General features: G+C 43.3%; 1 protein-coding gene across 1 annotated transcript; it reads left to right on the top strand.

Moving 5' to 3' along the window:
- Positions 1 to 25,370: 25,370 nt before the first annotated feature.
- LOC309669258 (solute carrier family 12 member 7-like) lies at positions 25,371 to 102,093 on the top strand (the record flags this gene model as incomplete). Its single annotated transcript, XM_082479863.1, has 24 exons — positions 25,371 to 25,497; positions 46,358 to 46,452; positions 49,321 to 49,443; positions 49,982 to 50,128; positions 50,843 to 50,897; positions 53,001 to 53,131; positions 56,641 to 56,882; positions 58,683 to 58,894; positions 63,273 to 63,440; positions 64,686 to 64,784; positions 65,463 to 65,520; positions 66,535 to 66,709; positions 70,040 to 70,158; positions 73,634 to 73,732; positions 74,926 to 75,045; positions 77,055 to 77,159; positions 79,517 to 79,685; positions 82,916 to 83,111; positions 83,446 to 83,615; positions 83,735 to 83,866; positions 91,876 to 91,983; positions 96,425 to 96,606; positions 100,346 to 100,479; positions 100,945 to 102,093. The coding sequence occupies 24 exons, from the start codon at positions 25,371 to 25,373 to the stop codon at positions 101,034 to 101,036; spliced, it is 3,258 nt and encodes a 1,085-aa protein (XP_082335989.1). The 3' UTR covers positions 101,037 to 102,093.
- Between the last annotated feature and the right edge of the window lie 42,086 nt (positions 102,094 to 144,179).

Raw genomic sequence — 144,179 nt, 5'->3', positions numbered from 1 at the left:
GGACTGGAGGGCTTCATTTGTAAGGTGCTGTAACTAAACACAAAATCACAATCACTGTAAAGAAAACCTCATCTTAATAGAACACTTTATATATAGTAGGTAGGAACAAAAGGGCTGTCTCTTTCAAAATTGTGTATGTAGAGTAGGCTTGCATGTTTTACTACAGAGCATTTTTTATAAATCTAAGTTCTAGGAAACAAAAGGCTGTGGTGAAAGCTAAGTAGTGGGATGTGTTGGATAGTTGTCTATCAAACAGTACAGTCAGGAAGGTACATTCTGTCCATTCAAGGCACCTGGAGAGCTTATCTTTTCTTAACAAGCAGTTTAAGGAATTTCTTAATTTACTGTTTACCTAGTAAGTTAGATACTTCTTAACGGGTATTAATAAATGCTGTTTCAGGAAGCATTCAGGCAGTCCAGTAACTCCTGGGGTAAGTACTGATTTAGGTTGGTGTTCAAATTCAGTACATTGGCATCAAATAAATAAGTGCCAAAGTTTCTAATTAAGTATGTGTCTGTGTGATTGCTTAGGAAGGACAGTTAAGCAGCTTCAATCAAAGGCTTATGCAGTTCTAATTATATTCTGTTGAAGTAGGCAGTGATTAAACACTGAAATATCAATGAAATAACTCGCTAATGAATTTTATTTAAGGTGTATTTCTGGTAACTTTATTAGGCACTTAAGGACTGCTACATCTTACCAGTTAGCTAGCATCTAAGTACTTACTAAGTAATGCTACATCTTACCTGCTAGCTGACTAAGTAATGTATTTACTAAGAAGTAGCTGATAACCCCCCTTTGAAATCAATGAAATTTTTATTCTGTTTCTCCCATTTTTTCCAGTCCTGACTATGAGAAATTATTTTAGCCTTCACCCTAAAGGTACACAAAGCCATGAACCTGGAATGGAATAACCCCATGCAACTGTACAGGCTAGAGCTCATTGTCTAGACAGAAGCTTTGTGTGGAGGTGGTGGACGAGGCGTTCTGGTGGGCATTGTCCTGACTTTTTATTTGTTGTACAGCATAGTAGGATTGCGGCTGGACTTCTGACATTTACAGGACAGCAGGTTCCTACTAGTAGAAAAGACCGTAGCTATATTGTTTGAACACACTGTGAGCTCCAGGACAAATTCCTCACTCTTGGTACTGGAATGAGAGAAGAGAGACAGTTGCACTCAACTAGCAATCCTGTGAAATCCTTTAGTTTTGTTACCAAGACTAGTAATGCTAGGGGAGTATGTGCTACTACAGTAGTCTGGGCCTTCTCAGGGCTTAAAACGCCAGACTGCTGCAGGAGAACTTCAGATTGTACAAAAGTCCTTATGAGACACTAGTGGGCAGTGTGAGCCCGAAGGGCTTCTTGTAAAAGACTACACGAGCCGGATCGGTGAACTGAATTTCAAGGTAAGTTTCACACAGAGAATGTGGGTTGTGGAGAAGTACCCACAGCTATGGCAGAGCTTACAACTTGTAAGACTACTAATAGCTTGTGTTTCCTTATCCTTAGGTTGATGTTGCAAATGAAAAGCAGAAAACTAAGAATTAAATAAAGACTGTACTGTTATACCATGATTACTGTGGAAGCAGCAAGACTCAGGCTTTGGGATGCAGCCTACAGACATGTGGTCTTAGAGACCACAGCTATGGCTGAAAGACCAAGGGTACCAAAAAAAAAAAACAGTGGGAGTTTTGCAGACCTGAAGACCATGGTGGTTATTGGGTACAGAGGAGTAGCAGGCAAGGTGAAGGGTATGAAATGCTGGTGTTGCAGATAATTCTTGCCCCAGAAAAACAGAAAACACTGTTACAGCAAAGGCTGCTCATTAGTAAAGCCAAATAAATTCTGCATTATTATGAGCATCTTGCTTGAGAGTGTTTATGGCAACCATAAGTCCGCAAGTGCAAACTGCTTTTATGAGTCTGCTGGGCAATGGACATGTCTCCTGCTGGGACAGAAGAGGATCCCCTGGAAGGGACATCCTTGTTACTGCACTCACCCTATAGAACGAGAGGGTGTGTCCACTGTGGACAAGTTCACGATGAGTATGTCTACCAGGAGAGGCCACTGCCAGCACACCCAAGTTCTGTGGGGGCATTTGAAAGTGTAGTGTTACTTCTACACCCAAATGTAGCAGACGAGGTAGAGCATGAGGTATCCATGGAGGATGTGCAGCAATGGTAATGGCACACCCAGGACTTTGGAGCTAGGCAATATGTAGAATAATACAAATTTGTTAACTTAGGTGAAGTATCGCTACAAGAACTGTATGAAATGTTTGTTTTAACCATTCATGACAACTGTTTGAACCTGGTGATTATACTCAGCTCCATCTTGAAGCTGTGAGCATGCACAACGCTTTATATTTTCCCACTACTAATTTAAGCAATATGTAAGCACAGAGAATTTTAGACTGCATCAGTACTCTCCTACAGAGTAAATGAAAACTGTGTTTCTGATCAGACTTTTCTCTTGGCTATCATTACCATAAAAGCAGTTGGGAGCATAGGACACGGAACCCTATTGTCTGTTCTAAAATCATAGACAAAAAGTGGTACTATTTAATTTATCTTAATAATGGTAAAAATAACCTCTGTTTTGCTGGGAGTCTCACAGGGCTTGGAACAGTGAGTGATCTGACAGAAGCACAATTGTTAATTGGTGCAAAAGAGCTGCCTCACAAACTGGGGTGGTCTGTGCACAAGACAGTCATACTGAGTGAGATCGCCTTGCCTGAAGACCTGCTGCATGTTATACATGCACAATCTTCCTATCTGAGGGGAGAAAAAAAATGGGGTATTTTTAGGCCAAGCAATCACCATAGATACTTCAGTACCTCCTTCCTCCTTTCACAGGATCAAAGTTATCACAGAAACTTTGGTGCTGTATTTGTCACAGGTTGTATCATCACTTCCATAGCCGTACATATTGTCAGGTCTCTTTGTCACATGACTGTGCAGTTAACATGGATGTGAGAGCAAGTTGCCCCAGCTGCAGACTGATGTGCAGGTCTGGGAATGCTTGCAGAAGCCCAAGTTTGTTAAAAACAAACTGTTTATTTGGCTATGATTTTTTGTGAACAGTGCAAAGACTGCGTGGAAAGTGTCACCGATGTAAAAACTGGAAGAGTGGAATGTGCTATGGATAGATTTGTAATCTAAACAAGCATCTGTACTTCATGCCCATGTGTCCAGAGAAGGCAATAAAGCTGGTGAGGGGTCTGGACAACAAGTCTTACGAGGAGATGCTGAGGGAAGTGGGGTTGTTTAGTCTGGAGAATAGGAGGCTGAGGGGAGACCTTATTGGTCTCTACAACTACCTGAAAGGAGGTTGTAGTGAGATGGGGATCAACCTCTTCTCACTAGTAACAAGCAATAGGACAAGAGGAAATGGCCTTAAGTTGCACCACGGTATGTTTAGATTGGATATTAGGAAAATTTCTTCACAGAAAGGGTTGTTAAGCATTGGAACATGCTGCCCAGGGAAGTGGTTGAGTCTCCGTCCCTGGAGGTATTTAAAAGGCAGGTAGACATGATGCTTGGGGACACAGTTTAGTGGTGGTTTTGGCAGTGTTAGGTTGATGGTTGGACTTGATAATCTTAAAGATCCCTTCCAACCTAGACAATTCTATGATTCTGTGAAAAACTTTAAGGCAGGTAAAGGCTATACTTTTGATGACTTAAGGTGTATGCAGAAAACAGGGAATATATATCCCAAATTATATCTTTGTCATGGAGTTGCCAGCAGAACCATAGTAGGATGCTGCCCACTCCCCCACCCCCCAGCCTCTAGTCTGCTAAGAAGCTTGCAGACTTCTTAGCCAACACCAAATTGCCCACACGGTCCCCACAAACATTCTCCCAAAACTGGCATTTTTGTTGTTTTTCCATTTTAGTGTGCAATGTTGCCTGTATCTTGCAGCACAGTGCAAAGCCCAAATGCTGCCCCAGGAACTGCTGCGGTCACCCTAAGCAGCTTGGGTCAGGGTGCACTGGCCTCTTGGTCAGACTCACAGGATTAGCCTCTTTGCATGGGGCAGGGATTGCTTGCCTGGGGATTTCTTGGTGGCCTTCTAAGACTAAGGCATAGCCCTCCTGCACATTCTAACTTGTTGGTGTTGCCTTCTGCTTTTAAGGTTAGGTAGACCACCCTCTTAGATTACTATTATTACTGCTAATATTAAATCAACTGAACAGTGTAAAATCTGTGACAGTCTTGCAGTGATCTTGCAACGATGTCACATAGCAACCAGTAGGGAAGAACAGGAAATGTGTACGCAGTTCAGTGGTTTAGGAAGGATGAGGATGGCAGTGTACTAACTTGCTCCAGCAGCTAGAGTAAGGTCAGACGTGAGCCAGACGTGGATAAAACCAGCCAGAGGAGAGGAAACAAAACAAAACAAGCCAAGATGGACAGAGATATGATTTTTGAGTTGCAACCAAGAACACCTTTGGTGAAGATGGCACGTTCCAATGAAAGGAGTAGGGTTTTGGCTGTGGGAATGTTAAATAGAAACAGCAAAGATGGTACAGAGCTGGCCTGGCAGACTACATACAAAGAGAGAAGGGTATGTCTGTGTTGAGTTGTGGAACACTGGCATGCAGTGGACTGATCTAGAAACAGATACAAATAGAGAATATGCTAGCAGAAAGAGGAAGTGGCAGGTCACACAGGTCAGTGTGGGCAGTGAACCACTCTGATTGCAGCTATACTCTATGGACCACCTCTACTGTTTGGTTTTGATTAAAATTCATCCCTGTGGAGGAGTCATAAAAGAAACAAGTTCCAGAGTATGCCCTGTGACTAAGAGTCGCCGAGGAGACCAGCTTCAGTGAAGGTAAGGCCTCACTGGGGAAGGGGATCGTGGTGGATAAGGCCCGTAAAGGGCTCTTTTGAGGGCTCTCGTAGCCAGGAAAAGTGGCTAGCTCTTGTTGGAACCGGCAGCTCGGGGGCGGGCTGCTGACGTGGCAGGGGCGGAGAGACAACGTCAGGCGCGGCAGTTCTAAACGGGCGGCCCCGGAGCGCAGCGGCCGGCTGCTGTGCACCCAGCACGCGGGCAGCCAGTGGGCGTCACCCAGGCCCTTACTGCGGCACCGCAGCCGGAGGGGGCGAACAGGGCCCAACTTTTCGCAGGTAGGTCACTGAAAGCCCTGCGTCTGAGCTGGGCAAGCGCAAGCAGAGGAACATCGGTGTGCAGGGGGACGGGCTCAGGGCTTGTGGGAAGCTGACAGCAGAGATTCAGCACCTCCCGCCACAAGAGAAGAACGTGCCCCCAAAACGGTCAAGAGCTGCTGTGAGAAGGAATGTGGGAAGTCAGACCGAGCTCCCATGAAAGCATGTGGCTGTGCAGGTCTCGGGCTGCAACGAATGCCTGAGCCTGGCACTGCTCTCACAGGGAGCCAGTGACGCTGCCTGCATACGGTGTGATCAAGTAAATGATCTGCTCAGGCAGGTGGTCGAACTGAAGGAAGAGGTAGACAGGTTAAGAACTATCAGAGACTGTGAAAATGAAATAGACTGGTGGAGCCATACCCTGAGGCAAAGGCAGCAGGAAGAGGCTCCATTGGAAGTGGATGATCCCCTTCCCTCCTGTCACCAGGCAGAAGAAGAGAACTTAAGGGATAAGGGGGAGTGGAGTCAGATCCCTCCCCGGAGAGGCAAGCAGAACCCCTCACAGCGCCCCTCACCATCCCAATTGCCCTTGCAGAATAGGTATGGGGCTTTGGAAATCGAAGACCAGGCAATTGAGGATGGGAAGGATGATCTATCCAGTGAGGCGCGCAGTGCTGGGCACTCACCCCCACGCCTCAGGACTTCCTCAACCAAGAAAGAAAGGAAGGTAATTGTGGTAGGTGACTCCCTTCTGAGGGGAACAGAGGGCCCTATCTGTAGACCAGACCCATCCCACAGGGAAGTCAGCTGCCTCCCTGGGGCCAGAATTAAGGACATAAGGAGAAAACTCCCTTCCCTGGTTAAGACATCAGATTACTACCCACTACTGATATTTCAGGTAGGTGGTAATGAGGTAGGTACCAGAAGTCTAAGGGCAATGAAGAACGACTTTAGGGCCCTGGGACGGGTGGTTAAGGGATCGGGAGCACAAATAGTGCTCTCCTATATCCCACCATTTGCAGGGGTTGACCAGGGGATAAATAGGAGGAGTCAGGAAATTAACTCCTGGCTCCGAGACTGGTGTATCTGGCAGAACTTTGGCTTTTTTGATCATGGGCTCATCTACAGGAAACCAGGCATGCTGGCAACAGGTGGGGGAAGCCTAACCCGAAGGGGAAGAAAGATGCTGGGACAAGAGCTAGCAGGGCTCATCCATAGGGCTTTAAACTAGGTTTGAAGGGGGATGGGGGTGAAACCAGGATTACAAAAGTGGTGCCTGGGAGAAGCGTACCAGTGCTTCTGGGTAAAAGTGTTAGCAAGGTCTTGCAGCCTGTCCCAGTGATGGTGGGGGATGGTGAATTGTGTGACAGCAAAGACATGAGGGGTACTGATAATTTGGTAACTACAGTAGTGTCTGAGTATGATGAGGTGCGAATTAGGGCTTGTCCCCCCAGGAAAGTGGCAGGACAATTAGCCCAGATGAAGTGCATCTACACTAATGCACGCAGCATGGGAAATAAACAGGAGGAGCTGGAGGCCATTGTACAGCAAGGAAACTATGATACAGTTGCCATCACAGAAACGTGGTGGGAGGACATACACAAGCGGAGTGCTGTAATCGATGGCTACCATCCTTTCAGAAGGGATAGGCAAGGAAGGAGAGGTGGTGGGGTGGCCCTCTATGTTAGGGGCAGTTTTGAATGTCTGGAACTTAACAGTGTGGATGACAGTGTTGAGTGTGTATGGATAAGAATTAAGGGGAAGGCCAATAAGGCAGACATCATGATGGGAGTTTGTTATAGACCTCCCAATCAGGATGTAGAAGCCAATGAAGTATTCTATAAGCAGCTGGCAGAGGTCTCACAATCATCTGCCCTTGTTCTTGTGGGGGACTTCAACTTCCCAGACGTCTTCTGGAAATACTACGCAGCAGAGAGGGAACGGTCATGGAGGTTCCTGGAGTGTGTGGAAGACAACTTCCTAACACAGCTGGTGAAGGAACCAACTAGGGGAAGTGCCCTATTGGACCTACTGTTTGTTAACAGAGAAGGTCTTGTGGGGGATGTAAAGGTTGGAGGTCGCCTTGGGCAGAGTGATCACGAAATTATAGAATTTTCAATTCTTGATGAAGCAAGGCGGGGAGCCAGCAGAACTGCCACCTTGGATTTCCGAAGGGCAGACTTTAGCCTGTTTAGGAGCATGGTTGAGAGTGTCCCTTGGGAGGCAGTTTTGAAGAGCAAAGGTGCCCAGGAAGGCTGGGCATACTTCAAGCAGGTGCTCTTAAAAGTGCAGGAGAAGGCCATCCCCTTGTCTCAAAAAACGAGCAGACGGGGAAGACGACCAGCCTGGCTAAATAGAGAACTTTGGCTAGACCTCAGGAAAAAAAGGAAAGTTTACATTCTCTGGAAAAGGGGGTTGGCAACTTATGAGGACTATCAAAATATAACAAAGCTATGTAGGGGGAAAATTGGAAGGGCCAAAGCTCAATCAGAACTCAGCTTGGCCACTGCAGGTAAAGACAATAAGAAGAGATTCTTTGAGTATATCAATAGAAAAAGGAAGACTAGGGAAAATGTAGGCCCACTGATGAATGAGACGGGTGCCCTAGTGGTGGAAGACACAGAGAAGGCAGAGTTACTGAATGCCTTCTTTTCTTCGGTCTTCACTGCTAAAGCTGTCCCTCACAAATCCCATACTCTGGAGGCAAGGGGGAAGGTCTGGAGAGAGGAAGATTTTCCCTCAGTTGAGGAGGACCGTGTCAGAGACCACTTGGCCAAGCTGGACATTCACAAGTCCATGGGCCCTGATGGCATGCACCCACGAGTGCTGAGAGAGCTGGCAGATGTTATTGCTAGACCACTCTCCATTGTCTTTGAACAGTCATGGAGAACAGGAGAGGTGCCTGAGGACTGGAGGAAGGCTGACATCACTCCAATCTTCAAAAATGGCAAGAAGGAGAACCCAGGGAACTACAGACTGGTTAGTCTCACCTCTGTCCCTGGGAAGGTAATGGAGCGACTCACTCTGGATGTCATCTCCAAACACGTTGAGGAACAGGAAGTTATTGAGAGTGGTCAACATGGATTTACCAAGGGTAGATCGTGCTTGACCAACCTGATAGCTTTCTATGATGTTATAACTGGTTGGCTGGATGAGGGGAGAGTCGTGGATGTCATCTACCTTGACTTTAGCAAGGCTTTTGACACTGTCTCCCATGACATCCTCATTAGGAAGCTGAGGAAGTATGGGCTAGATGAGGTGACAGTGAGTTGGATTGAGAGTTGGCTGCGGGACAGAACTCAGAGGGTTGTGATCAGCGGCACAGAGTCTAGTTGGAGGCCTGTAACCAGTGGTGTCCCCCAGGGGTCAATACTTGGTCCAATTTTGTTTAATATATTCATTAATGACCTGGGTGAGGGGACAGTGTATCCTCAGCAAGTTTGCTGATGATACCAAACTGGGTGGGGTGGCTGACACCCCAGAGGGCCGTGCTGCCATCCAGCGTGACCTGGACAGGCTGGAGAGCTGGGCAGAGAAGAACCTAATGAGGTTCAACAAAAGCAAGTGCAAGGTCCTGCACCTGGGGAGGAAGAATGCTAGGCACCAGTATAGGTTAGGGGTGGACCTGCTGGGAAGCAGCTCTGAGGAGAAGGATCTGGGGGTTGTGGTAGACAGTAAATTATCCATGGCCCAGCAATGTGCCCTTGTCACCAAAAAGGCCAATGGAATCCTGGGCTGCATAGGGAAGAGTGTGGCCAGTAGGTCGAGGGAGGTCATTCTCCCCCTCTACTCTGCACTGGTGAGGCCACAACTGGAATACTGTGTCCAGTTTTGGGCTCCCCAGTTCAAGAGGGACAGGGAACTGCTGGAGTGAGTCCAGCGAAGGGCAACTAAGATGATTAAGGGCTTGGAGCATCTCCCTTATGAGGAAAGGCTGAGAGAGCTGGGACTCTTTAGCCTGGAGAAGAGAAGGCTGAGGGGAGACCTTATTATGGCGTACAAGTATCTAAAGGGTGGGTTGAAGGAGGATGGAGCCAGGCTCTTTTCAATGGTTCCCAGTGACAGGACGAGGGGTAATGGGCACAAGTTAGAACACAGGAAGTTCTGTTCAAGTACATGGAAACACTTCTTTACGGTGAGGGTGACAGAGCACTGGCACAGGCTGCCCAGGGAGGTTGTGGAGTCCCCTTCTCTGGAGATTTTCAAGACCTGCCTGGATGCAGTCCTGAGTAATGTGCTCTAGGCAGTCCTGCTTTGGCAGGGGAGTTGGACTAGATGATCTCTAGAGGTCCTTTCCAACTCTGAAAATTCTGTGATTCTGTGAAATACCACTGAGGAGAACTGAAGCTTTAAGCCTTGCAAAAAAGTGGTGGAATCTATATGTTTCAGGAATACCAGAGGAAGGGCAGAGGTGTAACCCTGCACTGAACTCTGGAGGGACCATGGGATAGTCACAGCTGCAATTCTTCTCCCTCTTTTCCCTGTCCTCACTTAAATCAAGGCTGCATCTGTTCCCTGGCTTTTCCAGGTTTCCCATTCTCTCAATTAGACAGGAAGTCACCCATTTCTGTCCATTCAAGCCTAAACACAGTGTATACAACTATGACAATCAGTTCCTCCCAGTCTCTTCCTATGTAATCTTTCTCATGGGCAGTTTATTCCACCTATGTTCCATTTTTCTCTTATCCAATTGTGAAGACAGGTCTTCTTCACCATGTTTGTGTTTAAAGGGGAATCTTGCAGCAGTTTCTGAGCTAATTGAGCAATTTCTGACTCCTTTCTGTGCTATGACTTGCTGCTGCCTATTTCCCTGGCTTTGACTGGATAAACAATCAACTCTAGCTAAGGACGTATTCCATCTCTTTGTTCTAATTCTATAGGAATTATAATAAGATTCATATATCAGAGTGTACATATATATACATGTGTATATATGTATACATACACACTTTATACAGTATACACAGACTTCACAAAGTAGATACATACATATCAGGTAATAAATCTGACGGTAACAGTCATTTTATATATTTAAGACCTTAATATTAAAAGGAAAAATGTATTCTTACAGGCAGCAGAATCTCTAGATTATGTGATTTAAGACATTAATTCTCTACAGATAAATATTCTGTATCTAGCAGAGTGATGAGCTGAAATACTGGAAAGTGGTCTTTACAAGAACACTGTACATCTCTACAGAATTTTAAGGTTTTAACTACATTATCTGTACCTTTAAATCTTGACACCAGTTGTCAGAGATGTGATTCCCACCACCACGTTCCTACATAGAGGTATAAGCAGCTAAAAGAAACTATATTCTGCAGGTATGACTTGTTCTATTTAGGATGATGTCCTAAGCGATTGCCAGCCAAAGAATTCTTTCGCCAGTATAGGCTGTATCTCCACCAGGAAGACCTAACTGTGATAGTTCTCTGGACATATACATTAGATTAGAAAAAATAAAATCCCTTTCACTATAGTCCCCCTGCATCCCTCCAGTTTACATAAAATGAATCTGGTTCCAGACATTTTAAAATAATTGGTAAAGAAAGTATACCCAAATAAAACACAAATATGATCAGTAGGTAGACAGAAGCATAAATCAAGATCACTGCTTCTTGTTATGTGCAAGAATGGTTGCAGACTTCAAAGAAAAGGAAAAGTAGTAGGAATAGGGATGGCCATACATATTTTTAATTCCATGAACTTTAAGCTTACAGGGGAAGTTACTGGATTTTGCCCAGACTGATGTACCTCAGATGCCTTTAATTTCCCCAAGGATTGAGCCAATGGGTCTTTTATCTGGCTCTGGCATCCAATCAGTGATATATTTCTACTAGATTAATTGCTCTTTAGTAACCTATATTATCTACCTGCAAAACTAGTCTCATACTGTAATCTGGTCGTCTCATGCTCTAATTAATAGAAATTAGTCTGTCTTTCTCTGAGCCATTTTCTTCATTTCCTGGAACAAACACTTTTGTGTTTGTGAGTCTTTTCTGCACTTGTTTAAATATGCAGGCATCAATTCCTGCATTTTGAATTTTGATTCCACTACTGTTTAGTCACATGTCATTATTGCCGGATCAAAAATTCATTTTTAAGCCCCACCACAACTCTTCCTCTAAATTACTGTGCTCACCTGAGAGATTTCACTCATTACTCATTCTACCAATTGGAATGCCTTTACTTTTTAGTGACTTATTTTTTTTACAATCCTGGCAAACAAATGTTTGCTTTACTGTGCAACAGGAAGCAGATCACATTTCTGCTGATCACATTTTCTGATGAAAACACTGTTGATAACACAGAGACATTCTAGTTATTGCTGAGCAGTGTTTACACAGGGTCAAGGCCTTTTCTGCTTCTCACGCTGCCCTGCTAGTGAGCAGGCTAGGAGTGCACAATAAGTTGCTAACACAGACTCAAGGATTTTTTTGCTTCTCACACCACCCGCCAGTGAGTAGGCTGGGAGTGCACAAAAAGTTGGGAGGAGACACAGCCAGAACCGCTGACCCCAACTGATCAAAGGGATGTCCCATACCATATGATGTCATGCTCAGCAATAAAAGCTGTGGGGAGGAAGGAGGGATGTTTGGAGTTATGCCATTTGCCTTGTGTCTTGGTTTAACCCCAGGCAGCAACTAAGTGTCACACAGCCACTCACTCACTTTCCCCTGGTTGGAATTGGGGAGACAATCAGAAGAGTAAAAGTGAGAAAACTCATGGGCTGACAGTTTAATAGGTAAAGCAAAAGCTGTGTGCATACAAGGAAAGCGAAACAAGGAATTCATTTGCTACTTCCCATCGCCAGGCAGGTGTTCAACCAGGAAAGCAGGTCAAAGGAGGTGATTCTGCCCCTCTACTCCACTCTCGTGCGACCCCACCTGGAGTACTGCATCCAGCTCTGAAGTCCCCAACATAAGAAGGACGTGGATCTGCTGGAGCTTATCCAGAGGAGAGCCACGAGGATGATCCGAGGGCTGGAGCACCTCTTCTATGAGGAGAGGCTGAAAGAGTTGGGGCTGTTCAGCCTGGAGAAGAGAAGGCTCCGGGGAGATCTTATTGCGGCCTTCCAGTACCTAAAGGGGGCCTACAGGAGAGCTGGGAAAGGACTTTTCACTAGGGCATGTAGCCATAGGACGAAGGGAAATGGCTTTAAACTGGAAGAGGGCAAGTTCAGATTGAACATTAGAAAGAAGTTTTTTACTTATGAGGGTGGTAAGGCACTGGAACAGGTTGCCCCGAGAGGTTGTTGAGGCCCCATCCCTAGAGGTCTTCAAGGCCAGGCTGGACATGGCCTTGGGCAACCTGGTCTAGTGGGAGGTGTCCCTGCCTATGGCAGGGAGGTTGGAGCTCGGTGATCTTCAAGGTCCTTTCCAACCTAAGCCATTCTATGATTCTATGCATAATGGTTACTTGGGAATACAAGTGCCATCATTCTGAACGTCTGAACTTCACCCCTTCCTCCTTCTTCCCCCAGCTTTATATACTGAACATGACATCATATGGAACGGAATATCCCTTTGGTCAGCTGGGGTCAGCTGTCTCAGCTGTATCCCCTCCCAGCTGCTTGTGCACCCCCAGCCTACTCACTGGCGGGGTGGTGTGAGAAGCAGAAGAAACCTTGACTCTGTGTTAGCACTGGTCAGCAGTAACTACAACACACCTGTATTATCAATGCTGTTTTCAGCACAAATCCAATAATAGCTTTAAGATTATTTTATATAGGTATTTAATACAATAAGGATAATTTCATTAGGTGCCATGCATTCAAAAAATGTTCTGTTGACACAAGTATTCTGTAACCTGTTCTTACCTAATTCTGGTCAAAGTTGCCATAGGTGTTTAATTGTGCTAGGCATTAGCAGACCCTTTAATTTCAAGTGAAAGATGAATTACACAAATATTGAATACTTAATTTTCTGTCCTGACCATTGGTTGGGCTTCCTTTTACTGCTATTAGACTATTTTCTTGTTACTGCTTAAGTCCTTTGCTAGCATTGTCCATTTTGCACACCAGCCTTAATTGTATCCTGTTTCTAGGAGCAAGTTGGTCAGCAGCATATATGACTTTCTCGTGATTTTTTTTATTAAATTACAGCTGATTTCAGTTAGATTAGCTTTGGTTGAATTATTTCCAGTTCCGCATTCTGTACAATTAAGTGATATTTTAAACTAAAAGTGTACTAATTTTATTCTTTCTTTTCTTCACCCTTTCTCTATAGTCCTACTCCTTCTGTTAACATTCATTGATTTATTCTGTTGAAACATTTAATAAGGCACCTCCAATGTGTCATTGCTGACATCAATGATAATATACCTTGGCAGCTCAGATATATCAATATGGCAGTATCATCTATCTTTTCCCTCAGTGTCAGTTCCGAAAAGCTCTTCTGGAAATCCACAATAGCCAAGATTTTCAGACTAAAACCAATAAGGTATGGAAAATTATACATTTTTGCTTTCAAGGCCAATGATTTTTAAGATAGCACCACCAAGTAAAGACACAAAAATAATTTAATTTATGAGTTTCATTGTAGCACACGCTTAGCAATAGTGGAGAAGGTGGAGAGCACTCTAACCTGCATACAGGAGAAGGTTACGAGCCAGAATAATAGTTGTTTTCTACTTAACTACATTAAAAAAAAAAAAAAGAAAAAGAAAAAAAGAAAAGAAAGATAAAAACATGAGCATTCTAATTCCCAGTTGAGAACTAATGACCTGGAACTCTCCTGGCTGTATGCACTGAGGGATCAAACTCTCCATATCCATGGCCTACTTAGTCTGACTTCAGAAAAGCATGAGCTGCCTAGCTAGGGAAAACAATGTGGTAAAAGTTCAAAACTTTAATAAGGTGAAAAACTCAAAAGCTCAAAATTAAGCATCATTGCCTTTGCTGAGGCTATCTTCTTGGCTTCAAACCAGGTGATATTTCATGAAGAGTTACAAGGCGTTGCTCAGTCCCCAACCCTTTCATAGATTCCTGAACTTTCATTTAGAAAACAGTTCAAGGTGTAATGTCCTAAATGATAGTGCAGTTCAAATCTGGACTTGCCTTTGCATGACACCATAGGCATTTATTCCTGTAAGGCAAAATTGGCTGATGTTGAGAGCTTATCTCTAAAGAAAAGCTGTGAGAGCAGGTTGTTGTAGAGATGTAGACAGTTAGCTTGCAGCACCGCAGTCTCTAGATAAGTGTGATCAAAGTCCATATAGCAGGCACAACCTGGCCTGTTTTCCTGGAGTCCACCATGGCCATGTTTGTAACTGAATTACAGATAAATTTGGAAAAAAAAAAAAGTCTCTTCTAAAGCCTGGCTTTTGTTTCCATGTTCTTTGGTCACCAAAAGATGTAATTTCAGCACCAGTTGCCTCCCTGCTTCAAACCTGAGTGAAAAATTCCATTTGGTTCTTGGTTTGAAAGGTGCTGTTTAATTGTGTTTTACTTCGCCAGGCTATTCTGATAGCCACTCTCCAACTGTACTCAACTGGATGATAGTATACAACAATATGGGGACACTGAGCCATGATTAAAAAAAAGAAATGATCCACAGAGACTACGTATTCTCAACTATTTTGAAAATTGTGATAATTAAAAAACAGTAAATCTAATATCTTTATTTAGTTGAACACAATTATACAAAGGGAATAAAATTGTGTTAATTACTATTTCGGCATGACAAGTCATGGTGGTTTAGTCCCAGCCAGCAACAAAGAACCATGCAGTTGTCACTCATCCCCGCTCCCTCACAGCTGGGATGGGAGAAGAATCGAAAGAAAAATACAAAACTTGTGAGTTGAGATAAAGGTAGTTTAACAGAACAGCAAATAAAAGAGGGAAACAACAACAATGATACTGATAAAAGACTATACAAAACATGATTAATGTACCACCACTCACTGACAGAAGTCAAGAGGCCCCCAGCCCCCTCTGAGCAGTGATTTCTTCCCCCTCCTCTGGACAGCTCCCCCAGCTATATACTGAGCATGGCATCGAATACCCTGTTTGACTAGTTTGGGTCAGATGTCCCAGCTTCTTGTGAAAATTCACCCTATCCCACCAGAACCAGGACAGATGTGTTATAATTTTAGTCAATAATCAAATTTGAAGCTGTAATTGTAGCCATTGCAATAGGTTATAGAAAGGCCTCATTTAGTTTAGCAGTTTTCTATCAGTTTTCAAGCTCATTAAGTAAGCTAGCTTACTTGATACATAGAACTTCTGTTTCCATCTTTGTTTTACAGCCCTCCAATAATGGACTGAAAGTTAGCACCTGAGGAAAAACACTAGGAAACTCTGTCTCTAGTTGGAAAACAAAAAGGTGAACCTCAGCAGAATCTTCTTATAAGCAGAGATATATATTTATGGTTATGTTTGTGAGTGTTTTCAACTTGGCTTAATCACAGATATTAGCAGAGAAGCTGCTCGATGTCCAAGTGGCAACCAGTGACAAGTGGAGTTTCTAAGGGGTTGGTACTTGGACCACTGCTGTTTAACATCTTTGTCAGTGACATGGACAGTGGGATTGAGTGCACCCTCAGCAAGTTTGCCAACGACACCAAGCTATGGTTGACATGCTGGAGGGAAGGGATGTCATCCAGAGGAACCTGGACAGGCTGGAGAGGTGGGCCCATGCAAACCTCATGAAGTTCAACAATGTCAAGTGCAAGGTCCTGCACATAGGTCCGGTCAATCCCAAGCATGTATACAGGCTGGGTGGAGAATGGGTGGAGAACAGCCCTGAGGAGAAGGACTTGAGGGTGTTGGTTGATGAGAAGCTCAACATGAGCCGGCAATGCATGCTGGTAGCCCAGAAGGCCAACTGCATCCTGGGCTACATCAAAAGAAGCATGGCCAGCAGGTTGAGGGAGGTGGTTCTGCCCCTCTACTCTGCTCTCATGAGACCCCACCTGGAGTACTGCTTCCAGCTTTGGAGCCAGCCCCCAACATAAGAAGGACATGGACCTGTTGGAGTAGGTCCAGAGGAGGGCCATGAAGATGATCTGAGGGCTGGAGCATCTCTCCTACGAAGACAGGCTAAGAGAGTTGTGGTTGTTCAGCCTGGAGAAGACTTCAGGGGCACCTCATTGCAGCCTTCCAGTATCTGAAGGGGGCCTACAGGAAAGATGGGGAGGGACTCTTTATCAGGGAGTGTAGTGATAGGACAAGGGGTAACAGTTTTAAACTGAAAGATGGTAGTTTTAGGTTAGATATTAGGAATAAATTCTTTATTTGGAAGGTAGTGAGACACTGGAACAGGTTGCCCATAGAAGTTGTGGATGCCCCATCCCTGGAGATATTTAAGGCCAGGCTAGATGGGGCTTTGAGCAACCTGGTCTAGTGGAAGATGTCCTTGTCCCCGGCAGCAGGGCTGGAACTAGATGATCTTCACAGTCCCTTCTAGCTCTAACCATTGTATGATTCTATGAAGAATAGGAAAATGAAAAGGAAGAAATATAAACTATAACTAAAATCTGGGGGTTTCAGTTTCAGCATTTTGGAAGTAATTTATATATAAATATATATTTTTTTTTTTAATTCTCTAGTCATTATAATCTACAGAAGATGTAAGATGGATAGATTTACTGTGTTGTTCCTAATTATGTCTGTGAAGTCTCTATACAGGTGAAATATTCTCAGTTGATAGTTATGGACAAGTTACAAGATAAAGTAATGTTCAACTAAGATGAATCCTTGATATTATTTTTTAAAAAAATTGCATAATTTATGGAGGGAGAAAGAAAATTGCCACCAGCTGGTTCTAGTAAATGATCCAATCTTTTACAGAGACAATTATAAACAGCAATGAACTACATCAAGGCCATGTTCCTTGGCATTTAATACAAAATATGGGAGTAATTCAGGTGCCTGTGTCCAAGATGGCAATAGAGAAGACATACTTCCCTGCTAACAGTGTAAGTGCCTTGCTTGATTCAATCAATATTTGATTTTCAATTTGCAAAGTTTCCTTAATGGTGGTATTTGAGCACCTTCATACAAGAAGAATCAGCCTGTTTGTATAGATTCACTGCAATTCAGACAAAGCAGAGAAACACCTAATTTAGTCATGTCCTCTGAGGGGTCTCATCCAGCAGACATATAGAAGAATATGGTGTGTAACAGTCAACAGTTACTTAATTAAAAACAGAAGGAGAAATGCCTACTTTTAGCATAATAACCTGTCATTTAGATTACATCTCCAGGTGGATTCTAAACATTTCTTGCTGAGGGGATTCAACTGTACTATACCCATATCCCCAAATAATATCCTTAATTAATATGCAAGAAGCTACTCCCCACCCTTTCTACTGAAAGCATTGTACTGTCCAGCAGAGAGCTCACTCTTCTGAGGGTCTGCACATCAGACAGTGCTGCTGCTCAGTGAAGAGGGGTTCTCACTGGACAGAAGGGACTCCCAGCATTGAGTTGAGCATAGTTTCCCTTCAGAAGAAAAGCAACAAAATTGGATTATGCAGGTTGGTTTTTTATCTGCCAAGTACGCTACATCAGCAGAATAATAAAACACAGTTAAAGCAAAGTAGTATTAAAACAAAGGTAATATTAACTTCTATTGTGTTATCTTAATGATTTTACCTGCCATTCATTTGACAAGGTATTGCTCTTTAAAGAACTCTTTACATTTTTCTAATATGCTTCTACGTTCTTCTTACTTATTGGGCTTTATGAAAATTGTTTCACAATTCTTTTAAACCTTGGCAATGATTAACCTGCAATGCTAATGTTGCAAGTCTGTTGTGTCTGCTAGCAGATGCCATTGAGAGGGCAGAAAAGCTATTCATTTTGGCAGAGGATGAGTTCAGGAGGCACAATTGCTTTAAATACTTCCATGATGAGTGAAGTTTTCCCTCCCCCAGTGCAGTGGTTTAGCAATGACAAAGAGGAACAGGTATGCTAGTGTACAAAGCAAACATGTTGGTGTTCATCCTGCAGAGAGGTTTACACTGCAGTTTTTTTTTAGTAAGAGCAGTTTATTTCACCACTTCTGTAACTAACAAAACTAGCTCCAGCTGGCACACACTGTGCAGTCAGAAAAATCTACTATGCATATTCTAAGGGTGCAGTTTTGGTACCTTTTCCATACCCCAGTTTCTCATCTCAAGGTATACGTGGACAAGGAACAAAATCACCCTAGTGCTATAATGAATTGAACTGCTGTCTTTTGAAAGAACAAGCCCTATGTGGATGGATCAATATTTAATGCAGAGGCCAAAGAAAACCAACTTTCCATCAGGAATTTTGGCATTGTCTCAAAAACACTCTATCTGTAGCTGCTTGCAAACATGTCAAAGTGGCATGCCAAACAAGCTAAAAGACACAAACCCAGAGCTTTGTGACTTTCATTTCTGAAAGTAAACAAAACCAACAAATAATACCTTTGCACATTAATGGTTGCAGGAGCTTAACTGTCCAAGGAGGCATCCATGTCCTAACACACTGAGCCATGCAAGCTGAGCATGAGTCAACAACTGTTATCAACTTCACAGAGTTGTAGCAGAGATTGAAAATTTGAAGATGCACTGCATGCATTAGCTTGTCTTAAGAAGAAAAGCTACCTAGAGAATAAACAGAAGTACAAACAATAGTATGAGAAGTGCAATGAGACAGGCTGAGGAGACACTGTGTTTGTTCTGCGACATATTGTTAAAGAAAGCACAGAGATCGAAAGGATGGGAAAGTTAATTCGGCAAGTGATATTGAACAATGCAGCAAGGATGAACAGAAATTAGAGGTTGTAGAGCTCTAAGACAGCAGTGATGTTACATGCACCATAACACAGGCACGGCCTTTACCATAGGAGGAGATGGGTCTCATTCTATCACCAGAAAAGATGGTACCTGTTGCAATTAATATTTATTTAGTGTTTCCTATACAGCATGGCAAACCACACAAGCTGTCTCATGATGTCTCCACACCACAAAATACTGACAAGGAGAGGCAAAAGTAGAAGGGAGAGAGCAGATGTAGAGGCTGAAGGCAACATCTAATATATCAGGCTTTCTAGTTCCCTTCTATTTTTCTGTTTTGTTAAAAAGCAAATTCTATTGCGCCTAGTTAATGAGGGCTAGCGGTTGCATTTGTACGGAATCAGAAAGAAGTGGTTTGCAAAGGACCTCTGTGCAGCCTCTTACACTAAGGGCAAACTTCAAGGGTCGATCAAGTTACTCAGGACCTTATCCAGACAAGCATCAAGGAACAGTCAGGACTGTCTGCTGCCTTTGGGAGAGATGCCAAGCACAGTAACAAGGCTAGAAGGGCAGGAGCTTCACCAGCCAGGGACTAGTTCCACAGTGCCCAAGTGAGACAAGCAGACCAGGCTCTGGATCAACAAAGCTCATGGTGAAGCATAGCTGCAATGGAACTGGAGGCAAGTATACCTATGGCATAGATCAGACAGGGACAGAAGGCCCAGACCTGAACTCAAATGCCTCTCCTCAGCCCAAGGGTAGAGGTATGCAGGTGGAAGTGTCTCAGGTGAGACTGGTCAGTGCAACTAAGGCCTATTAGTGCACCCAAGGTCCTGACAGCAAGTTTTAGTTATCACTAAGGATGGAGAAGCAATATCCTCCCTTGCTAAGTTTCTTCATAAATGAGGATACTAAGCTAGAATAAGATTGCTCTCCAAATAGAGGAATTTCAGCTCTGCTGGTTAGAACAAATTAATCTGAAGTCTTGAAAAAATTTGCCTAGTGTGGCCTCTTCAACAATCCTATTGGACAATTCAGCAACTCTATATGGCATTCCTGGAGTTAAAACTCCTCATGTGGTTTCTTTGTATCTATTTCTTCTATAACGTCTAATCATTGACTATTGGTAGTGCTTCTTGGGATAATCAGATCTTTTGAGGAATTTCTCAGCTAATGGCTTCTCCTTGTCTGTCTGCTATGTCTCACACTTGGAAAACTTTCTCTGTTGACCAGCCTCAGTTACTGTCTAGAAAGGCAGAATCCCTATTCCAGGCTCCAGTGTCAGAATGGTCCGTGTGAAAAACACTGCATTGGCTAAGCCAGGTATACACACACCCTTTTGCTTTGCTGCTTGTCCATCTGATCTTTTCAACAAAAGAGACAATATGCAGGTTCTCATATGGTAAAATGAAGCCACAAATTTAAGAAATGCTGCTGTCTGTCATAGCACCCTAGGAGTCTAGCCAGTCTCATGTAAACTAATGACAGGATAAAGTGGCCCATCTCAGTCTGAGGATTTCTACAAATCTCAGCTGTGGAAAGCTTTGTCAAACCAATAAAACTCTTGAGTTTTGCTCTTATTGCACAAGCCACAGGAGTTTACTGAAAGATAAAATAATGTCATGCAAAGCCTGCCCATGAGCCAACAGCATTGCTCTGCTAACAACTCAAGTAGAATCAAGAGATGTATGTGCACTTAACACAAAAAGACTCATTAAAGGATTACAAAGCAAATCTCAATCTTGTTAGAAACCTGTGTTGTGATATCAGCACATGCTCCAGCATATTATTAATTAGTAAGCATGCTGGCATTGTAACCATGTGTGACACCCCGAATTTCCCCAGCCTTTGGTCAGCTAAGATTCATATACTTCCTGAATGGAGAAATAGTTGAATCCAGTTGTGTTCTCAGCCTTTTATAAAATATTTGCCACTAGTTTTGCAAATACTGTTTGATAATTATACATACCCATTTCTTTGTGATAGTATCCTAACATGCTTCATACTGTGGTGAATACAGCTTCCTAAATGATTCCAGGAAAAGATCCCCCAGAATGTTCTCTATCAATGATTTTGTTATTTAGAAAGAAAGAGGAATCAACCGTGCTGCCAGATGCTGTATTTCAGCAGCATTCCACTTTCATGCCATTATGTGCTCTTCTATCAGCATGCTCTGACCCTGGAAGACTGTAGCCAGCTTCTTTCATAATGGAGAGGTCATACAGGAGTTCTGGAGATGCTGCTGGGTATTCCATATCCACAATACAGTGTGATTTACAACACCGTGGTCTTGTTCAGCCTGCCTAAAGAGTGCCAGTTCACTACTCGCATTGACAGTGTTGGCAATGACTAATTACACCAGGTTTTCATAGGCTTCCATTTCCCTGTGCTCTGAATGCAAGATAGACACACAATCTGACCCTTTGCTTCAGGTGTGTCTTAATGACCACCATAGATGTGAACAGCTACTGCAGCATCTCTGCAGAAATGCCCTAGGCACGGGCACTTGGGCAATGGAAACTCTCTGGATCTCACAGAGTTAGAGCTATGAATCCAGTCCATTGCAAAGTGCCAACTTGAACTGTTTTCTAGATCACAGGGACAACAGACCGTAAGGAATCAGGTCATAGCAGGTTGTGATGCCCCTCTCCTCTTTTTGAGGAGGGACAAGCAGTCAAAAAACTAAGTCTTAGAATGGTACCACTTGACATGGGACTCTGGGAAACACTTGTTTGTACCCAGGAAATAAAAATCACTGTAGCTGGCTTGCATTTTGGTCACAGTATGAGACAAAATTACTTGAAGAGTCAGAAAAGTCTGGCAAAGGTCAGTTTGGGAAGGTGTCACACTTAGCTTGGGTTATGCTGTACCCTTTTTGGAATTATCACTTCCCAAGATAAATATTCACTTCCTGCAGTCCTGATCCTCAGATGTATTTATGGCTGCATTATAATGCCTTTATCTGTTCAATTCAGATTGCAAACATTTCCCCCCATTACTTATTATTGCAGTTATTGTCATCCACAGACTTTACTAGAAAACCTAGATGACTGATGAAAAAAGTGTCAGAGCAAAACCTAATCTTCCTTGTTCCCTGTCTAATGTTTCATTATCTTTCTGCCTCTGCTAACACCTTGAGATCTGTCAGGAAGCGGTTTTGAAATATATGGAAGGTATATGGAGTTAATTCCATAGAAATTTCCAACCAAATTTCAGCTGGTAGCAAATTAAATACATTGGCTATTTTCATGTGGGCTGTAACACTAGAACAACTTTAACTGTTCAGACATGTCATCTTGGCCCTCAGAATTTATATGTCATGATCACCTTTCCTCAAAACAAAATCACCATTGAGTTAGCTCAACTTTTCTGAGTCACTCTTTTTCCTCTTTTTAGGTACTGATGACTCAATATTGATATGGACAATCATTCACTCTTTTGAAATTTTTGTAATTTTTCAAGATTTCTAAAAATTTAACATTCCTAAGTCCAAAAAGTCACTAGCTAGCTTATTTCTGCTTCATGTACACAGACTGCACTAGTCCTGATGACTTGAAAAGGTGTCAATTTAGTAAGATTTTTATTGTCAGTCACATAGATGATGGTCTGGATTTATTAAGCATTTTTCTTTCCTTCTTTGCTATTTTGGATGTTACTTTTTTCCCTGTGATAACAACTGTGTTTTTTTTAATTATTTCTAGTGATTTATTTCTAATGTCTCAATAACATCAAAGACAATACATGGTGTCTTAGTGACATCAATAATTTCCTTAGGCAGATGTCTTGTTTTAAATTATAACATATTAATCACTAGCATTAATATAACCCTTTTTCTATTCGCAGTATGTAAACTAGCTAACTAGCTTCATTATACTTTCACATTTCTTCATGTGTTCTGGGGTTTTTTGGGGGGTGGGGAAGGGTGAGCACTCAGTAAAATAGACAGCCCCCAAATCCATTTTTGTTAAGAAGAAGAATGCCTTCTAAAGGTAGATCTGGATATATATGGTTTATCTGCTGCATTCCTGTCTTGCCAAACAAAAAAGATGGTGATGGTCCGGAGCTCTCTGTTTTCAGTGAATGTTGCAAACGGAAAGCTTTTTTTTTTTTTTTTCAGGAAAGCACTCATACAATGTTATGATTCCAGCATTGTGCTTTTTAGACACAGATTTATATAATGTCTTAATCTTATTCTACTTTTGCTCTGTTTTCATTTCTTATTCCTAGAAGGTTACCATCAGAGTAGTCTGTTGTTAAACCTGGCATGCATCACAATACTACTTGTCTCATGCTATTTGAAGGCAAATGTCGATAAATCAACATAAGAAGTCCTGGTTCCTAGTCCCACGTCCTCATTGTGCAAAAAATTTTAAGAGGCTCACAAATCAGAGCTCTCAGATTACAGGGTTTCCCTGTAATGGGGGACAACCCACAACCGTGTATGAACTTACCATCCTTGCTCCACAGAACTGTACCTATTTTTCATCAGATGGCTCTCCATGGTTACAACGAAGGAAACAGCAGAGAACTGGAAGTGCTGCCTCTGTTCATTCAAAAATTGCTTGGTCCATTGCTTTGGCTCTTAGCTATTTTAGACAAAAAATTGGTATCAGGTTGAAGTAAAAGTCCTAATCTCTTCCCAGTCAACCTTTTATTCGTGCAGTATGATACTGCATGATACAGTTTTCATCCTTATCATACATGAGTTTCAATAGACTTCTTAAGGCACCAGATGGATGGTACTTAAAAAATGATGAACTATTTAAAATTTTCTTCTCAATGCTTATATGTGACCTCATGCCTTATACATTGCATACTGTTCAGTCTTTGTTTTGAAGAGGGAACTGTTATTTTTTGTATATGTTTTAAAATTACATTTACTATTCTAATTTGTCATTGTATCTAGTTCCTTAGTACCATTAATTTTGACATCTGTACCATGACAAAATGACCTTTACCATTAAAAGTGCCCCAAAATATCCTTGCCTCTGCAGGTAACATTAACATATTGGAAATCTGCTATCACTAGCAAAGACACCATTCCAGTCGCTTTCTTGAACTTGGAAAAAGGCAGAGGGAGGATGAGCAGACACAACTCAAACACAGAAATTCCTTTTTCACGCAGCCACCGCTCTCGTCACTGTAGTTACACCATGGTTTGAAGGGCAGTGGAACTGGAAGCCCATACCAGATATCAAAATGTTACCATGCCTCTCATCCCCTCCTTTTCTTGCTGCCCTACCACCTCCACATCTGCAACTTCACTGCCAGCTTTGATGGCCAGAATCACTTTCCCCATCCCCTTCTTTGAAGGCCTCTACAGTGTGGGACAGACTGTAGTGTTAGTTAAACATCTTCCATCCCACTGAGGTATAGGACCCACAAACTCCCCAGAGTCCCCTTCCAAAAGGCCTAGATACAGACTGACATGAATAGAGCCTTTCCGCTCTATTCTAACACTTTGCGGGGAAGGTAGAATAATAGGAGACAAGTAAAAGGCTCTTGGCTTCCACGTCTGTTTTCTCCACTTTTGGAGTGGAGATGCTACAACCTCCTCTGGGAAGGAAGTTTAAGGCAACCAAGAGGTACGTCTCATCACTAGTGCTACATCATTAATATTTAATTTGATACACTGCCCATCCACTGATTCATTGAATCTTCATTTCAGGTCAGAGCTTACGTGCTGACTCCAACCTGAATCACAGGCCCTTCAGCTGCCCCCTGCAACCCATGGCTGCTGAGTAGAAAAGCAGATTTCTGGGAGCCATCTTCATCTCCTGGTAGTCCCAAGGTACACTTGTCTAAAAGGTGACTCGCAAAGCTCCTGTTTGGGCCTTCTGGATGCTGTCATCCCTTTAGAGACTTAGAGGATCAGGGCTCTGCAGTCTGGTTCTGGTTTCCTTTGGAAGACTGTTTCTGTCCTCTGGGACCTGAGGAGCAGCACTGGTGGTCCTAGTGCTGCAAGGATATCAGCAAAGCAAGGTCTGAGAAAGGGAGGAAGCATTTTTTTGTCCTCAAAAGTCATAGCTGAAAGCCAATAAAAAAAAAAAACAGGGCGGTTCTCACACATTGAGACACACACGCACACCTTTCTCGGGCTGTTCCCCCAACGGCACTAGCTCGACTCGTGGCAAACAGCTCTCCTCTCCTCTCCCAGGAGCAAAACCTCCCACCGGCCTGTCTCGGTTCCCAGCTGAGAAGTTGCATGTATGTAAATCAGAGCTAGTCATAGCTTCCCTCCCCTCCCCTCCCCTCCCCTCCCCTCCCCTCCCCTCCCCTCCCCTTTCTCCTCCTCCTCCTCCTCCTCCTCCTCGCCCCCGGAGAGGCCGCCGCCCGCGCCCTCGCCTCTCACTTCGGAGCTGCGGCCGCGGCGCCGTCAGTCAGGCGGTGAGGGGGCGGGGGCTGGAGAGGGCGGGGGCCGGCACCGAGCCACCGCCCCCTGCTGCGTGAGGAAATGGCTCTCACGTGAGGGAGGCGGCAGTGCCCGGTTTACCTTGCCCGCTGCCCTAGGAGGAGGCGCCAGCGGGTCCCGGGGCTGTCTGCGCCATGCCGACCAGCTTCACGGTGGTGCCGGTGGAGGCGCAGGGCGAGGAGCGGGGACGGGCAGAGCGGGATGTGCTGCGGCAGGAGGAAAAAGAAGAAGACAACGACGACGAGAGGGACCGGGGCTCCGGTGAGAGAGGGGGGGAGCGGGGATGTGCCGGGGGGCGGCGCCTGGGGACAGCGCTGGCGCTTTGTGCGCAGGGGAGCGGGGTTGCCGCGTGGAGCGGACCGGCTCTCCGCCGGAGGGCCCCTGTAACCTGTGGAGGGGCCGCATCGCCTCTCCGTAGCGGGCGGTGCCGGGGCTACCTGTCTAGGTGAAGAAGTGCGCCCCGGGAGAGGGCCGAAGTCCGGCGCCTGGGGTGGCTGAGAGCTTGTTTCTCTTTGTTTCCGTCAGCCGTCGCCGCTGGCCGAAAGGAGGAAGTGCTCCCTGGCGGCTCCGGCCGACGGAGCGGAGCAGCCCGGAGGCGGGCGCGGTGCCCTCCCGGGGCAGCGTGGGGTGGTCAGTTTGCCTCCCGCTTGCAAGAGGGAGTGGGAGTAACCTGTGCCTCCGGCAGTTCAACAGGCAGGCGTAAAAGCCAAGTCCTGCTGGAGCTCACTAGAGAGAGAGGGAGGAGAGCTCTAATTCAGACCGTGGAGAAGAGCACAGTCTTACCTGGTTTGCTCCAGGTGTTTGTCCAGCCACGTACTTTTGCACCAGCGATGGTGTCTTCGGTTAAGTAGGTGTTTGCTACCTGGTGGCGTGGAGTTAGGAGTCTTGCCTCCTGCTAGGCCTCGCCCCTGAAGTTGCCTGGGGGAGCAGAATCAAACCTGAGGTGAAGCTCGGGCATCGTGACTGAGGGTCTGGTCAAGGGCAGCTTCTTCTGCAGCGGGACCAGTATTTATCTGCAAGCGGTCGTGGGGAAATGAGTGCTTTTGTCACTCAGATGATAAGGCATTGCTAGGGAAGTGATAACTTTTTCTTCCCTTGGCGTAGAAGCCCTTAACGCTTCCTCTTTCTGAAGCGTGTTGCAGCGGCAATACCAAGTATGGTGCTTGAGTCATTGCTAGCACTCTGAGAGCTAGTTGGATCTTGCACGTGATTTTGGACACTGTGTTACAATCAATACTAATTCTTAATGGTTTGGGTTTTTTTTCGATGTTAGATGATCACGGGTGAAAAGATGGGTTTTTGTAAAAGGCAATTCCTCATAATGGCGGCTTCTCCTTTTTGTGGTGTAGATCACAGTTAAATAAGGCTAATACCATGTGATGTGGGAAGTGAATGTAAAGAGATGAAAACAGATATTCGACAAACTTAATATATTTACATTATTTTAATTTCTTTTTGCATAAAGATTCTTTAGGAAGATGATCCAGTAAAACACCAAGCTGACAAAGTTGGGTTGTTTTCTCCCAGAGCTTTCTCCCCTCAAACCCCGACCTACCTGTAAAAGATGTATACTACATGTAGTTGCATTTCCTTTGTATATTCAAACAGTGAGCAAATGCTATAACTGCCACTCCCCCCCCCCCCCCCCCCCCCCCCGCCCCTAAGTTAAATGGAATAGAAAAACCAAAATAGTATAAACTGTGGCAACAGTTTGTTTCCTGTACTGGATGGATGACAGCAGCACAGCATTAATCTGTTTGCGTAGTCTACCGTATGGTAGAAGAGCTAGTCAGAAAGGCATGGAATATTGTGTTTGGTCAGATGGCATCTCAAAATACTGAAAATACATTCAGGCATAGTTAGACAGGAGTTGTTAGACCATATGTAGCATCTGGAAGGCTTGAACATCTGGAAATCTTGGGAAGGTGAGGGAAAGAGTGGAACTGGCACTCCTGTCATGGCTTATTTCTAACCTTTAGGGTTGTCACTAAAAAAAAAAAAATAATTCTTTGTGCATTTAAGTAGAATTTGTATGGACTAGCAGTTATGTTTGCAAAATGTTTGTCTACAGTTCTACATCTATATCACTTGAGCAGGTGAATTTAGGTATGACTTCTCCTGTTAATGTACCTGGGAAATAGGGAGTAGAGAGGAAAACGCTAAAAAGAGAAGGCATTGACTTGTAAACAAGATATGGTCAGAGAGCTCTGACTTCATTAGGAGAGTAAATGCTATACTTGGATGCAAAGGTTTGGGAAGTGAACAGCGTACTTAATGTTGCCTCAGGTATTATGTGGATGTTTGTGGTATGTAAACCTAAATAAAATTCATAAGTTAATGCTGTGTAATCAAATAATTCTCATTGACTAATTTTTCTGAAAACTTTGAAGAATTCTAAAATATTAGTACAGCTAAGGGCTGTTGTAGTTAAACCCGTCTGCTGCCTGCTGCCTTGAGAAAAAGGCTAGGGAGTAAATGCTTCATTTCCTGCCCTTCTCCACATCCCTGGGTTCCCTTCTGTTTTCCTGCACTTGACCTTGGTGCTCATCAGACACTTCACTGGCCTGGTTGAATGTCCTAAACTGGCAGAAAACTAAACTCCTGCTGAGGGAAAAATATGCTTCCCCTGTTTTGGAGTTGAGGTGAGTGAGTGCTCCAAAAAGCATGAGAATGGCTAGAGTTGTGTCAAGGTGGGAGGGGAGTGAAGCTGAAAGGAGGGATGGAAGTGTTCCTTTTTTTTTTTTTTTTAAAAAATGTGAGCTACCCCTTTGGCTCACCCTTAGCCTATATAGCTCTATGTAATATTGTTCCAATTGTTCAGGAATCTATAACTTTAGCAGTTTTGATTGAATTGTCTGGCTTAAAAAACAAACCCCAACTGAACGAAAAAACCAAACCAACGAAAAAAAACCACCCCAACAACACAAAACCAACCACCAAACCCACAACACTTTTTTTGAGGGATGTTGGCTGTATGCTGTTTAGCCATTAGATCACCACTAAAGTAGTTCTGGTATCTTATTAGCAAGGCACTTATCAATTATTGTGTGCATTTATCTTCTTTCACGCTTTCTTATCTGATACTCATCTATGTGATAATGAAGTAAACTGGAATGTTCTTATGCTTTGCTCTTCAGTCCTTCATAATCATCTGAAATGATGTATTTTCTCAGTTATGTGATGGCCTCACATGTGTGAAGGAGGGGAAGACTTGGGCGAGTGGCTATTTGGCTGGATTATAGCACTGGCCAAAGTAGTACTTGGGAAGAGTAGGGCCGTAGAGTGGAAGTTAATGCTTGGATTGAACAACACAGTTGAGGGTAGGAGCCTGCTGACTCAAATAATGCACAAAGTAGCAGAAAGCATATGTGCCTGTGCAGAAGCATGTGTCTGTGTCTATGTGTTTATAGTGCACTACAAGGGAAGGCTAGTCAGGAAATAGTAACTGGTTGAAGAAGAAGAGGAAATAGGAGTCTGTTGTAGCAGTAATGGATGAAGTTTCATGAGAAATTCTGGCTTTGATTTGTGTTGGGTTTTTTGTTTGTTTTCTTCGCATGTATCAGTAGTGACTGTCTATTAGATAGACCTGTCAAAACTTTGTAAAGTTGATCCAATCTCTTTCATTAGTAGTTCTGCATGTCAGGTGTTTCAAAGCATAACTAGTATTTTTAGCATCCTATAGTATTATTTACCTAGCCACAACAATGTCTAATTTAGAAACCAATATGAGAACTAAGTCCTACAAAATCTTTTTAAATTGAAGACAAGAAATATCAATGACAAACCTGGTCATCTACCAAGAAGTCATCACATAATTATGGAAGCACAAATGCTGTGAATTTCTATAAAATGCTATTCTTGAGGCAGGTATGTGCGTGTCCCTCTCCAGATCATTCGAGATTTCTATAAACCTTGTCCCATCTTAACTCTTAATCACCTTTTTTTTCCAAACTGAAGGCTCTTACTTGTTCATTAGTCATTCTTCCTGTGGAAACTATTGCATATTTATTGTTCCACTTTCTGTCTTTCTCTGAACTTTTTCCACTTCTGTCCAGTTTGAAATTGGAGAAGTTCCAGAATTGTGCATGATAATCAAGTTGTGAACAAACAGTGGTTTGTGGGTTTTGGGTCTGCCTGTCGTCGTCCCCCCCCCCCCCCCGCTTTGTCTATCATATACTGTTTTCCGTTTTCATTTCTGATGTTCAGACTGTGGTTTGAAAAGTGATTATTGAACTGGTGTTTTCATGACAGAGTCATAACCAAAGTATCCCATTTATGAGAGGTAATGATCAGTTGGAGCTCAACTGGTTTAGAATTGTTTTCCTTCATGTATGTATGTATATATCTGCTCTTAAATTTCTACATCAAATTTTGCCTGTTGGTTTAACATTCATTTAGTCTTGGAGATCTGTAGCTTTCCACGGTTGGCCTGTGCCTTGACTATCCTAAATAACTTCAAATAGTTTTAAACAGTCATATCTCTAATCATCTCATGCTTTTTATTTTTGTCGCTGTCTTTTATTAATGTGTGGAACAACATGTGTCCCAGCAGAACTTCAGTGACCATTTCCATCTCTCAGACTAGACCATATGTGTCTTCTATTTTCTTACCAATGGCTTATCTAATATCTTCTCTTTTATTCTATGGTGCTCTATCTCCTTAAGTATGTTCAGAGAAGGACTTCATCAAAAGAAGCTCAACCTGAGATGGCAATGTACACTCGCAGCCTAGAAAGCCAGCTGCATCCTGGGCTGCATCAAAAGAAGCATGGCCGACAGCTTGAGGGAGGTGATTCTTTCCCACTACACTGCTCTCATGAGACCCCACCTAGAGTACTGCATCCAGCTTTGGAGTCCTCAGCACAAGAAGGACATGGACCTGCTGGCGTGGGTGCAGAGGAGGGCTACGAAGATGATCAGAGGGCTGGAACACCTCTCCTATGATGACAGGCTGAGAGAGTTGTGTTTGTTCAGCCTGGAGAAGAGAAGGTTCTGGGGAGACTTTATTGTGGCCTTCCAGTATCTGAAGGGGGCCTACAAGAAAGCTGGGGAAGGACTTTTTGCAAGGGCATGTAGTTATAGGATGAGGGGTAATGACTTCAAACTAGAAGAGGGGAGATATAGAATAGATATTGGGAATTTTTCACTCTGAGGGTGGTGAGGCACTGGAACAAATTGCCTAGGGAAGTTGTGGAGGCCCCATCCCTGGAGGTGTTTAAGGCCAGGCTGGATGGGGCTTTGATCAACCTGGTCTAGTGGGAGGTGTCCCTGCCCATGGCAGGGGGATTTAAACTAGATGATCTTCAAGGTCCCTTCCAACTCTAACCATTCTATGATAAGTCTTTTGGAGATCTCAGCAGACTGTATAAATTAGGTTTCTGTTATCCACGTACTTGTTGATTCTTTTAAAGAACTCTCTTACGCATGTGAGACAGAATCTCCCTTTACAGAAGCCACATTGATTTTTCCTCCCTCATCACCCTAATGTCATATTGTATAATGCAATGTTGGGATGGAAAATATTATTCCTGTTGTAGATAAATGCATTTCTGATGTTTGATCACAGGCATGGGAGTTACACGCAGGGATTTTCTTTGCTCTGAGGGCTGTTGGCTGTCCAGGTCAACTCCTGATGTGTGCCCAGCTCTGTGAGGTGGTCAAGTTGATTGCTTCCCTGTTTAACATAGCTACATGTATCATTGTCGATATAAGTGTTTCTGTTAGCTATGGTTAGCTCCCATGGAAATGGGGGGTGAATAAAGGAGGCAGAGTTAGGATAATAAACTAAATAACTTCACTGTGGAGTAAGCAGTCACTTAGCATTTTGTAACTGTTTAAACACTTCTTTTAGACTGTTGTGGTTGTCAAAACAACACTGTGAACATAACACTTCACAAACTTTTCTGTGAAGGAGAGGATCTTAATGCTTGAAATGGACAGCAAATTATTATTTTTACTCCATTGTGTTAATTTCATATGAAAGAAATGCTAACAGTCTCTTACTGTGCTTATTTCTTAAGAGCTAAATCTAAATAATTCTAGTCATAAAACAACTTTTAAAATAGAATATTTCAGGAGAAAGTAACATCAAATATAATGATACCAACCCTCATAATTTTAACTTCTCTGATCCTGTAATGAAAACACTATTATTGAGAATTTTTGGTCTCTTATTACTGGTTTTTCTTTTGATGATAGTACTTTTACAGCCATTGTAATATAGTGAATAAAGGTCTTCTGGTGTAAGTGTTTTTCACTGTTTGTTTTTCACTGAACAGAGCTTTGCTTCTAATGTTTTGTTATTTTATAATTTTAAGTTGACAGTTATTGTGTTAAAAGCTCACTGGTAAGCATTGTAAAGGCTGCCTTCGGTAAGGATACAGATTGTTACTGTGTAGCAGATCTTATTAGCTGTTGCTGGGGGGAAAAAATTATTTATATTTTCTCCAGTGCTACTGCTTGTGAACTGTTTTAGGGAAACAAGTTGACAGGAAACTAGCTATGATAGAAAATCAGTTGTCTCTAAAAGTTGTTTTAAGAGGCTTTATTTCCTTGAATCAGCTCATTGCAGAACAAGTGTTATTCCACCCTCACCCCAACACAGAAGACTGCCCCTTTTGGCAGCACTAATCTGATTAATTTTTCCTGCATCTGTGAACTATGTCATTGCTTTACATAAAAATAGACACTAAAGCATGGGGAGTCAAACAATTAGCGCTATTTTTATTTGCTCTCTAGCCTAATGAACTATAGAATGTTATCACGGGGGCTTATTTTCTGAATCTGAGTAGAAATATTAAAGCTTGATGGTTCCCTCCCTTTAAAAAAAAAAAAAAAAAGTGTTGCTTGGTTTAAATGGATTCTCCTACCACTTTCTTTTTTCCCACATAATCCTTTTGTGGCTTATGCGGTATTTTTTTGCATAATCAGATATATTTATTTTCCTACTTAATTCAATGTACTAGTTGAACAAGGAACATTTCTGGTACAGACTATAATTTGTATAACTGCAATTATTTGTGTGTCATGGCTTTGTGAACTGTCCAGGCAGTAACTAGCAGAATTTTAGTTCTGCTAGTAGTGTAGCTTATCCTGTCAGGTTTCTGTTTAACTTCCCCTACCCCAAGCTAATAAAAGCAGGTTTGGAATATGTTTTCCATGGCTATTTGCACCTTTGACGTGGTGGTGACAGCAAAAACAAATTCAGTGGAGAAGGTGTTCTCAGCAGCGAATGTGAATGTTTTTTTTTCCTTCCCTGCTGAAAGAAAAAAAAAAAACAATGCACTTCACCATGTATATGTGGCAAGGTTTTGGTAGCAAGGGGGCTACAGAGGTGGTTTCTGTGAGAAGATGCCAGAAGCTGTCCCTATGTCAGACAGCCAGTTCCAGCCGGCTCCAAGACAGGCCAGCTCCTAGATGGACCCACCACTGAGATGTTAGTAAGAAAGGGGGGTGGGGAGGGGAGAAAGCTGTGCAACAGCAGTTAAGAGATAGGAGTGAGAGTGTGTAAAAGAAACAAAGAAACAATTCTGCAGGCACCAAGATCAGTGAAGAAGGAGGGGGAGGAGGTGGTACGGGTGCTGAAGCAGAGATTCCCTTGCAGTCTGTGGTGAAGACCATGTGGTGCAAGTTGTCCCCGTGCAGCCCATGGAGCAAATATCCACCCTGCAGTGCATGGAGGACCCCATGCCAGAGCAGGTGGGATGTGCCCTGAAGAAAACTGAACTGCGGAGAGCCCACACTGAATCAGGCTTCTGGCAGGAACTGTTGCCCATGGAGAGGAGTCCATACTGGAGCAGGTTTTCTGGCAGGATCTGTGATGCCATGAGGACACCCATGCTGAAGCAGTCCATTCATGAAGGGTGGTATCCCATGAAAAGGACCCATGCTGGAGCAGTACTTGAAGAACTGCAGCCCATAGGAAGAACAGTATATTGGAGAAAGTCACGAAGGGCTGTCTCTCAAGGGTAGACCCCCATGCTGGAACAGCGGAAGAGCATGAGGAGGAAGGAGTGGTACAGACAGCATGTAATGAACTGACTGTAACCCCTGTTCCCTGACCCCCTGTGCTGCTCAGGGGAAGGAGGTAGACAAGTTGTGAGTGAAGTTGAGCCTGGGAAGAAGGGAGGGGTGAAAGGGAATGTGTTTCTAGGTTTGCTCTTATTTCTCATTATGCTAGTCTCTTATTAATTGACAGCTAATTAAATTAATTTTCTCAAGTTGAGTTTGTTTTGCCTGTGATGGTAATTGCTGAGTGATCTTGCTGTACTTTCTTGACCCACAAGCTATTTAATCTTATTTTCTTGCCCTGTCCTGTTGAGGAGGGGGAGTGATAGGGAGGCTTGGTGGGCCCCTGGTGGCTAGCAAAGGGCAACCCACCACTTGAAATCTATGAAAACCAAAGTCTTTCTGATATCGTATGTAAATACAGTAAGTTCTTACTATGCTGCCCTGACCCTGCTTCACAAGACGTGTAACTGTTTCTTTGGCAGCTTCTCAAACATCAAAATTGCCATCTTTTAGTTTTAGGGCATCAAAAGTGTTACCTAGTTATTTCTCAAGGTCTGATGGTAATCTTCAGAAATGGATTAATGAGCAACTAACAGTATACAAACTTAAAGACGATACCTCAATAACTTGGCTCTTGAATCAGAACTATAGGAAAGCATGGCTTAATAATGTCTGTGTCAATTGGACAGTATTAGCTGCTTCCTGATTTCACCAGCTAACGTTCTTAATTAGGTACCTTAATTAGCTGTATCCTCTAGCTAACTCATAGCAATCAAAAATATTCAATCTGTTTAGGAAATCATTCTGGGAGCTTTTGGGAGGTGAGACATTGAGCGGTAACTGCTTTGTAAAAATTGATTTTTATTTTTTTTATAAAAACTTAATGTACTTCTGGAAAAAATAATCCTTTCTTTCTGGAACAAGAAATGAAAAACTTGTCTTGTTTCTTGCCTTCTGAGAAGGCACACTTAAGTTTGAAACTTCTTATAATTAAAAGCATCTTCCCACAAGCTTACTTTTTGAAGAGAATAAAACCTTTTAGCAGATTAATTCCAGTCTTGAAGAATTGGAAGCTTGCATATTTTTCTTCTAGCTTCAGAAAGGAAAGTTTAGAACATCCTGGAAAATAGGTCAGAACTTTACTTTGTTACCCATAGAACTGTCCTGATAGAAACTCACCAGGAAAGGGTGTGCAAACAATATCTTGCTGCCATTGATTAGTGACCAGTCCTATCTCTAGCCCTCTACTGGCCTTTCGTGTTTTGTGGAGCATCTGCTGAGGACTTGCACAAGCTGCTTTATTTTGCTAGTGAGGAACAAGAAGCTGTTGCTGGAGGAAAAAAAAAAAATCAAAATGGTGAGGTACAGGAGGCAGGCTTTTTGCAGCATCAGCGGGCTAAAGCAGATCTTTTAGGGGCCTAGTGAGTACTAGAGCTGGTTCTAGGAAGGAGGAAGTTTGGGAAATGGGCTTGGAAGGAGCCTTCAACCCTTTCAGCCTTTCCACAGTTGACCGTGCTTGTGGCATAGGTGTTAGGATAACAGAGAAAAGTTTATTTTGGATGTGATTCAAAGATTTGATCACAGGAACTAGTCCATTCTAAGCAGTAACATTCATTTAATAGCATTGCAACTGTTTGTATGGAGTTGTTTAAGGCTGGTATAGAATATGTGAAATAGATTAATGCATAAACTAGGAAACAGTGATATATATAATTTGAAAGAGAATTAACAAATTATGTGGGCAGTCTTAGAGGACCCCTTTAATTTCAAAATACTTGTTTTTAAAAACGAGTGCTTGCAAAGTTACTAGAATTAGATTTTAAAGTGTTTTTTTTATCTGCTACATCTTAAGTATAATTAATTCAAGGTCTTTCTGCATAAAATGAATGTTTAGCAACTACGTTTGTGGTTAACTTGCTTAAGATCTGCTAACATGTACTTGACGCACAAAACTGGCTTTTTTAATAGTAGATCTTTGGAATAGGTTGATATTACTTGTTGCTGGTGTATGATGGTTTGCTTAGTGGAAGTATTTTAAAGAAAACTTTAAATGTATTTATTATTAGGGGAAGATGTAGGACGTTTTAATAACTTAACCCTGCCTGTTTCACTAAGCATGGTGTTTATTGCTGACGGAAATCCTCCAGCTTAATTATCTTTACAGAGTTCTGTGACTGTCATGTAGTTTGGCTGTGTTGTATGCATCCTTCACATTGCATGAAGTCTTAATGACTTGTTTCAGCATTAATCCAATACTAGTAAGAAACAGGATTTGAGGTCTTACACAAAGCTGGGAGGAAGCAACTGTCAGTTTCCTGTTTCAATTCTTGATGCATGAAGAATCATCAGAGGGAAATAACTTGACTTTTCCTGAATCATGAGCGAACAAGATTATGAAGAAAGTGGGCCGAATCCAAGTGAGTCCCTTTGAAAGACAATACCGTGATTCTAATGACTCTTACTGAAATAGCAGGTTCTGTTCTTTCAGATCTTTATAAATTCTTTATAATATAGATTTTGCAGTGTGTTTTCATTAGAAGTAGGCTGTGCTTGATCATAGTAGTAGCTTAAGTAAAGAAAAACTAAAATTTGGTGATGTTAAGGTCAGTGATGGATGTAGTATTAGAATATTATGTAAAGGGGTTTACAAAGACCTTAAGTACACCTTGTTCTGCTTTTCAAGATAACTTACATAAATTGTGCTAGTCATTGATAAAAATAATGCAAGAATTGGTGATATAATAAATATATTTAGACATTTCGTTACTAAAAAAAAAAAAACCTCAATAACTGGCAACTTTGAAGTAGATTGCACTGAATTCTTAAACCCCATCTGATGCAAAAATTCAGAGGCAAGATGTGTTCAAACAAGATTATTGATGCCTTTTCATAATTTGAACTAAAGCAAAGTAGTGGCTTTTGAAAACTTGAGTTTATGTTAGAGCTTTGAAGAATACTTCCATATTATTTTGCAGTAGGAGTGGTAAGAAATAAAATCTTTAAGATTCAGTTCTGTTTAGTTGCCAATCAAAAATTTGGACCTATAGGAAGTAAATACGCATGATAGAGAAGATAGAATTACAGTTTTTGCCACAGGCAGCTGTCTTGGACATGACACTTCTATACGTCAGTTCTAGTGACTTTTAAACTTTGTATTTTTGCCTTGACATTTATTTACATTAACAGTAAATGCTTGTTTACACTTGTGCAAACAGGATCTCCTCTTCATATTCTTAGTTTGTAGTGGTTTGTTCTTAATGTGACAGAATACTAACTTAATGAAAATGTTACCATAGTTTTTATTTAAAAAACATTATTTTTCACCTGTATCTCGCTACCTGGAGCTTTCAAGTTACATGGACTGTGATTAAGAGTTGCCCTTTGGAAACTATGAAAGGTTAGGAATTTTCTGTGAAGTATTATTCTTCAACTGTGTTCTGGTTTGGACAGTAGCATATAAAGTCAGAAATTTCTAGTGGGAAGCAAAACTTTAGTTTTACACAGGTACTTGTTTAGTACAGCTATACCTTGTCATAGCCAAGCTATCTTATATGAGGCCATGTGGTTCAAAAGTGTAGATCATTCTCACTTCTTCAAACACCACTGGTATTCTTTGCCATATAAAAAGAATCTGCTTTTATTTCTCAGATAGGTATTAAACTCTTACATGACAGGAGACAGATGCTTGATTTTTTGGACAAAATGTGTTTGAATACAAAGACAAATAACATTTTTTTGAATGTGAACAATAATGAGAGACAGTGTGGGACAGCAAGGAAGCAGTGAATCTGGAAAGGATTTAGGGGTCAGACTGGAATAAAACAGTATGAGCTTGGTTTAATGCTGTGGTAAAGAGGGCTAGCGTGATCCTTGAAGTAGAGAGGTGATGATTATACTTCTGTAAATAGCATGATTGTGACTAGTGTTAAAAGGCTGTACTTTAAAAATCAAGTGGTTTTTTTTTTTTTTTTGGCATAGCTTATGCTGGAGAGAATGTTGCCACAAAAGTGATTAAAGTTTAAGAAAATGTTTTATGAACTTAAGTCTTTCAGTTTTTCAAAAGAAAGCTTGAGATCATTTGATAAGTATAGTTACCTTCACAGATAGAAAATCCTAAGTGAGTGGTTGAATTTGGAAGTTGTACTAGGATGTTACAGCTAGAAGTTTGAAAAGAGCCAAATTTAAATAGAAATAAAATCAATTTCAAAATTTTCCATTGATGAAAAATAAAAATTTTTATAAATTGGTAAGTGTTTTTAAATTTATAGCCTTTTTTTGTTATTTCAGTTCTAAAAACATCGAGAGACACTGGTCAAATCTCAGTATGTTTTTTTCAGAGTTATGCAGAAAAAGGCCTAATGCAGAAATGAAATTCTGCAACCTGTGGAAAGACAGGAAATCAGATTAAATGTTCTAATATTTTTGGCCTTAATCTCTTGAACAGGTATCCTAGTGCAAATTTAGGATCACTTGATCATTTCCTTTTACCTTATGCCCTGCCCTGCCACTTTCCCTAAGACAAGACACCTGTGGCATGTTTCTTTTCATACTCTAACTCTTGATTTGGGGAGGAGAGGGAAAACCAACCACTGTAGTTCTATGATTTTGTAATATTGGCATCAGTGCTAAGGAAGTGGTTTTGCATGCACTGATCGCTCATTCCTACATTGATGGTGTCTCTAGTCACAGCACAAGCATTTGTGTAGTAAACACAAATTTGGCTGGATTAAAAGTAGCAGCAAGAATAAAAACAAAAGCAAACCAACTCCCTCCCAACTCAACATTAAGCATACACCACTGTTGTATTTATTATATAACAAAATTTAATGAATTTACATATATTTGTGTGAGGAACAGTGTGATACAGGGGCAAAATTGGGTAAGTAGTAAGTGTGAGAGGGACATCTCTTCAGTGGCAAAGGTGTCTGCTTAAGCTATACTGTTGGGTTCTGTTTTACACTGTGTAAAATTGATAGATTTGGATCAGCTTAGAAATTAACTGGTCACATACCTTGAAGTATCCTACCTGTCAGTGTTTGTGAGGATCACTGCTCTGAAACTTCTGAGGAATATGAGTTTGAACAAAGTCTTTTGCATCTATGACCAACACTTTGAATTATGATATGCAGATATATTTCTGTCATAAGTTTTTTCTTTGGTGTGTGGAAATGTTAATGAGAAATCATTTGATGGCATTGGCAGTTCTAAACTTGAGGCTAGCACGACTCTGGGATGGTTTGTGATAACTTGTTTGGGTTTTGCTGCATTGGCGACTGGGGTGTATGGGAGTGCACGTTGCGATCATCTGCGTGAACACTCCGAATATTACCTCCCAAACTTGAGACTACTTCCTCTGCTTGTAGCTGTATATCTCGTGTAAAAGAATGTGTAATTTGGTGTATCTAGTTTTCACGTAAATATAGCTACGCCCATCACAGTGCTTGAATATCTGTAGAAATCAAGAGTAGGAATTCTTGCATGTCCCATCAACACAGACAGGCTTCTAGGTACGTTAGTTATGGCTTTAATTTGCCTACTGGTCCATCATTAAGCACACAGTTGTGTTGTGTGAACGTTCCATAGCAAATCAAAAATAGTAATAAGAATTTTAAGGTATATATGGGGGGGAAGAAACAGATTTATTTATAGACCTTAGGCTTTGATCACCTTATGTTGGGTGGAATGAATGTCACGTCAACAGGTGAGGGTTTTTTGTGTGTGTCATAAAACAGAGGAAACCTTAAACCCAACCTTAAACCTCAAGCCCATAGAAGATCTTTTTGTTGTCTTATTTTGCCTTTCTTATGGATCTTTTAATACCAGTGGTGGTCCAAGTTGAAATACTGGCTCAGATGGACTACTAATCTAGTCCAGATCTAATATTTTTTGCCTGTGAACTGTAATAATTTGAATTACTTTCAGAAATCAAGTAACACTAAGTATAGATTTTTTTGAGTGTTTTAACTGGATTCCAGAAGATGTGCAGCTTAGAGGAAAACTACATTGGAAGTTGTCACTTTTATTGTATGTTTAACTCGCCTCTAAACCTTAGAGTTTGAGCTGACACAATTTCAAAGAAGATTGAGGGAAAGGTAATTTGCTTGTCAAGCATTGGAACAGGCTGCCTAGGAAAGTGGTTGAGTCACCATCCCTGGAGGCATTAAAAAGATGTGTAGATGTGGTGCTGAGGGATATGGTTTAGTGTTGGGCTTGGTAGTGCTAGATTTACAGTTGGACTGATCTTAAGGGTCTCTTCACAGAATCACGGAATTTTCAGAGTTGGAAGGGACCTCTAGAGATCATCTAGTCCAACTCCCCTGCCAAAGCAGGACTGCCTAGAGCACATTACTCAGGACTGCATCCAGGCAGGTCTTGAAAATCTCCAGAGAAGGGGACTCCACAACCTCCCTGGGCAGCCTGTGCCAGTGCTCTGTCACCCTCACTGTAAAGAAGTGTTTCCGTGTATTTGAACGGAACTTCCTGTGTTCTAACTTGTGCCCATTACCCCTCGTCCTGTCACTGGGAACCATTGAAAAGAGCCTGGCTCCATCCTCCTTCAACCCACCCTTTAGATACTTGTACGCCATAATAAGGTCTCCCCTCAGCCTTCTCTTCTCCAGGCTAAAGAGTCCCAGCTCTCTCAGCCTTTCCTCATAAGGGAGATGCTCCAAGCCCTTAATCATCTTAGTTGCCCTTTGCTGGACTCGCTCCAGCAGTTCCCTGTCCCTCTTGAGCTGGGGAGCCCAAAGCTGGACACAGTATTCCAGTTGTGGCCTCACCAGTGCAGAGTAGAGGGGGAGAATGACCTCCCTCGACCTACTGGCCACACTCTTCCCTATGCAGCCCAGGATTCCATTGGCCTTTTTGGTGACAAGGGCACATTGCTGGGCCATGGATAATTTACTGTCTACCACAACCCCCAGATCCTTCTCCTCAGAGCTGCTTCCCAGCAGGTCCACCCCTAACCTATACTGGTGCCTAGCATTCTTCCTCCCCAGGTGCAGGACCTTGCACTTGCTTTTGTTGAATCTCATTAGGTTCTTCTCTGCCCAGCTCTCCAGCCTGTCCAGGTCACGCTGGATGGCAGCATGGCCCTCTGGGGTGTCAGCCACCCCACCCAGTTTGGTATCATCAGCAAACTTGCTGAGGATACACTCTGTCCCCTCACTCAGGTCATTAATGAATACATTAAACAAAATTGGACTGAGTATTGATCCCTGGGGGACACCACTATTTACAGGCCTCCAACTAGACTCTGTGCCGCTGATCACAACCCTCTGAGTTCTGTCCCGCAGCCAACTCTCAATCCACCTCACTGTCACCTCATCTAGCCCATGCTTCCTCAGCTTCCTAATGAGGATGTCATGGGAGACAGTGTCAAAAGCCTTGCTAAAGTCAAGGTAGATGACATCCACGACTCTCCCCTCATCCAGCCAACCAGTTATAACATCATAGAAAGCTATCAGGTTGGTCAAGCACGATCTACCCCTGGTAAATCCATGTTGACCACTCTCAATAACTTCCTGTTCCTCAACGTGTTTGGAGATGACATCCAGAATGAGTCGCTCCATTACCTTCCCAGGGACAGAGGTGAGACTAACCAGTCTGTAGTTCCCTGGGTCCTCCTTCTTGCCTTTTTTGAAGATCGGAGTGATGTCAGCCTTCCTCCAGTCCTCAGGCACCTCTCCTGTTCTCCATGACTGTTCAAAGATGATGGAGAGTGGTCTAGCAATAACATCCACCAGCTCTCTCAGCACTCGTGGGTGCATGCCATCAGGGCCCATGGACTTGTGAATGTCCAGCTTGGCCAAGTGGTCTCTGACACGGTCCTCCTCAACTGAGGGAAAATCTTCCTCTCTCCAGACCTTCCCCTTTGCCTCCAGAGTATGGGATTTGTGAGGGACAGCTTTAGCAGTGAAGACCAAAGAAAAGAAGGCATTCAGTAACTCTGTCTTCTCTGTGTCTTCCACCACTAAGGCACCTGTCTCATTCACCAGTGGGCTTACATTTTTCCCTCGTCTTCCTTTTTCTATTGATATACTGGAAGAATCTCTTCTTATTGTCTTTACCTGCAGTGGCCAAGCTGAGTTCTGATTGAGCTTTGGCCCTTCCAATTTTCCCCCTACATAGCTTTGTTATATCTTGATAGTCCTCATAAGTTGCCAACCTAACCAGTTTCTAACCTAAATGATTCTATGACTTGATTATCTTTATGCTTTCTCAGAGAATTCAAGGGAATAGGGTTAAAACATAAAGCTGTAAATAGTTTGAGACTTACTAGTGGAATGACATACTTATTTCTATATTCTGTGTTACCTCAGGGAAAGCAACTGAAATAGTTTTTTTCTATTTGCTCCATTCCGCTTGATGCACCAGTGGTGATATTTACAGCACTTGTGAAAAGTGTAGATCCTGTCTCTTTTTAGTTCTGGTTTTCTAATGAATCCCTTCTTTTGAAGAAAGGCTGAGCTAAAGACTGGGATAGTTGCTTATTTTGTTAACCTTACCATAGTTGTTGACTGTGTGTTGAGGTCCTAAAACTAGTTCTTTCTACAGGATGGTGTAATACCTCTTAATTTGAGTTACATGTTTGTAAGGCTCACTGCATTTCTAAGCGTATTAAATAAGCATACTCTCAAAGGTCATGATTTTAATTTACAGGCGATATGATTTTGTTGACAGGATTACTGAATACTCAAAGCAGCTTGTTCAAAGGTGTTCATAGGATTGGTCAACAAACTGTGGATGAGAGAGCACTTATCAGTACATTTTTGTGGCAGCTTTTTCAGCATTGTTCTCTTTCAAACAGAGCTAAAATAGATAATGCTGATCATGTCAAAAACTATAAAAATGCTGTACCAAACACAAAATATGAAAAGACACAACTGTCTTAAAGAAGCTGGAGACTTCTATAGAGTCTGGTAGTGACAGGCTATTTTGAAGACTAGCATTGCAAAGCTTCAAAATAGGTAGAATGCTGGTCAGAAACACTGAAAAAGGATTTGAAGATTAGAAAACCTGAGTTCTGTGTTTTTCCATTTGAAGAAGAAATGAGGTGCATTTGACAAGACTTGTTAGAGTCATTGTGCTCTGAGCTTTTTCCTATTGTAGTAAAGCCAAGTTTGTGTTTGGAAATAGAAGTATATAAAGGAAGACCACTATTTTCCTACGTACAATTAAAAATACTTAATATTACAGTGTTGAGATGCTGATTTTTACCTCAAGAACTGGTAAGACAAAACTATGTTCTTTAGCCTCAGAACTGTGAATACTGGTTCATGTTAATTGTTTAGCTACCCTTTTGATTAGTCTAATGAATCCTACTCAAGTAGCAACTCCGGTGACATTATATTCTATATGAATGCATATATGAATGCATATAGTGAAGCAATGTAGGGGAAAAAATCAGAAGGGCCAAAGCTCAGCTAGAACTAAACCTGGCTTCTGTTGTCAAGGACAACAAAAAAAGTTTCTATAAATATATTAGCAATAAAAAGAGGACCAAGGATAATATCTGTCCTCTAGTAGATGGGGCCGGTAACGTAGTAACCAAGGATGAGGAAAAGGCTGAGGTACTTAATGCCGTCTTTGCCTCAGTCTTCAGCAGTAGGGCCAGTTGTTCCTTGAGTTCCCCGACCCCTGAGCTAGAATACAGGGATGGGGAGCAGAATGAAGCCCCTGTAATCCAAAGGGAAATGGTGAGGGACCTGCTTCAGCACCTGGAGGTGCACAAATCTATGGGGCCGGATGGGATCCATCCAAGGGTACTGAAGGAGCTGGCAGAAGTGCTCACCATGCCACTCTGCATCATTTATGAACAGTCCTGGATAACCGGGGAGGTCCCAGCTGACTGGAGGTTGGCAAATGTGACACCCATCCATAAGAAGGGCCGGAAGGAGGATCCAGGGAACTAAAGGCCAGTCAGTCTGACATCGGTGCCTGGGAAGGTCATGGAGCAGATCATCCTCAGTGCCATCACACGGCACATGCAAGAGAACAGGGTGATCAGGCCCAGTCAGCATGGGTTTGTGAAAGACAGGTCATGCCTGTCAAACCTGATCTCCTTCTATGACAAGGTGACCCACTTAGTGGACGAGGGAAAAGCTGTGGATGTTATCTACCTGGATTTCTGCAAGGCTTTTGACACCGTTTCCCATAGCATTCTCCTGGAGAAACTGGCTGCTCATGGCCTGGACAGGTGTACTCTTCGCTGGGTAAAAAACTGGCTGGATGGCCGTACCCAGAGAGTAGTGGTAAATGGAGTTAAATCCAGTTGGTGTCCAGTCACAAGTGGTGTCCCCCAGGGCTCGGTGCTGGGGCCCGTTCTCTTTAATATCTTTATCAATGATCTGGATGACGGGATCGAATGCACCCTCAGTAAGTTCGCAGACGACACTAAACTAGGGGGCGTGTTGATCTTCTTGAGGGTAGATTGGCTCTGCAGAGGGATCTGACAGGCTGGACAGATGGGCTGAGGCCAATGGTATGAGGTTCAACAAGGCCAAGTGCCGGGTCCTCCACTTGGGTCACAACAACCCCATGCAGCGCTACAGACTGGGGGCATAGTGGCTCGAAAGCTGCCTGGCAGAAGAGGACCTGGTGGTGCTGGTGGACAGCCGGCTGAGTATGAGCCAGCAGTGTGCCCAGGCAGCCAAGAAGGCCAACGCCATCCTGGCCTGCATCAGGAATAGTGTGGTGAGCCGGACTAGGGAAGTAATCATCCCCCTGTACTCGGCACTGGTGAGGCCTCACCTCGAGTACTGTGTTCAGTTTTGGGCCCCTCACTACAAGAAGGACATTGAGGTGTTGGAGCGTGTCCAGAGAAGGGCTACAAAGCTGGTGAAGGGTCTGGAGGACAAACCTTATGAGGAATGACTGAGGGAACTGGGGTTGTTTAGCCTGGAGAAGAGGAGGCTGAGGGGAGACCTTATCACCCTCTACAACTACCTGAAAGGAGGTTTTAGAGAGATGGGAGCTGACCTCTTCTCCCTGGCGACAAGTGATAGGACAAGAGGAAACGGGTTCAAGTTATGTCAGGGCAGGTTTAGATTGGATATTAGGAAGCATTTTTTCACTGAAAGGGTTATTAAACATTGGAATAGGCTGCCCAGAGAGGTGGTGGATTCACCATCCCTGGAGGTGTTAAGAAAAGAGTAGATGAGGTGCTTAGGGACATGGTTTAGAAGTGGTGGTGTTTTTATCAGGGTAGGTTAACGGTTGGACTTGATGATCTTAAAGGTCCCTTCCAACCTCACTAATTCTATGATTCTATGAAAACAGTACTTGAAATTCCCCAGCTCGCTTTTTGAAGGGCTATCCTTTCTGAAGGGATTGGAAGTGCCCTGAAGAGAGTACTAATATTTAGCTAATAAGTACAGCTACCAGCTGCCAATAGGCAAGAAAATCAATAGAAATGTGGTCTTAGCAAGACAAATATCAAGCAACCTTATTTTTATTTTAACTTGGGAATATGCCTTGTAAAGAATACTTTGTAAAAACTGTAGCAAAAATAACATGGTCATTTCAAGGAATGGATCTAAAAGAAAAACAATGTTCCAAAAAATCTTGGGAAGAAAGTACAATGTCTTAACTAAGAAGTTCTAGTGTTTGTATGATTTAGCAAGAAGATAAGAGGAATCAGCATGTATTTGCTTGGGGACAGAGTTGGTCTTTGTCTACGGAAAAGCTAATGAACCTTTCTCTAAGTACCATGGAGCCGATTAAAGGATAAATGCTAATTTCTTAGACAATCTTGTGCTAAGCCAGTATGTTCCATGCACTGTGAAACATCTCGAGGTGCTGCTCTGTGAGGCAGTCTTTTGTGTTCACAGTGCTCCTTCTGCTGGCCTTGCATTAAGCGTTGTTGGAGGAGGGAGACCTAGCCAGGCTATAGGACTTGAAGCAACAGGGGACCAATTATAAACTGTAGAGAAACAGAAAAGTGAGAGCTGGAGGATATGGATACATTGGATAAGAACAGTAGTCATGGATGAATTCATCAACAGTTCTTCTCTGGATTGTGGAACTAATTATAGAGCTCTAATGGACAACACCTATCTTTTGAGTCTCATGATAGTCTCATGCAGCTTCTATGTCATGATACCAATAAGTATAGTAATACTATGGAAAGTATATTGGAGAAGGGACCTATGGAAAGTGGTAGGAAATCTGTCAAGAATGTAGTCTCTCATCTGCTTGAGGGACTGAGATGTATTTCTTTCTTTATAAAAACAAAGATAATACTTTGTTCCGAGACTGGTATCCATGTTTGCAAGAGCTTTGTTCCAGGACTTCATGTGGGGAGAAGTGTTCTGGATGGGCAGAGGGGAGGACACAGGGAAAAGAGTACAATTTGTTCTCCAGCTGTTTTTTGATTTTTATGATGAAGAGACTGTGTAGGTGCTGTTGCTGTAACTTGTGAGTATAAGGGCAAAAGCGCATAGGCGAAGTGGCAAAGGCAAGGACTTGAGACTATTTGGAAATGTCAGTTGGGACAGTATCAGCATGTAATAGCTTTTGTATTATCTGGGCTGGAAGGCAGTGAAAGTGGTGCTGTATTTTTTTTGAGGGGTGTACCAGAGGAAGTCAGGGGAGCAACATATGGCTTAATGAGATTGATATTTAGATAAAGAATAGAATAAATATAGCATGTCATGGAAGAATTCCCACAACCTTTACAATATAATTCCTTTTATATTGTTTTTTTTTTTTTTTTTTTTTTTTTATAAACTCCTGCCTCAACTACTGGAATTTTTTTGAGAGAGTCAGTAAAGTAATGAAAAGGTAGGCTGGGGGTTTTTGTTTATGTGAAATTCTATTATCTAGTGCTTTTAAGTAAACTGGGAAGATGGGCAGGGGAGAGATCAGCTTATGTATTAAAGAAAAATAAGTAACAATTAAGATGAAGAACACTATACAAAGATCAGAATGTTAAAGTAAACTTGATTTCCTTAAATGTGGAAGTTGAATCCATGTGTCTGGGACAAAGATACAGTCTTTGGCATCCACCTCCTCCATTATCTAGAATCAGCATCTTTTGACTGTTCCTTTTATGGTATACCTTGTCTTTCTTTTTTCCCTTTTGTTTCTAATTCTTGCACTTTTCTGCCAGGGGATGGGACTGCCAGGGAAAGTAGTCCATTTATTAACAGTGCAGAGATGGACAGAGGAAACATATATGAAGGAAAGAATATGGCTCTCTTTGAGGTAAGTTAAATAGCCTAAAAATGTATTTCACCTTCAACTGAGGCTCTGGTAGTAAGATGAAAACAAGTAAACCCCTGGTTTTCTTGCTTTTGAAATTTAGTGGGGAAAAATAAATTTTAATAACTTTTCAGTAGTTTGTTTCCTGCTAACATTCAATTTCTGTGGGTTTGAATGATGTAATAATAAAAAAAAACTACAACTTTTCCTTCTGTATTTTAATTTATTTATATAGGCAAGAACAGTACATTTTGGAACACGGTGATGTGAAACAGACATGAAATGGCCTTCTTGCATTTAAAATTTTTGGGCTAGGATCTAGAAATTTTTGTTAGAGAAAGCTTCTGGAAGTTAAAAATAGTATCCACAGTAGTATCCCACTTTAAAAAGATTAGCAAAAATATTAAGTTGAACAGGAGAAATACTGATTTCTCTCAAAGCAGCAAAACTATGAAACCAACTGTGACAGGCCATGACTTAATTATATTGTCCTGTTACAGTGCAGAGCATACCATCACTATTTCTACTTTCTAATGTAAACATCTACTTTTTAACACAAGTTTAATATGTGTTTAATGGACTGTTGCAATCCTTTACAGGAAAAAAAAGTATATTGATATGGTACACTTAAGTGCCACTTTTGCAATGAAATAGTACTTTTATTAAAGTTCAACTGCAGTTCTGCTCTAAGCAGCATCAACTGGTATTGCTTTGATGTTTGCTGTTAACAATAAACAAGGTCCTTCCAACACTGTGTAGTCATCTTGCTGTTGCATCCTACCCACCATTTTCTTGTCATCCTCTTATAGTCATCTCTTCTTCCTTTCAAATATCTTTGCACAGAGGGCATGATGTTTCAGTTCCCTCTTTCTGCGTGACCCAAACAATGTATTTTTACTATTTTTCACTAAGTTTTAGAGAAGATTGTGGTAAGGATCAAAGTAACGTTCGTCATTAATTGTCTTTGTCGTGTATGGAATTTCTTACTATTTTTTGACAGAAAACATGGTTGTGAAGTTTTGTCATAGAATTTCTGTCCTTCAAGCTCTAAAGCAGTGTCCAAACCTTCCTGTTGTTCAAATTAGCTGTTGTATTCCTCAGTGTTGATAAATTGGCCATAGCTGCTTCTTTGTCTCTAATATACTTTAAATACAGTGCTTCCATCAGTGTTTTTGAATAGTGGCTGACATTAAATCCTCAGCTGATGGTATAATGATGACTATCTTTTACATATCTCTGGTTATAGACCATGCTGTTATAGTGTTGACTGGAAAGCCTTCTAATGACTATCACCATTGTTGTTGTAGTGGTGAATCTTTTTTTGGTAGTTGTTATGATTTGAGAAACCCATAACAATTTATTGTTGTTTTGACAATAATTGTATCGCCCCTCCCCACCTGGGGAAGGGAATCGGGGGGGGGGGGGGGGGAACAAGGAAACTGGGAGTGGAAGTATAAACAGATTTAATACAGTAAGATTAGATAATTAACATTAATAGCTCTAAAGAACCAATATTGATCCTTATACCAATACAGAATATACAAAGATCATACTCAGCCAGTTCTATCAGTAGGAAGCTGTGCACTCCCAGCAGTGGACAGCAAATGTCAGACACTGAGTGTTTTGGCTTCAGGAGGAGGGGAAGGGCTCAGGAGTCCGGCAGTGGGGCACAAAGTTCTCGGGATTGAAGCCATCAGGGGAGAGAGAGAACTTTGCTGCAAACTTTCTAATTTACGTTGAATGTGACATTGATGGTATGAAATAATCCTGTTGGCCAGCTTGAGTCAAGTGCTCAGATCTTGCTCCTCCTCATCTCTGCACCTGGCAAGCTTGAAAACACTGAGACCTTGAAACCCACACACAATAACTGGCTACAAAGTAAATACTTTCACAAACTCAGACACTGCAGTCTTCCCAAGTATTAGAAGAGAAATTAGCCCTGTGTCACTCAACCAGGACAGTAGTATATAAGTTTCATAATGTTTCCTACAATCTTATTCTCATGTTTTCAGCTGACTTGTGTTTGAATTTTTGTATAAACTGTTACAAAGAAGTTTGGCTATTATAACCATGACTGTTGTTACCTCAGGCAGAGGTGCCTTAATTCTTTTCTTTCTGTTTGCAATCCTGATCTCTTGTCTTCCTTCCAATATTTGATCTTGCATACTTGATTGAATTTGCTGGTTCTGCTTTTCTCGAATCATTTTATTATATATGCTTCTCCTGGATTTTATTATTTGTTTAAGCATGCTTTTGTTTTGTAGCAGATATTCGGTTAAAGAAAGATGGGCTGGCTTCCATGTCAAGTAATGTTACAAATGATATGCATATGTGTCTGAGTTTTCAACAAATGAATATTTTGGAAGTAGTATGCATGGTTTAAGATAAAATATGTAAGCCTGCAGTAGTAGGCTTGAGAGTGTTCCTTATATCTTGGTGCTTGAGAAGAATCATTTGAGGCCACGCTCTAAACACAAGCAAGATGCTAGAAAAACACCCTAATGACTCGTCCTTGCCGGTACAATCCCCTAAAACCCCTGTTGTGGTAGGAATAGATTTTTATAATTAACAATGGCCCTTCTCTAGATTTCCCTTATATTCCAGCTGTACAAGCTGCATATTGTAAAAGTGTAAAAAAAAAAAAAAAAAAAAAAAAAAAAAAAAAATATTGCAAGACGGCCTCATAGCGTTAAACTTCTAGAAAGATTTAGAACTCTTGTTGGTTGAAAGCTGACTGCTATTTTGTCATGGTAACTTCCGGATTTGGGTGAATCGGGGTTGACCAGTTGAGTATGTGAAGTAGTATCATAAAATCATGACTTTTGAAAAAAAAACTATTTAATAAATGCAATGTTCTTAAAATCCCAACAGGAAGAAATGGATAGTAATCCCATGGTGTCATCGCTTCTTAATAAACTAGCAAACTACACTAATCTGACTCAAGGTGTGGTGGAACATGAAGCAGATGAAGACAGCAAGCGAAAGGAAGTCAAGGTATTTAAACGTCTAATAAGTTATTGAGATAAAGCTAGCCACAAAGAGAAGCATTTTTCAACCTAAAAAGAAAATATGTGGATGCCTAAAAACAGGAGTGAGACTTGTAATACTGAATTTAATAAAATTGATTATTTGCAGAAGGGCTTGTGTTGATTTAGTTTTCTTGTTAGCATGTCTTAGTGAGACCTTGCTGTGAAAGCCTTAGATATAAAATGCATGCAAAGCCAGGACCTGAAACACACAGTGCACTCAGTTTCCTCTTCCTTTCTTTTCTTCTTCCTTCTGTCCTTGTGTGAGCATCAGTAACTTTTGTTTACCTCTGCTGAGGATAGAGCCAAATAGTTTTCTGTCTTTTCAGGAATCTTTCTGCATAAATAGCCTATGAATATTTGCAAAACTGGACACTCTGAAGCTACCATTCAATTTCACTTGGCATTTGTTCATGGAGCATTTGTGATAAGTGTGTTTGGAAGAAAGTGCTTATGGACTTGAATTGTTTAGTGCAAAGGAAATAATGTTCTGATGTTGTTTCCAGGTTCCACGTATGGGCACTTTTATTGGTGTGTACCTGCCCTGCTTGCAAAACATCTTGGGAGTCATCCTTTTCCTACGTTTAACGTGGATTGTGGGAACAGCTGGAGTTCTCGAGTCTTTCATCATTGTGTTCATGTGTTGTGCTTGTGTGAGTTATACTTTCTTTTCTGTTGGCCAAACCCTCTGTTACAAGAGTACTGCTACCTTCTAATATATAAGTAGCAGAGAAAGATTTCTCCCCAACAGTTAAGTATTAGTACATTTGAGAGACGTGGGATATACGTGCACTGAGTTTCATATGTCATTATAGTCTGTATGGAGTTTCTTTTGAGCTGATAACAGTAAACTTTTGTTTGAAGTGTTACACAGATTTTATTAAATCAGCTTTTAGCAAATATTTCATGATTTACATTGAGATTTGAACTGTTCTGCTTTTCACAACTTCAGAGCGAACTCAAATATAAACTACAAATCAATCCACAGCATTATGTCCATGAATTAATATTTTGGAATGTGAGACCACTAGTAGATGATATTGTCATATCAAAGACGCTTGGTCAGTTTGTCACTACTATTTAATTGGAAGAATGAACTTCTTATTTTAAGTATATTCAGTAGACTGTATTCTTCCAGTTCTTTTTAAAGACTGCCTCAAACATCTAAACTCACTGTATTTTTCAGTAGAAGATTCGGTTCTTAATTTACACACATATGCCTAATCAAAGACATGATCACTTTTGGTTGCTGTAATATCTTATTTAAAAAAAAAAAGAATTCCTAGTTTCATTTGATCACCTTGTTTTGCCCCATCTTTCAAAAAACTTTCAGTATTTTAAATTTTCTGTATTTCATCTTTCCACAGACTATGCTAACTGCCATTTCAATGAGTGCAATAGCAACAAATGGTGTAGTTCCAGGTAATGAATAATTTTATCTTAAATGGTGAATGGCCAAATGATGGAAGTTTAAAGCTGGGATATGAAATTACTGTATCCTGAAATATCAGAAGTAATGCTTTTGTGTCAAGTGCATATTATCTTCTAATTGATTTGTAAATGATTTCTTAAGCTGAAATGCAATCTTTTAGCTGGACCTTCTGGGAATCATGAAGTGTATCACACACCGTGAATCATTTTATTCTGTTTGAATAATAATGTTATAATTTGACCTAATAGAGACTTGACTTCATGAAAAGCAGATTTCTTTACTAATTTACAAATAAGATTGCCTTTTGTTTTTTCCCATGAATTTGTCTAGACTCCATTTCTAGACACTGGAGCTAGTTATGTTGTTTTGTGCAAGAATAACAGCCAATCTGCTGGCAGAAATCTTTCTATATAAGCACTCTAGGTTATGATAATCTCCTTAAATTTTCAGGATAAATATATTAACTTGTACCTCTTCAATTATGAAGCTGACTTTTTTTTTTTGATGCAAAATCAGTTAGCCTTTGAAGCTCTTATCCCTTTCAGTTTCTCAACACATTAATTGATAATACTAGTGCTCAGACATTGTTATGAACTCTGAACAGTTTACCTAAGTTAGAATTCCTCACTTGCAGAGCTTCTCCAGCTTAGTAACGGGTTCTAGAACTGATTCGTAAGTTGTTGTGCAAAAGTAAACACTACAACTTGAGCAGGGTGTAGAATAATCACATTTCATGGATACAGTACCATAGATGAAACAAAACTTTCTGTTGTATTTGTATTTCAAATACTTATATTTTATAATGAGATATAGTTATTCAAATCAGGGTCCACATAGCTAAAATGTTCTGTTCTTTTACCTCTCATATTTTTCAAGTTCACTGTAGAGATTTTGCTTAACATAAATCTTTGTGTCACATAAGTCTTTGAAGTCAGAAGTTCTTACGCTAGCCAGGTCTTTGTTTTCACCTTTTTTTTTTTTTTTTTTTTTTGTTGATGCCAGTTTCTTAGAGAAATGCTGCTTCCATTGGAATATATGGAGGAGGCATAAAGCACAGATAGGAACCTAGGATTGAAAAAAAACTGGAACAGCAGTATCATGTCTCTTGCTGTTATATGCAACAGCATTGTGTTTAGTAAAAGGATTGGTGATGCATCATAAATTTTGTGGTTATCTTATTTGTTCACATTGAAAATCAGTTTCAGATTCTGCCCTTTGATTAGAAGTGTATTTCTTACTTGCAGACTAATTTTATACAAGCATGGTGTATGTTTATTTAAAGTGAAGCACTTCCTTTCTGGGTCTCCTCTTTCTTCCTCAGTTGTCAAGAGTGGGGAAAAACTTCATGAATTTAAGAGAAGATGGAGAGGGAACCAGAGAGGAGTATGCCTTGAGGGGACAGGGGGAAGTCAAGATAAAGAGTTTGAAACTTAGAGCCTTATTGAAAGGGAAATGGTACAGTGGAAATCAGAAAGGAGGGCTTCTGACTTAAAGATAGATGATGCATGTATATAGGAAATACAAGTGAGAATGGAAAGATTCTAGGGCAAAGTGAGTAGTATACGAGTAGACAAGAAAAAGCAATCCCTACCTAACACTTTTAAGTGATACTGAAACAGAATGCCTGTAGTGAAAGTTGTAATGGTTTCATGTACAGAAAAGAAAAAGAATGCATATTAGTAAGACAAGTTCTATTTTATCTATCTCAGAAAGAAATTATTCTGGAAACTTTATTGTTTGATTGTGAACAGCTTGAGGTTAGAAACTAAAAATTGACTCACATTTAGTTATACCTGTATATCCTTTTCTTAATTTACTTTTAGATTGTTTAGCTTGTGCATTTTTTCCTCTTTCCATAGTGTTTATTTTCTGTTCCCCAGAAAATGTACATGAGGATACTCACTGTGAAATGTATGTTCAAACTGCCTAGTTGGTGTAGACATTGAATACAGTTTTGGTATGAACATTTCAATGGAGATGCATGCAGTAGTTTTCTTGATTATGTTGACTGAATAATTCAAATTTTTGTTCTCACCGCTGTCCTTAATCTGAAGGGCTGGAGTCTCTTTTTTTTGTTTTTGTTAAATTCACAGCTGGAGGCTCTTACTACATGATTTCAAGATCTTTAGGGCCAGAGTTTGGTGGAGCAGTGGGACTTTGTTTCTACTTGGGTACAACCTTTGCAGGAGCAATGTACATTCTTGGTACCATTGAAATTTTATTGGTAAGTACTAGTTTCTAAGATTAAATGTATTTAGGCTGTTTTGGGAGATTGCCAAGGAATGTGCTTGGCCTAAAAATCACCAAACTAGAATGCATTTTAATGTTTTGATACTATATTTCCAGTATGGCAATGCTTATTCATGCTCTACTTGTGACTATTTGAAAAAGTTCAAAAAATTCTGATAAGCAATATAAAAATAAATTAAAGCCTGTTTGATGTAAGCTTGTTCTACTTAAAGTAGTAACCAAATAGAATTCTGACATTTGCTAATTTGTACTAGATGCGATATATCTGTTGTCACGTTTTCATAGTGTGTTCTGAATACTGAATGTCCCATAAATTATGCCTGTGCTACGGTACACTTACAGAATTGCAAGGAAAACTATATTACGTTTAGTAAGACATATCTAAAATTCCAAAACTAAAGGTATAGGACCAAGCTGGTTATATAAATTGGAGATGAAAAATAAATAGGAGATATTTTAATAAATTATGCAGAAAAGAACATCAGATCAACAGGTGGACTTTGGAGACATGTTAAGATTTAATTCAGTGATTTTGTATCAACTTAAAACTACAACTTCTGTATCAAAAATAACAAAAAATACCACAAGAAATAATGCAGTCCTTAGTGAAATGTCACATTAGATAGCATCATTAAATCCGAATGACATTTCAGAGACCCTGAAAATACGCATTGTCAACTATGATTTAATCTGCAAAGTTAGCTATTTTAGTATAAATAATAGTGAAAGGAATGTGAAGGAATTAATTTCTTCTTTAAATCTTTGTCTGCGTTTGTTTGTGGTGCACCACAGCAAACTTACAAAAAGTTTGATCCATACGTTATACTGCTTTTGTGTTGTATGTCCTCCTCTCCTTTTCCAAACAAAAATGAGCAGATGCACATAGCATTTCCTTTAGGTCACCTTAGACTTGGAATTAAAAAGCTGAAGATTCCATCTTGAGAGTCAGTTTTTTTTTTTTAAATTCCTTTTCAACTCTGAATTATGTCTTACTCTTTTTCTTTTCTTTCATATAACACAAGAAGGTTTTGGTTCCTTTCCTTGTGACTCTCAAGTTTTAACAAGGATGTGGATTTCATGGTATTACCCATCCTTTGTCTTTTCAACATCTTTTTTTGCATTCTTGCTGTAACTTCTCTATATATGTTGTTTCATTTTTCTCAGGCTGTATGCTTCAAGGCCTGAATACTTAGTGAGCTCTTCAGGAGAGCTTCCACTTACTTTGTATATACTGGAATTAATTTTCCATTTTACTATTCTAGTTTTGAGATCATGTCTATAAGATTTTAAATCTGGCAACTACCTTATAGTAAGCAGTCAACGCACCTAGGTGGCTCTACATTTTTGTTGGAAGAGCTGCTTACTCTAGGTAAGTGTAGCATAAATCATTTTAAGCCATGTTTTTTTAAGGTCTGGGAGGACTTCTTCTAAATGAAAGTCTGTGGGCTTGGGATCAGATGAGCATTCCCAGGATAACTCACAGAAACTTTTCAGCTTCTACAGTGCTTGGCACTGCCATGTGCATTGGAGAAATCTGCTGCCCAATGAAAGGTGATGGAGAACATGAAGGGCGTATCTCCTGAGGCAGGAATTAAGAATCTATCTTGCCTCCTCCTTTTCAGACTACTGGCTTTGAAATTTCATATTACTGTAAAGATGCTGTGGAAGACTGCCTATCCTACCTACTGTGGCTTTGCCTCATACAGGAGGGGCCACTTAGTTATTGGTCATCATGTCAGAGACTGTGCAGATGTGCACAGGAGATACTTCAGAATTCTTCCTTCTAGTTACTTACTATAACCCATGTCACAAATTCAAAAAAGTATGCATTTGAAATTAGAAGTAGTCCTCACTCACTGCTGCTGGCTTGTGAGATCTGTTCTATATTAACACCACCAGCACTGTGCCAGATTGTGGATTGGATTTGGTGCACTATTCTCCCTACTTAAGAGGCATGCTGGTTTTATGTATTGCTAATAAACCTGTATGAGGTTCAGCTATGGAATTCAAAGTAAAGAGTCTCCCAGGATGTCATATCTGGCAGACCTCAGAACAGAACCCTGCCATAGCTGTAAGGCACAAGTGTTGATTTTTTTTTCTCCACTTGGACATGGATTATTTGGAGGGGCAGAAATTGGGCATCTGCCTGTGGCTTTCCCCAGTAAAGGCTGTGAACAGCAGGGCATCAAAGTGCACCTATTGGAGTACCTCCATACAGAGCCCGATACTTCGGCAACATCATAATGGAGAGGATTTTCTAATTACAATATGTAAATACTCTATCAGTAACCAGTTTCTCATTTTGCTTTTTTGTTTTCTTTCATGGTGATGTGATGATTTTTGTCTTTTATTGCATTCTAGTAAATATTAATTTGCTAGATTTAAATTTAATTTAAAATTAATTTAAAGAAAATTCTAATAAAGAATTGCCTATGTCTATTCTTGGATTATGGTTCTGAACATATCAGGATAGCCTTCTGCTCAAAGTTTCTTCCTGCCTTTAGAACGATAGTCAGTTTAGCAGTTGTTTTGAAGGAGTGGAATTGCCTCAAGTTCCAATACTTCCCTAATAGCTGAGCAGAGATTTGTTTTTGTAAAGTTGTTAGAAGAAGGAATAAAGATATCTTTATCACATGCCGTAGTACAGAAATGTCTCAGAACTATAGGTCAAGAGTTTGTCTTTTCATCTGCATTTACACGCATGTAAGTCCTATAAACTGTGCTTCCAACTTCTTTTCAGGTAGAATGCAGAACAAAATTATATGAAATTGAGATCTGTAAGAGAATCGCGTTTAAAATTATGGTAGTTTAAAATGTCTGCTTTACCACAGGACTAAGCTTTGTCACACGAACTTTAAATTATGCTGTTGCAATTTCAGATTAAAAATTAAGGTAAACTCATCACTGAACATTTTTCAAGGTATGATGTTTAAGGTACCTTTCTTGGAACTTTATGAAATGTAGTGCAGGGACTATAGTATTGAAAACATTTTTACTTTATTATGCTGCTGTTTGGCTCTTCGTATTTTGTTTCAATCAGTGGAACTATTAATCACCAAATGCTTGAAATGAATCTAATGATATATCTGATTTGAGTTCGGTGTTTGAGCTAGTTTTGTGTTTTGTTGGTGGTTTTTTTTTTTTTTTTCCTTTAATTTTTGTCAATAGTCCCCCTGCCCAGGTCCTTAGTGGTTTTTCCTGTTTGGCAGTGACATGACTTTGCGGAGTGGAAACTCTTGAAGACGAGAGAAGAAGCTGGATCAAAAGCACTACCTAATTCTCAAAACTTGTTTCTCTTCAACCCTGCCTCTTCCTTCCTTTTACCTCTACACTTTCTAAACGCCCATGTCATCTGGCTAAACTGGTTTGTGAAAGAATGAACTTCAAAATCTAAGCTTCTATTACAATATCAGTTTTAAGTAAATGATTTCTTAATAAAATGTTTATTATTGCATGCATGATAGTTTGCCATATCTTTTGCAGACCTACATTTCTCCAAGTGCTGCTATATTTAAAGCAGAAGAGGTTGGTGAAGAAACAGAGGCTATGCTGAACAACATGAGAGTTTATGGAACATGTATTATCATTCTGATGGCCATAGTAGTGTTTGTGGGAGTAAAGTATGTCAACAAACTTGCACTTGTCTTCCTTGCCTGCGTGATTCTTTCCATCATTGCTATATATGCAGGAGTTATTAAGACGGCTTTTGACCCGCCTGACTTTCCGTAAGTGCAATATTTTTAAGAAGTGTGGGTTATTTAAAAAAAAAAAAAAAAGTGTGGGGAGAAGATAGCTACTGTAACCACTTCATGTTTTAAGCTAAACTTCAAAATACAAGCACTTTGGCTTCAATGGTAAGTTTTATGTGTTTTAGACAATTATGTGCTTATTTGTTATTCTGAGTTACCTAGCTGAATCTTTCTCTCATTGTTAATAAGACATGATACTCTGGAAAATGTTCTTTGGCACTTAACGTTACTGGTTGTTATTTCATCCACACCTAAAGAACAGGAAGGTGAGTTTTGCTGACAGTAAATACAGCTGCTTTATCTAAAGAATGACACTGAAATCCTACAGAATAAAGTAAAAACTTCAAGAAAACATTGTCGCTATGACCCATAGTTATGAAAGAAACATACTTTCAAACTTTCTTTGTCAGAGGAAAGTTTATAAAGAATGGTTATCTTCCAATAAATGTTGTGGTTCACATTTTGAACAGTTTGCCTCAAAATGAGAAACTTAAGTGTGTTTTTATATTGTGGTAAAGCTGATCTGGTGGTAAGATGGTCACCAAAAAGACCAGATTCCACTTAGCTGGTTAGTTAGGTTGACATCACTAACCTCTGTTAGGCTTGGCCATTGTGTAGATGGTAAAGCAACTTACCTCATCGTCTCCCAGTTGAATCAAATTGGAATAAGTTTCCATGAGTTGAGTCAACTCACCTTGCTGCTATGGGGTCACCAAATCAACAGCAATTAAAAAGAAAAATGAGCAAGGCAAGTGGCAAGATAGTCTTTTTAGCAGCAGCTTTCTGTTAAATTTGCTCGGCTTCCATGTGATGCCATACCCTGAAGCTGTATTGGTGTTCTGTATTCTTCTTGAGGCATCTATTCCTAATTGCTGTCGGAAGTGGGATATTGCACTAGGTCAATATTCTACTTGGCTTTGTATGCTTGTTCTAATGCCAAGTGGTATATTTTTACTGTTTGTTATCAGCTTCTTGACTGAGCTTCTTCAGAAGTATTAGACGTGTACTAAGTGTTCTTTAACTTATCTTTGTAACACAAATGTTTTATTTGTTGTTCCTTCTTTTGTCTTCATAGATATTATATATCACTTCATTATTAAGCAAGCCTGGAATAGATATCTCCTAAACATCTTTTGTGTAGCTTAGCAAAAAATGTTCCTAGATTCTTAATATTCTTTGCTGTTAGGAATTTGCTTTTTCTAATTTTCTTTCATTTTCTTTCATTTCTGCATGTTTTAATTGCTTCCTGTTATGTGATTCCTTAATCTGTACTCCCACCACTATTTTTGAATTTTGCTGTTTAACCCTCCTGGCTTATTTCCTACCTTTTGGATTTTAATATTTTTTGAGGGCCATTTGAAATATTTATTTGCTAGAAAAGGGTATGACATACTTGCTTAATCTTTTTTTTGTATTTTCTTGGTCAGGCTTATTGTTGCACTAAGTATTACTTAATTTTACTTTTTTCTTGTAGGACTGAGATGTTATTTATCTTTGTTATTTAGCAGCCCAGCTGCTTGAGTTGATTTTGCAAAAACTAAATCAGAAGGCGAAACAGCTATTAATACGTTAAAGTAGAAATGTTTGATTGTTGTTTCAAAGATTATTGCTGATAGTTTTATATGCAGAGATTATATACTCTTTTAGTAGATGTAGTATAGGCCATAAGATAAGTACTATAAGTAGTGGGTTTCTGAAGAAGTCTAATTGATAAAAAATGGTTTAATGCACAACACTAGATTGAAGGACCACTGTTTTTATTTTTTTTGTTTATAGCATCTGTCTCCTTGGAAACCGTACATTGTCAAAACGCAGCTTTGATGTCTGTGCCAAATTTACTGAAAGCAATAATGAAACAAAGACTACAACTTTGTGGCGCCTATTCTGTGATAGTGCTTTGCTTAATGCTACATGCGATGAGTACTTTAGTCTCAATAATGTAACAGAAGTTCAAGGGATTCCAGGAATAATGAGTGGAGTCCTAACTGGTAAGTTGGAAAGCACAGTGATTTAAAAAACTTCAGACACTATTAATTTCACCTGCAGCTGTTCAGTAATGTGGTGGTCTAGCCTGTAGCTGATTCTTTAGCTCTGATCTGTTTGTGTGAAATCTTACTACTTGGAGCTTCCTTCTATGAAGTTTCCATCTGGTTTTAGAAACTTAGTATCAAATGCTTTAATTCTGGGGGGTCATTGGAGTTTTATAGGCACTCTTTCAAAATCCATTGGCCTAACAAAAAAAAAAAAAGGGTAGAAAAGTGTTTGTCACAGCTCATTTTTTTTTTTTTTAAACTGTTTACGTCTTTTGTATGCCGAATACACTTATTGAAATAAGCTGTTCATTAACACATTCTCAGACTGTCCTGAGAGAGAACTTGTTTCCAACTTACAGGGGATGCGTTGATGAATGATGTCCTGTGGCTTGTCCGATGTGATACATCAAATTAGTGATGGGTTAGGAGAAAAGCAGTCTTTCTAGCTCCCAGTCCAGCATTTGTACAGGAGATGTTCTATGAAATGTATTGATTTTCTTCTGTTTACATTCCTGTACAGTTGCAGCACCTTGGGATTCCAATTGCATCGGGTTATATGATTAATTTTGAGCACATAGTGGATTGTATTGTATAAAAACAATAAATGTTTCTGGGGATGAAATGGATGTTCTGATACCTCTCCCCTGCTTCCCCTTAAAATAAGGTTTGACATATAAATATGCAACTCTACATAGGGACACTAGGCAATCACTACTGCCATAGTAATTCAGTTTAAAATTTCAAGTATAAAGTGTACAAATACATAAAAAGATACTAAATGAAGCATAGGCTTCTCTGAATCTGAATTTGTATGTTTTAAAAAAAAATCACTCTATTTCCTTAATGAAAAATGAAATTTTCTTTGATCGAAGTTCGTTACAAGAAATGTGATTTAGGGTTTGTTCCATGCATTTCATAACTTACACATGCATGGCTACATCTTTTCCTGAATATTCTTACATTTCCTGTCCCAGCTCAGAAGACAACTCTATGTTCTAATTTTTTGCTACAGTATAAGCTTTAAAATTGCTCTTTTGCTTTTGGAGGTGTTGGTTCTGTTCACTGATTAACATTTCTTTGAACTAGCACTACAGTGCACAAAAGTGCATTTTACTATTCTACTGTCACATAATGCTAAGATCTAACAGCCATTGAGCGTCTGCTGAAAGCTCAATGTGAGGGATACACCTTCCATTGTTCATTGCTTGATGCTCACCTATAGTGAATTTCATCAATTGCATTCTGTTCAATCACTGAGTCTGTTTTTTTCTGTAGTTCTTTGTAGTTGTTTTTGCTTCTACAACTTTGAATAACTGACTATTACTAATAAGCTTTCTCATCTTGCTACTAGCTCATTCTTCCAGGCTGTTTGAGTGTACTGGAAAGCACTGGTTACATCCTGCTATTGATTATCGTGGAACTTACTGGTTGCTTTGCTGCATTATAAAACTGTTTTCTATCTTTGAACCGTTTTTTGTCCATGTCAGGAGTTTTCCTCTTATCCCATGGCTATTATAGATTCCTTGGGTGAGAAATCTCCCCAAAATGTGAGAAATCCAGGTGGACTAAATTAAGTGGATTGCCTTCATTTCTTTCCATCAGGGAACTTGAATACTTCTGACAACTTTCTTTTACAAAAGCTGTGCTGAGACTTCCCCAGTTCCTCAAAACTGAAGAAGAAACTGGATAGATGTTGGTTTTGTCAGAATTCAAAAGATAACACCTATGTGTTTACTGCTTCTATGTGTTGCTAATGTTGCTATCAACTGTTCATGTGCAGATGCTATTTGTGAGCCTTTAGTTTCCTGATATCTCTGAAACTCTCTTTAAATGTTGGCCTCATGTTTGTCATGTTTCAGTCCTGGGTTTGATTTCAGGTAAACTCGTAGTTATCACCTCGGGTCTTTCTGTATTCTTGGAGGTTTCAGGCTGAATACCAATTTTTCTGCTTTTGGAAAAATATGCTGTGGTTCTGTTCACTGATTAACAATTTTTTGAACTAGCACCACTGTATAAAAGTGCATTTCACTATCCTAGTGGCACATAATGTGAAGACTAAACTAAGTGAATCACCTGTCCTGCTTGCTGAGTATGAGCACACATTCTGATATCTAATGTAAGCTTGAACTTGACTGACAACGATTTTTTTTCAAGAAGGATTTTCCTCCACTGATGGAGTATGATCTGCTTTGTGTGAAGACTTTGCAGCTGCAGACTCTGCACACTTAAGTTTCTTGACCTGGGGCTGGGAATACTCAGATAGCACAGACTTCCTGAGACACCGAGGCATGATAAGTCCTCACACAATTTACTGTACACTTGTATACAGAAAGTATGCATCTCTTAGCACAACGTACATGGAAGGTGTATAAAAATAAAATAATTCTACAAATAGCTGACCAAATGTGTTCATGAATATGGCCCTAACAATAATGAAATAATTCTGGAAATAACTTTCATCCACATCATTCTGCTTCATGGTAGCATGTTGTTGGGTTAGACACATTGTACAAGATCTTCTTTATGTGTCTCTAAATGTTGCTAGATTAGCCTCAGCAACTCATGAATGGTCCTAGTTGGAAAACCTACCTCCTCACAAATGCTTACAGTCTTCTGAAAAGTGGCCCTTTTTCTTCACCCCAACTTTCAAGTCCACTTGCATTATCACTTTTGGGAAAATAAGCATGGGAAATTAGTGTACCCAAGCTCTGTGTGATGTCTTGCAAAAGGGGAAAGTAATTTCTATTTTACAAAATCTCTAAGCTGATTTTACTCCCTCATGCTGGCATGTACAGTTCTCTAATTAGAGTTATAAGCATTGGAGTGCTCAAGCCATTGTTGCTTCTGTGTCATACTGAATAAAGGACAATGGCTGTTGTGTCCTCATTAAGTATTTAGTGCTTCTTGTTGGCAATGACAAAGTGATTTTTGGACTTCCTTTTATGCTCAATAGGAAGTGGATGCTGATTTGGAGAGCTTGCCTTGTTTTATGTCACCCCTCAAATCTTTGCTAAAATTACTGAAATTTGCAATTCTCTTGTTTCCTTTACTTGTGTTTTGGTTTTTTTTTTTTTTTTTTTTTTTTTGTATGGCTTTGGTGTTCTCTAGACGGCTTTGGTGTCCTTCTTCATTTGGATGAACTAACACACATAGCATTCTGTAGCAATTAATACTTACTTTCCTTTTTATTCTTCGTTCTCTTGTCTCTTTCTCATGTATGCTTCCATACATGCTTACTGATTGTAAGATTTCTATTACAAATCTGGATATGAGTACCCATCTTTGGCCACATACAGAGATTCAGAGTCAATCTCCTGTTGTGCTCAAGATAATCTTTTGCTATTGTGAAGGCTTAGAATACTGTACTTAAGGGAATCAAGTCATACTGGGTGGCTGAAAGTTGGCTAACAGATCCATCATCCTGGCAGTCCATGGGAATTGTTTATTTCTGTGGTGTAAAATCCTTTGGCTCTTTGACCAAGCAGGAGCGTATCTACTTCATTTCCTCACATGTGATAAGACAACTCATCTCCTTTTAAAATAAGAATCAATGTTGGATGTTTTCACCATCTTGTCAAGGGGCACAACCAGTGTTTCCACAAATGTAAGCTCTCAAATGCTACTGGTTCTTTGACCTGTCAATTTTCATAGAATAAGCATCCTTAGTTTGTTGGGAAATTTGAGTCACACTCTGCTGTTTTTCACTTATCAGTTCTCTTCTGGAGTCTGGTTACTCTGCTTTTGTCACTTTGCCATGAACAGCTGAGTCCAGTGCCATGAGCTGTTGTCCAGTGTTATTTTGTACAGCAGGCCTCAAAGAACTCAAGTTACTGCTAAGTACCATTTTTTTTTTTTTTTTTACCTGCTCCTCAAAATATAAGAACAAGAAATAAGAATATATGCTGAGAGTTGTCTGAACCTGGAGATAATAGCTTCCTTATTTTTTTCACAATATGTCTTTGATAATACATCCATATGTCTGTGTAATGTAAGCCCTTTTACCTTCGTGGGCCTCCTCTGGACTAGCTCTAACAGGTCCATGTCTTCCTTATGTTCGGGACTGGTTCCAGAGCTGGATGTGGTACTCCAGGTAGGAAGAGAATGGAAGAGAATCTTGTATGACACATCCCATACTCTATTGCATTTCTCCTGGCATACAGTGCAGATGTCAACCAGTTACTATTGGTATTGATTGTATTGCTGCTGCATTGTTGGATTTGTAAGGAAATGTTGGAAGATGTCATGATTTTTGTGTAAGAAAAGCCATCTGCATAAGATTCTTACTGCTTAATATCTTAAAACAGAAATGACGCTGGCTCTTGGTTTTTCGTAGATAATTTGTGGAGTACCTATTCAGAAAAAGGATCAATAGTTGAGAAAAAAGATCAGCCATCAGTTGCTGGATTGGAAGAGACTAAAACTGGTGGACTCCCTTATGTTTTTACAGACATCATGACCTACTTCACAATGCTTGTGGGGATTTATTTCCCATCTGTGACAGGTAGATACAACTATTTTCCTTGAGTCAGGATGTGTACTTACTGCTGAAAAAAAGATTATATTTTGTGTGTGAATACTTATTGATGACATATGATATTTCTAGTCTCTGTGTCCAAGTTCTATGTATCTAAAACTTGCTGGTACTAAAGAGACATAGCTGGCTGCTAGTTATTTTAGGGTGTTATAGGACTTAAACAAGAAATCAGCTTAAGTGCTGTTTTCTTTGTCTAGAAAGAAGACAAAAGTTCCATGTGTTACTAAATGTTTATTCAAAATAAGATGCATAATTTTATAGTATTTTAATTTTCAAATGCATGAAAGAACAAGATTTTTTTCAGGTATTCAAGCTGTGAACTGCCTGTGATTTGTTTAAATGTCCAATATTTTTTTGCAGCTGTAACGAGTAGAGGTTTTTTTTTTTTTTTCAGCTTAAAGGTTAGATTAGTTGCATATAATTTTCCTCAGGTCACATTTGACTGAAATAACAGGATACATTTTTGTTCAAAAGTCCCAGCTCAAGCAATTGTAATATTAAGTAACAAAACAGAGCTCTGACATGAAGTTGCAGCAGTGTTTGCTAGTAGAATACCAGGCAGATAAGTCTCTTCGTATTCTTGTCCTCCACTGTTCCTGTTTCTCTACTTCAGTTATTGTATGATTTTTCCCTCTTGTCACGGTATGTGCAAGGAAATATTTTTGTTCTCATGTTGGATTCAAACAGGGATGTGTACGTGTGATTTCTTAACGGTTATTTTTGTACTTCTGCCTGCTTCTTTCTTTTTTCTTTATGTATTTTTATTATTTAGCTTATTGATTTGCTTGCATATCTTATTATGTATGGTCTGTTTAGTAGAAAGTTGGTCCTTTTGGTCACACTGGTTAAAATTGCTAAATCCCCATTAGTTTATAACATCCATCCCCAACATTTTGCTACTTCTGTATATTTTCCCATTTTAAGACCTATTCTGAAGTTATATTTGAAAAAATATTTTTCAATTTTTTATTTGTGTCTTTCCTGAGCTTTCTGGAACTTGTTCAATCAACAATGGGTTGTAACACAAATTTCTGAATAAAATTAAGTTATAAATTGAGTATTTGTATAGGATTATAATACATTTCTGTAGCCTGCTTCATTGGTAATGATGTATTAAACCAGGCTGAAAGTTAAACGTGTCTATTCTATTAGTTATTTACATGGAGCTAGTATGTATTGTTTTTATGACATAAAAATTGGTCTCTTTTTAAGGCATTATGGCAGGTTCAAACAGGTCTGGAGATCTTAAGGATGCTCAGAAATCTATTCCTACAGGAACAATTTTGGCTATTTCAACTACATCTTTTATTTGTATCCTTTGTGCTGTGACTTGTTTTCTAGTGCATGTTCTGTAGGTATAACGATATAGTGTTTTTCATCTAAAAGTCATTGGATTTGCCTGAGTATAAAATGAATTAAATCAAACTGAAAAATATTTTATAACTGTCTAAAATATAAATACTATTTTAATCTCAAACTTTATTTGTATATATAAATATTTTTATATTATATATTCTACTGGTGCTTCATAATTCCAAGATATATTTGATGTTTTTAGTTAAGTGATGTAGAGGTTTTTAGCATCACGGTACATTGCTTTGTTGTTATACTCAGTATAACAAGTGAAAATGTTAAAGCAAACTGCTAGCAATAGAAATAATTAGTCCTTCAATACCTAGAAGACATAAACACTTATTTGCATGAAAAAATATCTGTTCTGTTGCATGATGTATGAACTGGCTGCTTCCAATACTTCACAGATCAACTGTGCATCAAATGCAATTGTAGAGAACATAAACTAAAAGGTTGTAGCAGGGAAGTGCTAAAAAAGGAACCACAAAATAACCAGAACAAACAAAACAACACTGCCACACACACACTTCATTGTTATGGATGCTTTCATTTCATCCTCGGGTGAAAAATTATGTGTTTTCTCTCCCTATGTATATGATTATTTATAGTGTAATCTTCCTTCAGTCCCAGTAATAGACCTCTCCTGTATAGTGTTGTTTGGTGCCTGTATAGAAGGTGTGATATTAAGAGATAAGTAAGTCATATTCAACTTCTAATTTTACAGGGAGTATGTATGATCGTGGGTTATGTTAATAGGACTTATTAATGGCTCTTTTGGGAAATATGTGGGTGGTTGTGTGTGTTTTTTTTTTTTTTTTTTTTTTACTTAGGTAAAAGTGGAGGGAATGTCTATCAGTTAAACCTGAGATGGCTGCACAAAGGGGTCACGTTATGAGGCTATGAGGCTGTTTCCCTTTAAGAAATAGAAGCAGAATCTAAGATTAATGTTTGAAGTGGAACTGTCCTTAATAATACGTTCCTGAGAAAGAAAATCATAGGTAGTATTTGTGCAGCTGATGGGTGGGGATAAGGGGAGTGTTAGTACTTTGGGAGAAGTAATATGCTCCTGAGGAACAAAGACAGAAAAAGATTTTTGACAGTTATGTCACAAGAAGAGTTCATGAGAGACATTGCAGTTTACAATCAGGCCTATAATTTTCACTGGATGTATGACTTTTGTTTTTAAAATATCAGTTGTAGATCAGGAGTCATGTCTGTTTTCCCCCATGTAATTGTCTGAGGATATTTGAGGCACAATATGAAGCATGAAGGGAATAAATGTGATCGAGATAAGTATGAACAGAACCTCCAGATTTTGATAAATTTTTCCCTTAAGAGAAATTGAGTTGACCAAGATGAATCTGTTGGCAAGTTTCATATTTGTTTCCTTGCTGGTGTCCATTTCTCCCTTCTAAGGCCTAAGTTTCCTTTTGGTGATAAAGCAGTTAATTCTGTGAAGTTTGCCAAGGTCTTGATAACTGCTGCATGCCTGCTTAGAGGCTGCCCTTATAATAAATTGATAGGTTTTCTTTAAAACAGAAGAATAAATAGAAATTGGTTGGTTGGGAAATCCTATAGTGCATACTGTGCCACGGTGTTTATTGTTGAAAAGTGCTCTTGTCTAAAAAGATTGAAATGTGGGTATTGAAGCTGTAGTAAAAGTTATTTTAATGCTTACTGACTCTTTTCTTTTTTCCTCTTCCCTAAGGTTTGGAGAAGCAGTTAATGGAAATCTAGTGGTTGGTACATTAGCATGGCCTTCTCCATGGGTTATTGTCATCGGTTCATTCTTTTCAACATGTGGTGCTGGTCTCCAGAGCCTCACTGGTGCACCCCGTCTGTTGCAGGCCATTGCAAGAGATGGAATCGTACCATTTATTCAAGTGAGATTTTTTTTTTTCTTTACAGTACTTCAAATATGGCTTACATTTTGACAAAAAAAAAAGGCATAATTTCCTCTATTCCTGTAGAACTGTGAGGAAAAGACTTGGAGCTTGGTTCTAATTGTGTACAATAATAGATCAAGCTATTGTAGGACAAAGTTTGAACTTGGATATTTCTGTGCAATGCAATAGAATTATTTTTGTTCTTACACATAGAAATTATTGGTTCAAAACTGAGAATGTAAGTCTTCTATAAAAGGAAATAAATGAACTGAGAAGCAACTAACAACTGAACATCTTGACCCCAGGCTGTGTTTACAACTTCTGTTTGTGAACAGAGTTGATTTAATCTCACTATGGAACTGTGTGATACTTCTCATATCATAGAGATACAATTCTAATTTTCATTCATTTTTGTAAACTAAATGAATTTAATAAAGATGTAACAATAGAATTCTATCTCGTGACTCCAAATACTAAGATTCTTCGGACATCCTTGTGCATGTTTTTAAAATAAATAAATCAGTTTTTTCTCAAAGGAAGTAAGGGAGCTGTCAAACAGAAGAGATGTGTTTCTTCTGGGAAAAGTTCTCAACAGCTGGGCTGCATCTGCAAGAACTAGCCAACTAGACTTGAGTTAAAAATAAAGAAATAAAGAAATAAAATTCCAAAATACTATCATGACTAGGCAGCAAAGCTGTGATTTCTGTGGTGAAGTATGGAGTTTGAAAGCTTACCTCAAATTGCTGAGAATAGCCAACAGTTGCACAGCACAATGGCAACCTACTAAGAACAGGTTCAAATATAAAAAACAGGATTATGTCTGAGTGACTAAATATTTTGGGAACAGAGTTAGGGGACAGTTGTCAAATGCAGAACACAGAAAGAAATTGCAGATAGCACAGATGCTGAAGATAGCTAGGGCTGAATTTAGGAGAATAAGCTGTTCTGTATAGAGAGAGTCCTGAGGACGATTTGGAACACTTTTTTTTAATATATCTCTTTGGGATTTTGATTCCTAAGTTATGTGACCAAACTAAAGTTTGGGTAAAGCAGGGAATACTCATACTTACCTCTGGAGTCTTGATCAGATGTGTGCTCTAGGTTACTGTCTTATATCTGAAGTTAGTCTAGTATGTTATATTAAGAACAAGAAATAACTTTTGATGAATAACTTTAAACTGTTCAGAGATATCTACAATCAGTGAGGGCTAGGTATAGAATATCACCAGCTTGGTATGGTTCCTGAGTTTGGGGAAAGCCTACAGTGAGTCAACACATGTATATGTGAATTGAGGGGAAAATTCTTCAGCTAGGATGTTCCTAGGACTATTATGAATGATGGGTTAGCTGGGAGAATTTAAGTGGGGTTAGGGGGGAAACATCTGAGGAGGAGGGAGGCATGCAGAATATGTAGTAAAGGGGAAATAAGGAAGGAAACAACGAAATGACTAGTGTGAAGAGGGGGAAGGAGTGCACAGGGTTAGAGGAGATGGATGGAAAAGCTGAGAAGCAAAGCGAAATGGAAGAGGTAATGCTAGTGGCTTTGGGGAGGTGGATTCTCTTTCGTGTGTTGTGGGGTTTTTTGTTGTTGTTTTTGCCTGTTTTTTTTCTTTTTTTTTTTTTTTTCTTTTTTAAAGGCAGATCATAGTGCTGTTGCCAACTTTTTTTCTCAGTCTTTAATCACTTTGTTCCATTCCACTGCTGCTGCTTCCCTGGTCTGTCTGCTAGTGCCTAGACTCAGTAGGGCTATATCCATATTTTCTCTCAGGTCCTTCTCTTCTCTTGGACTGGAGGGGAGAATGGTCACTGGAAATGTAGGCTAATATTGCTGCTGGGAGCAGGAGCCAGAAGGGTTAATGAATCAAGAAGTAAACCAGTTAAAAAGACAGCAGCTGCCACTTCTGCAGCCCCTTGGCTGCCTGAATGTTCTGCCAGCAGCACTTGCAGCAGTGCAACTGCTGCATCTCCCATTCTACTGGCTTGAGCTGCTCTGCACCTACAGTGTTGGCAACTTGTTCACTGAGAAAGTTATACCACAATTCCTTTGGTTTAGGAGCATCTTTTCCACCGGGGTGGAGAAAGATGCTGAGGATGTACAAGAATATCAAACATGCTGCTGCTTTATTTCACGGTTGAGAGCAGTGGTGTGTTCCCTGACTTGCACAACCTATACCTGTAAATGGAAGTAAATAAACTAAGTATGCTGGGGTGGGGGGACAGAATCATGCTGGAGTTTGATTTGTGTGTGGGAAGCGGTTGTAATGCAATAAACTGTAAATGCTGGGTTGTATTGAGAGAGACAAACAAAAAATTTTGCTTTTGTCTGAAGTAAAAAATTTGGTATTCGGAATCCTACGGTCACCCCTCACCCTCTTATTGGGGTTAGATTTGAAAGGAGTGGAGAAAAAAATTTACGTGGTTTGGGAAGTGAGGGAAAGGGAATCCAGAAGAAAGAAGCAGGATGTTTGAAGAGGGATTTGAGACTTGAAAAGTGATTGCAGTTGTGGAGTTATATAGCTGCTGCATGGACTATCAAGGAAATGAATGCAAGGAGATTAATATAGGGGCAAGAGTATGACATATTTCAGAAAAAAACCAAAAGACTTGAAACATGAGCAGAAAAAATGGCATTTTAATACAAGAGAAGGAAGATTGTTGGATGACAAGAAGCTAAGGGAAGAAGACGGTATGGAGAAAGTGAGGGGAAGAACCTAGACATTTGGAAAGGAAGCCATTATGGCAAACAGGAGTGAAGGTTTACTCTTTATAATTGTATGGAGGAATATGAAGGAGAATAAATATGACTGGAACTTCAGGTGAGGCATTTTGCCATCTATCACTGGTATAGCTGGATAGAATTCTTCCCGAAGGAAGCTACCACATGCAAAATGATTTTTGGTGGAGCTCTGCGCAGGACCATAGGCTTAGCTAAGTTCTCTTTAAAGATCGACATTCATATTCGTAAGTACGGACTTGATGCCTATTGTGTATGTTACAAAAAATACTGTCCTCAACTATATTAGCTTTTTATAGACTAAGCATAAATCTCTGATGCATGTGGACTTGAAATGAAGTTCAACAGCAACTGCAAGAGTACTTTATTATTATATAGTCATTGCCTATTTTAGTAAACAGTTTTCTTATTGGAAATGTGTGGTTTTGCACTTCTGTTTGTAGGTTTTTGTAGTATAGATTTGCTTCATTTTTCCTTTGTAACTAGTGACTGGTTTCGGTTCCAGTTAGAGTTAGTTTGCAATCTGCACCGTATTTCATAACTGCGTGATGACCAGATTTCCCTAATCTTATTGTTTACTTGAATTGGACTAGGTATTTGGTCACGGAAAAGCAAATGGAGAACCGACTTGGGCTCTGCTCCTCACTGCTTGTATTTGTGAAATAGGAATTTTGATAGCCTCATTGGACAGTGTAGCACCAATTCTTTCAATGTGAGTATGAATGTGGTGTTTTGTGGTCTTAAGTTAAACAGTATTATTTTTTTTAAATACCTTGCGCTGGCACGGTTTAGTGAGGACAGGCAACAGCTTTCAGTCCTGTTGTGGCAGATTTCATGTGGGAGGAATCACTAGACATTTTCATTTTCCGACACGGGCTCTCATGGGAGCGAATGTTTGGACCGTTAATGTGCTAGCAATGTGCAGGACCCAGTGTTCATGGGCTGAACAAATGCTGCCAACAGATAATGAGGGCAAGACAAAGCTTTGAGTTGTGGCACGTTCCATGTCAGACAATTTGCATAACAAGGGAAAAAAAATGTTTTGAGGGTTATGTCGCCAGGAAACTTCGAAGCGTCAAGCTGTGTGGGGCGATGAAAGTGCTGTCAAGGAATAGTGAGGACACCCTAAGGCACCTTTAGTGTGGGAGCATTTGCTGGATGATTTAATTTTTGAGCCCGGCCCTTGTAAGAGGGAAAAACAGTTCTTTTTGAGGATTAAGTTGCCAGGAACTCATGGAGCTGCAAGTGTTGTGGGGCAATGAAAGTGCTGCGAAGGGACAGTGAGGACAAGCCACAGTTTCCCCACCTGGCACCTTTTGTATGACAGCAATTGCTGGATAATTCCCATTTTGGTGTCGGGCCCTGGCAAGAGGACAAAAAAAGCAGTTTGCAAGATGAAGATGCCAGAAAGTGTGCAGCACCAAGCTCTAGAGGATCCAAAAATTCCAAACTTCCAGAAATGGCATCTGCAAAAAAGGTGCCAGGAGGCAGGTTTGCTTGTCCACACTGTCCATTGACAACCATTTCATAGCGCCACAGAAGACATTGCTCCCCTCTCTCTAGAGTCGCCTTCAAAAACTGGAAACATTGAGCAATTGCAACCACACAAAAGGTGCTAGTAGAGAATGCTGTTGCTTGTATTCACTTTCCACTGGCAGAGCTTTCATGACCTCACACAACACGTTTCTCCCCTCTCTCTAGACCCGGGTTTAATAAATGCAAAAATGCAATAACTGCAACCCACAAAAGGTGCAAGTAAAGAATGCTATGGCTTCACCTCACTGTCCTGTGGCAGCGGTTCAATGCCTCACAAACCTCTGGGCTTGGTGCATTCCTCCCCACTTCAGCCCAAAATCACCTTTGTTGAATCTCCCGCCGTCCAGCCTTAAAAATAGCGACCATTCAGCCATTGCTCCCACACCAAACAGCGAAGGCTGTGCTTGTCCTCGTTGTCCCTTGGCAATGTTTTCATAGCCTCACAAACAGTGGCACTCAGTGGCACTCAATACCTTCCCCCCCCACTTCACCTTCAAACCCACCTGGTTTCAATCTCCCACAGGCAAGGCTCAACAATACTGAACATCCAGCCATTGATCCCACACCAAAGAGGCCAGCACGCGAAGCTGTGCCTTGTCCTCACTGTACACCGAAAGCATTTTCCTCGTCCCACAAACCTTGGGGCTCAGGGCTTTCCTCTTGAATTCAGCCTCAAAACCACCTATTTGTTTTAATTACCACTAGCAGGAGGCAAAAATTCCAAATGTCCAGCCATTGCTCCCACACCAAAGGGGCCACCATACAAACTGAGCTTGGTCCTCACTGTTCCCTTGAAGCGATTCCATTGCCCCACAAACATTGCGGCTAAGGGATTTCTTCTTGATTTCAGCCTCAAAAACCCTCTCTTTTTTTTTTTTTGTTTTTTTTTCCTCTTTTTGCAATAGTCAGGGGCAAAAATTCCCAATGTCCAGCCATTCTTCGCACACCAAAGGGGCCAGCACGCAAAGCTGTGCCTTGTCATCACTGTCCCCTCTAACCACTTTCAGTGCCCCTCAAACGTTGGGGCTCAGGGCTTTCCTCTTGACTGCAGCCTCAAAACCACCTTTTGCCATTCTCCCAATGGCCGGGGGCAAAAATACCGAACGTCCAGCCATTGTTCCCACACCAAAGGGGCTAGCACGCAAAGCTGTGACATTTCCTCGCTTGTTCCTTGAACTGCTTTGTATGCCCCACAAACCTTGGGGCTCAGGGCTTTCCTCCTGACTGCAGCCTCAAAACCACCTTTTGCCATTCTCCCAAGGGCCGGTGGCAAAAATACCGAACGTCCAGCCATTGTTCCCACACCAAATGGGCCAGCATGCAAAGCCATACCTTGTCTTCTCTGTCCCCTGGAACCGCTTTCTTTGCCACACAAACCTTGGGGCTCAGGGCTTTCCTCTTGACTGCAGCCTCAAAACCACCTTTTGCCGTTCTCCTAATGGCCGGGGGCAAAAATAAACAAGGTCCAGCCATTGTTCCCACACCAAAGGGGCTAGCATGCAAAGCTGTGCCTTTTCCTCGCTTGTTCCTTGAACTGCTTTGTATGCCCCACAAACCCTGGGGCTCAGGGCTTTCCTCCTGACTGCAGCCTCAAAACCACCTTTTGCCATTCTCCCAACGGCCGGTGGCAAAAATACCGAACGTCCAGCCATTGTTCCCACACCAAATGGGCCAGCATGCAAAGCCATACCTTGTCTTCTCTGTCCCCTGGAACCGCTTTCTTTGCCATACAAACCTTGGGGCTCAGGGCTTTCCTCTTGACTGCAGCCTCAAAACCACCTTTTGCCGTTTTCCTAATGGCCGGTGGCAAAAATAGCCAACGTTCAGCCATTGTTCCCACACCAAATGGGCCAGCATGCAAAGCTGTACTTTGTCTTACTGACATTGCCTTGGAAGTTAATCCTATGTGTTATGGGATGACCCCAGTAGGCAGCTCAGCCCGACACATCAGCTCACTAACTGCCCCCAATCTACCCCCACCCCTGTTTGATGGGGGAGAGAATCGGAAGGGTAAAAGTGAGAAACCTTGTGGGTTGAGATAAAGACAGTTTAATAGGCAAGGCAGAAGCTCTGCACACAAGCAAAACAAAATAATGATGTTTATCCATTTCCAGGAAAGCAGGGTTGTTGGGAAAACAAACACCTTTAAGTCCATATGTGCACCTTTTTTTCCTCCTTTCCATGAGCACTTACTGCTGAGTTTGATGTCATACAGTATTCAATATCCCTTTGGTCGTTTGTGGTCAGCTCCCCAAGATTATTTGTTGGTGGGGCAACAAGAAAAACAGAGAAGGCCTTGATGCTGTGTAAGCAGTGCTCAGCAACCGTTAAAACATACCTGTGTTACAAATCTAGAACATAGTACCATATAAGCTAGTAAATCTATTCCTGCCCAAACCAGTACACCATCATTGTCAGTTGGCTACTACACTTTCTCTGAAAACTTTGAAGCTCTACATTATGCTAATACCATGTTTTGAGGCCTAATATGCTACAGGTATTACTTTAATCTATGTCTTGTCTTCTGTTGGCCACTGTGAACATAGTGTACGAGTTCCTATGCTTTTTTGGACTGTGTTCAGCCTTTTAATGCAAATTTGTCTAGTTAATTTGCTATTGTAAATTGCTTTCTTTTTGTTTTGTCTTAACAGGTTTTTCCTTATGTGCTATATGTTTGTAAATCTGGCTTGTGCAGTTCAGACGCTTTTACGGACTCCCAACTGGAGACCTCGTTTCAAGTATTACCACTGGTAGGGAATATTCCTTTATTCAGAAGAGTTAAAACTAATAACACAGCCCTAAATTTTTTATTTTCTTGCAATAATAAAGCGAAATCTCCTTTCTGACTTAAATGAATTATGATTCATGCACTGAACATGCTAACAGCCAACTATACTAACATAGCCAAATCTACTAAATAAAAAGCAATGTTGTTAAGTCAAGCATGAAAGAGCAGCTGTTGTTCTTTTAGACAAATTACGTTTAGATTCATGTCCTCATAAAAGGTAGAAAGCATTTCTTTGGTTTAAAACTGGATGCATTTGGACTCCATACCTGTATGGTACTAAAGCAAACTGAAGGTGCCAAGTGAAAGTTGCGTCTGCTGACACTCTTTGTCAATACAGTGAAAGCTGGCTCTAATTTGCAAGTCAGGTGAAAAGACATCTGGGGTGTTTTATGTGACTACTAAAAAGACATCTGGGGTGTTTTATGTGACTACTAAAAAGACATCTGGGGTGTTTTATGTGAATACTAAAAAGACATCTGTGGTGTTTTATTGTGAATACTAAAAGTATTCACAAAACTGTCCAGTTCTGATCTGACTTACACTTATCTTGAATAATAGTGTGGGCAAAACAGGTATATAAACTTTAATCTGTAAATGCTTCTGTAACTTTTTCAGCTCACAGTCATTCTTTCTTTATAGCCTTTGAAATATTGTTTTCTCTATTCTCGTTTACTGTTGTGTGCTCTCGTCTAAGTGACAGACCACAATAGAAGTGGAGAATACAATTGAATCAAATTTATTTAAATGGATCAAGTATTTTTGCTGGAAGTAACATAATGATGTTTAGCATTGTTTATGTTTGTGGGATGGTTTTTTTTTTATTTTATTTTTTTTTTAGCTTAAATGGAAATCAACAGGCAGTGAGTGATAGCAATGTGTTTTGAAATTGACCTTACTTGGAGGTGCTGATAGTTTCAGAACTAAGTGTAGTAAATCTATTGTTAATATCTAGTTCAATTGTATTATTTATGTCACACAAAGGTTTAGAATGTATTTTTTTTTTATAAACTAAAAGTGTGGTTTTATTTGTGTAGTAGCTATGAAATGGCCTTTGAAGAAGAAAGGTTTTTCTGGAAGTTAACTTAAATAAGAAATTGACTTTGTAGAACACTTACATGCTTATTTAAAAAAATGGAAAAACGTGGTTTCTTTTAGGACTCTCTCATTCCTGGGGATGAGTTTATGTCTTGCCTTGATGTTCATTTGCTCTTGGTACTATGCTTTGATTGCCATGCTAATCGCAGGATGTATATACAAATACATAGAATATAGAGGGTAAGACCATGTATCTTATTTATTCTATATTTAATATCTTTAACATTCAGCAGAAAGCACTTTTGTATAAAATAGACACAACTGAAGTAATAGAATTAAGAGCCTTCCTTGAAACAAGGTAAGATCCCATCTCTGTTACGGGTTGTAAGTTTTCAGGTTCTAATTTCTCTGGAAGCTCTGTTCCAAAATTCTCTACAGCCAGAACTGGTCAAAATAAGAACCAATGAGGCTGACAAATTTTCATTTGAACAGAGATTATGGTGTAAAGTTTTGGTACTTCAGGAACATCACCTTTTAATATCAAGCAGCAACTACTACAAAACTCTCACCTTATTATTAACCTGTGCTAAAGCACAAACCCTCTACTATTTTGTGTGGACTTCAGCACTTTTTAGAATGAAACATACTGAAAAATCCAGAGCACCCACTGAAAATTATCTATTTTCTGAAGGCTTAGATAATCTCTAAATTGCGACATACTTTGTACTGTATGCATTTGACAAGGGGCACTTATAGAGCCATGCCTGTAAGAAATGCTGTGCAAGTAGGAGACTTAAAGAACATGCTGAGTTCCTAATAAAACAAAGAAAACAAATAAACAAAAACAAAATACAAAAAAAAAACAACAACAAAAAACCCAAAACCCAACAAAAAAAATCCCCAACTGAATCACCTCTAGCGTTTGAATGTTGTTATGATCAGTAATGTGTGTGCTTCCCCTTTCTAAGGAAAGATGCCAAATGCTGAAAGATTCTAGTCAAGAATAATTGTCAAGTGCGAAATTGAAGCAAGACCGGTTGTTTTGATGAGTGATTAAGCACAGGTCTTAAGTGGATCAGCTGGTATAAAGTGCTCCCACCTTGTGGGTTCTTCATCTTTTAATGTCTCCATTTCCAGATTAGATGCTTTCCTGGATTGTAACAGTTCCGTTTACTGGGTTCATTATAAGGAAATTAATTTGCCTATTTTAGCCAGGAAGTCAGATCTGCTTGTGTGTGTATGTAAGTATGCACATACATCCAAATTTGTAAACAGGCTTTACAAATGTTGGCACATAGCCAGCACTTATACCGTGTAGGAAGAGGTTCTTTTTTGCAGAAACCTCTCTTCTCCCTGCCTCTACAAATGCGGGGGCTGATTTGGCAGTGGGGAGAGAGTCAGCCTGAAATTTTCTAAAAACTGCTGTCTGGAGGAAAACCTCAGTTTTTATTTTAATTTTTTGATAACTAAGTAAAAGAAACTTAGATGATTGTGCTGTCTGTCAGGGTACACTTTAATTGCCACGTTGTTCTTCAATAGCTTTTGAATTCAGTTTGCCTTATTTCAAAAGAAGGCTAGAGGTAACAAAGTTCTGTGAGAATTCATGAATAGAAATAAGAGGGAGGGAGGGCAAGGGAGATGGACCCCTTGCTGTTGTAGAATCCCCACAGAGGAAAATAATGTGTTAGCCTAACAGTTCTTTCTTATTTGGTTGGCCAACTGGCACATAGAATAGCTTTGGACTGGGAGAAAGAGGAGTAGAAAATGTAGGGAGATTGAAAGGAGTCGGGAGGGTGGGTAAAGATTTAGGCTCATCTGGGAAAGAAGCTGGGAAGGAAAAGAAGTGGAGGAAGTTGTAGTGGTGTTGAGGGGAAGATATAACACAGTAATCCATACAAAGTCAAGTCTCATTTATTCTGCTGCTCTAAAACAATTCCTTTTAAGTAGCTCTCACTTATTCTTGCTTAAAAGCAACTTAAGTAGTGGCATGATTACAAAAAAACCTTTTGAAGTATGAATAAAATAGATCATAATAAATATTCAATACTTAATAGCTAGTTTTCTTGAAGGGATCTGAGGCTGCTTTACCTTTGTTAGTCTTCATTCTTGATTTAAATCTGCAAGATGAGTTTTTTCATGCAAAAAAGTGTTCATTTTTTTTATGCCCATTATCCCTCACATGAGAAAATGTACTTAATTTGTATAAACAATCGGGACCATGTTAACTAAATCTTTTCTGCATCCTGAAGAGCGGAAAAAGAATGGGGTGATGGAATCCGAGGGCTGTCTCTGAATGCAGCTCGCTATGCTTTGCTTCGTGTTGAAGACAGTCCTCCTCACACCAAGAACTGGAGGTAAGCCCTATGCCTTCCAAAGTCATGAAATTCTTGAAATAAACAAATATATTGGAAATACTGCTGGTAAAGCTAATGACTAAAGTGAAATTCACCATTAAAATAGTGTTCTAACTTGGGCATGGCAATGATGTTTTTGCGATAGTATTATTTTACTGCAATAGACTGCAAGTTATGGTCAGCAAGTAATCAACTTTGCTGGGAGTACGAGCAAACTAACTTGAACTTAAATCCATGTGCTATTGCCATAGTTGTCCAAAGTGCAGAAGAATTCTAATGTTTGCTTGCATACAGATTTTTTGATTCAAAGGAACAGCTATCATTGAGTCCCACAGTCTCTATTGAAGAAATGCTGCAGTTCCATAAGGGTGGTTATTTTTTTGCTTCTATGTATGTTCCTCCTGAAATACATTGTATAAATATACAGAGGATCCATTATTTCTTTAAATTCACTTTTTGTGTCAATCTTTTTAATACAGCTTAATTTAATTGTAACACTTTCTAAATTGCTCAGATATTATTGAAAAAAAATCTCACATTTTCTGTTCATTTGTATGTAATGGGGTTAGATGTCCACTATTATTTTTTCAATATATTCTTTTTACTTGTTAAACTATCGATTTTCTCAAAGCAAACAGAAAAAATTACTTAACATTTAAAAACAAAAGGCCATTTGCACACTGTCATGTCTGATGAATGTGGAACATTCACAACATCACAACATTCATTCCACACTGATCAGTGGAACACACGAAAAAAAAAATGTCACTAAATGTGATACTTTGGTTACAGTCACTGCTGTGTGATAGTACCCCTGAGTTGCACACACATGCAATGTTCTTTTCCCATTCAGTGTAATGGCATTATTTTACCATTTGTCATGGGACTGATACACTGTGGAATACATGAGCCACTGCCCTTATTTGTGTTGGAACTTGGCATCTCAGAGGCACCAACGTAATGTAGTGTTGACTAAGAGTAATTCTGTTAAATGTAGTGTCGACTAAGTACTAAATGTAGTTTAATATCATGTCGACTAAGAGTATTCCTGTTAAATGTCTGACATTGCTTCAGTTCCAGATAAGTTATCTTTCTGTTGTGTCAGTGTCGTTACTAAAACTGGACCTTCTTGTCACATCTTAAACTGTGCTGGTTTTGAGGTGGGATGTGTGTTCCAACTCTGTTCTCTTTAATTTGTAGTAATGACAGAAAAACTATAAAATGTTGGTTTGGGAAAAGTAAGCAGGTTGGATATTGATTAAAGGTAACAGAATGCATCCTCATCAAGTATGCAGCTGAAACTGATCTTGGGGTACTATCAGTACAGTTAAGGGTATGACAGTCCTTTTGGAAGGACCTATGCGGGTAGAGGAATGGGTTGACAAGAACATCATGAAAATCCAGAAGGAAAAGTGTGAAGTCCAGTACCTGGGCTGGGAAGTTCCCAAGGCTGGGAACCTGCTCTGGTGAAAAGGACCTGTGGTTCTCTGTAGATAGTAAGCCAGCAGTGTGCCTTGGTGGTGACTTGCTGGACTGCATTAACAGGAGCATAGCTAGTATATTGAGAAGTAAATATATTGGGAAATAATATTCCTCTTTGCTCAGCACTTGTTAGAATACATCTAGAATATTAAATCCAGTTTTAGGCACCCTGATATAGGAAAGACATCAATAAGCTAGAGCGAATTTAGCAGAGGACCATTGACATGATGGTTGGGGCACAGGAGCATCTCCTGTGGGGAGAGACTGAGGTACTAATGGTTATTCAGTTTGGAGGAGGCTTATGTGGAGCTTAAAAGCTGATATAACTAACTAGTAAGCATCCAATACCTAAAATAAGGTTACTGAGAAAGTGGCGTTAGACTCCTTACAGCAGTATATAGTAGGAGAATGAGAGAACATGATAAAATGGAGAAAGAAAAAAAGATAAAAGTGGAGATGATGGTAATTAAGCATTGAAGCAGTTACCCAGAGGTGATAATATCTCTGTCTCTGGAGGTTTTCAAAATCCAACTGGATGAAGGTGTAAAAAAAATCTGGTGTGCATTCAGTATTTAACCACTTGAAGCAGCAAGTTGCACTATCACCTTGGAGGGGTGATAATTTTGATTCAGTAATTGTCTTGGTAAAACTATTGTTTAAGGTAGCTTTTCAGAATTATGGTATGGTGGCTCATGTAGGAATTCTATACCTGAAGTCTTGTTGCTATTGCAAATTATGATTTACTTGCTTGATAGATAAACATTTTCCATTGAATTAAACAATCTGCATTTTATTAGTTGTAAACTTTAATTCTCCAATTCTTTCTTGCTTTTCTATATGTATATGTGTGTGTTTAACTTCTCTTTTTCTGGTAGACCTCAACTTTTGGTCTTGTTAAACTTGGATGGTGAGCAGTTGGTGAAACATCCTAGATTGCTTTCTTTCACCTCTCAGTTGAAGGCTGGTAAAGGACTGACTATTGTGGGCTCTGTGCTTCAGGGAATCTATTTGGATAAATGTACAGAAACTCAGAAAGCTGAAGAGGTATGTAAAAGACAGCTTACAAACACTTGTAACTTCCGTTAGTATTTAAATGTTGAATCTGTATAACTGGTATCTTGAATTAGAACAGACTGTTGTAAAGTATTCAATCAGTTTTTACTATCAGCACAATCAGTGATTATATATAAAGAATATGTTGATGTGTGTTGCAAAACATTTTATAAAATTTCCCAATAGGATGAGACAATGCTGATACTTCTTAGCTTTTTTTTTAATGTTGAGAGCTGTGGGTTCACAAGTTTACATTCTTGAAAAAGCCAGGTTATAGATTTTTTTTTTTTTTTTAACAAATTACCTTACGAAGAAAACAGGTTTATTTAACAGAAACTTTAACATTTATCTAACAAATGCAGATATGTTTGGCATAATTTCATCCCAGAAATATATAGCAGAGCTAGGATTAGGAGCAGTCTTTGCTGGTATCTTACTCTGTTGCTTAACTGTAAACAGTATCCTCCTTCAGATCCCTTTCTTCCTTTTTTTTTTTTTTCCTATTTATCCCATATCTCCAGAAAAGGTAGGACTTTTTTTTTTTTTCTTGGCAACTTGTCAGTATTTGACTGTGTTACCGATTGGAAATACATAAACATTTTTGTGGGAAGCCCTTGAAAATACCTGATCTTAATTTTAAATTGTCCCCTGAAGGAAAAGGGGAAGTTAATAGACTGAGCTTCTGAAGATCCATTGTTTGTACAGTTTGGACTTTCAATGCAAAGCAAGTTTCTCTTTTTGTTTGCTCTTAAGCAACTTGTGTACTTCTTTGTTTAATTCAGTATTGGGGTAGCTTGGTATAGATAATTATATTTGGTTACCTACGTACACTCTCCTGTTCCTAACTTTAGAGTGGAGAAACTTTTTTAGAAAACACTGTTTCATGTATTTTATTGAATTCTATTGTAAAATCTATTGCCTTTAGAAAACTACTGTAAAGTCTACTGCAAAAGTAGGATTTCATTGCCATTGTATCTTCCAAAAATGGTTAATATCTTCAGTGTTGTTAAAGAGAGTATCACTTGAAATGTCTAATATTTTGATCCAGGTCGTCTTCAAAGCTGTGTAAAAATGCCTGTGATTTATTCAGACCTGGTATCTAGATGAACATTTGAGATGTTGAAATGGACTTAACAAAGCTAACTACCCTTTTTCTCCCAGCTTTTTTGGCCCCCTTGGTGTTCAGACTTGTCCCCAGTGGTTTTTAAAATATCAAAGTATGAAGCCAGGTGGCTTAGCTGATATCACAAGACAAGGCACCAAGAGAGCAATTAGCTTGAAAATATGGTTTAAAAAGTCTAGCAATGATCTATTGTGAAAGTGATTGTTAAGCTGTTGTTATCAACATATGTGAATAAAAAACAAAACCAAGAATACAATCATGCCTCTGACATAAAAACTTTAAAGAGAAACTGTTTACCCATGAGGATTTGAAATGTTACCTATAGTTGGTTTAACTTGAAGTCAACTACATTTTTGAGAGAACAGGAATGCATTTAAGGGAGACCTAATCCTTGAGTTCCCTAGAAAGTCAGACCTGGTATTAAGAACGAGGAAACTGTTTTAAAATGGAAATGAAGATGAATTGTAGAAGTTTGAGCATTCGGAGGCCTCATTGGTTTTGGAAAGTTTTAACTAGAAAATGTTTATAGAAGATTTGTAGGAAATCAAGATTTCTCTTGTCTTTTTTTGAAAAAAGAAAACATCTACTTGAACTGATATGCCCTCACAAATACTGTTTGCACAGTGACGGGTTTGTTAGCTTTCCTAACAGACTTGTTAGCTTTGCTACCAAATTCTCTGAAGACTTTTTTGCTCTACTAAACAGATTTCTGATGTGAAGCCACAATGAGCCAGTGCTAGGCACTCTGTGATCAAATCTGTTCCTGATGGGTTTTGATAGGAATTTTGGTTTTGTCACCAAAATCGTGAATAAACTCCTTAATACCAATGTAGTATTAAGAAGCAGGCGTTCTTTTTATTGCAGTGCTCGATGCACAGGGGATCACTCTGCCCAGTGTGCATACCACAGCTTCTAGCTAAACCCTATTTATATATCATAGGCTTTACATATTCATATGATTTATACATATGAAAATTATTTCATTAACCGCTCCCAGCTGCACATGCGCTTTCCTCCTTAGCAGTGGTCCTGAGAGCCCTTGGTGGTTTATTTTCTCTTCCTGATGGGGCTGCCTTGTTATTCTTTGGGCGAGCCTTGTGCTTCGTCCTGCAGATTCCTTTCGTATCAGTCTCATGATCGTGTGCTTAACCTCCTAGACCAACCTGTACTAGCCTCCCGCTCTGGCCTTGAGTTACAGCCCGTCCTGTCTGAGTTCTTTGCAGTTATCTCTTTTTACACTGTTTCCATTCTGTCTGCAATTTTGGCATCTGCCTGAAAAACCAATTTTGTATCAGTTTTTCCAAAATTCCAAATTTTGATGTGCTGGTTCTTCCTTCTGAAGCCATGCTGATCTCCCACACAAGTCATTGGTAATGATGGGATTTTTATAGTCATGTCGTTGAAACATAGAATACGCCAAAGCTGATGTTCCTGTGTCAACCTTAATAGCATTTTGAATGCTACTTTTAAATTACTTGGTTATGTGTCTGTATGTTTGTCAGTGTTTAAAACAAGGGGAGCCATCTTGAAAAGAAAGTGGTGTAAGATTTAATCCAGCCAGTTTATCATGTCATTATTCAGGTAGTGATTACAATTGTCTCCTGCACGTTTATCTTTCCATGTTGGGAGTCGATAAATAATCGTCCTCTTAACATGAAAGTTGTTTAGAAAAAGAGGCTGCCAAATCTTAAAGTCCTTGGTGTCACATTTTTCCAAACCAATCCAATTCCAAAGGAAAGGACTTGTCATTCCAAAGGTATGGTGCTTTGTCTGTCAGCAGTTTTGACTTTACCTGAAGCAGTGTTACTTTATTTATCTTTGTCAGTGTGGCTTTACTCATATCTTCTTCATTCTTCTTTAGAAATAAAAGGCTGAATAATTAAAGTAATGAAAAACCTGTGTGTGGTGTCTTTTGGGGAGGTGGGTGTTTTGGGTTTTAATTGTTATAGAATCATGTTCACTGTTTTGGAATGAGTGGTGTCTCGATGTTGGTTGTACATTATAGCTAATATTTTGCCCATATTTAGTGCTGTTACTCCTTATGGTATTTATTAGCAGTGTTGATGACTGTATTTGCCCATGTGTAATCTTTTTGCAGAATGTTAAGGCCTTAATGGGAGTAGAAAAGACTAAAGGATTTTGCCAGATTGTGGTGTCTCCTAATTTCAGAGATGGAATATCCTATTTGATTCAGTCAGCTGGTCTAGGAGGGATGAAGCACAACACAGTCCTGATGGCGTGGCCACAGTCATGGAAGCAGACAGAAAATCGTTTCTCATGGAAAAATTTTGTTGGTATGTGTTTATTCATTTTCTCATATGCATTTGTAATACAATTATATAATTATTGTATTTGCTGTGTGGAGGAAATGTGATGCTGAATATCTGTTGGACAACTGAATATTTCCCCACATCTGATTTCATGTGGAGTTTGTTTTCTCAGCCCTCAGTTTCTTCAACCATGGCTTGTCTTGTTCTTCCGTGAAGCAGGTTAGTCACTAAACCTGGGATGTTACTCTTTTGCCTCAGCAGAATCTGGGAGGATTTAAGCTTTTGAATTTAAAACAAAAACAAAAGCTGTGAATGAAAACTAGAAGTTCTTGATCAAATGTCTTGCTTTCCCTTGCAGACACTGTACGAGAAACAACAGCAGCTCAGCAGGCACTGTTGGTGGCTAAAAACATTGACTTATTCCCAACAAATCAAGAACGTTTTACTGAAGGAAACATAGATGTGTGGTGGATTGTTCATGATGGTGGTATGCTGATGTTATTGCCTTTTCTCCTTCGACAGCACAAGGCAAGGACAACAGAAAATGGCTGTGATTTCATTTTCTAATGAAATACTCTTTCACCTTGATACTTATGCATGATAATAGCAATACTGTTATGAATTGTTATAATGTATCTTTTTGATAGGTTTGGAGAAAATGTAAAATGCGTATCTTCACTGTTGCTCAAATGGATGACAATAGCATTCAAATGAAGAAAGATCTTCAGATGTTCTTGTATCATCTTAGACTGAATGCTGAAGTGGAAGTTGTTGAAATGGTATGCTATTGCACATTTTTTTTAGGTGTAATTGAGACTAAACTCGGGAAAACGGATTTGATGTTTTTGAGACCAAGAGCTGTTAGCCCAAATATAAAAAAGGAAATATTGCAGTCCCACCAAGAACATGAAGTTTTTTAAAGCAACATTATCTTACCATGTCACAATGCTAGTGCACGTAGTAGTGAGTTTAATGGTTTTGTCAAGTACAGATAAACCATTTTGATGTGTTAACGCCTACTTTATTTATGAAGACTAGTCCATAGAGATAGTTCATTCAGGAAGGAAAAAATGGAAGGCTGAATGTACTTAATCTAATAATCCATGGCATCCAGCATGAGAGAGGATGAATATCTCTCCAACTGCTGCATGAATATCTCTCTGGAATAAGGAATCCTTAGGCCCCCATGAAAGTATGTCAGTTGTTTTTGGCACTGTCAGCCTCTTTGGCGCTGAACAGCAAGACAATATAGCTACAGATTCACCAGTCAATAGTGACAACATGAACTTTTTAACTTTATTCCCTTTCAAAATGCTGGTCATAAACTGCTGATGAGAAAGGACGAAAGTTGTAGTCTGTCTAGACCTGCTTTTTTTGACAACTAAGGAAAAGCTTGGTTTCCAGCACTCAAAGGTGACTAGCATAATGTCCAAAATAAGACCAAAAAAACCCACCCCAAAGCCTTTTAAACTCCTTCTGAAGTGAAATGAAGACAGGTCAACTGGTTCAAAACTTCTACAACCACCAGTTCCTGGAATGAACAAAACCTATTAAAAACACTTATCCTAATCATCTATAAAACCGTCCATCCATTAAGAATAGTTTAAATTACTTTTTTTCCAAAAGTGACTTATGAAAAATTTGGTTAGCATTTTGAACTAGGAAGTAGGATAAATCCTTGTATTTTATGTTTGGTTTGTTTAGAGTACTGTATTGTCCTGGTTCCGGCAAGGATGGGGTTAATTTCCAAGGAGCCGGCAGGGGAGGCACGTATTCCATACCACGTGACCCATGCCCCGCTATAAAAGGAGCTAGCCGGGGCGGGGGAGTCAGTCGCCACTCGGGGGCGGGTTGCGGCGGTGCGGGTTCGGTCGGTGCGCTTCGCGGCGGTACTGTAATCGCGTTCTTGTATTCCTATACCGGTGTTATTGTTTTTCTTTCTTTCTTTTCTTTCTTTTTTCCCTTTGTCTGTTCTGTTAAATTATAATATTTCAACCCACGAGTTTTGCCCTTTTCTGCTGATTTTTCCCACGGCTGTGGGAGTCGAGTGAGCGGCTGCGTGGTTCTCTGTTGCTGGCTGAGGCCAAACCACGACAGTCCTTTTTGGCGCCCAACGTGGGGCACGAAGGGTTGTAATAACGACAGATCTGACCAGAGCTTGTTAAAACAGATTTCTTATATGTATTTCTCCTATTAGTTAAATAGTTGCCGGTTACAATGTTGCTTCGTTTGTTTACATGGCTGTGTTATGTAAATTCTTATATGCTGTATGTACTCCCTGTGATGCTGTTTGTTATCTCAGGGAGAGGGATCAGGACTATAATTTTGCTGTCCTGTGCAATATCAGCTTATGATATGGCAACATCACTATTCAAGTGGCTTTGTTGGGGTTTCTATGTAGTATTGCTGTCCTGTCCATACCTTGGTTCCCATCTCTCAGAAGTTATCAATAATCACACCCAATCTATGGGAGAAACAGGGGGAGATACTTTCCCCAGCTCTTTTGCCTCCTTTTTCTCCTTTGGGCCAGGTATAACACCTCTTGAGAATTTTGAATATCCTTGGGATGCTCAAACCAGCGTGTTCCTATTGCTATGTCTCCTGAATGTTTTTCAATTTTTTTTTAGGGTAAAACAGCTGTTTAAGACTACCACTCAGGAATCTGTCCCAAGGCCAGATAGTCAGGGGTGGCATGGGATGTGGGAGAACATGGGCAGGTATCTAGAGAACTTCTCACCTCCAATGGTTTGGGACTTCACCCTTGAACAACTACAGGACCCTGATAAAGTAATAGAATATTTCAAAGGAAAATGCTGTGGCTATTCCAGAGAGGCACAACTTATGGCACTGTGTTGGGCCCTGGCCAGTATCTACCAAACACTGCTCAGTACTATGCAGGACCCTCAGGGGAAAGAGGGGAAAGCCAGACCAGCAGACAAGCTTACTCCAACTCCAGTGGTAGGCACTATGCCTACTCCAACTCTGGTGGCAGACAATGAGGCTACTCTAACTCCAGTGGCAGGCACTGTGGCTACTCAAACCCTGGTGACAGGCAATGCAGCCACTCAAACCCCAGTGGCAGGCTCTGCAGCTGAACCGGACAACCAACCTGTGCCAGTATCAGTTGCTCCTATACAGAAGAAGAAATACACCAAGAAATCAGTTTGCATAGTAAAGGATGATGATGAACCAGGGCCATCAAAGGAACAGGAGGAAGAGACAGAACCAGAGGTAATAACCCGATCCCTATCCCTGAGTGAGCTGCGAGATATGCGAAAAGATTTCAGTCGACTTCCTGGTGAGCACATTGTCACCTGGCTGCTCCGATGCTGGGATAACGGGGCCAGTAGCTTGGAATTAGAGGGCAGGGAAGCTAAGCAGCTGGGATCCTTGTCTAGGGAGGCAGGCATTGACAAGGCAATTGGGAAAAAGACACAAGCCCTCAGCCTCTGGAGGCGACTCCTGGCAGGTGTAAGGGAAAGGTATCCTTTCAGTGAAGATGTTGTATGTCGTCCAAGCAAGTGGACCACCATGGAAAAAGGTATCCAGTACCTAAGGGAATTAGCCGTACGAGAGATGATTTACTTTGACCCAGATAATGCGCAGTTACCCACAGATCCTGATGAAGTTCAGTGCACGAGGCCCATATGGCGGAAGTTTGTACGGAGCGCACCATCATCATATGCCAACTCCTTGGCAGTGATGGAATGGAGAGGTGAAGAGGGACCAACGGTGGATGAGGTGGCTGGACGACTCCGTCAATATGAAGAAAGCCTATCTTCCCCCCTCGTTTCAGCTGTGGAGAAACTGTCCCAGAAGGTCCAGCAACTTGAAGAGAGTATGTCCTACTCCCCACCTGTACAGGCCAGCATCTCAGCTATTAGGAGCAGGCGTTTCCCTACTCAAGAGGAAGAGTATAGGGGGTACACACAACGAGGCACCCTGTGGTTTTACCTGCGTGACCACGGAGAGGACATGAGGAGGTGGGATGGACAACCTACCTCAGCACTACGGACACGGGTACGTGAGCTGCAAGGAAGAACAAACACAAAAGGGGATCCCTCCAGAAAAAGTGCAGCTCCTGTTTCCAGCAGACAGTTCCCCAGACAGAATGGAAGGCCTGATCTAACCTCCGATCCTCTTGAAGGGACTTCCAAATCATTTTTGCAACAAGTGAGTAACGTATACTATGATCAGGATTAGAGGGGCCCTGCCTCCAGCCAGGTGGGGGAAAGGGACAACCGGGTTTATTGGACTGTGTGGATTCGATGGCCTGGCACATCTGAGCCACAGGAGTATAAGGCTCTGGTGGACACTGGTGCACAATGCACCTTAATACCATCAAATTACAGAGGAGCAGAACCCATTTGTATTTCTGGAGTGACAGGGGGATCACAAGAGTTGACTGTACTGGAAGCTGAAGTAAGCCTAACTGGAAATGAGTGGCAAAAGCATCCCATTGTGACTGGCCCAGAGGCTCCATGCATCCTTGGCATAGACTATCTCAGGAGAGGATACTTCAAGGACCCAAAAGGATATCGGTGGGCTTTTGGCATAGCTGCCTTGGAGACAGAAGAAATTGAACAGTTATCCACCTTGCCTGGTCTCTCAGAGGACCCCTCTGTGGTAGGGTTTTTGAGGGTCAAAGAACAACAGGTGCCGATTGCTACCACAACGGTGCATCGACGGCAATATCGTACTAACCGAGACTCTGTGATTCCCATCCATAAGTTGATTCCTCAACTAGAGACTCAAGGAGTGATTAGCAAGACTCGCTCACCCTTTAATAGTCCCATATGGCCAGTGCGAAAATCTAATGGAGAGTGGAGGCTAACAGTGGATTATCGTGGCCTGAATGAAGTCACACCACCGCTGAGCGCTGCTGTGCCAGACATGCTAGAGCTTCAATACGAACTGGAGTCGAAGGCAGCCAAGTGGTATGCAACGATTGATATCGCCAATGCATTCTTCTCAATCCCTTTGGCGGCAGAGTGCAGGCCACAGTTTGCTTTCACTTGGAAGGGCATCCAGTACACCTGGAATCGACTGCCCCAGGGGTGGAAACACAGCCCCACCATTTGTCATGGACTGATCCAGGCCACACTGGAACAGGGTGAAGCTCCAGAACATTTGCAGTACATTGATGACGTCATTGTATGGGGCGACACAGCAGAAGAAGTTTTTGAGAAAGGGAATAAAATAGTTCAAATCCTTCTGAAAGCTGGCTTTGCCATAAAACGAAGTAAGGTTAAGGGACCTGCACAGGAGATCCAATTTTTAGGAATAAAGTGGCAAGATGGACGCCGTCAGATCCCAATGGATGTGATCAATAAAATAGCAGCTATGTCCCCACCGACTAGTAAAAAGGAAACACAAGCTTTCTTAGGTGTTGTGGGTTTTTGGAGGATGCATATTCCAAATTACAGTCTGATTGTGAGCCCTCTATATCAAGTGACGCGGAAAAAGAATGATTTTAAGTGGGGTCCTGAGCAACGACAAGCTTTCGAACAAATTAAGCAGGAAATAGTTCATGCAGTAGCGCTGGGGCCAGTCAGGGCAGGACAAGACGTTAAAAATGTGCTCTACACTGCAGCCGGGGAGAATGGCCCTACCTGGAGCCTCTGGCAAAAAGCACCAGGGGAGACTCGAGGTCGACCCCTGGGGTTCTGGAGTCGGGGATACAGAGGATCCGAAGCCCGCTATACCCCAACAGAAAAGGAGATATTGGCAGCATACGAGGGGGTTTGAGCTGCTTCGGAGGTGGTTGGCACTGAAGCACAGCTCCTCTTAGCACCTTGACTGCCAGTGCTGGGCTGGATGTTCAAAGAAAGGATCCCTGCCACACATCATGCAACTGATGCTACGTGGAGTAAGTGGATTGCACTGATCACCCAGCGAACTCGAATGGGAAACCCCAGTCGTCCAGGCATACTGGAAGTAATCATGGACTGGCCAGAAGGCAAAGATTTCGGAATATCACTAGAGGAAGAGGTGACGCGTGCAGAAGAGGCCCCACCGTATAATGAACTGCCAGAAAATGAGAAGAAACATGCCCTGTTCACTGATGGGTCCTGCCGAATTGTGGGAAAGCATCGAAAGTGGAAGGCTGCTGTGTGGAATCCGACACGACGAGTTGCAGAAGCCACTGAAGGACAAGGTGAGTCGAGTCAGTTTGCAGAGGTAAAAGCCATCCAGCTGGCTTTGGACATTGCTGAGCGAGAGAAATGGCCGGTACTTTACCTCTATACTGATTCATGGATGGTGGCAAATGCTCTGTGGGGGTGGTTACAGCAGTGGAAGCAGAACAACTGACAGCGCAGAGGTAAGCCCATCTGGGCTGCTGAACTGTGGCAAGATATAGCTGCTCGGATTGAGAATCTGGTTGTGAAAGTACGTCATGTAGATGCCCACATCCCCAAGAATCGGGCCACTGAGGAACATCAAAACAACCAGCAGGTAGATCAGGCTGCTAAAATTGAAGTGGCTGAGGTGGATCTGGACTGGCAACATAAGGGTGAACTATTCATAGCTCGGTGGGCCCACGATGCCTCAGGCCATCAAGGAAGAGATGCAACATATAGATGGGCTCGTGACCGAGGGGTGGACTTGACCATGGACACTATTGCACAGGTTATCCACGAATATGAAACGTGTGCTGCCATTAAGCAAGCCAAGCGGTTAAAGCCTCTTTGGTACGGAGGACGATGGCTAAAATATAAATATGGGGAGGCCTGGCAGATTGATTATATCACACTCCCACAAACTCGCCAAGGCAAGCGCCACGTGCTCACAATGGTGGAAGCAACCACTGGATGGCTGGAAACATACCCTGTGCCCCATGCCACCGCCTGTAACACTATCCTGGGCCTTGAAAAGCAAATCCTATGGCGACATGGCACCCCAGAAAGAATTGAGTCGGACAACGGGACTCACTTCCGAAACAGCCTCATAGACACCTGGGCCAAAGAGCATGGCATTGAGTGGGTATATCACATTCCTTATCACGCACCAGCCTCGGGTAAGATAGAACGATATAATGGACTGCTAAAGACTACCCTGAGAGCCATGGGGGGTGGGACCTTCAAACATTGGGATACCCATTTAGCAAAAGCCACCTGGTTAGTTAACACTAGGGGATCTGCCAATCGAGCTGGCCCTGCCCAATCAAAACTTCCACGTACAGTAGAAGGGGATAAAGTCCCTGTAGTGCATATGAAGAATATGTTAGGAAAGACAGTCTGGGTTAGCCCTGCCTCAGGCAAAGGCAAACCCATCCGTGGGATTGCTTTTGCACAAGGACCCGGGTGCACTTGGTGGGTGATGCGAGAGGATGGGGAAGTCCGATGCGTACCTCATGGGGATTTGATTTTGGGTGAGAATAGCCAGTGAATAATTTTATGATGTAATAAGAATTGATCTCAGTATCTGGCGCCCAGCAATTTTCCTTGAGATCGACATCTTCAACCTGTGGACCATGGGCATGGACTGTATTGCATTCCCCAGTCACGAGCTTCAAATACAGCACCCACCAGTTCAGCACTACACATCATCTTATGTGCCCTGAGAGACTGTTCTCACTGCTGGAGCCTACCGTCATGGACTACGTGAGCTTAATGGACATTTTTAAGGGATGGCTCATAGACTATGGGAACTGAAAGATCTGGGCATGACATAGATGGTATGGAATAAGGGGTGGATAATGTCCTGGTTCCGGCAAGGATGGGGTTAATTTCCAAGGAGCCGGCAGGGGAGGCACGTATTCCATACCACGTGACCCATGCCCCGCTATAAAAGGAGCTAGCCGGGGCGGGGGAGTCAGTCGCCACTCGGGGGCGGGTTGCGGCGGTGCGGGTTCGGTCGGTGCGCTTCGCGGCGGTACTGTAATCGCGTTCTTGTATTCCTATACCGGTGTTATTGTTTTTCTTTCTTTCTTTTCTTTCTTTTTTCCCTTTGTCTGTTCTGTTAAATTATAATATTTCAACCCACGAGTTTTGCCCTTTTCTGCTGATTTTTCCCACGGCTGTGGGAGTCGAGTGAGCGGCTGCGTGGTTCTCTGTTGCTGGCTGAGGCCAAACCACGACATGTATATAAAAGACTAAAATGCTGTGGCACATGCAGGTGAAAGAAGGCAAACAGAGTGCTGTAAAAAAGGCACAGCCTTGGTTGAATTTCAAGCGGAAGATAGTATATGAAGCACAACTTATTCTTTTATTATATGGGTCTTATTTAACCCCCAAAATCTTCCAAAAGATAAGACACACTGAGTCAGCGACAACACAGATAGCTGCTGTAGACTTTTATGTTGTATTTTAGCTTTCAGCTGATGTAAGAATATATGCAGTTTCTTCATAAATGCTTTTGTTTGTGAACATTTCTCACTTGTAAAAGGACAATGTGTTATTTTGTGGCTCTAAACAATTTTTAAGGAAACAAGTGTGCACACGTGTTCAGAAGGCAGCAATGCAGACCCGGTTTAAATAAGTTCTTTCAACCCTTTCTCATTTCTGCAGCCCAGTTGGAACAGAACAATGGAAGTTCTGTCCCAAGCACCTCAAATTTAGATAAAAATTGTATTTATATTGGTGTAGTAGGATAGTTCATTGTGCAAGACTGCTGTTTGAAGATGAAGTTTTAAGACAGAAATCAACTATATGCATGGAATTGCTCTAATGCCATAAATTCATCCAGGACTGAATGAATGCAGGAATGAATGTGGTACACTGTGTAAACATTATTCTTCTAAGTAGTACTTTTCTTCTGATGTTTCTAATGCCAATCTCTTTTGCAGTTTGAAAATGATATTTCTGCATTCACATATGAGAAGACACTTATGATGGAACAGCGATCTCAGATGCTAAAACAGATGCAGCTATCAAAGAATGAAAGGGAGAGAGAGGTACAGACTTTGGCTTGGCAATACGTTCTGTGAAAAATCTGAAAGTAGTATTTCTTGGCCGGGGCTTCTAGTCAGTTTATAAACTAGTCAAAAGCTTTTAAAACTGCTTTCTATGTTAGTTTCTCTACAGCAGGTTTCACTTGCAAGATTAAAATACTGTGGAAAAAAAATTTAAGTCTTTTCTTATTTGAATAGATATTTAGAGTTTTCCTGTTCTGGCTCAGATTAGTGCAAGTATTTACCAGCAGAACGTTTGAGCATCAGTGTGGAATATATTCAGAGCATTTTCAAACTTGACATATATTGGTAGCTAAGGATCATGATTATTGAACCAGGATGATTAGCTTTGCTTGTGATTTGGTGGTCTTCAATTCACACTGACTATTTTTTTAGTTTTTGCATTATTTTGAATGTTTTATGTGTCAAATAATTGTTGTTTCTGGAGCCAAAATTAGGCTGACTAACCTATAAACCTGTGATATCCAGATGGGAATGCTATGTTTGTTGCTCCCCTACCCTTACTAGTCCCTGGTGGTGTTTTGCACATTGCAGTGACAAGATTCGTGCAGCTGTATTTTCATGAATATTTTTAACTTCTAAATCTCTTTCTTTTTTCTTTTGGTTTCTACCCCCTCATTTGCTTTTGTTAACTATGCCATTATTATCAACAATTCTTAGTGATGTAAAAGGAATTAAATGCTCCCTCCCATGCCAAGTAAGATACTGCTCTCATTCATAAAATAACTAGAATTTTTTTCATGTGACTTTTTTTTCTGTCTAGTGATAATTGTGACTCATTTAATGCCTAAGCCTTCTCAGTGTTAATTGTACAAGTCCATGCAGTTGTTTTTTTTTTATTCTCTCCTTATTTATTCTTTTTTCCATTTCACAGGATGTTTTTTAAGGTTCCTAAAGATGCCTTGTATTGCTACAAAAATGTGCTGCTGTAAATCCTCTTATCTGTGTCACATTAGTTTTCTTTTGACCTGAGCCTGCCTAACATCCTTTCAGTAAAAAACAAGCTCTCTTGTACTCCTTACTCAGTGTTTCTATTTTTTTCTCATTTCTTTATTGAACACTAGTATTTTTCCAGTGGAGTTTGAGTGATTAATCAATCTACAGTAGGTTTTTAAGGATTTAACTTACTCATGAATGCTTTACAAGTTGCCCAAGCACATAAGGCTTTGTAGTCTATAACATGTAAGTTGTAGTGGAGACAAAAGAATTCTTTCTCAGCTCCTTGAGTTGGATGGAATCTACGCTACTTCAGTGTTGTTTGCCTGAAAGTCTTTCATTTCTTTCTTCTATTCTCTCTCCTCCTTCCCCCATGTATTGTTTTTTTTTTTTTAATTACTCACTTTTATCTGAATGTAACCGTCACCGTTATAGCTTCAGTTTATTCCTTCAGATCAGGCAGGGTAAAATCTGAGGTGTTCAAAATACCATTGAATTTATTTCACAGTCTGAAATAAAATCCTTTAATTCCAAGAACATCTAGTGCTTATTTCCTGCCTTGTCCAAGAATAAAAGCCATCTTCATCTGTTATTTCTGATTAGGCTATCTTAATTTATCCTGTTCTTTTGTATTTTCATCAGAAAACGTTGTTTAGTTATGCCTTCGCTTCCTCTGGAGCTACAAGTTGAGTATAAGCACTCAGTGGGCCAGGCCCTTTTGTAATCTGATTATCTTCTCTGAAATGACCTGAATCATCCCCTCCAGTTATATGATGATGTCCAAACATTTCTCACTAGTATCACTAGCTCAAATTATCATTTTTGTTGTTTTCATTGTCTCCAGACATTCAAATACAACCCTGACATTCCAGCTTTGAAAGGTGCTTGTAGTTGGTTGCGTTTTTTTCTTCCTGTTACCACCAAGATTAGTATTTTAACCTCACTTTTGTGCTTGTACCTCTTAAAACGAGGTTGAAACCTTCACAAAGAGGAGAACTTGTTTTTGTATGGCATTCTTCTGCTGTTCCCCTCATAGGCATGCTGTTATCCCTGATGAATCACCTTCACCTTCCCACCTTCTGACTTTTTTTTTTTTAATGGAAATTTATTTGATCTTGCCCCTGGGTTTTCTTGTGGAACTGGGGCATGGGGACTCATTGGATTTTAATTTCCTTTTTTGAGAAACTTGGTTGATTTGCTTCTATTCAAGTGTAAATATAATACATGCCTGCAAAGCTGAGATTTGCAGACTTAGCTACAACTGCCAAGTGTTTATTTTACTTTGACAATAGTGCTGCAAAGATGAAAGAAAATGTAGAGCCTCGTTTGCTTCCTTCTCTGGCTGGTCCTGACTAATGACTGTTGGGTGAGACAGTGATATTGTTAGAGCTGTGGGAAGGCAGTCATCCATTCCACCACTATTTTGTGTTGGGTTGCGAAGCACAAGTGCTGTTGTGCAGATTGCTGCTGCTAGGTAAGATTGGCAGAAACGTGGGTGCATGTAGGTGAGGAGCACAATTATAGTTTCTGAATCACTGGGAAATAAGTTGGTGTTTAGAGTTGGAAAGCAGCTTTCTCATCTGCTTAATTTTTTTTTCATACTTTTGATTGTAAGTGAATAAAATCAATTCATCTGAATCATCACATATATGAAGGGACTCCCACAAACACGTGAATATTTGAGGTTCCCATATAGACTAAAGGATTCAATTGACTTCGTGTTTTCACAAATCTCTGTAAAGATAATTCATAACTACTGCTAAATATTTCAAAAAGAGCCCCATAGTATATATAAACAAATGGCATATTTGTGAAAACAAACCAAGTTTATAACAAGCTATGATACAAATCTGCTTTTGCGGTCTGTGCATTTTTATAAGTGTGTGCTATTGGTCCAGAATTTCTCTTGGCCTCACTGTGTTTCTAAAGGTGGTGAACTTTCTTCCATTGAAGATGAACTCATCTTGCAGTTGTTAGTTTGAAACTGTAGTTCATTGGATACTGCTGTATGGCATGTGTAGTATCTGCATGTATTTGTTAGCTTTTTCCATTCTCATGATAGAACTGTATTCACAGTAACTTCTGATTCATAGTCTTGACTTGTGATTTAGTCTTCTGGGACGATATGAAGACCATCAAACAAATAAATATTTATGTGAACCTCAGACTTGAACTCTAGGATTGGGAATCCTGAAGGATAGGGACTAGGGAAATAATTTAGGAAAAATACAGAAGGTCTTAGGCATTTAAAACCAGCTGCAATTACAGTTTGTGAACCACTAGGGAAATCGCTGTTCACAGGTAGGAAGTAGTTTTCTCATCTGCTTTGATTTTATGCATGCTTTTGATTGACCTGAATGAAATTAATTCTTATGAATCATTGTATATATGGAGGGAAATGACCATCACTAACATGTGAATAATTGAGGTTTCCAAGTGGAACAGGAGCTTCAATTCATGTTTTAAAGAAGTCTTTGAAGAGAGACTTTTAAAAACAAACAAAAAGAAAACCAAACAACCTTCCCCCATAACAACAAACCACTAAAGCGATCGTACACACACACACACAAAAAAAAAACCCAAGCACCCCAAAACCAGAACACCCCAAAACACAAAAACAATCCTCCCCCCATACCAATTCAGTTAGGATTTTAAGATTCTAAAGTACTGTATTTGTGTTGCTTTTGACAGAAATACAGAAGCCAATGGGCAAAGTGTTATGAGGGGAAGTAAGTAGATAATGTGTTAAATATTTCTTCCTTCTCTCCTCAAGAAGACCAAGGGGAATGGGAAATGAAAAACAGGGAAATGTGTATGCGTGTGGGAACAACAATACTGGTTTCTTAAAGTTCTGATTTGAGTTTCTGCTATTATAAAGGAAGAGAAGGCCCCTTCAGGGGGAATTGGAACTAGATGATATTTAATTTAAGGTCCCTTCCAACCTAAACCATTCTATGGTTAGATTGATTTACTTTTGTTATGTAATATGGATTATTTATGCATGCAAGTCCAATGGAATATAGTTAGCCTTCAGCTGGTCCAATGTTGTCTTACTGGGATCATTAGAGTCAGGCTGGTAGATCAGCTAAAGGCATGTGAAATGGACAGTGATTATGATAGTATCTGAGAAAATAGCAATGTAATTGACGAAGAATGAGAGCACGGGCTTTCATGTTTTTCACTGGCAAAATCTGCTGGTGTTAATAAAGTAGTCTCAGGCTGGATTCAACCTCACTTTAGTTCATTACAAAAATAATGTCCCAGCCCAGATGTAATCCTGCAAATATAAACAAATGACTACATTTTTACAAGCAGTTTCATTTCATGCTGAAGTCATAACAGTCTGGTATTTGTTCACAAAGTAAGGTGCATTTTTCTGTATCTTCTTTTGTTCCACTGCTTTGAAATTCCTTTTCAGAATTTTGATAACATGTACTCTACAAATGCTCTTTTTGGCTGAATTTTGGGGTGATTGTTTTGTGGCCAGGCTCAGCTGATCCATGACAGGAACACTGCCTCACACTCAGCTCCAGCGATCAAAGCAAGTGTGGCTGCTGCTGTGCCAGAAAAAGTGCAAATGACCTGGACTAAAGAAAAGTTTGTAGCTGAAAAGCATAAAAACAAAGATTCAAATGTGTCTGGCTTTAAAGATATTTTCAACATGAAGCCGTAAGTATACATGTGTTGTTTGGAGTTTTGTATTTGTGTGTATTTTAGTGTATGGTTTTTTTATTTGTTGTTTTCTTGTTGTTCTGGGGTTAGTTTTTTAAGAGATTCTGGTTTGTTTAAAGTTGAGTACAAACATAATCTTTCCACGCAATTCGCTTACATACCATTCTTATGAAACTAGCATGGACTTGGGTGGAACAATAACTGTGAAGAGTCATTCACAACAATGTTGTGAATTAAGCCTAAATATGACAGACTTCGAGCTGTAAACTCAACTTCTGGATTGTACCAGAAAGCGTATGTGTTAAAATACTTAATGTTAACTTTTGTGTTTTCTTTCTTCCTGTGGGTGACGAATTACTCTAATTTTCCTGTCTCATTTACTGTGTTTGGTTGGGGTGGAGGGTGTACCAGAGAAGCAGAAAGACTCTTTCAAGACATTTAGGTTATGTTTTCATTTTTGGGTGGAGATTTTTCTTTTATGTCTCTTTTTTTTCCAAGCGGACCTTCATTCTGTAAATTAAATCAATATAAAACTTGTGCTTATATACATGTCTTGTTACATTAAGTTTTTCCTGTTGAAATATTCCTTAATATCTTTTTCTTAAATACAAGTCACTTAATAGATAAGAGCTGTGTCAAGCCTGATGTAGTAGACATAAATCAATGACAGAAAGACATCAGCTTGTTTGCTTCCACATGTTGTGTTTCAAGAACACACATACATCTTTTCTGAGTTATGGAAGAATGCAGTTATAAGCATGGCGTAGACTATTTTCTGCACATGCCCAAAGCAAAACTGTGGATGTCAAGGGAAACCTTAATATTTAAAGGATACATATCTTAAACTTAGGACTTCTATACAGTAGAGTTAGAAGGTACACTTAGAATCGGCATCTTAAAACCCTAAGTTATTTTGTGGATTTGCTCTGAGCTATTTAGAAACAGTTTGCCTTCTGCAAATTCCAAACATCATCTTGCTCATGCTTTTAAAGCACTGTTTTTATTCTGTGCTGTGTTATACTCTAATTCTTAGCGGGGGGTCTTTTGTTAATATCTTGGAAATATTTCCTGTTCTTTAGAATTGTGCACGACACAGACTTCAGATAGTATTATTTTAAAACTACTATATGTGGTTGGGCGGTGGAAATTACAGTTCAAACATGGTGTGCCTGTACAATATGTTAGTATTGTTGAATTAAAAATGTACCTGATGGCATAAATATTTTTTTTCTGTTCATTTGCTTCCCTTCCATGTAGAGAATGGGGAAATCTGTAAGTCTAAATTTCATTTCACTTAAGCAATGTAGGCTGTGTTCCCTGGTTCTTGTGGTCTTGTACATTGTATGCGTGTTTCCTAAATCATGATTTGCAGTGCATGTATTCTTTTGTACCTTGTTTTATACACTGTGATTTATCATTTATCACTGAAAAATAGTCTTCATTGTGGCTTGTTAATGTTTTCTTTTAAATATCATCAACTTTCCATTCAAGGTAAGTCACAGAACACGTATTTTAGTTTCTGTAAGAATGTAAAACTTGACAGTACTCCTCTGCACCAGTGTAATATTGAGTTCTCTAGTTAACCACATTAAAAAGTGAATATATCTTTGTTCCAGAAAAATAACCCACATTGTGATACAACTACTTGAGCAATAAGGATGAATTTGTTCACAAAGGGAACTTTCACATTTCATCAAATGCCAGTTCTTGTCTCCCTTCTACCAACCTACGCATTTGTAGAAATAATATCCTCCATGTTTCCCCTGCATTTTACCTTTAGTTTAACAGTGTTTATACTTCAATATTTATACGCTTCTTCAGTTATACACCAGTGTCTCTTTCTTCATAGTTGTTCCTTGGTCTTCTCAAGCTGCTGTTCTGCTTCTGGAAAACTGACCTTCATGTATTCTGTTGTTCCATATATGTGTCTTCTTTACAGTTAGTTTTTAGGATAGATGGCTGCTGTGACAGAACCTCCACCCCCCCCCCCCCCCCCCCCCGGAGGGATTGATAAACTCAGTTTTGGGAAAGGTTTGAGGGAAAACGTGGCATGGGGGGAGAATCAGTTGGTATTGATGTGGCTGGTCTGCACTGGCCTCTAAACTTCAGACAAAATTACTTTTTTTCTAACTGTCCCTGCAAAATTAGGGATGAAAATGCAAAATGAAACCTGCTACTTCTCCTAGTATCCTGTTAATGGCTTTTCCCCTAATAGTAAAACAAAAAAAAAAAAAAAATGAACATAGTAGAACACAAGTGCATATACTCCCAAGATTCTCCATCTTTCATGGTCCCTTGTGTTTGAAGGAACCTCTATCTGGCTGCTGTTCTCAACCCCACGCTTATTTATATGAGTGTGGCCTCATCTTGCTAGAAGATTCTAGGAGTAAGTGTTGGCATAGTCACCCTGAAATGACCTCTGGTAGTAGAACAAAGTTGTGTGTTTCCTTTTGTAAATTTTGGCCTCCTAGAAGTTTTTCTTCTGGGAGAAGATCTCATTAATTTTTATTGTTTACTTGAGCTGATACAGAGCTGGGGTTTGTGCTGTAATTTTGATTGCTGTTAGTGGAATTCAAAAGATGCCAGATTGATCGAGCACTTCAGAGGATGTCTTATGTCCTGCTGCTACTAACCTGCCAGTCCTCTCTCTGCCATAGGACAATATGTGAGCCCAGTTGAGCAGGGTATAGTTGTGCTTGTACTGTGAGACTTAGTTATAGTGCTAAGAAAATTACACAAGATAGAGTGATAAAGTGTCTTATATCAGCATGTCAGTCTCTCCGTTCTTGAAATGTGCTGTCACCTGTGTTTCTGAGATACCCTTTGAAGTGACTCACTTCACTTGTAGAGAATCTACTTTTGGACAGCAGATCTTTTGGATAAATGGGATTAGGTAGAGTCTGGACATTTCTTTTGCACTTCAGCTTATGACTTATTTCCAGTCTTGGCTAGTTTTACACAGATGGCAGTTTCTCAGGAACTATAGGGAAACTATTATTTTTTGTTCTGAAGAGCAACTGAACCATTCAAGGTAGGTCCTGAAATAAGGAAATATCTGAAGTCCTAGCAATTTCTTCCTCTTGTGCACAAATTTCCAACAACTGTATTTGTGGATACAACAAGCAAAGCATTAGTTGATTTTGATAATGTAAATGGAGAGGCTCAATTTCAGTTCATTGCTTACTGTCTTACTCTTATAACATGAGAAACTAATAGGTTTTTTTTCATAAATTCTATGCTGTTTCTGAATTTTCTTCACCAGGCTTATAGTAATTTTGTAATGTTTCCAAAGGAGCATGTCTTGTACTGTACAACATAAATACCATAATCTTTCCATTGCATCCTGCAATTCCTTTGTTTGGAACTTCTTACACAGATCCAGTTACTTTTTTTATATCATTCAATAAACTGGATTCTCAGTGTTTTTGACTAAACTTAATTTCTATTGAAATTAAGTTTTTGCCTCATCTTTGTAAAGTAACTGACAATTGGGAGACTTGTGCATTTTGGCAATCTGTTTAGAATTGCTTGAATTTGAGTTAAATGTTCTTTTCAAAAGAAAAAATCTTTAGATATTGCATTTTCTCAAACTTGTTTTGAATGTATACAAATACTGGTGTCCATGAAAATGGCTTATTCTACGTGTATATAGATTAAACTTATAAATTCAAATACATAACATATAATTCAAATACAATTGTGACAATACTTAAAAACATGTTTGTTTGCATGCTAGGAATCAGTCAAATGTGAGAAGAATGCACACCGCTGTGAAGCTCAATGGAGTAGTGCTTAATAAATCACAGCATGCTCAGCTAGTTCTCCTGAATATGCCTGGACCTCCTAAAAACAGAAAAGGGGATGAAAACTGTATCCTCCACTATATTGCTTCCATATTTTTTGAAATCAGGAGTTTGATTTTTGTGATTGTGCCATTGTCTACTTGTTGGGATAACCATTAGTAACCATTATAAGCATAAGTTTGCCTTTGAGAAAATTACTTTTGATTCCACAGAGTTTTAAGAAATGTTGATAGTGGTAGGTGTTTTATTGAATTGATGTAAAGCATTCAAAAATTTTGAACTTATTTTAAAATCTCTATTTTTATCTTTTCTGTAGGTGAGTGGGGCAGAACTAGAAATTTCCCTCAAAGTAGTACTCTCTTCCACTTGAGCAAGCAGGTGGATTACATAACGGGACAATAAAGGGTGACACAGGATAAGTCCTTGATGAAATTATTTAACTTTTATTTTTTGCATTTAATGTCAGACGTTTTTGAGATATTAATGGCTATTTTTTTCTTTTCTGAATAAATTCCTTGACTTAATATTTCAGACATGGAGTTTTTGGAAGTTCTCACAGAAGGTCTAGATAGAGTTCTCCTGGTCAGAGGCAGTGGACGTGAAGTGATCACCATTTATTCTTAACATGGTTGCACATTTTGTTTGACACCCCTACCCTCCAATAAGAAAACAAAGTTATTTGCCATGATTTGAGCAGCTTCATTAAGAGTTCTAGTGCATTGAAAATTACCTGCAAGCTGAATCTTCCCATGATGTGTTCTGTTTTTTCTATTAAAAAGTTACATTTAAATTATATTTTAAGAAGGTAGATTTATGTAGAAAAATTTCTGTAGTGAATTAATAAAAGGTGGATGAGTTAGGATATTTGTGTACTATATTCTGATACTTGTTAAACTGTGGTGAAACACAAGAAATGGTATTTTTAAACATAGAAATGTAAGCAATCTCTGATGATTTTAATCTTTGTTCTCTATCTAAATAAAAGGGAAAGATTTTAGGAAAAGTTGGCTTCCTCCCTTACCAAAATGCTGCTATGTTGCTTCCGTTGCGATTAGTCCCGGCTCAGGAAGCTTCATTCAGAAATGTATACAATCACTCAAATTTGTATATTATGTGCATAAAGTGTTTCCATGAAGTTCATGATCGCCACACTTTTTTTAAATAACATCTCTCTGTTTAAAATACTTAGATAGCTGAAGCCTCCAGGTGACAGTAAATTGACAAGTTATGTGTTTAATTTTTTCATGAGCTATTAGCAGTTATGGTATATAGTACAATTCTACCAGTGAAACCTAAGAGCATCCAACTCATATTTGCACCAAGTGGAGTTACTGCACCATAGCCTTCCTATAATTGTAAAAATCGATAAACCACAGCAGGGTGACTAATGAAGTGCAGTCTTTTGTTTTCAAATATGTATATTTTGAAAATGTTGTATGTATGTGCTACTGTTTAAAATCTGCTTTTCTGAACTGAACAACCTCTTAAGTGTTTTTCATTTGAAATTGTTGAACAATTTAGTTAAGGTGCCCAATATAAACTTTTTGCTTCTGTCAGAAGCCCCTTTTCAGACACTGATTAGTTTTGTAAATGTTTTAAGAGTGTTTTGGGTATCAGAAGTGTTTGGGTATAGGAAGATTGTTCTACTCTAAAAAGAATGGTTTTATTTAAATATGTATAATAATATATAATATGTAATAGATATAATACAGTCAACATCTTTGTTGCTCAGACTGAGACAGCAGTGATGCAGGGCCCAAACACCAGACTAGGGTCAAGGCCAGGGCTTCTATTGTAGCTGTCTCAGGCAAAGCAAATCAAAGTTAAACAGCAAAAACTAAAAGTGCCGTTACCAACCCCTGTAGTTTGATGCACAAGCAACAGAGGGAACACAAAGATAATTAGATGACCCAGTGAACTTCAGATGGCTCTTAGACACTGTTGGTGCACACTAACAGGCAATGAAAAAGCATGCTGCACACCAGAAGGCTCCTGTGGACCACTGGGTGTGGGTGTAGGGTCCTAACCAATACACTGTAGGAGCCCTTAGGTACAATGAAAGACATGTGGAAGCCCTCTCGGTTGACCAGAAGGTATCTGAAGGTGCTAGATTTGCACAGCATATCAAGAAGTGCATGAAACGGCATTCTCAGAACACTGGGGAGAAGAGATATGTAATCACATGCCCCTGGTGAACTCGAAATGGTTTGGTTCCTGAGTTTGGGGAAAGCCTACAGTGAGTCAACACATGTATATGTGAATTGAGGGGAAAATTCTTCAGCTAGGATGTTCCTAGGACTATTATGAATGATGGGTTAGCTGGGAGAATTTAAGTGGGGTTAGGGGGGAAACATCTGAGGAGGAGGGAGGCATGCAGAATATGTAGTAAAGGGGAAATAAGGAAGGAAACAACGAAATGACTAGTGTGAAGAGGGGGAAGGAGTGCACAGGGTTAGAGGAGATGGATGGAAAAGCTGAGAAGCAAAGCGAAATGGAAGAGGTAATGCTAGTGGCTTTGGGGAGGTGGATTCTCTTTCGTGTGTTGTGGGGTTTTTTGTTGTTGTTTTTGCCTGTTATTTTTCTTTTTTTTTTTTTTTTCTTTTTTAAAGGCAGATCATAGTGCTGTTGCCAACTTTTTTTCTCAGTCTTTAATCACTTTGTTCCATTCCACTGCTGCTGCTTCCCTGGTCTGTCTGCTAGTGCCTAGACTCAGTAGGGCTATATCCATATTTTCTCTCAGGTCCTTCTCTTCTCTTGGACTGGAGGGGAGAATGGTCACTGGAAATGTAGGCTAATATTGCTGCTGGGAGCAGGAGCCAGAAGGGTTAATGAATCAAGAAGTAAACCAGTTAAAAAGACAGCAGCTGCCACTTCTGCAGCCCCTTGGCTGCCTGAATGTTCTGCCAGCAGCACTTGCAGCAGTGCAACTGCTGCATCTCCCATTCTACTGGCTTGAGCTGCTCTGCACCTACAGTGTTGGCAACTTGTTCACTGAGAAAGTTATACCACAATTCCTTTGGTTTAGGAGCATCTTTTCCACCGGGGTGGAGAAAGATGCTGAGGATGTACAAGAATATCAAACATGCTGCTGCTTTATTTCACGGTTGAGAGCAGTGGTGTGTTCCCTGACTTGCACAACCTATACCTGTAAATGGAAGTAAATAAACTAAGTATGCTGGGGTGGGGGGACAGAATCATGCTGGAGTTTGATTTGTGTGTGGGAAGCGGTTGTAATGCAATAAACTGTAAATGCTGGGTTGTATTGAGAGAGACAAACAAAAAATTTTGCTTTTGTCTGAAGTAAAAAATTTGGTATTCGGAATCCTACGGTCACCCCTCACCCTCTTATTGGGGTTAGATTTGAAAGGAGTGGAGAAAAAAATTTACGTGGTTTGGGAAGTGAGGGAAAGGGAATCCAGAAGAAAGAAGCAGGATGTTTGAAGAGGGATTTGAGACTTGAAAAGTGATTGCAGTTGTGGAGTTATATAGCTGCTGCATGGACTATCAAGGAAATGAATGCAAGGAGATTAATATAGGGGCAAGAGTATGACATATTTCAGAAAAAAACCAAAAGACTTGAAACATGAGCAGAAAAAATGGCATTTTAATACAAGAGAAGGAAGATTGTTGGATGACAAGAAGCTAAGGGAAGAAGACGGTATGGAGAAAGTGAGGGGAAGAACCTAGACATTTGGAAAGGAAGCCATTATGGCAAACAGGAGTGAAGGTTTACTCTTTATAATTGTATGGAGGAATATGAAGGAGAATAAATATGACTGGAACTTCAGGTGAGGCATTTTGCCATCTATCACTGGTATAGCTGGATAGAATTCTTCCCGAAGGAAGCTACCACATGCAAAATGATTTTTGGTGGAGCTCTGCGCAGGACCATAGGCTTAGCTAAGTTCTCTTTAAAGATCGACATTCATATTCGTAAGTACGGACTTGATGCCTATTGTGTATGTTACAAAAAATACTGTCCTCAACTATATTAGCTTTTTATAGACTAAGCATAAATCTCTGATGCATGTGGACTTGAAATGAAGTTCAACAGCAACTGCAAGAGTACTTTATTATTATATAGTCATTGCCTATTTTAGTAAACAGTTTTCTTATTGGAAATGTGTGGTTTTGCACTTCTGTTTGTAGGTTTTTGTAGTATAGATTTGCTTCATTTTTCCTTTGTAACTAGTGACTGGTTTCGGTTCCAGTTAGAGTTAGTTTGCAATCTGCACCGTATTTCATAACTGCGTGATGACCAGATTTCCCTAATCTTATTGTTTACTTGAATTGGACTAGGTATTTGGTCACGGAAAAGCAAATGGAGAACCGACTTGGGCTCTGCTCCTCACTGCTTGTATTTGTGAAATAGGAATTTTGATAGCCTCATTGGACAGTGTAGCACCAATTCTTTCAATGTGAGTATGAATGTGGTGTTTTGTGGTCTTAAGTTAAACAGTATTATTTTTTTTAAATACCTTGCGCTGGCACGGTTTAGTGAGGACAGGCAACAGCTTTCAGTCCTGTTGTGGCAGATTTCATGTGGGAGGAATCACTAGACATTTTCATTTTCCGACACGGGCTCTCATGGGAGCGAATGTTTGGACCGTTAATGTGCTAGCAATGTGCAGGACCCAGTGTTCATGGGCTGAACAAATGCTGCCAACAGATAATGAGGGCAAGACAAAGCTTTGAGTTGTGGCACGTTCCATGTCAGACAATTTGCATAACAAGGGAAAAAAAATGTTTTGAGGGTTATGTCGCCAGGAAACTTCGAAGCGTCAAGCTGTGTGGGGCGATGAAAGTGCTGTCAAGGAATAGTGAGGACACCCTAAGGCACCTTTAGTGTGGGAGCATTTGCTGGATGATTTAATTTTTGAGCCCGGCCCTTGTAAGAGGGAAAAACAGTTCTTTTTGAGGATTAAGTTGCCAGGAACTCATGGAGCTGCAAGTGTTGTGGGGCAATGAAAGTGCTGCGAAGGGACAGTGAGGACAAGCCACAGTTTCCCCACCTGGCACCTTTTGTATGACAGCAATTGCTGGATAATTCCCATTTTGGTGTCGGGCCCTGGCAAGAGGACAAAAAAAGCAGTTTGCAAGATGAAGATGCCAGAAAGTGTGCAGCACCAAGCTCTAGAGGATCCAAAAATTCCAAACTTCCAGAAATGGCATCTGCAAAAAAGGTGCCAGGAGGCAGGTTTGCTTGTCCACACTGTCCATTGACAACCATTTCATAGCGCCACAGAAGACATTGCTCCCCTCTCTCTAGAGTCGCCTTCAAAAACTGGAAACATTGAGCAATTGCAACCACACAAAAGGTGCTAGTAGAGAATGCTGTTGCTTGTATTCACTTTCCACTGGCAGAGCTTTCATGACCTCACACAACACGTTTCTCCCCTCTCTCTAGACCCGGGTTTAATAAATGCAAAAATGCAATAACTGCAACCCACAAAAGGTGCAAGTAAAGAATGCTATGGCTTCACCTCACTGTCCTGTGGCAGCGGTTCAATGCCTCACAAACCTCTGGGCTTGGTGCATTCCTCCCCACTTCAGCCCCAAAATCACCTTTGTTGAATCTCCCGCCGTCCAGCCTTAAAAATAGCGACCATTCAGCCATTGCTCCCACACCAAACAGCGAAGGCTGTGCTTGTCCTCGTTGTCCCTTGGCAATGTTTTCATAGCCTCACAAACAGTGGCACTCAGTGGCACTCAATACCTTCCCCCCACTTCACCTTCAAACCCACCTGGTTTCAATCTCCCACAGGCAAGGCTCAACAATACTGAACATCCAGCCATTGATCCCACACCAAAGAGGCCAGCACGCGAAGCTGTGCCTTGTCCTCACTGTACACCGAAAGCATTTTCCTCGTCCCACAAACCTTGGGGCTCAGGGCTTTCCTCTTGAATTCAGCCTCAAAACCACCTATTTGTTTTAATTACCACTAGCAGGAGGCAAAAATTCCAAATGTCCAGCCATTGCTCCCACACCAAAGGGGCCACCATACAAACTGAGCTTGGTCCTCACTGTTCCCTTGAAGCGATTCCATTGCCCCACAAACATTGCGGCTAAGGGATTTCTTCTTGATTTCAGCCTCAAAAACCCTCTCTTTTTTTTTTTTTTTTCGTTTTTTTTTCCTCTTTTTGCAATAGTCAGGGGCAAAAATTCCCAATGTCCAGCCATTCTTCGCACACCAAAGGGGCCAGCACGCAAAGCTGTGCCTTGTCATCACTGTCCCCTCTAACCACTTTCAGTGCCCCTCAAACGTTGGGGCTCAGGGCTTTCCTCTTGACTGCAGCCTCAAAACCACCTTTTGCCATTCTCCCAATGGCCGGGGGCAAAAATACCGAACGTCCAGCCATTGTTCCCACACCAAAGGGGCTAGCACGCAAAGCTGTGACATTTCCTCGCTTGTTCCTTGAACTGCTTTGTATGCCCCACAAACCTTGGGGCTCAGGGCTTTCCTCCTGACTGCAGCCTCAAAACCACCTTTTGCCATTCTCCCAAGGGCCGGTGGCAAAAATACCGAACGTCCAGCCATTGTTCCCACACCAAATGGGAGAGCATGCAAAGCCATACCTTGTCTTCTCTGTCCCCTGGAACCGCTTTCTTTGCCACACAAACCTTGGGGCTCAGGGCTTTCATCTTGACTGCAGCCTCAAAAGCACCTTTTGCCTTTTTCCCAAAAGTTGGGGGCACAAACAGCAAACGTCCAGCCATTACTCCCACACGAAACGGTCCAACACGCAAAGCTGTGCTGTGTTTTTCTGTCCCCTGGAACCGCTTTCATCGCCCCACAAACCTTGGGGCTCAGGGCTTTCCTCTTGACTGCAGCCTCAAAGCCACCTTTTGCCATTTTCTCAGTGTCCGGGGGCACAAAGACCAAAAGTCTAGCCATTGCTCACCCACGAACGGGTCCAGCATGCAAATCTGTGCCTTCTCTTTGGAGGCCCCTGGAACCGCTTTCATCACCGCAGAAACCTTGGGTCTCAGGGCTTTCCTCTTGACTGCAGCCTCAAAACCACCTTTTGCTGTTTTCCCGATGGCTGGGGGCACAAATACCAAACGTCCAGCCTTTAATCCCACGCGAAAGGTGCCAGCACGTAAAGCTGTGCCTTGTCCTCCCTGTCCCCTGGAACCGCTTTCTTCGCCCCACAAACCTTTGGGTTTAGGGCATTCATCTTGACTGCAGCCTCAAAACTACCTTTTGCCGTTGTCCCAATGGACGGGGGCACAAATACCAAACGTCCATCCATTACACACAAAATAAAGGGGCCTGCACATAAAGCTCTGCTTTGTCTTCTCTGTCTCCTGAAACAGCTTTCATCGCTCCACAAATCTTGGGGCTCAGGGCTTTCCTCTTGACTGCAGCCTCCAAAACACCTTTTGCCGTTTTCCCTATGTCCACGGGCAAAAACACCAAACGTCCAGCCATTACTCCCACATGGAAAGGTCCAGCACTTAAAGGTTTGCCTTGTCTTCTCTGTCCCCTGGAACCGCTTTCATCGCCCAACAAACCTTGGAGCTCAGGGCTTTCCTCTTGATTGCAGCCTGAAAAACACCTTTTGCCATTTTCCCAATGGCCGGGGGCACAAATACCAAACGTTCAGCCAAAACTCCCATAGTAAATCGGCCAGCACGCAAAGCTGTGCCTTGTCTTCTCTGTCCCCTGGAGCCGCTTTCATCGCCCCACAAACCTTGGGGCTCAGGGCTTTCCTCTTGACTGCAGCCTCAAAAGCACCTTTTGCCATTTTCCCAATGGCCGGGGGCACAAATACCAAACGTCTAGCAAAAACTCCCATAAGAAAGAGGCCAGCAAGCAAAGCTGTGCTGTGTCATCTCTGTCCCCTGGAACCGCTTTCATCCCCCAACAAACCTTGGGTCTCAGGGCTTTCCTCTTGACTGCAGCCTCAAAACCTCCTTTTGCTATTTTCCCAATTGCCGGGGATGAAAATAGAAAACGTCCATCTATTTGTGCCACACGAAAGCGGCCAGCACGCAAAGCTGTGATGTGTCATCTCTGTCCCCTGTAAGCGTTTTCATCGCCCCACAGACCTTGGGGCTCAGGGCTTTCATCTTGACTGCAGCCTCAAAAGCACCTTTTGCCTTTTTCCCAAAAGTTGGGGGCACAAACAGCAAACGTCCAGCCATTACTCCCACACGAAACGGTCCAACACGCAAAGCTGTGCTGTGTTTTTCTGTCCCCTGGAACCGCTTTCATCGCCCCACAAACCTTGGGTCTCAGGGCTTTCCTCTTGACTGCAGCCTCAAAGCCACCTTTTGCCATTTTCTCAGTGTCCGGGGGCACAAAGACCAAAAGTCTAGCCATTGCTCACCCACGAACGGGTCCAGCATGCAAATCTGTGCCTTCTCTTTGGAGGCCCCTGGAACCGCTTTCATCACCGCAGAAACCTTGGGTCTCAGGGCTTTCCTCTTGACTGCAGCCTCAAAACCACCTTTTGCTGTTTTCCCGATGGCTGGGGGCACAAATACCAAACGTCCAGCCTTTAATCCCACGCGAAAGGTGCCAGCACGTAAAGCTGTGCCTTGTCCTCCCTGTCCCCTGGAACCGCTTTCTTCGCCCCACAAACCTTTGGGTTTAGGGCATTCATCTTGACTGCAGCCTCAAAACTACCTTTTGCCGTTGTCCCAATGGACGGGGGCACAAATACCAAACGTCCATCCATTACACACAAAATAAAGGGGCCTGCACATAAAGCTCTGCTTTGTCTTCTCTGTCTCCTGAAACAGCTTTCATCGCTCCACAAATCTTGGGGCTCAGGGCTTTCCTCTTGACTGCAGCCTCCAAAACACCTTTTGCCGTTTTCCCTATGTCCACGGGCAAAATCACCAAATGTCCAGCTATTACTCCCACATGGAAAGGTCCAGCACTTAAAGGTTTGCCTTGTCTTCTCTGTCCCCTGGAACCGCTTTCATCGCCCAACAAACCTTGGAGCTCAGGGCTTTCCTCTTGATTGCAGCCTGAAAAACACCTTTTGCCATTTTCCCAATGGCCGGGGGCACAAATACCAAACGTTCAGCCAAAACTCCCATAGTAAATCGGCCAGCACGCAAAGCTGTACCTTGTCTTCTCTGTCCCCTGGAGCCGCTTTCATCGCCCCACAAACCTTGGGGCTCAGGGCTTTCCTCTTGACTGCAGCCTCAAAAGCACCTTTTGCCATTTTCCCAATGGCCGGGGGCACAAATACCAAACGTCTAGCAATAACTCCCATAAGAAAGAGGCCAGCAAGCAAAGCTGTGCTGTGTCATCTCTGTCCCCTGGAACCGCTTTCATCTCCCAACAAACCTTGGGTCTCAGGGCTTTCCTCTTGACTGCAGCCTCAAAACCACATTTTGCTATTTTCCCAATTGCCGGGGATGAAAATAGAAAACGTCCATCTATTTCTGCCACACGAAAGCGGCCAGCACGCAAAGCTGTGATGTGTCATCTCTGTCCCCTGTAAGCGTTTTCATCGCCCCAGAGACCTTGGGGCTCAGGGCTTTCATCTTGACTGCAGCCTCAAAAGCACCTTTTGCCTTTTTCCCAAAAGTTGGGGGCACAAACAGCAACCGTCCAGCCATTACTCCCACACGAAACGGTCCAACACGCAAAGCAGTGCTGTGTTTTTCTGTCCCCTGGAACCGCTTTCATCGCCCCACAAACCTTGGGGCTCAGGGCTTTCCTCTTGACTGCAGCCTCAAAACCACCTTTTGCTGTTTTCCCGATGGCTGGGGGCACAAATACCAAACGTCCAGCCTTTAATCCCACGCGAAAGGTGCCAGCACGTAAAGCTGTGCCTTGTCCTCCCTGTCCCCTGGAACCGCTTTCTTCGCCCCACAAACCTTTGGGTTTAGGGCATTCATCTTGACTGCAGCCTCAAAACTACCTTTTGCCGTTGTCCCAATGGACGGGGGCACAAATACCAAACGTCCATCCATTACACACAAAATAAAGGGGCCTGCACATAAAGCTCTGCTTTGTCTTCTCTGTCTCCTGAAACAGCTTTCATCGCTCCACAAATCTTGGGGCTCAGGGCTTTCCTCTTGACTGCAGCCTCCAAAACACCTTTTGCCGTTTTCCCTATGTCCACGGGCAAAAACACCAAACGTCCAGCCATTACTCCCACATGGAAAGGTCCAGCACTTAAAGGTTTGCCTTGTCTTCTCTGTCCCCTGGAACCGCTTTCATCGCCCAACAAACCTTGGAGCTCAGGGCTTTCCTCTTGATTGCAGCCTGAAAAACACCTTTTGCCATTTTCCCAATGGCCGGGGGCACAAATACCAAACGTTCAGCCAAAACTCCCATAGTAAATCGGCCAGCACGCAAAGCTGTGCCTTGTCTTCTCTGTCCCCCGGAGCCGCTTTCATCGCCCCACAAACCTTGGGGCTCAGGGCTTTCCTCTTGACTGCAGCCTCAAAAGCACCTTTTGCCATTTTCCCAATGGCCGGGGGCACAAATACCAAACGTCTAGCAATAACTCCCATAAGAAAGAGGCCAGCAAGCAAAGCTGTGCTGTGTCATCTCTGTCCCCTGGAACCGCTTTCATCCCCCAACAAACCTTGGGTCTCAGGGCTTTCCTTTTGGCTGCAGCCTCAAAACCACCTTTTGCTATTTTCCCAATTGCCGGGGATGAAAATAGAAAACGTCCATCTATTTCTGCCACACGAAAGCGGCCAGCACGCAAAGCTGTGATGTGTCATCTCTGTCCCCTGTAAGCGTTTTCATCGCCCCACAGACCTTGGGGCTCAGGGCTTTCATCTTGACTGCAGCCTCAAAAGCACCTTTTGCCTTTTTCCCAAAAGTTGGGGGCACAAACAGCAACCGTCCAGCCATTACTCCCACACGAAACGGTCCAACACGCAAAGCTGTGCTGTGTTTTTCTGTCCCCTGGAACCGCTTTCATCGCCCCACAAACCTTGGGGCTCAGGGCTTTCCTCTTGACTGCAGCCTCAAAGCCACCTTTTGCCATTTTCTCAGTGTCCGGGGGCACAAAGACCAAAAGTCTAGCCATTGCTCACCCACGAACGGGTCCAGCATGCAAATCTGTGCCTTCTCTTTGGAGGCCCCTGGAACCGCTTTCATCACCGCAGAAACCTTGGGTCTCAGGGCTTTCCTCTTGACTGCAGCCTCAAAACCACCTTTTGCTGTTTTCCCGATGGCTGGGGGCACAAATACCAAACGTCCAGCCTTTAATCCCACGCGAAAGGTGCCAGCACGTAAAGCTGTGCCTTGTCCTCCCTGTCCCCTGGAACCGCTTTCTTCGCCCCACAAACCTTTGGGTTTAGGGCATTCATCTTGACTGCAGCCTCAAAACTACCTTTTGCCGTTGTCCCAATGGACGGGGGCACAAATACCAAACGTCCATCCATTACACACAAAATAAAGGGGCCTGCACATAAAGCTCTGCTTTGTCTTCTCTGTCTCCTGAAACAGCTTTCATCGCTCCACAAATCTTGGGGCTCAGGGCTTTCCTCTTGACTGCAGCCTCCAAAACACCTTTTGCCATTTTCCCTATGTCCACGGGCAAAAACACCAAACGTCCAGCCATTACTCCCACATGGAAAGGTCCAGCACTTAAAGGTTTGCCTTGTCTTCTCTGTCCCCTGGAACCGCTTTCATCGCCCAACAAACCTTGGAGCTCAGGGCTTTCCTCTTGATTGCAGCCTGAAAAACACCTTTTGCCATTTTCCCAATGGCCCGGGGCACAAATACCAAACGTTCAGCCAAAACTCCCATAGTAAATCGGCCAGCACGCAAAGCTGTGCCTTGTCTTCTCTGTCCCCTGGAGCCGCTTTCATCGCCCCACAAACCTTGGGGCTCAGGGCTTTCCTCTTGACTGCAGCCTCAAAAGCACCTTTTGCCATTTTCCCAATGGCCGGGGGCACAAATACCAAACGTCTAGCAATAACTCCCATAAGAAAGAGGCCAGCAAGCAAAGCTGTGCTGTGTCATCTCTGTCCCCTGGAACCGCTTTCATCCCCCAACAAACCTTGGGTCTCAGGGCTTTCCTCTTGACTGCAGCCTCAAAACCACCTTTTGCTATTTTCCCAATTGCCGGGGATGAAAATAGAAAACGTCCATCTATTTGTGCCACACGAAAGCGGCCAGCACGCAAAGCTGTGATGTGTCATCTCTGTCCCCTGTAAGCGTTTTCATCGCCCCACAGACCTTGGGGCTCAGGGCTTTCATCTTGACTGCAGCCTCAAAAGCACCTTTTGCCTTTTTCCCAAAAGTTGGGGGCACAAACAGCAAACGTCCAGCCATTACTCCCACACGAAACGGTCCAACACGCAAAGCTGTGCTGTGTTTTTCTGTCCCCTGGAACCGCTTTCATCGCCCCACAAACCTTGGGTCTCAGGGCTTTCCTCTTGACTGCAGCCTCAAAGCCACCTTTTGCCATTTTCTCAGTGTCCGGGGGCACAAAGACCAAAAGTCTAGCCATTGCTCACCCACGAACGGGTCCAGCATGCAAATCTGTGCCTTCTCTTTGGAGGCCCCTGGAACCGCTTTCATCACCGCAGAAACCTTGGGTCTCAGGGCTTTCCTCTTGACTGCAGCCTCAAAACCACCTTTTGCTGTTTTCCCGATGGCTGGGGGCACAAATACCAAACGTCCAGCCTTTAATCCCACGCGAAAGGTGCCAGCACGTAAAGCTGTGCCTTGTCCTCCCTGTCCCCTGGAACCGCTTTCTTCGCCCCACAAACCTTTGGGTTTAGGGCATTCATCTTGACTGCAGCCTCAAAACTACCTTTTGCCGTTGTCCCAATGGACGGGGGCACAAATACCAAACGTCCATCCATTACACACAAAATAAAGGGGCCTGCACATAAAGCTCTGCTTTGTCTTCTCTGTCTCCTGAAACAGCTTTCATCGCTCCACAAATCTTGGGGCTCAGGGCTTTCCTCTTGACTGCAGCCTCCAAAACACCTTTTGCCGTTTTCCCTATGTCCACGGGCAAAAACACCAAACGTCCAGCCATTACTCCCTCATGGAAAGGTCCAGCACTTAAAGCTGTGCCTTGTCTTCTCTGTCCCCTGGAGCCGCTTTCATCGCCCCACAAACCTTGGGGCTCAGGGCTTTCCTCTTGACTGCAGCCTCAAAAACACCTCTTGCCATTTTCCCAATGGCCGGGGGCACAAATACCAAACGTTCAGCCAAAACTCCCATAGTAAATCGGCCAGCACGCAAAACTGTGCCTTGTCTTCTCTGTCCCCTGGAGCCGCTTTCATCGCCCCACAAACCTTGGGGCTCAGGGCTTTCCTCTTGACTGCAGCCTCAAAAGCACCTTTTGCCATTTTCCCAATGGCCGGGGGCACAAATACCAAACGTCTAGCAATAACTCCCATAAGAAAGAGGCCAGCAAGCAAAGCTGTGCTGTGTCATCTCTGTCCCCTGGAACCGCTTTCATCCCCCAACAAACCTTGGGTCTCAGGGCTTTCCTCTTGACTGCAGCCTCAAAACCACCTTTTGCTATTTTCCCAATTGCCGGGGATGAAAATAGAAAACGTCCATCTATTTGTGCCACACGAAAGCGGCCAGCACGCAAAGCTGTGATGTGTCATCTCTGTCCCCTGTAAGCGTTTTCATCGCCCCACAGACCTTGGGGCTCAGGGCTTTCATCTTGACTGCAGCCTCAAAAGCACCTTTTGCCTTTTTCCCAAAAGTTGGGGGCACAAACAGCAAACGTCCAGCCATTACTCCCACACGAAACGGTCCAACACGCAAAGCTGTGCTGTGTTTTTCTGTCCCCTGGAACCGCTTTCATCGCCCCACAAACCTTGGGGCTCAGGGCTTTCCTCTTGACTGCAGCCTCAAAGCCACCTTTTGCCATTTTCTCAGTGTCCGGGGGCACAAAGACCAAAAGTCTAGCCATTGCTCACCCACGAACGGGTCCAGCATGCAAATCTGTGCCTTCTCTTTGGAGGCCCCTGGAACCGCTTTCATCACCGCAGAAACCTTGGGTCTCAGGGCTTTCCTCTTGACTGCAGCCTCAAAACCACCTTTTGCTGTTTTCCCGATGGCTGGGGGCACAAATACCAAACGTCCAGCCTTTAATCCCACGCGAAAGGTGCCAGCACGTAAAGCTGTGCCTTGTCCTCCCTGTCCCCTGGAACCGCTTTCTTCGCCCCACAAACCTTTGGGTTTAGGGCATTCATCTTGACTGCAGCCTCAAAACTACCTTTTGCCGTTGTCCCAATGGACGGGGGCACAAATACCAAACGTCCATCCATTACACACAAAATAAAGGGGCCTGCACATAAAGCTCTGCTTTGTCTTCTCTGTCTCCTGAAACAGCTTTCATCGCTCCACAAATCTTGGGGCTCAGGGCTTTCCTCTTGACTGCAGCCTCCAAAACACCTTTTGCCGTTTTCCCTATGTCCACGGGCAAAAACACCAAACGTCCAGCCATTACTCCCTCATGGAAAGGTCCAGCACTTAAAGCTGTGCCTTGTCTTCTCTGTCCCCTGGAGCCGCTTTCATCGCCCCACAAACGTTGGGGCTCAGGGCTTTCCTCTTGACTGCAGCCTCAAAAACACCTCTTGCCATTTTCCCAATGGCCGGGGGCACAAATACCAAACATTCAGCCAAAACTCCCATAGTAAATCGGCCAGCACGCAAAGCTGTGCCTTGTCTTCTCTGTCCCCTGGAGCCGCTTTCATCGCCCCACAAACCTTGGGGCTCAGGGCTTTCCTCTTGACTGCAGCCTCAAAAGCACCTTTTGCCATTTTCCCAATGGCCGGGGGCACAAATACCAAACATTCAGCCAAAACTCCCATAGTAAATCGGCCAGCACGCAAAGCTGTGCCTTGTCTTCTCTGTCCCCTGGAGCCGCTTTCATCGCCCCACAAACCTTGGAGCTCAGGGCTTTCCTCTTGATTGCAGCCTGAAAAACACCTTTTGCCATTTTCCCAATGGCCCGGGGCACAAATACCAAACGTTCAGCCAAAACTCCCATAGTAAATCGGCCAGCACGCAAAGCTGTGCCTTGTCTTCTCTGTCCCCTGGAGCCGCTTTCATCGCCCCACAAACCTTGGGGCTCAGGGCTTTCCTCTTGACTGCAGCCTCAAAAGCACCTTTTGCCATTTTCCCAATGGCCGGGGGCACAAATACCAAACGTCTAGCAATAACTCCCATAAGAAAGAGGCCAGCAAGCAAAGCTGTGCTGTGTCATCTCTGTCCCCTGGAACCGCTTTCATCCCCCAACAAACCTTGGGTCTCAGGGCTTTCCTCTTGACTGCAGCCTCAAAACCACCTTTTGCTATTTTCCCAATTGCCGGGGATGAAAATAGAAAACGTCCATCTATTTGTGCCACACGAAAGCGGCCAGCACGCAAAGCTGTGATGTGTCATCTCTGTCCCCTGTAAGCGTTTTCATCGCCCCACAGACCTTGGGGCTCAGGGCTTTCATCTTGACTGCAGCCTCAAAAGCACCTTTTGCCTTTTTCCCAAAAGTTGGGGGCACAAACAGCAAACGTCCAGCCATTACTCCCACATGAAACGGTCCAACACGCAAAGCTGTGCTGTGTTTTTCTGTCCCCTGGAACCGCTTTCATCGCCCCACAAACCTTGGGGCTCAGGGCTTTCCTCTTGACTGCAGCCTCAAAGCCACCTTTTGCCATTTTCTCAGTGTCCGGGGGCACAAAGACCAAAAGTCTAGCCATTGCTCACCCACGAACGGGTCCAGCATGCAAATCTGTGCCTTCTCTTTGGAGGCCCCTGGAACCGCTTTCATCACCGCAGAAACCTTGGGTCTCAGGGCTTTCCTCTTGACTGCAGCCTCAAAACCACCTTTTGCTGTTTTCCCGATGGCTGGGGGCACAAATACCAAACGTCCAGCCTTTAATCCCACGCGAAAGGTGCCAGCACGTAAAGCTGTGCCTTGTCCTCCCTGTCCCCTGGAACCGCTTTCTTCGCCCCACAAACCTTTGGGTTTAGGGCATTCATCTTGACTGCAGCCTCAAAACTACCTTTTGCCGTTGTCCCAATGGACGGGGGCACAAATACCAAACGTCCATCCATTACACACAAAATAAAGGGGCCTGCACATAAAGCTCTGCTTTGTCTTCTCTGTCTCCTGAAACAGCTTTCATCGCTCCACAAATCTTGGGGCTCAGGGCTTTCCTCTTGACTGCAGCCTCCAAAACACCTTTTGCCGTTTTCCCTATGTCCACGGGCAAAAACACCAAACGTCCAGCCATTACTCCCTCATGGAAAGGTCCAGCACTTAAAGCTGTGCCTTGTCTTCTCTGTCCCCTGGAGCCGCTTTCATCGCCCCACAAACCTTGGGGCTCAGGGCTTTCCTCTTGACTGCAGCCTCAAAAACACCTCTTGCCATTTTCCCAATGGCCGGGGGCACAAATACCAAACGTTCAGCCAAAACTCCCATAGTAAATCGGCCAGCACGCAAAACTGTGCCTTGTCTTCTCTGTCCCCTGGAGCCGCTTTCATCGCCCCACAAACCTTGGGGCTCAGGGCTTTCCTCTTGACTGCAGCCTCAAAAGCACCTTTTGCCATTTTCCCAATGGCCGGGGGCACAAATACCAAACGTCTAGCAATAACTCCCATAAGAAAGAGGCCAGCAAGCAAAGCTGTGCTGTGTCATCTCTGTCCCCTGGAACCGCTTTCATCCCCCAACAAACCTTGGGTCTCAGGGCTTTCCTCTTGACTGCAGCCTCAAAACCACCTTTTGCTATTTTCCCAATTGCCGGGGATGAAAATAGAAAACGTCCATCTATTTGTGCCACACGAAAGCGGCCAGCACGCAAAGCTGTGATGTGTCATCTCTGTCCCCTGTAAGCGTTTTCATCGCCCCACAGACCTTGGGGCTCAGGGCTTTCATCTTGACTGCAGCCTCAAAAGCACCTTTTGCCTTTTTCCCAAAAGTTGGGGGCACAAACAGCAAACGTCCAGCCATTACTCCCACACGAAACGGTCCAACACGCAAAGCTGTGCTGTGTTTTTCTGTCCCCTGGAACCGCTTTCATCGCCCCACAAACCTTGGGGCTCAGGGCTTTCCTCTTGACTGCAGCCTCAAAGCCACCTTTTGCCATTTTCTCAGTGTCCGGGGGCACAAAGACCAAAAGTCTAGCCATTGCTCACCCACGAACGGGTCCAGCATGCAAATCTGTGCCTTCTCTTTGGAGGCCCCTGGAACCGCTTTCATCACCGCAGAAACCTTGGGTCTCAGGGCTTTCCTCTTGACTGCAGCCTCAAAACCACCTTTTGCTGTTTTCCCGATGGCTGGGGGCACAAATACCAAACGTCCAGCCTTTAATCCCACGCGAAAGGTGCCAGCACGTAAAGCTGTGCCTTGTCCTCCCTGTCCCCTGGAACCGCTTTCTTCGCCCCACAAACCTTTGGGTTTAGGGCATTCATCTTGACTGCAGCCTCAAAACTACCTTTTGCCGTTGTCCCAATGGACGGGGGCACAAATACCAAACGTCCATCCATTACACACAAAATAAAGGGGCCTGCACATAAAGCTCTGCTTTGTCTTCTCTGTCTCCTGAAACAGCTTTCATCGCTCCACAAATCTTGGGGCTCAGGGCTTTCCTCTTGACTGCAGCCTCCAAAACACCTTTTGCCGTTTTCCCTATGTCCACGGGCAAAAACACCAAACGTCCAGCCATTACTCCCTCATGGAAAGGTCCAGCACTTAAAGCTGTGCCTTGTCTTCTCTGTCCCCTGGAGCCGCTTTCATCGCCCCACAAACGTTGGGGCTCAGGGCTTTCCTCTTGACTGCAGCCTCAAAAACACCTCTTGCCATTTTCCCAATGGCCGGGGGCACAAATACCAAACATTCAGCCAAAACTCCCATAGTAAATCGGCCAGCACGCAAAGCTGTGCCTTGTCTTCTCTGTCCCCTGGAGCCGCTTTCATCGCCCCACAAACCTTGGGGCTCAGGGCTTTCCTCTTGACTGCAGCCTGAAAAGCACCTTTTGCCATTTTCCCAATGGCCGGGGGCACAAATACCAAACATTCAGCCAAAACTCCCATAGTAAATCGGCCAGCACGCAAAGCTGTGCCTTGTCTTCTCTGTCCCCTGGAACCGCTTTCATCCCCCAACAAACCTTGGGTCTCAGGGCTTTCCTCTTGACTGCAGCCTCAAAACCACCTTTTGCTATTTTCCCAATTGCCGGGGATGAAAATAGAAAACGTCCATCTATTTGTGCCACACGAAAGCGGCCAGCACGCAAAGCTGTGATGTGTCATCTCTGTCCCCTGTAAGCGTTTTCATCGCCCCACAGACCTTGGGGCTCAGGGCTTTCATCTTGACTGCAGCCTCAAAAGCACCTTTTGCCTTTTTCCCAAAAGTTGGGGGCACAAACAGCAAACGTCCAGCCATTACTCCCACACGAAACGGTCCAACACGCAAAGCTGTGCTGTGTTTTTCTGTCCCCTGGAACCGCTTTCATCGCCCCACAAACCTTGGGGCTCAGGGCTTTCCTCTTGACTGCAGCCTCAAAGCCACCTTTTGCCATTTTCTCAGTGTCCGGGGGCACAAAGACCAAAAGTCTAGCCATTGCTCACCCACGAACGGGTCCAGCATGCAAATCTGTGCCTTCTCTTTGGAGGCCCCTGGAACCGCTTTCATCACCGCAGAAACCTTGGGTCTCAGGGCTTTCCTCTTGACTGCAGCCTCAAAACCACCTTTTGCTGTTTTCCCGATGGCTGGGGGCACAAATACCAAACGTCCAGCCTTTAATCCCACGCGAAAGGTGCCAGCACGTAAAGCTGTGCCTTGTCCTCCCTGTCCCCTGGAACCGCTTTCTTCGCCCCACAAACCTTTGGGTTTAGGGCATTCATCTTGACTGCAGCCTCAAAACTACCTTTTGCCGTTGTCCCAATGGACGGGGGCACAAATACCAAAAGTCCATCCATTACACACAAAATAAAGGGGCCTGCACATAAAGCTCTGCTTTGTCTTCTCTGTCTCCTGAAACAGCTTTCATCGCTCCACAAATCTTGGGGCTCAGGGCTTTCCTCTTGACTGCAGCCTCCAAAACACCTTTTGCCGTTTTCCCTATGTCCACGGGCAAAAACACCAAACGTCCAGCCATTACTCCCACATGGAAAGGTCCAGCACTTAAAGGTTTGCCTTGTCTTCTCTGTCCCCTGGAACCGCTTTCATCGCCCAACAAACCTTGGAGCTCAGGGCTTTCCTCTTGATTGCAGCCTGAAAAACACCTTTTGCCATTTTCCCAATGGCCGGGGGCACAAATACCAAACGTTCAGCCAAAACTCCCATAGTAAATCGGCCAGCACGCAAAGCTGTGCCTTGTCTTCTCTGTCCCCTGGAGCCGCTTTCATCGCCCCACAAACCTTGGGGCTCAGGGCTTTCCTCTTGACTGCAGCCTCAAAAGCACCTTTTGCCATTTTCCCAATGGCCGGGGGCACAAATACCAAACGTCTAGCAATAACTCCCATAAGAAAGAGGCCAGCAAGCAAAGCTGTGCTGTGTCATCTCTGTCCCCTGGAACCGCTTTCATCCCCCAACAAACCTTGGGTCTCAGGGCTTTCCTCTTGTCTGCAGCCTCAAAACCACCTTTTGCTATTTTCCCAATTGCCGGGGATGAAAATAGAAAACGTCCATCTATTTGTGCCACACGAAAGCGGCCAGCACGCAAAGCTGTGATGTGTCATCTCTGTCCCCTGTAAGCGTTTTCATCGCCCCACAGACCTTGGGGCTCAGGGCTTTCATCTTGACTGCAGCCTCAAAAGCACCTTTTGCCTTTTTCCCAAAAGTTGGGGGCACAAACAGCAAACGTCCAGCCATTACTCCCACACGAAACGGTCCAACACGCAAAGCTGTGCTGTGTTTTTCTGTCCCCTGGAACCGCTTTCATCGCCCCACAAACCTTGGGGCTCAGGGCTTTCCTCTTGACTGCAGCCTCAAAGCCACCTTTTGCCATTTTCTCAGTGTCCGGGGGCACAAAGACCAAAAGTCTAGCCATTGCTCACCCACGAATGGGTCCAGCATGCAAATCTGTGCCTTCTCTTTGGAGGCCCCTGGAACCGCTTTCATCACCGCAGAAACCTTGGGTCTCAGGGCTTTCCTCTTGACTGCAGCCTCAAAACCACCTTTTGCTGTTTTCCCGATGGCTGGGGGCACAAATACCAAACGTCCAGCCTTTAATCCCACGCGAAAGGTGCCAGCACGTAAAGCTGTGCCTTGTCCTCCCTGTCCCCTGGAACCGCTTTCTTCGCCCCACAAACCTTTGGGTTTAGGGCATTCATCTTGACTGCAGCCTCAAAACTACCTTTTGCCGTTGTCCCAATGGACGGGGGCACAAATACCAAACGTCCATCCATTACACACAAAATAAAGGGGCCTGCACATAAAGCTCTGCTTTGTCTTCTCTGTCTCCTGAAACAGCTTTCATCGCTCCACAAATCTTGGGGCTCAGGGCTTTCCTCTTGACTGCAGCCTCCAAAACACCTTTTGCCGTTTTCCCTATGTCCACGGGCAAAAACACCAAACGTCCAGCCATTACTCCCACATGGAAAGGTCCAGCACTTAAAGGTTTGCCTTGTCTTCTCTGTCCCCTGGAACCGCTTTCATCGCCCAACAAACCTTGGAGCTCAGGGCTTTCCTCTTGATTGCAGCCTGAAAAACACCTTTTGCCATTTTCCCAATGGCCGGGGGCACAAATACCAAACGTTCAGCCAAAACTCCCATAGTAAATCGGCCAGCACGCAAAGCTGTGCCTTGTCTTCTCTGTCCCCTGGAGCCGCTTTCATCGCCCCACAAACCTTGGGGCTCAGGGCTTTCCTCTTGACTGCAGCCTCAAAAGCACCTTTTGCCATTTTCCCAATGGCCGGGGGCACAAATACCAAACGTCTAGCAATAACTCCCATAAGAAAGAGGCCAGCAAGCAAAGCTGTGCTGTGTCATCTCTGTCCCCTGGAACCGCTTTCATCCCCCAACAAACCTTGGGTCTCAGGGCTTTCCTCTTGACTGCAGCCTCAAAACCACCTTTTGCTATTTTCCCAATTGCCGGGGATGAAAATAGAAAACGTCCATCTATTTGTGCCACACGAAAGCGGCCAGCACGCAAAGCTGTGATGTGTCATCTCTGTCCCCTGTAAGCGTTTTCATCGCCCCACAGACCTTGGGGCTCAGGGCTTTCATCTTGACTGCAGCCTCAAAAGCACCTTTTGCCTTTTTCCCAAAAGTTGGGGGCACAAACAGCAAACGTCCAGCCATTACTCCCACACGAAACGGTCCAACACGCAAAGCTGTGCTGTGTTTTTCTGTCCCCTGAAACCGCTTTCATCGCCCCACAAACCTTGGGGCTCAGGGCTTTCCTCTTGACTGCAGCCTCAAAGCCACCTTTTGCCATTTTCTCAGTGTCCGGGGGCACAAAGACCAAAAGTCTAGCCATTGCTCACCCACGAACGGGTCCAGCATGCAAATCTGTGCCTTCTCTTTGGAGGCCCCTGGAACCGCTTTCATCACCGCAGAAACCTTGGGTCTCAGGGCTTTCCTCTTGACTGCAGCCTCAAAACCACCTTTTGCTGTTTTCCCGATGGCTGGGGGCACAAATACCAAACGTCCAGCCTTTAATCCCACGCGAAAGGTGCCAGCACGTAAAGCTGTGCCTTGTCCTCCCTGTCCCCTGGAACCGCTTTCTTCGCCCCACAAACCTTTGGGTTTAGGGCATTCATCTTGACTGCAGCCTCAAAACTACCTTTTGCCGTTGTCCCAATGGACGGGGGCACAAATACCAAACGTCCATCCATTACACACAAAATAAAGGGGCCTGCACATAAAGCTCTGCTTTGTCTTCTCTGTCTCCTGAAACAGCTTTCATCGCTCCACAAATCTTGGGGCTCAGGGCTTTCCTCTTGACTGCAGCCTCCAAAACACCTTTTGCCGTTTTCCCTATGTCCACGGGCAAAAACACCAAACGTCCAGCCATTACTCCCTCATGGAAAGGTCCAGCACTTAAAGCTGTGCCTTGTCTTCTCTGTCCCCTGGAGCCGCTTTCATCGCCCCACAAACCTTGGGGCTCAGGGCTTTCCTCTTGACTGCAGCCTCAAAAACACCTCTTGCCATTTTCCCAATGGCCGGGGGCACAAATACCAAACGTTCAGCCAAAACTCCCATAGTAAATCGGCCAGCACGCAAAACTGTGCCTTGTCTTCTCTGTCCCCTGGAGCCGCTTTCATCGCCCCACAAACCTTGGGGCTCAGGGCTTTCCTCTTGACTGCAGCCTCAAAAGCACCTTTTGCCATTTTCCCAATGGCCGGGGGCACAAATACCAAACGTCTAGCAATAACTCCCATAAGAAAGAGGCCAGCAAGCAAAGCTGTGCTGTGTCATCTCTGTCCCCTGGAACCGCTTTCATCCCCCAACAAACCTTGGGTCTCAGGGCTTTCCTCTTGACTGCAGCCTCAAAACCACCTTTTGCTATTTTCCCAATTGCCGGGGATGAAAATAGAAAACGTCCATCTATTTGTGCCACACGAAAGCGGCCAGCACGCAAAGCTGTGATGTGTCATCTCTGTCCCCTGTAAGCGTTTTCATCGCCCCACAGACCTTGGGGCTCAGGGCTTTCATCTTGACTGCAGCCTCAAAAGCACCTTTTGCCTTTTTCCCAAAAGTTGGGGGCACAAACAGCAAACGTCCAGCCATTACTCCCACACGAAACGGTCCAACACGCAAAGCTGTGCTGTGTTTTTCTGTCCCCTGAAACCGCTTTCATCGCCCCACAAACCTTGGGGCTCAGGGCTTTCCTCTTGACTGCAGCCTCAAAGCCACCTTTTGCCATTTTCTCAGTGTCCGGGGGCACAAAGACCAAAAGTCTAGCCATTGCTCACCCACGAACGGGTCCAGCATGCAAATCTGTGCCTTCTCTTTGGAGGCCCCTGGAACCGCTTTCATCACCGCAGAAACCTTGGGTCTCAGGGCTTTCCTCTTGACTGCAGCCTCAAAACCACCTTTTGCTGTTTTCCCGATGGCTGGGGGCACAAATACCAAACGTCCAGCCTTTAATCCCACGCGAAAGGTGCCAGCACGTAAAGCTGTGCCTTGTCCTCCCTGTCCCCTGGAACCGCTTTCTTCGCCCCACAAACCTTTGGGTTTAGGGCATTCATCTTGACTGCAGCCTCAAAACTACCTTTTGCCGTTGTCCCAATGGACGGGGGCACAAATACCAAACGTCCATCCATTACACACAAAATAAAGGGGCCTGCATATAAAGCTCTGCTTTGTCTTCTCTGTCTCCTGAAACAGCTTTCATCGCTCCACAAATCTTGGGGCTCAGGGCTTTCCTCTTGACTGCAGCCTCCAAAACACCTTTTGCCGTTTTCCCTATGTCCACGGGCAAAAACACCAAACGTCCAGCCATTACTCCCTCATGGAAAGGTCCAGCACTTAAAGCTGTGCCTTGTCTTCTCTGTCCCCTGGAGCCGCTTTCATCGCCCCACAAACCTTGGGGCTGTGGGCTTTCCTCTTGACTGCAGCCTCAAAAACACCTCTTGCCATTTTCCCAATGGCCGGGGGCACAAATACCAAACGTTCAGCCAAAACTCCCATAGTAAATCGGCCAGCACGCAAAACTGTGCCTTGTCTTCTCTGTCCCCTGGAGCCGCTTTCATCGCCCCACAAACCTTGGGGCTCAGGGCTTTCCTCTTGACTGCAGCCTCAAAAGCACCTTTTGCCATTTTCCCAATGGCCGGGGGCACAAATACCAAACGTCTAGCAATAACTCCCATAAGAAAGAGGCCAGCAAGCAAAGCTGTGCTGTGTCATCTCTGTCCCCTGGAACCGCTTTCATCCCCCAACAAACCTTGGGTCTCAGGGCTTTCCTCTTGACTGCAGCCTCAAAACCACCTTTTGCTATTTTCCCAATTGCCGGGGATGAAAATAGAAAACGTCCATCTATTTGTGCCACACGAAAGCGGCCAGCACGCAAAGCTGTGATGTGTCATCTCTGTCCCCTGTAAGCGTTTTCATCGCCCCACAGACCTTGGGGCTCAGGGCTTTCCTCTTGACTGCAGCCTCAAAAGCACCTTTTGCCTTTTTCCCAAAAGTTGGGGGCACAAACAGCAACCGTCCAGCCATTACTCCCACACGAAACGGTCCAACACGCAAAGCTGTGCTGTGTTTTTCTGTCCCCTGGAACCGCTTTCATCGCCCCACAAACCTTGGGGCTCAGGGCTTTCCTCTTGACTGCAGCCTCAAAGCCACCTTTTGCCATTTTCTCAGTGTCCGGGGGCACAAAGACCAAAAGTCTAGCCATTGCTCACCCACGAACGGGTCCAGCATGCAAATCTGTGCCTTCTCTTTGGAGGCCCCTGGAACCGCTTTCATCACCGCAGAAACCTTGGGTCTCAGGGCTTTCCTCTTGACTGCAGCCTCAAAACCACCTTTTGCTGTTTTCCCGATGGCTGGGGGCACAAATACCAAACGTCCAGCCTTTAATCCCACGCGAAAGGTGCCAGCACGTAAAGCTGTGCCTTGTCCTCCCTGTCCCCTGGAACCGCTTTCTTCGCCCCACAAACCTTTGGGTTTAGGGCATTCATCTTGACTGCAGCCTCAAAACTACCTTTTGCCGTTGTCCCAATGGACGGGGGCACAAATACCAAACGTCCATCCATTACACACAAAATAAAGGGGCCTGCACATAAAGCTCTGCTTTGTCTTCTCTGTCTCCTGAAACAGCTTTCATCGCTCCACAAATCTTGGGGCTCAGGGCTTTCCTCTTGACTGCAGCCTCCAAAACACCTTTTGCCGTTTTCCCTATGTCCACGGGCAAAAACACCAAACGTCCAGCCATTACTCCCACATGGAAAGGTCCAGCACTTAAAGGTTTGCCTTGTCTTCTCTGTCCCCTGGAACCGCTTTCATCGCCCAACAAACCTTGGAGCTCAGGGCTTTCCTCTTGATTGCAGCCTGAAAAACACCTTTTGCCATTTTCCCAATGGCCGGGGGCACAAATACCAAACGTTCAGCCAAAACTCCCATAGTAAATCGGCCAGCACGCAAAGCTGTGCCTTGTCTTCTCTGTCCCCTGGAGCCGCTTTCATCGCCCCACAAACCTTGGGGCTCAGGGCTTTCCTCTTGACTGCAGCCTCAAAAGCACCTTTTGCCATTTTCCCAATGGCCGGGGGCACAAATACCAAACGTCTAGCAATAACTCCCATAAGAAAGAGGCCAGCAAGCAAAGCTGTGCTGTGTCATCTCTGTCCCCTGGAACCGCTTTCATCCCCCAACAAACCTTGGGTCTCAGGGCTTTCCTCTTGTCTGCAGCCTCAAAACCACCTTTTGCTATTTTCCCAATTGCCGGGGATGAAAATAGAAAACGTCCATCTATTTGTGCCACACGAAAGCGGCCAGCACGCAAAGCTGTGATGTGTCATCTCTGTCCCCTGTAAGCGTTTTCATCGCCCCACAGACCTTGGGGCTCAGGGCTTTCCTCTTGACTGCAGCCTCAAAAGCACCTTTTGCCATTTTCTCAATGGCCGGGGGCACAAATACCAAACGTCTAGCAATAACTCCCATAAGAAAGAGGCCAGCAAGCAAAGCTGTGCTGTGTCATCTCTGTCCCCTGGAACCGCTTTCATCCCCCAACAAACCTTGGGTCTCAGGGCTTTCCTCTTGACTGCAGCCTCAAAGCCACCTTTTTCCATTTTCTCAGTGTCCGGGGGCACAAAGACCAAAAGTCTAGCCATTGCTCACCCACGAACGGGTCCAGCATGCAAATCTGTGCCTTCTCTTTGGAGGCCCCTGGAACCGCTTTCATTACTGCAGAAACCTTGGGTCTCAGGGCTTTCCTCTTGACTGCAGCCTCAAAACCACCTTTTGCTGTTTTCCCGATGGCTGGGGGCACAAATACCAAACGTCCAGCCTTTAATCCCACGCGAAAGGTGCCAGCACGTAAAGCTGTGCCTTGTCCTCCCTGTCCCCTGGAACCGCTTTCTTCGCCCCACAAACCTTTGGGTTTAGGGCATTCATCTTGACTGCAGCCTCAAAACTACCTTTTGCCGTTGTCCCAATGGACGGGGGCACAAATACCAAACGTCCATCCATTACACACAAAATAAAGGGGCCTGCACATAAAGCTCTGCTTTGTCTTCTCTGTCTCCTGAAACAGCTTTCATCGCTCCACAAATCTTGGGGCTCAGGGCTTTCCTCTTGACTGCAGCCTCCAAAACACCTTTTGCCGTTTTCCCTATGTCTACGGGCAAAAACACAAAACGTCCAGCCATTAATCCCTCATGGAAAGGTCCAGCACGTAAAGCTGTGCCTTGTCCTCCCTGTCCCCTGGAACCGCTTTCTTCGCCCCACAAACCTTTGGGTTTAGGGCATTCATCTTGACTGCAGCCTCAAAACTACCTTTTGCCGTTGTCCCAATGGACGGGGGCACAAATACCAAACGTCCATCCATTACACACAAAATAAAGGGGCCTGCACATAAAGCTCTGCTTTGTCTTCTCTGTCTCCTGAAACAGCTTTCATCGCTCCACAAATCTTGGGGCTCAGGGCTTTCCTCTTGACTGCAGCCTCCAAAACACCTTTTGCCGTTTTCCCTATGTCCACGGGCAAAAACACAAAACGTCCAGCCATTAATCCCTCATGGAAAGGTCCAGCACTTAAAGCTGTGCCTTGTCTTCTCTGTCCCCTGGAGCCGCTTTCATCGCCCCACAAACCTTGGGGCTCAGGGCTTTCCTCATGACTGCAGCCTCAAAAGCACCTTTTGCCATTTTCCCAATGGCCGGGGGCACAAATACCAAACGTCTAGCAATAACTCCCATAAGAAAGAGGCCAGCAAGCAAAGCTGTGCTGTGTCATCTCTGTCCCCTGGAACCGCTTTCATCCCCCAACAAACCTTGGGTCTCAGGGCTTTCCTCTTGACTGCAGCCTCAAAACCACCTTTTGCTATTTTCCCAATTGCCGGGGATGAAAATAGAAAACGTCCATCTATTTGTGCCACACGAAAGCGGCCAGCACGCAAAGCTGTGATGTGTCATCTCTGTCCCCTGTAAGCGTTTTCATCGCCCCACAGACCTTGGGGCTCAGGGCTTTCATCTTGACTGCAGCCTCAAAAGCACCTTTTGCCTTTTTCCCAAAAGTTGGGGGCACAAACAGCAAACGTCCAGCCATTACTCCCACACGAAACGGTCCAACACGCAAAGCTGTGCTGTGTTTTTCTGTCCCCTGGAACCGCTTTCATCGCCCCACAAACCTTGGGTCTCAGGGCTTTCCTCTTGACTGCAGCCTCAAAGCCACCTTTTGCCATTTTCTCAGTGTCCGGGGGCACAAAGACCAAAAGTCTAGCCATTGCTCACCCACGAACGGGTCCAGCATGCAAATCTGTGCCTTCTCTTTGGAGGCCCCTGGAACCGCTTTCATCACCGCAGAAACCTTGGGTCTCAGGGCTTTCCTCTTGACTGCAGCCTCAAAACCACCTTTTGCTGTTTTCCCGATGGCTGGGGGCACAAATACCAAACGTCCAGCCTTTAATCCCACGCGAAAGGTGCCAGCACGTAAAGCTGTGCCTTGTCCTCCCTGTCCCCTGGAACCGCTTTCTTCGCCCCACAAACCTTTGGGTTTAGGGCATTCATCTTGACTGCAGCCTCAAAACTACCTTTTGCCGTTGTCCCAATGGACGGGGGCACAAATACCAAACGTCCATCCATTACACACAAAATAAAGGGGCCTGCACATAAAGCTCTGCTTTGTCTTCTCTGTCTCCTGAAACAGCTTTCATCGCTCCACAAATCTTGGGGCTCAGGGCTTTCCTCTTGACTGCAGCCTCCAAAACACCTTTTGCCGTTTTCCCTATGTCCACGGGCAAAAACACCAAACATCCAGCCATTACTCCCTCATGGAAAGGTCCAGCACTTAAAGCTGTGCCTTGTCTTCTCTGTCCCCTGGAGCCGCTTTCATCGCCCCACAAACCTTGGGGCTCAGGGCTTTCCTTTTGACTGCAGCCTCAAAAACACCTCTTGCCATTTTCCCAATGGCCGGGGGCACAAATACCAAACATTCAGCCAAAACTCCCATAGTAAATCGGCCAGCACGCAAAGCTGTGCCTTGTCTTCTCTGTCCCCTGGAGCCGCTTTCATCGCCCCACAAACCTTGGGGCTCAGGGCTTTCCTCTTGACTGCAGCCTCAAAAGCACCTTTTGCCATTTTCCCAATGGCCGGGGGCACAAATACCAAACATTCAGCCAAAACTCCCATAGTAAATCGGCCAGCACGCAAAGCTGTGCCTTGTCTTCTCTGTCCCCTGGAACCGCTTTCATCCCCCAACAAACCTTGGGTCTCAGGGCTTTCCTCTTGACTGCAGCCTCAAAACCACCTTTTGCTATTTTCCCAATTGCCGGGGATGAAAATAGAAAACGTCCATCTATTTGTGCCACACGAAAGCGGCCAGCACGCAAAGCTGTGATGTGTCATCTCTGTCCCCTGTAAGCGTTTTCATCGCCCCACAGACCTTGGGGCTCAGGGCTTTCATCTTGACTGCAGCCTCAAAAGCACCTTTTGCCTTTTTCCCAAAAGTTGGGGGCACAAACAGCAAACGTCCAGCCATTACTCCCACACGAAACGGTCCAACACGCAAAGCTGTGCTGTGTTTTTCTGTCCCCTGGAACCGCTTTCATCGCCCCACAAACCTTGGGGCTCAGGGCTTTCCTCTTGACTGCAGCCTCAAAGCCACCTTTTGCCATTTTCTCAGTGTCCGGGGGCACAAAGACCAAAAGTCTAGCCATTGCTCACCCACGAACGGGTCCAGCATGCAAATCTGTGCCTTCTCTTTGGAGGCCCCTGGAACCGCTTTCATCACCGCAGAAACCTTGGGTCTCAGGGCTTTCCTCTTGACTGCAGCCTCAAAACCACCTTTTGCTGTTTTCCCGATGGCTGGGGGCACAAATACCAAACGTCCAGCCTTTAATCCCACGCGAAAGGTGCCAGCACGTAAAGCTGTGCCTTGTCCTCCCTGTCCCCTGGAACCGCTTTCTTCGCCCCACAAACCTTTGGGTTTAGGGCATTCATCTTGACTGCAGCCTCAAAACTACCTTTTGCCGTTGTCCCGATGGACGGGGGCACAAATACCAAACGTCCATCCGTTACACACAAAATAAAGGGGCCTGCACATAAAGCTCTGCTTTGTCTTCTCTGTCTCCTGAAACAGCTTTCATCGCTCCACAAATCTTGGGGCTCAGGGCTTTCCTCTTGACTGCAGCCTCCAAAACACCTTTTGCCGTTTTCCCTATGTCCACGGGCAAAAACACCAAACGTCCAGCCATTACTCCCACATGGAAAGGTCCAGCACTTAAAGGTTTGCCTTGTCTTCTCTGTCCCCTGGAGCTGCTTTCATCGCCCCACAAACTTTGGGGCTCAGGGCTTTCCTCTTGACTGCAGCCTGAAAAACACCTTTTGCCATTTTCCCAATGGCCGGGGGCACAAATACCAAACGTTCAGCCAAAACTCCCATAGTAAATCGGCCAGCACGCAAAGCTGTGCCTTGTCTTCTCTGTCCCCTGGAGCCGCTTTCATCGCCCCACAAACCTTGGGGCTCAGGGCTTTCCTCTTGACTGCAGCCTCAAAAGCACCTTTTGCCATTTTCTCAATGGCCGGGGGCACAAATACCAAACGTCTAGCAATAACTCCCATAAGAAAGAGGCCAGCAAGCAAAGCTGTGCTGTGTCATCTCTGTCCCCTGGAACCGCTTTCATCCCCCAACAAACCTTGGGTCTCAGGGCTTTCCTCTTGACTGCAGCCTCAAAGCCACCTTTTGCCATTTTCTCAGTGTCCGGGGGCACAAAGACCAAAAGTCTAGCCATTGCTCACCCACGAACGGGTCCAGCATGCAAATCTGTGCCTTCTCTTTGGAGGCCCCTGGAACCGCTTTCATCACTGCAGAAACCTTGGGTCTCAGGGCTTTCCTCTTGACTGCAGCCTCAAAACCACCTTTTGCTGTTTTCCCGATGGCTGGGGGCACAAATACCAAACGTCCAGCCTTTAATCCCACGCGAAAGGTGCCAGCACGTAAAGCTGTGCCTTGTCCTCCCTGTCCCCTGGAACCGCTTTCTTCGCCCCACAAACCTTTGGGTTTAGGGCATTCATCTTGACTGCAGCCTCAAAACTACCTTTTGCCGTTGTCCCAATGGACGGGGGCACAAATACCAAACGTCCATCCATTACACACAAAATAAAGGGGCCTGCACATAAAGCTCTGCTTTGTCTTCTCTGTCTCCTGAAACAGCTTTCATCGCTCCACAAATCTTGGGGCTCAGGGCTTTCCTCTTGACTGCAGCCTCCAAAACACCTTTTGCCGTTTTCCCTATGTCTACGGGCAAAAACACAAAACGTCCAGCCATTAATCCCTCATGGAAAGGTCCAGCACGTAAAGCTGTGCCTTGTCCTCCCTGTCCCCTGGAACCGCTTTCTTCGCCCCACAAACCTTTGGGTTTAGGGCATTCATCTTGACTGCAGCCTCAAAACTACCTTTTGCCGTTGTCCCAATGGACGGGGGCACAAATACCAAACATCCATCCATTACACACAAAATAAAGGGGCCTGCACATAAAGCTCTGCTTTGTCTTCTCTGTCTCCTGAAACAGCTTTCATCGCTCCACAAATCTTGGGGCTCAGGGCTTTCCTCTTGACTGCAGCCTCCAAAACACCTTTTGCCGTTTTCCCTATGTCCACGGGCAAAAACACCAAACGTCCAGCCATTACTCCCACATGGAAAGGTCCAGCACTTAAAGGTTTGCCTTGTCTTCTCTGTCCCCTGGAGCCGCTTTCATCGCCCCACAAACCTTGGGGCTCAGGGCTTTCCTCTTGACTGCAGCCTCAAAAACACCTCTTGCCATTTTCCCAATGGCCGGGGGCACAAATACCAAACGTTCAGCCAAAACTCCCATAGTAAATCGGCCAGCACGCAAAGCTGTGCCTTGTCTTCTCTGTCCCCTGGAGCCGCTTTCATCGCCCCACAAACCTTGGGGCTCAGGGCTTTCCTCTTGACTGCAGCCTCAAAAGCACCTTTTGCCATTTTCCCAATGGCCGGGGGCACAAATACCAAACGTCTAGCAATAACTCCCATAAGAAAGAGGCCAGCACGCAAAGCTGTGCCTTGTCTTCTCTGTCCCCTGGAACCGCTTTCATCCCCCAACAAACCTTGGGTCTCAGGGCTTTCCTCTTGACTGCAGCCTCAAAACCACCTTTTGCTATTTTCCCAATTGCCGGGGATGAAAATAGAAAACGTCCATCTATTTGTGCCACACGAAAGCGGCCAGCACGCAAAGCTGTGATGTGTCATCTCTGTCCCCTGTAAGCGTTTTCATCGCCCCACAGACCTTGGGGCTCAGGGCTTTCATCTTGACTGCAGCCTCAAAAGCACCTTTTGCCTTTTTCCCAAAAGTTGGGGGCACAAACAGCAAACGTCCAGCCATTACTCCCACACGAAACGGTCCAACACGCAAAGCTGTGCTGTGTTTTTCTGTCCCCTGGAACCGCTTTCATCGCCCCACAAACCTTGGGGCTCAGGGCTTTCCTCTTGACTGCAGCCTCAAAGCCACCTTTTGCCATTTTCTCAGTGTCCGGGGGCACAAAGACCAAAAGTCTAGCCATTGCTCACCCACGAACGGGTCCAGCATGCAAATCTGTGCCTTCTCTTTGGAGGCCCCTGGAACCGCTTTCATCACCGCAGAAACCTTGGGTCTCAGGGCTTTCCTCTTGACTGCAGCCTCAAAACCACCTTTTGCTGTTTTCCCGATGGCTGGGGGCACAAATACCAAACGTCCAGCCTTTAATCCCACGCGAAAGGTGCCAGCACGTAAAGCTGTGCCTTGTCCTCCCTGTCCCCTGGAACCGCTTTCTTCGCCCCACAAACCTTTGGGTTTAGGGCATTCATCTTGACTGCAGCCTCAAAACTACCTTTTGCCGTTGTCCCGATGGACGGGGGCACAAATACCAAACGTCCATCCGTTACACACAAAATAAAGGGGCCTGCACATAAAGCTCTGCTTTGTCTTCTCTGTCTCCTGAAACAGCTTTCATCGCTCCACAAATCTTGGGGCTCAGGGCTTTCCTCTTGACTGCAGCCTCCAAAACACCTTTTGCCGTTTTCCCTATGTCCACGGGCAAAAACACCAAACGTCCAGCCATTACTCCCACATGGAAAGGTCCAGCACTTAAAGGTTTGCCTTGTCTTCTCTGTCCCCTGGAGCTGCTTTCATCGCCCCACAAACTTTGGGGCTCAGGGCTTTCCTCTTGACTGCAGCCTGAAAAACACCTTTTGCCATTTTCCCAATGGCCGGGGGCACAAATACCAAACGTTCAGCCAAAACTCCCATAGTAAATCGGCCAGCACGCAAAGCTGTGCCTTGTCTTCTCTGTCCCCTGGAGCCGCTTTCATCGCCCCACAAACCTTGGGGCTCAGGGCTTTCCTCTTGACTGCAGCCTCAAAAGCACCTTTTGCCATTTTCTCAATGGCCGGGGGCACAAATACCAAACGTCTAGCAATAACTCCCATAAGAAAGAGGCCAGCAAGCAAAGCTGTGCTGTGTCATCTCTGTCCCCTGGAACCGCTTTCATCCCCCAACAAACCTTGGGTCTCAGGGCTTTCCTCTTGACTGCAGCCTCAAAGCCACCTTTTGCCATTTTCTCAGTGTCCGGGGGCACAAAGACCAAAAGTCTAGCCATTGCTCACCCACGAACGGGTCCAGCATGCAAATCTGTGCCTTCTCTTTGGAGGCCCCTGGAACCGCTTTCATCACTGCAGAAACCTTGGGTCTCAGGGCTTTCCTCTTGACTGCAGCCTCAAAACCACCTTTTGCTGTTTTCCCGATGGCTGGGGGCACAAATACCAAACGTCCAGCCTTTAATCCCACGCGAAAGGTGCCAGCACGTAAAGCTGTGCCTTGTCCTCCCTGTCCCCTGGAACCGCTTTCTTCGCCCCACAAACCTTTGGGTTTAGGGCATTCATCTTGACTGCAGCCTCAAAACTACCTTTTGCCGTTGTCCCAATGGACGGGGGCACAAATACCAAACGTCCATCCATTACACACAAAATAAAGGGGCCTGCACATAAAGCTCTGCTTTGTCTTCTCTGTCTCCTGAAACAGCTTTCATCGCTCCACAAATCTTGGGGCTCAGGGCTTTCCTCTTGACTGCAGCCTCCAAAACACCTTTTGCCGTTTTCCCTATGTCTACGGGCAAAAACACAAAACGTCCAGCCATTAATCCCTCATGGAAAGGTCCAGCACGTAAAGCTGTGCCTTGTCCTCCCTGTCCCCTGGAACCGCTTTCTTCGCCCCACAAACCTTTGGGTTTAGGGCATTCATCTTGACTGCAGCCTCAAAACTACCTTTTGCCGTTGTCCCAATGGACGGGGGCACAAATACCAAACATCCATCCATTACACACAAAATAAAGGGGCCTGCACATAAAGCTCTGCTTTGTCTTCTCTGTCTCCTGAAACAGCTTTCATCGCTCCACAAATCTTGGGGCTCAGGGCTTTCCTCTTGACTGCAGCCTCCAAAACACCTTTTGCCGTTTTCCCTATGTCCACGGGCAAAAACACCAAACGTCCAGCCATTACTCCCACATGGAAAGGTCCAGCACTTAAAGGTTTGCCTTGTCTTCTCTGTCCCCTGGAGCCGCTTTCATCGCCCCACAAACCTTGGGGCTCAGGGCTTTCCTCTTGACTGCAGCCTCAAAAACACCTCTTGCCATTTTCCCAATGGCCGGGGGCACAAATACCAAACGTTCAGCCAAAACTCCCATAGTAAATCGGCCAGCACGCAAAGCTGTGCCTTGTCTTCTCTGTCCCCTGGAGCCGCTTTCATCGCCCCACAAACCTTGGGGCTCAGGGCTTTCCTCTTGACTGCAGCCTCAAAAGCACCTTTTGCCATTTTCCCAATGGCCGGGGGCACAAATACCAAACGTCTAGCAATAACTCCCATAAGAAAGAGGCCAGCAAGCAAAGCTGTGCTGTGTCATCTCTGTCCCCTGGAACCGCTTTCATCCCCCAACAAACCTTGGGTCTCAGGGCTTTCCTCTTGACTGCAGCCTCAAAACCACCTTTTGCTATTTTCCCAATTGCCGGGGATGAAAATAGAAAACGTCCATCTATTTGTGCCACACGAAAGCGGCCAGCACGCAAAGCTGTGATGTGTCATCTCTGTCCCCTGTAAGCGTTTTCATCGCCCCACAGACCTTGGGGCTCAGGGCTTTCATCTTGACTGCAGCCTCAAAAGCACCTTTTGCCTTTTTCCCAAAAGTTGGGGGCACAAACAGCAAACGTCCAGCCATTACTCCCACACGAAACGGTCCAACACGCAAAGCTGTGCTGTGTTTTTCTGTCCCCTGGAACCGCTTTCATCGCCCCACAAACCTTGGGTCTCAGGGCTTTCCTCTTGACTGCAGCCTCAAAGCCACCTTTTGCCATTTTCTCAGTGTCCGGGGGCACAAAGACCAAAAGTCTAGCCATTGCTCACCCACGAACGGGTCCAGCATGCAAATCTGTGCCTTCTCTTTGGAGGCCCCTGGAACCGCTTTCATCACCGCAGAAACCTTGGGTCTCAGGGCTTTCCTCTTGACTGCAGCCTCAAAACCACCTTTTGCTGTTTTCCCGATGGCTGGGGGCACAAATACCAAACGTCCAGCCTTTAATCCCACGCGAAAGGTGCCAGCACGTAAAGCTGTGCCTTGTCCTCCCTGTCCCCTGGAACCGCTTTCTTCGCCCCACAAACCTTTGGGTTTAGGGCATTCATCTTGACTGCAGCCTCAAAACTACCTTTTGCCGTTGTCCCAATGGACGGGGGCACAAATACCAAACGTCCATCCATTACACACAAAATAAAGGGGCCGGCACATAAAGCTCTGCTTTGTCTTCTCTGTCTCCTGAAACAGCTTCCATCGCTCCACAAATCTTGGGGCTCAGGGCTTTCCTCTTGACTGCAGCCTCCAAAACACCTTTTGCCGTTTTCCCTATGTCCACGGGCAAAAACACCAAACGTCCAGCCATTACTCCCACATGGAAAGGTCCAGCACTTAAAGGTTTGCCTTGTCTTCTCTGTCCCCTGGAACCGCTTTCATCGCCCAACAAACCTTGGAGCTCAGGGCTTTCCTCTTGATTGCAGCCTGAAAAACACCTTTTGCCATTTTCCCAATGGCCAGGGGCACAAATACCAAACGTTCAGCCAAAACTCCCATAGTAAATCGGCCAGCACGCAAAGCTGTGCCTTGTCTTCTCTGTCCCCTGGAGCCGCTTTCATCGCCCCACAAACCTTGGGGCTCAGGGCTTTCCTCTTGACTGCAGCCTCAAAAGCACCTTTTGCCATTTTCCCAATGGCCGGGGGCACAAATACCAAACGTCTAGCAATAACTCCCATAAGAAAGAGGCCAGCAAGCAAAGCTGTGCTGTGTCATCTCTGTCCCCTGGAACCGCTTTCATCCCCCAACAAACCTTGGGTCTCAGGGCTTTCCTCTTGACTGCAGCCTCAAAACCACCTTTTGCTATTTTCCCAATTGCCGGGGATGAAAATAGAAAACGTCCATCTATTTGTGCCACACGAAAGCGGCCAGCACGCAAAGCTGTGATGTGTCATCTCTGTCCCCTGTAAGCGTTTTCATCGCCCCACAGACCTTGGGGCTCAGGGCTTTCATCTTGACTGCAGCCTCAAAAGCACCTTTTGCCTTTTTCCCAAAAGTTGGGGGCACAAACAGCAAACGTCCAGCCATTACTCCCACACGAAACGGTCCAACACGCAAAGCTGTGCTGTGTTTTTCTGTCCCCTGGAACCGCTTTCATCGCCCCACAAACCTTGGGTCTCAGGGCTTTCCTCTTGACTGCAGCCTCAAAGCCACCTTTTGCCATTTTCTCAGTGTCCGGGGGCACAAAGACCAAAAGTCTAGCCATTGCTCACCCACGAACGGGTCCAGCATGCAAATCTGTGCCTTCTCTTTGGAGGCCCCTGGAACCGCTTTCATCACCGCAGAAACCTTGGGTCTCAGGGCTTTCCTCTTGACTGCAGCCTCAAAACCACCTTTTGCTGTTTTCCCGATGGCTGGGGGCACAAATACCAAACGTCCAGCCTTTAATCCCACGCGAAAGGTGCCAGCACGTAAAGCTGTGCCTTGTCCTCCCTGTCCCCTGGAACCGCTTTCTTCGCCCCACAAACCTTTGGGTTTAGGGCATTCATCTTGACTGCAGCCTCAAAACTACCTTTTGCCGTTGTCCCAATGGACGGGGGCACAAATACCAAACGTCCATCCATTACACACAAAATAAAGGGGCCTGCACATAAAGCTCTGCTTTGTCTTCTCTGTCTCCTGAAACAGCTTTCATCGCTCCAAAAATCTTGGGGCTCAGGGCTTTCCTCTTGACTGCAGCCTCCAAAACACCTTTTGCCGTTTTCCCTATGTCCACGGGCAAAAACACCAAACATCCAGCCATTACTCCCTCATGGAAAGGTCCAGCACTTAAAGCTGTGCCTTGTCTTCTCTGTCCCCTGGAGCCGCTTTCATCGCCCCACAAACCTTGGGGCTCAGGGCTTTCCTTTTGACTGCAGCCTCAAAAACACCTCTTGCCATTTTCCCAATGGCCGGGGGCACAAATACCAAACATTCAGCCAAAACTCCCATAGTAAATCGGCCAGCACGCAAAGCTGTGCCTTGTCTTCTCTGTCCCCTGGAGCCGCTTTCATCGCCCCACAAACCTTGGGGCTCAGGGCTTTCCTCTTGACTGCAGCCTCAAAAGCACCTTTTGCCATTTTCCCAATGGCCGGGGGCACAAATACCAAACATTCAGCCAAAACTCCCATAGTAAATCGGCCAGCACGCAAAGCTGTGCCTTGTCTTCTCTGTCCCCTGGAACCGCTTTCATCCCCCAACAAACCTTGGGTCTCAGGGCTTTCCTCTTGACTGCAGCCTCAAAACCACCTTTTGCTATTTTCCCAATTGCCGGGGATGAAAATAGAAAACGTCCATCTATTTGTGCCACACGAAAGCGGCCAGCACGCAAAGCTGTGATGTGTCATCTCTGTCCCCTGTAAGCGTTTTCATCGCCCCACAGACCTTGGGGCTCAGGGCTTTCATCTTGACTGCAGCCTCAAAAGCACCTTTTGCCTTTTTCCCAAAAGTTGGGGGCACAAACAGCAAACGTCCAGCCATTACTCCCACACGAAACGGTCCAACACGCAAAGCTGTGCTGTGTTTTTCTGTCCCCTGGAACCGCTTTCATCGCCCCACAAACCTTGGGGCTCAGGGCTTTCCTCTTGACTGCAGCCTCAAAGCCACCTTTTGCCATTTTCTCAGTGTCCGGGGGCACAAAGACCAAAAGTCTAGCCATTGCTCACCCACGAACGGGTCCAGCATGCAAATCTGTGCCTTCTCTTTGGAGGCCCCTGGAACCGCTTTCATCACCGCAGAAACCTTGGGTCTCAGGGCTTTCCTCTTGACTGCAGCCTCAAAACCACCTTTTGCTGTTTTCCCGATGGCTGGGGGCACAAATACCAAACGTCCAGCCTTTAATCCCACGCGAAAGGTGCCAGCACGTAAAGCTGTGCCTTGTCCTCCCTGTCCCCTGGAACCGCTTTCTTCGCCCCACAAACCTTTGGGTTTAGGGCATTCATCTTGACTGCAGCCTCAAAACTACCTTTTGCCGTTGTCCCAATGGACGGGGGCACAAATACCAAACGTCCATCCGTTACACACAAAATAAAGGGGCCTGCACATAAAGCTCTGCTTTGTCTTCTCTGTCTCCTGAAACAGCTTTCATCGCTCCACAAATCTTGGGGCTCAGGGCTTTCCTCTTGACTGCAGCCTCCAAAACACCTTTTGCCGTTTTCCCTATGTCCACGGGCAAAAACACCAAACGTCCAGCCATTACTCCCACATGGAAAGGTCCAGCACTTAAAGGTTTGCCTTGTCTTCTCTGTCCCCTGGAGCTGCTTTCATCGCCCCACAAACTTTGGGGCTCAGGGCTTTCCTCTTGACTGCAGCCTGAAAAACACCTTTTGCCATTTTCCCAATGGCCGGGGGCACAAATACCAAACGTTCAGCCAAAACTCCCATAGTAAATCGGCCAGCACGCAAAGCTGTGCCTTGTCTTCTCTGTCCCCTGGAGCCGCTTTCATCGCCCCACAAACCTTGGGGCTCAGGGCTTTCCTCTTGACTGCAGCCTCAAAAGCACCTTTTGCCATTTTCTCAATGGCCGGGGGCACAAATACCAAACGTCTAGCAATAACTCCCATAAGAAAGAGGCCAGCAAGCAAAGCTGTGCTGTGTCATCTCTGTCCCCTGGAACCGCTTTCATCCCCCAACAAACCTTGGGTCTCAGGGCTTTCCTCTTGACTGCAGCCTCAAAGCCACCTTTTGCCATTTTCTCAGTGTCCGGGGGCACAAAGACCAAAAGTCTAGCCATTGCTCACCCACGAACGGGTCCAGCATGCAAATCTGTGCCTTCTCTTTGGAGGCCCCTGGAACCGCTTTCATCACTGCAGAAACCTTGGGTCTCAGGGCTTTCCTCTTGACTGCAGCCTCAAAACCACCTTTTGCTGTTTTCCCGATGGCTGGGGGCACAAATACCAAACGTCCAGCCTTTAATCCCACGCGAAAGGTGCCAGCACGTAAAGCTGTGCCTTGTCCTCCCTGTCCCCTGGAACCGCTTTCTTCGCCCCACAAACCTTTGGGTTTAGGGCATTCATCTTGACTGCAGCCTCAAAACTACCTTTTGCCGTTGTCCCAATGGACGGGGGCACAAATACCAAACGTCCATCCATTACACACAAAATAAAGGGGCCTGCACATAAAGCTCTGCTTTGTCTTCTCTGTCTCCTGAAACAGCTTTCATCGCTCCACAAATCTTGGGGCTCAGGGCTTTCCTCTTGACTGCAGCCTCCAAAACACCTTTTGCCGTTTTCCCTATGTCTACGGGCAAAAACACAAAACGTCCAGCCATTAATCCCTCATGGAAAGGTCCAGCACGTAAAGCTGTGCCTTGTCCTCCCTGTCCCCTGGAACCGCTTTCTTCGCCCCACAAACCTTTGGGTTTAGGGCATTCATCTTGACTGCAGCCTCAAAACTACCTTTTGCCGTTGTCCCAATGGACGGGGGCACAAATACCAAACATCCATCCATTACACACAAAATAAAGGGGCCTGCACATAAAGCTCTGCTTTGTCTTCTCTGTCTCCTGAAACAGCTTTCATCGCTCCACAAATCTTGGGGCTCAGGGCTTTCCTCTTGACTGCAGCCTCCAAAACACCTTTTGCCGTTTTCCCTATGTCCACGGGCAAAAACACCAAACGTCCAGCCATTACTCCCACATGGAAAGGTCCAGCACTTAAAGGTTTGCCTTGTCTTCTCTGTCCCCTGGAGCCGCTTTCATCGCCCCACAAACCTTGGGGCTCAGGGCTTTCCTCTTGACTGCAGCCTCAAAAACACCTCTTGCCATTTTCCCAATGGCCGGGGGCACAAATACCAAACGTTCAGCCAAAACTCCCATAGTAAATCGGCCAGCACGCAAAGCTGTGCCTTGTCTTCTCTGTCCCCTGGAGCCGCTTTCATCGCCCCACAAACCTTGGGGCTCAGGGCTTTCCTCTTGACTGCAGCCTCAAAAGCACCTTTTGCCATTTTCCCAATGGCCGGGGGCACAAATACCAAACGTCTAGCAATAACTCCCATAAGAAAGAGGCCAGCAAGCAAAGCTGTGCTGTGTCATCTCTGTCCCCTGGAACCGCTTTCATCCCCCAACAAACCTTGGGTCTCAGGGCTTTCCTCTTGACTGCAGCCTCAAAACCACCTTTTGCTATTTTCCCAATTGCCGGGGATGAAAATAGAAAACGTCCATCTATTTGTGCCACACGAAAGCGGCCAGCACGCAAAGCTGTGATGTGTCATCTCTGTCCCCTGTAAGCGTTTTCATCGCCCCACAGACCTTGGGGCTCAGGGCTTTCATCTTGACTGCAGCCTCAAAAGCACCTTTTGCCTTTTTCCCAAAAGCTGGGGGCACAAACAGCAAACGTCCAGCCATTACTCCCACACGAAACGGTCCAACACGCAAAGCTGTGCTGTGTTTTTCTGTCCCTTGGAGCCGCTTTCATCGCCCCACAAACCTTGGGTCTCAGGGCTTTCCTCTTGACTGCAGCCTCAAAGCCACCTTTTGCCATTTTCTCAGTGTCCGGGGGCACAAAGACCAAAAGTCTAGCCATTGCTCACCCACGAACGGGTCCAGCATGCAAATCTGTGCCTTCTCTTTGGAGGCCCCTGGAACCGCTTTCATCACCGCAGAAACCTTGGGTCTCAGGGCTTTCCTCTTGACTGCAGCCTCAAAACCACCTTTTGCTGTTTTCCCGATGGCTGGGGGCACAAATACCAAACGTCCAGCCTTTAATCCCACGCGAAAGGTGCCAGCACGTAAAGCTGTGCCTTGTCCTCCCTGTCCCCTGGAACCGCTTTCTTCGCCCCACAAACCTTTGGGTTTAGGGCATTCATCTTGACTGCAGCCTCAAAACTACCTTTTGCCGTTGTCCCAATGGACGGGGGCACAAATACCAAACGTCCATCCATTACACACAAAATAAAGGGGCCTGCACATAAAGCTCTGCTTTGTCTTCTCTGTCTCCTGAAACAGCTTTCATCGCTCCACAAATCTTGGGGCTCAGGGCTTTCCTCTTGACTGCAGCCTCCAAAACACCTTTTGCCGTTTTCCCTATGTCCACGGGCAAAAACACCAAACGTCCAGCCATTACTCCCACATGGAAAGGTCCAGCACTTAAAGGTTTGCCTTGTCTTCTCTGTCCCCTGGAACCGCTTTCATCGCCCAACAAACCTTGGAGCTCAGGGCTTTCCTCTTGATTGCAGCCTGAAAAACACCTTTTGCCATTTTCCCAATGGCCGGGGGCACAAATACCAAACGTTCAGCCAAAACTCCCATAGTAAATCGGCCAGCACGCAAAGCTGTGCCTTGTCTTCTCTGTCCCCTGGAGCTGCTTTCATCGCCCCACAAACTTTGGGGCTCAGGGCTTTCCTCTTGACTGCAGCCTGAAAAACACCTTTTGCCATTTTCCCAATGGCCGGGGGCACAAATACCAAACGTTCAGCCAAAACTCCCATAGTAAATCGGCCAGCACGCAAAGCTGTGCCTTGTCTTCTCTGTCCCCTGGAGCCGCTTTCATCGCCCCACAAACCTTGGGGCTCAGGGCTTTCCTCTTGACTGCAGCCTCAAAAGCACCTTTTGCCATTTTCTCAATGGCCGGGGGCACAAATACCAAACGTCTAGCAATAACTCCCATAAGAAAGAGGCCAGCAAGCAAAGCTGTGCTGTGTCATCTCTGTCCCCTGGAACCGCTTTCATCCCCCAACAAACCTTGGGTCTCAGGGCTTTCCTCTTGACTGCAGCCTCAAAGCCACCTTTTGCCATTTTCTCAGTGTCCGGGGGCACAAAGACCAAAAGTCTAGCCATTGCTCACCCACGAACGGGTCCAGCATGCAAATCTGTGCCTTCTCTTTGGAGGCCCCTGGAACCGCTTTCATCACCGCAGAAACCTTGGGTCTCAGGGCTTTCCTCTTGACTGCAGCCTCAAAACCACCCTTTGCTGTTTTCCCGATGGCTGGGGGCACAAATACCAAACGTCCAGCCTTTAATCCCACGCGAAAGGTGCCAGCACGTAAAGCTGTGCCTTGTCCTCCCTGTCCCCTGGAACCGCTTTCTTCGCCCCACAAACCTTTGGGTTTAGGGCATTCATCTTGACTGCAGCCTCAAAACTACCTTTTGCCGTTGTCCCAATGGACGGGGGCACAAATACCAAACGTCCATCCATTACACACAAAATAAAGGGGCCTGCACATAAAGCTCTGCTTTGTCTTCTCTGTCTCCTGAAACAGCTTCCATCGCTCCACAAATCTTGGGGCTCAGGGCTTTCCTCTTGACTGCAGCCTCCAAAACACCTTTTGCCGTTTTCCCTATGTCCACGGGCAAAAACACCAAACGTCCAGCCATTACTCCCACATGGAAAGGTCCAGCACTTAAAGGTTTGCCTTGTCTTCTCTGTCCCCTGGAACCGCTTTCATCGCCCAACAAACCTTGGAGCTCAGGGCTTTCCTCTTGATTGCAGCCTGAAAAACACCTTTTGCCATTTTCCCAATGGCCGGGGGCACAAATACCAAACGTTCAGCCAAAACTCCCATAGTAAATCGGCCAGCACGCAAAGCTGTGCCTTGTCTTCTCTGTCCCCTGGAGCCGCTTTCATCGCCCCACAAACCTTGGGGCTCAGGGCTTTCCTCTTGACTGCAGCCTCAAAAGCACCTTTTGCCATTTTCCCAATGGCCGGGGGCACAAATACCAAACGTCTAGCAATAACTCCCATAAGAAAGAGGCCAGCAAGCAAAGCTGTGCTGTGTCATCTCTGTCCCCTGGAACCGCTTTCATCCCCCAACAAACCTTGGGTCTCAGGGCTTTCCTCTTGACTGCAGCCTCAAAACCACCTTTTGCTATTTTCCCAATTGCCGGGGATGAAAATAGAAAACGTCCATCTATTTGTGCCACACGAAAGCGGCCAGCACGCAAAGCTGTGATGTGTCATCTCTGTCCCCTGTAAGCGTTTTCATCGCCCCACAGACCTTGGGGCTCAGGGCTTTCATCTTGACTGCAGCCTCAAAAGCACCTTTTGCCTTTTTCCCAAAAGCTGGGGGCACAAACAGCAAACGTCCAGCCATTACTCCCACACGAAACGGTCCAACACGCAAAGCTGTGCTGTGTTTTTCTGTCCCTTGGAGCCGCTTTCATCGCCCCACAAACCTTGGGTCTCAGGGCTTTCCTCTTGACTGCAGCCTCAAAGCCACCTTTTGCCATTTTCTCAGTGTCCGGGGGCACAAAGACCAAAAGTCTAGCCATTGCTCACCCACGAACGGGTCCAGCATGCAAATCTGTGCCTTCTCTTTGGAGGCCCCTGGAACCGCTTTCATCACCGCAGAAACCTTGGGTCTCAGGGCTTTCCTCTTGACTGCAGCCTCAAAACCACCTTTTGCTGTTTTCCCGATGGCTGGGGGCACAAATACCAAACGTCCAGCCTTTAATCCCACGCGAAAGGTGCCAGCACGTAAAGCTGTGCCTTGTCCTCCCTGTCCCCTGGAACCGCTTTCTTCGCCCCACAAACCTTTGGGTTTAGGGCATTCATCTTGACTGCAGCCTCAAAACTACCTTTTGCCGTTGTCCCAATGGACGGGGGCACAAATACCAAACGTCCATCCATTACACACAAAATAAAGGGGCCTGCACATAAAGCTCTGCTTTGTCTTCTCTGTCTCCTGAAACAGCTTTCATCGCTCCACAAATCTTGGGGCTCAGGGCTTTCCTCTTGACTGCAGCCTCCAAAACACCTTTTGCCGTTTTCCCTATGTCCACGGGCAAAAACACCAAACGTCCAGCCATTACTCCCACATGGAAAGGTCCAGCACTTAAAGGTTTGCCTTGTCTTCTCTGTCCCCTGGAACCGCTTTCATCGCCCAACAAACCTTGGAGCTCAGGGCTTTCCTCTTGATTGCAGCCTGAAAAACACCTTTTGCCATTTTCCCAATGGCCGGGGGCACAAATACCAAACGTTCAGCCAAAACTCCCATAGTAAATCGGCCAGCACGCAAAGCTGTGCCTTGTCTTCTCTGTCCCCTGGAGCCGCTTTCATCGCCCCACAAACCTTGGGGCTCAGGGCTTTCCTCTTGACTGCAGCCTCAAAAGCACCTTTTGCCATTTTCCCAATGGCCGGGGGCACAAATACCAAACGTCTAGCAATAACTCCCATAAGAAAGA

The sequence above is a fragment of the Vanellus vanellus genome (assembly GCF_965231255.1).
Source record: "Vanellus vanellus genome assembly, chromosome: 2".
NCBI lineage: Eukaryota > Metazoa > Chordata > Aves > Charadriiformes > Charadriidae > Vanellus > Vanellus vanellus.
The sequence above is the reverse complement of the archived record's forward strand: the minus strand, read 5'-3'. Positions and strand labels throughout refer to the sequence as shown.